Raw genomic sequence first — 136,009 nt, 5'->3', positions numbered from 1 at the left:
AAAGAAAGAAAGACCTGCATGAAATGATATTAACTCGCCACTTTTTCAATTTGTTTAGTTTAATTTATATATTTTTATATATAACTCAACATTTGAAATGTAACGTTTTTATTAGAATTGTGTCAGTGTATAAAAACTGATTAAATTAAAGTAACTAAAATAGGCCTATTCCACTACTACTACTACTACTAATATTAACGGTAGTAAAGTAATAAATAATAATAATAATAATAATAATAATAATAATAATAATAATAATAATACATAAATAAACAAAATAGCTAACGAACCATTTAATGTCAGAGAACGTGGATGGACATGTTGCACTACTGACGATGAAAGTGGTGATTAAATAAGAAATAATAACCGCGGTTACAAACATCACCTGATGAGTGATGTTTAGTGCATTTTCATTGTGCCGTTGAATAATGCCTTGTGATAGTGATCTGCTGTTGTAGTGAACCGAACACGGTAAGCTGTGTGTTCCTGCCGCTCAGCCGCATGTTGGACCTGAGCCGCAAGCTGACAGGGAGGCGCTCTCCGGTCGTAAACTCGCCTAAGGAAGCGAATCTGACTGGAGGCTCAGCTGGAGGAAACGGTCCCATGTCGTCAACGCTGGACCTGATGAAAAAGCAGTGTTTCGCGCCTGGGACTGTGTCCTCTGCGTCTCTGAAGAGAAGACTGCTGAGGAAAAGGAGGAGAGTGGCACCGGAGGCGCAGCGCTCCGCGGACGGCGATTGTGAGCCGTGCAGGTAGTTGTCTAATTACAAAGTTAATCCAGAAGTACGCACTTACTGAGCTCTGATGTCTTAGTTATAAAAAACGGGATCAAGTGATGTTACACCGGCCTCTTCGTTTTCCTTTAGTGGACTTCATCAGCAGTTCTTCGGTCTTTGACACATTTTATTTGACACCATCTGATCATTATGAGGAGCAGGGTTTTTGTTGTTTTTGTAATGCCTTAGGTTCTTGATCTCTGGATCAGCCGTAAATTTGTTATGGCAGCTTTTATAAAACACATACATTTGTTTTGTTTCTATGAGTTGCATTTTTTAATAAAAACCGTTTTGCTGACAAAATAACTTCCCAAAGGACGAAGATCACCAAAGCTACAAGTTTCTGAAAGGAAGGTGAACTACGGGTCATATAAATTCAATATAATTGTAATAGCACCAATTTGTAGCAAACAAAAAAATACCACATTCAGCATCCAGGGGGCAGTGTTGTTCACTGAAAACAACAGAAAGAACTAGAAAATTCCTGAAGAAATTTAACTGGGGCCTGCCAAAGTGTGCCCGTCGATTTGGACCCAGCGTTGTGATGCTAAGAATTAGCATCAATGCTAAAGAAAGCTGCAATGTAATCAATAGCATGTGGAGAATCACAAGAATGTTAAGTAAGCTGGACATGCAACATTCAGTATGATAAAGTAAGTGTATTAGCTAAAATGAGCAAATATGCTAATGTAAGCATAAATACTTTCAGTAGCATGTGGGGTATCATTAGAATGTTTACTGTCATTTACTTACTCCATTAAGTATACTAAACATGGCTAATAAGTCTGAAAAATAGAAAATAGCTTATTTAAGCTAAAAGGCTAATGCTAATCAACTGCCTTGCTGCAAGGCAGTTCCTAACTCGGATAAACAGATAATGCAGAATGATATCACTGCACACGCCTCGGCGGTGCACTGTCCAGAGGGGCATTTTGAGGCTTTTATTTTGAAATTTGCAGTAAGCTTCATATTAAATGCCCACACTAATCCAATGTGTAAGAGTGCTTTGGATAAACCAGTCACATAAAGCCAAAAAGAGCAATTACATGATGTAAAAATTCCCAAGGCTTTTATTTTGAAATTTTTGTTAAGCTTCATTTGAAAGGGTCAAAGTCATCCCATGTGTAACAGTCATTGGATTAAATCAGTCACATAAACCCAAAAAGAGCAATTACATGATGTAAAAATTGCCAAAGCTTTTATTTTGAAATTTTTGTTTAGCTTCATTTGAAAGGGTCAAAGTCATCCCATGTGTAACAGTCATTGGATTAAATCAGTCATATAACGCTCAAAAAAGCAATGACCTGATGTAAAAATTTTCAAGGGCTTTTATTTTGAAATTTTCAGTAAGCTTCATTTCAAAGGGCTAGACTCATCCCATGTGTAACAGTGACAGGGTTAAATGAGTTATATACAGCCCATAGCAGCAAGTTGTTCTAAAGGCCAGCTCAGTCCTCCTCTGTTTTAACTGAACTAGTAGTTAGAACTACAGTGATGCGTATTTGTAGTCCTAAGCAGCTCTCCCTGCTCTGGGTTCCGTTGCCATGGTAAATAATCCTCTTGCCCAGCTGTGAGTGAGACATCAGGGGGAGACAATTCTCTGTTTGAGCCAGCCAGTTTGACTAAAAAAAGCATTGCAAAAAACTGTTTCCCGTTCGGGAACCGTAATACATATTCGAAAACCGTTTGAAGCATATGAGAGGGCTATTTGTCGTCTCACATAGTCCCGCCATTCATATCTCTACCTCACTCACAGTATTAACAGCGATGAGATAAAAAAAGTGTGTGCCAAGGTCTGAAATTTTTCAGAAATACATGGAAGTGAATCAGTGAGATCTGTCTGCTACCCTGGCGCATGACTTTGCTCTGAAGCACCAGGAGAGAAAACTGTGGCGCTAGATAATTTTGAAAACATTTGACCGGAGCAGGCACGCGTATCAATGTCATGACCAAGTTTGATACCAATCATGCAATATTTGTGGCGTGAGGCGAGTTAAAAAATGATTTGGGGTCAAAATGTCGCTCTGACTCTCACTCTAGCAGAGCGGCCTTCACACTCTGATTTTTCCAAAAATCAAAAACTTTGGTCGTAAACAGAAAGAAGTTGTGGACAAACCATAATACATATTGACGTGCTGTCTTCACTTTAAAAGAGATCACGGACGTATCTACAAAATGAAGTTTGAATGGCGTTTCTACATAAAGTTATGACGACACAGAAAATCCTCAAAAATAGGGTATTTTTAAGATTTAGAGGTTGCCTCATCCCCTTGACGACGAGATTGCACCTGGTGAGCTCGTTAGTGATTTTGGGGTCGTTTTTTTGCTTTTTACGTCGCCATGGTAACTCCAAATCCCACCAAAAGTAATAGCTCCAATGCCGGGTTCGAGCATGCGCTTTGATACCACTTTTGTGGGTGGGCTAGGTACGAGCCGCATTAACGGTAACGGAAGAATAAGTTACTATAACTAGAAAATTCCTGAAGAAATTTAACTGGGGCCTGCCAAAGTGTGCCCGTCGGTTTGGACCCAGCGTTCTGATGCTAAGAATTTGCATCAATGCTAAAGAAAGCTGCAATGTAATCAATAGCATGTGGAGAATCACAAGAATGTTAAGTAAGCTGGACATGCAACATTCAGTATGATAAAGCAAGTGTATTAGCTAAAATGAGCAAATATGCTAATGTAAGCATGAATACTTTCAGTAGCATGTGGGGTATCATTAGAATGTTTACTGTCATTTACTTACTCCATTAAGTATACTAAACATGGCTAATAATTCTGAAAAATAGAAAATAGCTTATTTAAGCTAAAAGGCTAATGCTAATGCGCAAGGCAGTTCCCTAACCTCGGATAAACAGATAATGCAGAATGATATCATTGCACCGCCTCCAGCGGTGCAATGAGGCTTTTATTGAGGCTTTTATTTTGAAATTTGCAGTAAGCTTCATATTAAATGCCCACACTAATCCAATGTGTAAGAGTGCTTTGGATAAACCAGTCACATAAAGCCAAAAAGAGCAATTACATGATGTAAAAATTGCCAAAGCTTTTATTTTGAAATTTTTGTTAAGCTTCATTTGAAAGGGTCAATGTCATCCCATGTGTAACAGTCATTGGATTAAATCAGTCATAACGCTCAAAAAAGCAATGACCTGATGTAAAAATTTTCAAGGGCTTTTATTTTGAAATTTTCAGTAAGCTTCATTTCAAAGGGCTAGACTCATCCCATGTGTAACAGTGACAGGGTTAAATTAGTTATATACAGCCCATAGCAGCAAGTTTTTCTAAAGGCCAGCTCAGTCCTCCTCTGTTTTAACTGAACTAGTAGTTCGAACTACAGTGATGCGTATTTGTAGTCCTCAGCAGCTCTCCCTGCTCTGGGTTCCGTTGCCATGGTAAATAATCCTCTCTGCCAGCTGTGAGTGAGACATCCAGGGGGAGACAATTCTCTGTTTGAGCCAGCCAGTTTGACTAAAAAAGCATTGCAAAAACTGTTTCCGTTCGGGAACCGTAATACATATTCGAAACCCGTTTGAAGCATATGAGACGGCTATTTGTCGTCTCACATAGTCCCGCCATTCATATCTCTACCTCACTCACAGTATTAACAGCGATGAGATAAAAAAAGTGTGTGCCAAGGTCTGAAATTTTTCAGAAATACATGGAAGTGAATCAGTGAGATCTGTCTGCTACCCTGGCGCATGACTTTGCTCTGAAGCACCTGGAGAAAACTGTAAGCGCTAGATAATTTTGAAAACATTTGACCGGAGCAGGCACGCGTATCAATGTCATGACCAAGTTTGATACCAATCATGCAATATTTGTGAGCGTGAGGGCGAGTTAAAAAATGATTTGGGGTCAAAATGTCGCTCTGACTCTCACTCTAGCGGAGCGACCTTCACACTCTGATTTTTCCAAAAATCAAAAACTTTGGGTCGCTTAGAAAGAAGTTGTGGACAAACCATAATACATATTGACGTGCTGTCTTCACTTTAAAAGAGATCACGGACGTATCTACAAAATGAAGTTTGAATGGCGTTTCTACATAAAGTTATGACACAGAAAATCCTCAAAAATAGGGTATTTTCAGGATTTACTGGTTGCCTCGTCCCCTTGACAGCAGACTTGCACCTGGTGAGCTCGTTAGTGATTTTGGGGTCGTTTTTTGCTTTTTACGTCGCCATGGTAACTCCAAATCCCACCAAAAGTAATAGCTCCAATGCCGGGTTCGAGCCGCACGTTTTGATACCACTTTTGTGGATGGGCTCGCAGCGGTACGAGCCGCATTAACGGTCACGGAAGAAAAATAAATAATTATAATACTTAAAGAGACGTTCTATTGGGTGTAGAACAATAGGTGCCTGCCATGCAATGCATGGAGGCAGTGACTGACTTGCTTCGCAAGTCAGTCACTGCTCTCCTTATGCATTGCTATGGGCAGGCCCCAACTAGAAAATTCCTGAAGAAATTTAACTGGGGCCTGCCAAAGTGTGCCCGTCGGTTTGGACCCAGCGTTGTGATAATAAGAATTAGCATCAATGCTAAAGAAAGCTGCAATGTAATCAATACAATCACAAGAATGTTAAGTAAACTGGACATGCACCATTCAGTATGATAAAGTAAGTGTATTAGCTAAAATGAGCAAAAATGCTAATGTTAGCGTGAATGCTCTCAGTAGCATGTGGGACATTATTAGAATGTTCTCTGTAATTTACTTATCCATTAAGTATACTAAACATGGCAGATAAGTCTGAAAAATAGGTAATAGCTTATTTAAGCTAAAAGGCTAATGCTAATGAACTGCCTTGCTGCAGAGGCAGTTCACTAACCTCGGATAAACAGATAATGCAGAATGATATCATTGCACCGCCTGCGGCGGTGCACTGTCCAGAGGGGCATATTGAGGCTTTTATTTTGAAATTTTCAGTAAGCTTCATATTAAATGCCCACACTAATCCAATGTGTAAGAGTGCTTTGGATAAACCAGTCACATAAAGCCAAAAAGAGCAATTACATGATGTAAAAATTCCCAAGGCTTTTATTTTGAAATTTTTGTTAAGCTTCATTTGAAAGGGTCAAAGTCATCCCATGTGTAACAGTCATTGGATTAAATCAGTCATATAACGCTCAAAAAAGCAATGACCTGATGTAAAAATTTTCAAGGGCTTTTATTTTGAAATTTTCAGTAAGCTTCATTTCAAAGGGCTAGACTCATCCCATGTGTAACAGTGACAGGGTTAAATTAGTTATATACAGCCCATAGCAGCAAGTTTTTCTAAAGGCCAGCTCAGTCCTCCTCTGTTTTAACTGAACTAGTAGTTCGAACTACAGTGATCGTATTGTAGTCCTCAGCAGCTCTCCCTGCTCTGGGTTCCGTTGCCATGGTAAATAATCCTCTCTGCCAGCTGTGAGTGAGACATCCAGGGAGACAATTCTCTGTTTGAGCCAGCCAGTTTGACTAAAAAGCATTGCAAACAACTGTTTCCGTTACGGGAACCGTAATACATATTCGAAAACCGTTTGAAGCATATGAGAGGGCTATTTGTCGTCTCACATAGTCCCGCCATTCATATCTCTACCTCACTCACAGTATTAACAGCGATGAGATAAAAAAGTGTGTGCCAAGGTCTGAAATTTTCAGAAATACATGGAAGTGAATCAGTGAGATCTGTCTGCTACCCTGGCGCATGACTTTGCTCTGAAGCACCTGGAGAGAAAACTGTAAGCGCTAGATAATTTTGAAAACATTTGACGGAGCAGGCAGCGTATCAATGTCATGACCAAGTTTGATACCAATCATGCAATATTTGTGGCGTGAGGGCGAGTTAAAAATGATTTGGGGTCAAAATGTCGCTCTGACTCTCACTCTAGAGGAGCAGCTTCACACTCTGATTTTTCCAAAAATCAAAAACTTTGGGTCGCTTAGAAAGAAGTTGTGGACAAACCATAATACATATTGACGTGCTGTCTTCACTTTAAAAGAGATCACGGACGTATCTACAAAATGAAGTTTGAATGGCGTTTCTACATAAAGTTATGACGACACAGAAAATCCTCAAAAATAGGGTATTTTCAGGATTTACTGGTTGCCTCATCCCCTTGACGACGAGAGATGCACCTGGTGAGCTCGTTAGTGATTTTGGGGTCGTTTTTTGCTTTTTACGTCGCCATGGTAACTCCAAATACCACCAAAAATAATAGCACACCACCCGGGATTCGAGCCGCGTTTTGATACCACTTTTGTGGGTGGGCTCATGGCGATGCGAGCGTGCGCATTAACGGTAACGGAAGAATAAAATATAATATATAAATAAAGAGACATTCTATTGGGTGTAGAACAATAGGTGCCTGCCATGCAATGCATGGAGGCAGTGACTGACTTGCTTCGCAAGTCAGTCACTTCTCTCACTATGCATTTATGGGCAGGCCCCAACTAGAAAATTCCTGAAGAAATTTAACTGGGGCCTGCCAAAGTGTGCCCGTCGGTTTGGACCCAGCGTTCTGATGCTAAGAATTAGCATCAATGCTAAAGAAAGCTGCAATGTAATCAATAGCATGTGGAGAATCACAAGAATGTTAAGTAAGCTGGACATGCAACATTCAGTATGATAAAGTAAGTGTATTAGCTAAAATGAGCAAATATGCTAATGTAAGCATAAATACTTTCAGTAGCATGTGGGGTATCATTAGAATGTTTACTGTCATTTACTTACTCCATTAAGTATACTAAACATGGCTAATAAGTCTGAAAAATAGAAAATAGCTTATTTAAGCTAAAAGGCTAATGCTAATGAACTGCCTTGCTGCACAAGGCAGTTCCCTAACCTCGGATAAACAGATAATGCAGAATGATATCATTGCACCGCCGGAGGGGCATATTGAGGCTTTTATTTTGAAATTTGCAGTAAGCTTCATATTAAATGCCCACACTAATCCAATGTGTAAGAGTGCTTTGGATAAACCAGTCACATAAAGCCAAAAAGAGCAATTACATGATGTAAAAATTGCCAAAGCTTTTATTTTGAAATTTTTGTTTAGCTTCATTTGAAAGGGTCAAAGTCATCCCATGTGTAACAGTCATTGGATTAAATCAGTCATATAACGCTCAAAAAAGCAATGACCTGATGTACAAATTTTCAAGGGCTTTTATTTTGAAATTTTCAGTAAGCTTCATTTCAAAGGGCTAGACTCATCCCATGTGTAACAGTGACAGGGTTAAATTAGTTATATACAGCCCTTAGCAGGAAGTTGTTCTAAAGGCCAGCTCAGTCCTCCTCTGTTTTAACTGAACTACTAGTTAGAACTACAGTGATGCGTATTTGTAGTCCTCAGCAGCTCTCCCTGCTCTGGGTTCCGTTGCCATGGTAAATAATCCTCTCTGCCAGCTGTGAGTTAGACATCCAGGGGGAGAAAATTCTCTGTTTGAGCCAGCCAGTTTGACTAAAAAAAGCATTGCAAAAAACTGTTTCCCGTTCGGGAACCGTAATACATATTCGAAAACCGTTTGAAGCATATGAGAGGGCTATTTGTCGTCTCACATAGTCCCGCCATTCATATCTCTACCTCACTCACAGTATTAACAGCGATGAGATAAAAAAAAATGTGTGCCAAGGTCTGAAATTTTTCAGAAATACATGGAAGTGAATCAGTGAGATCTGTCTGCTACCCTGGCGCATGACTTTGCTCTGAAGCACCTGGAGAGAAAACTGTGGCGCTAGATAATTTTTGAAAACATTTGACGGAGCAGGCGCAGCGTATCAATGTCATGACCAAGTTTGATACCAATCATGCAATATTTGTGGCGTGAGGCGAGTTAAAAAATGATTTGGGGTCAAAATGTCGCTCTGACTCTCACTCTAAGCGGGCAACCTTCACCTCTGATTTTTCCAAAATCAAAAACTTTGGGTCGCTTAGAAAAGAAGTTGTGGACAAACCATAATACATATTGACGTGCTGTCTTCACTTTAAAAGAGATCACGGACGTATCTACAAAATGAAGTTTGAATGGCGTTTCTACATAAAGTTATGGACACAGAAAATCCTCAAAAATAGGGTATTTTTAGGATTTACTGGTTGCCTCATCCCCTTGAATGACGAGATTTCACCTGGTGAGCTCGTTAGTGATTTTGGGGTCGTTTTTTGCTTTTACGTCGCCATGGTAACTCCAAATCCACCAAAAGTAATAGCACACCTCCGGGATCGAGCCATGCGTTTGATACCACTTTTGTGGGTGGGCTACATGGATACGAGCCGCATTAATGTCCGGAAGAAGAAGAAGTTAAGAACTAGAAAATTCCTGAAGAAATTTAACTGGGGCCTGCCAAAGTGTGCCCGTCGGTTTGGACCCAGCGTTCTGATGCTAACAATTTGCATCAATGCTAAAAAGCTGCAATGTAATCAATAGCATGTGGAGAATCACAAGAATGTTAAGTAAGCTGGACATGCAACATTCAGTATGATAAAGCAAGTGTATTAGCTAAAATGAGCAAATATGCTAATGTAAGCATAAATACTTTCAGTAGCATGTGGGGTATCATTAGAATGTTTACTGTCATTTACTTACTCCATTAAGTATACTAAACATGGCTAATAAGTCTGAAAAATAGAAAATAGCTTATTTAAGCTAAAAGGCTAATGCTAATGAACTGCCTTGCTGTGAGGCAGTTCCTAACCTCGGATAAACAGATAATGCAGAATGATATCATTGCACCGCCTCCAGTGCACTGTCAGAAGGGCATTTTGAGGCTTTTATTTTGAAATTTGCAGTAAGCTTCATATTAAATGCCCACACTAATCCAATGTGTAAGAGTGCTTTGGATAAACCAGTCACATAAAGCCAAAAAGAGCAATTACATGATGTAAAAATTCCCAAGGCTTTTATTTTGAAATTTTTGTTAAGCTTCATTTGAAAGGGTCAAAGTCATCCCATGTGTAACAGTCATTGGATTAAATCAGTCATATAACGCTCAAAAAGCAATGACCTGATGTAAAAATTTTCAAGGGCTTTTATTTTGAAATTTTCAGTAAGCTTCATTTCAAAGGCTAGACTCATCCCATGTGTAACAGTGACAGGGTTAAATTAGTTATATACAGCCCATAGCAGCAAGTTTTCTAAAGGCCAGCTCAGTCCTCCTCTGTTTTAACTGAACTAGTAGAACTACAGTGATGCGTGTTGTAGTCCTCAGCAGCTCTCCCTGCTCTGGGTTCCGTTGCCATGGTAAATAATCCTCTCTGCCAGCTGTGAGTGAGACATCCAGGGAGACAATTCTCTGTTTGAGCCAGCCAGTTTGACTAAAAAAGCATTGCAAAAAACTGTTTCCGTTAGAACCGTAATACATATTCGAAAACCGTTTGAAGCATATGAGAGGGCTATTTGTCGTCTCACATAGTCCGCCATTCATATCTCTACCTCACTCACAGTATTAACAGCGATGAGATAAAAAAGTGTGTGCCAAGGTCTGAAATTTTCAGAAATACATGGAAGTGAATCAGTGAGATCTGTCTGCTACCCTGGCGCATGACTTTGCTCTGAAGCACCTGGAGAAAACTGTAAGCGCTAGATAATTTTTGAAAACATTTGACGGAGCAGGCAGCGTATCAATGTCATGACCAAGTTTGATACCAATCATGCAATATTTGTGGCGTGAGGCGAGTTAAAAAATGATTTGGGGTCAAAATGTCGCTCTGACTCTCACTCTAGCGGAGCATGACCTTCACCTCTGATTTTCCAAAATCAAAAACTTTGGGTCGCTTAGAAAGAAGTTGTGGACAAACCATAATACATATTGACGTGCTGTCTTCACTTTAAAAGAGATCACAGACGTATCTACAAAATGAAGTTTGAATGGCGTTTCTACATAAAGTTATGACACAGAAAATCCTCAAAAATAGGGTATTTTCAGGATTTACTGGTTGCCTCGTCCCCTTGACGAGATGCACCTGGTGAGCTCGTTAGTGATTTTGGGGTCGTTTTTTGCTTTTACGTCGCCATGGTAACTCCAAATCCACCAAAAGTAATAGCTCCAATGCCGGGTTCGAGCCGCACGTTTGATACCACTTTTGTGGGTGGGCTCATGATGCGAGCCGCATTAAGCGGAAGAATAATAAGAATAATAAATAATATACTAGAAAATTCCTGAAGAAATTTAACTGGGGCCTGCCAAAGTGTGCCCCGTCGGTTTGGACCCAGCGTTGCCAGATGCTAAGAATTAGCATCAATGCTAAAAAGCTGCAATGTAATCAATAGCATGTGGAGAATCACAAGAATGTTAAGTAAACTGGACATGCAACATTCAGTATGATAAAGTAAGTGTATTAGCTAAAATGAGCAAATATGCTAATGTTAAGCATAAATACTTTCAGTAGCATGTGGGGTATCATTAGAATGTTTACTGTCATTTACTTACTCCATTAAGTATACTAAACATGGCTAATAAGTCTGAAAAATGAAAATAGCTTATTTAAGCTAAAGGCTAATGCTAATGAACTGCCTTGCTGCGCAAGGCAGTTCTAACTCGGATAAACAGATAATGCAGAATGATATCACTGCACCGCCTCGGTGGTGCACTATCAGAAGGGCATTTTGAGGCTTTTATTTTGAAATTTGCAGTAAGCTTCATATTAAATGCCCACACTAATCCAATGTGTAAGAGTGCTTTGGATAAACCAGTCACATAAAGCCAAAAAGCAATTACATGATGTAAAAATTCCCAAGGCTTTTATTTTGAAATTTTGTTAAGCTTCATTTGAAAGGGTCAAAGTCATCCCATGTGTAACAGTCATTGGATTAAATCAGTCATATAGCTCAAAAAAGCAATGACCTGATGTAAAAATTTTCAAGGGCTTTTATTTTGAAATTTTCAGTAAGCTTCATTTCAAAGGGCTAGACTCATCCCATGTGTAACAGTGACAGGGTTAAATTAGTTATATACAGCCCATAGCAGCAAGTTTTTCTAAAGGCCAGCTCAGTCCTCCTCTGTTTTAACTGAACTAGTAGTTAGAACTACAGTGATGCGTATTTGTAGTCCTCAGCAGCTCTCCCTGCTCTGGGTTCCGTTGCCATGGTAAATAATCCTCTCTGCCAGCTGTGAGTGAGACATCCAGGGAGACAATTCTCTGTTTGAGCCAGCCAGTTTGACTAAAAAGCATTGCAAAAACTGTTTCCGTTAGGAACCGTAATACATATTCGAAAACCGTTTGAAGCATATGAGAGGGCTATTTGTCGTCTCACATAGTCCCGCCATTCATATCTCTACCTCACTCACAGTATTAACAGCCATGAGATAAAAAAAGTGTGTGCCAAGGTCTGAAATTTTCAGAAATACATGGAAGTGAATCAGTGAGATCTGTCTGCTACCCTGGCGCATGACTTTGCTCTGAAGCACCTGGAGAGAAAACTGTAAGCGCTAGATAATTTTGAAAACATTTGACGGAACGAGGCAGCGTATCAATGTCATGACCAAGTTTGATACCAATCATGCAATATTTGTGGCGTGAGGCGAGTTAAAAAATGATTTGGGGTCAAAATGTCGCTCTGACTCTCACTCTAAGCGGGCGGCCTTCACCTCTGATTTTCCAAAAATCAAAAACTTTGGGTCGCTTAGAAAGAAGTTGTGGACAAACCATAATACATATTGACGTGCTGTCTTCACTTTAAAAGAGATCACGGACGTATCTACAAAATGAAGTTTGAATGGCGTTTCTACATAAAGTTATGGCGACACAGAAAATCCTCAAAAATAGGGTATTTTCAGGATTTACTGGTTGCCTCATCCCTTAATGACGAGAGATGCACCTGGTGAGCTCGTTAGTGATTTTGGGGTCGTTTTTTGCTTTTTTCGCCATGGTAACTCCAAATCCCACCAAAAGTAATAGCACACCTCACGGGATCGAGCACGCGTTTGATACCACTTTTGTGGGTGGGCTCATGATGCGAGCCGCATTAATGTGGGAAGAATAAGTTAAGAATAATAAAAAACATTCTATTGGGTGTAGAACAATAGGTGCCTGCCATGCAATGCATGGAGGCAGTGACTGACTTAGCAAGTCAGTCACTGCTCTCCTTATGCATTGCTATGGGCAAACCCCAACTAAAAATTCTGAAGAAATTTAACTGGGGCCTGCCAAAGTGTGCCCGTCGGTTTGGACCCAGCGTTCTGATGCTAAAATTAGCATCAATGCTAAAAAGCTGCAATGTAATCAATAGCATGTGGAGAATCACAAGAATGTTAAGTAAGCTGGACATGCAACATTCAGTATGATAAAGCAAGTGTATTAGCTAAAATGAGCAAATATGCTAATGTAAGCATAAATACTTTCAGTAGCATGTGGGTATCATTAGAATGTTTACTGTCATTTACTTACTCCATTAAGTATACTAAACATGGCTAATAAGTCTGAAAAATAGAAAATAGCTTATTTAAGCTAAAGGCTAATGCTAATGAACTGCCTTGCTCGCAAGGCAGTTCCCTAACCTCGGATAAACAGATAATGCAGAATGATGATATTGCACCGCCTCTTGGCGTGCACTATCAGAAGGGGCATATTGAGGCTTTTATTTTGAAATTTGCAGTAAGCTTCATATTAAATGCCCACACTAATCCAATGTGTAAGAGTGCTTTGGATAAACCAGTCACATAAAGCCAAAAAGAGCAATTACATGATGTAAAAATTGCCAAAGCTTTTATTTTGAAATTTTTGTTAAGCTTCATTTGAAAGGGTCAAAGTCATCCCATGTGTAACAGTCATTGGATTAAATCAGTCATATAACGCTCAAAAAAGCAATGACCTGATGTAAAAATTTTCAAGGGCTTTTATTTTGAAATTTTCAGTAAGCTTCATTTCAAAGGGCTAGACTCATCCCATGTGTAACAGTGACAGGGTTAAATGAGTTATATACAGCCCATAGCAGCAAGTTGTTCTAAAGGCCAGCTCAGTCCTCCTCTGTTTTAACTGAACTACTAGTTAGAACTACAGTGATGCGTATTTGTAGTCCTCAGCAGCTCTCCCTGCTCTGGGTTCCGTTGCCATGGTAAATAATCCTCTCTGCCAGCTGAGTGAGACATCCAGGGAGACAATTCTCTGTTTGAGCCAGCCAGTTTGACTAAAAAAGCATTGCAAAAAACTGTTTCCCGTTAAAGGAACCGTAATACATATTCGAAAACCGTTTGAAGCATATGAGAGGGCTATTTGTCGTCTCACATAGTCCGCCATTCATATCTCTACCTCACTCACAGTATTAACAGCGATGAGATAAAAAAGTGTGTGCCAAGGTCTGAAATTTTCAGAAATACATGGAAGTGAATCAGTGAGATCTGTCTGCTACCCTGGACTTTGCTCTGAAGCACCTGGAGAGAAAACTGTAAGCGCTAGATAATTTTGAAAACATTTGACGGAGCAGGCAGCGTATCAATGTCATGACCAAGTTTGATACCAATCATGCAATATTTGTGAGCGTGAGGGCGAGTTAAAAAATGATTTGGGGTCAAAATGTCACTCTGACTCTCACTCTAGCGGAGCTTCACACTCTGATTTTTCCAAAAATCAAAAACTTTGGAGTCGCTTAGAAAGAAGTTGTGGACAAACCATAATACATATTGACGTGCTGTCTTCACTTTAAAAGAGATCACGGACGTATCTACAAAATGAAGTTTGAATGGCGTTTCTACATAAAGTTATGACGACACAGAAAATCCTCAAAAATAGGGTATTTTCAGGATTTACTGGTTGCCTCATCCCCTTGACGACGCGACTTGCACCTGGTGAGCTCGTTAGTGAGTTTGGGGTCGTTTTTGCTTTTTACGTCGCCATGGTAACTCCAAATCCCACCAAAGTAATAGCTCCCTCCCGGGATCGAGCCACGCGTTTTGATACCACTTTTGTGGGTGGGCTGCATGGCCGAGCACACGCATTCTTGACGGAAGAAAAATAAATAAATAAAGAGACATTCTATTGGGTGTAGAACAATAGGTGCCTGCCATGCAATGCATGGAGGCAGTGACTGACTTGCTGCAAGTCTGTCACTGCTCTCCTTATGCATTGCTATGGGCAAACCCCAATAAATAAAGAGACATTCTATTGGGTGTAGAACAATAGGTGCCTGCCATGCAATGCATGAGGCAGTGACTGACTTGCTTCAAGTCAGCCACTGCCTCCTTATGCATTGCTATGGGCAAACCCCAATAAAGAGGCGTTCTATTGGGTGTAGAACAATAGGTGCCTGCCATGCAATGCATGGAGGCAGTGACTGACTTGCTTTGCAAGTCAGCCACTGCCTCCTTATGTATTAATGCAGGCAAACCCCAACTAGAAAATTCCTGAAGAAATTTAACTGGGGCCTGCCAAAGTGTGCCCGTCGGTTTGGACCCAGCGTACTGATGCTAAAAATGAGCATCAATGCTAAGCTTAGGTGAATGGTAGTCAATAGCCCTTGGAGAGTCACAAGCATGTTGACTAACATGCACTTGCACCATTCAGTATGTTGAAATTAGTGTATAAGCTCAAGTTAGCCAAAATGCTAATGTAAGCATAAATACTTTCAGTAGCATGTGGGGTATCATTAGAATGTTTACTGTCATGTACTTACTCCATTAAGTATACTAAACATGGCTAATAATAACGCAGAAAAATAGGTAATAGCTTATTTAGATAATGTAGAACTTTTGAAATTTGCAGTAAGCTTCATATTAAATGCCCACACTAATCCAATGTGTAAGAGTGCTTTGGATAAACCAGTCACATAAAGTCAAAAAGAGAAATTACATGATGTAAAAATTGCCAAGGCTTTTATTTTGAAATTTTTGTTAAGCTTCATTTGAAAGGGTCAAAGTCATCCCATGTGTAACGGTCATTGGATAAAATCAGTCATAAGAAACTCAAAAAAGCAATTTCCTGATGTAAAAATTTTCAAGGGCTTTTATTTTTAAATTTTCAGTAAACTTCATTTCACAGGGCCAAACTCATCCCATGTGTAACAGTGACTGAGTTAAATGAGTTATATACAGCCCATAGCAGCAAGTAGTTCTAAAGGCCAGCTCAGTCCTCCTCTGTTTTAACTGAACTACTAGTTAGAACTACTAGTTAGTAGAGCAATCACTACTAGCAAGTGATTGCTCCGCATCACTGCTCTGGGTTCCGTGATGCCATGGTAAATAATCCTCAGCAGCTCTCCCTGCTCTGGGTTCCGTTGCCATGGTAAATAATGGCCAGTTTGACTAAAAAAAGCATTGCAAACAACGCTTTCCCGTTCGGGAACCGTAATACATATTCGAAAACCGTTTGAAGCATATGAGAGGGCTATTTGTCGTCTCCGATAGTCCCGCCATTCATATCTCTACCTAACTCACAGTATTAACAGCGATGAGATAAAAAAGGTGTGTACCAAGGTCTGAAATTTTTCAGAAATACATGGAAGTGAGTCAGTGAGATCTGTCTGCTACCCTGGCGCATGACTTTGCTCTGAAGCACCTGGAGAGAAAACTGTAAGCGCTAGATAATTTTTGAAAACATTTGACCGGAGCAGGTATGCGTATCAATGTCATGACCGAGTTTCATACCAATCATGCAATATTTGTGAGCGTGAGGGCGAGTTAAAAAATGATTTGGGGTCAAAATGTTGCTCTGACTCTCACTCTAGCGGGCAACCTTCACCTCTGATTTTCCAAAAATCAAAAACTTTGGGTCGCTTAGAAAGAAGTTGTGGACAAACCATAATACATATCGACGTGCTGTCTTCACTTTAAAAGAGATCACGGACGTATCTACAAAATGAAGTTTGAATGGCGTTTCTACATGAAGTTATGACGACACAGAAAATCCTCAAAAATAGGGTATTTTTGGGATTTAGTGGTTGCCTCGTCCCCTTGACGACGAGAGTTGCACCTGGTGAGCTCGTTAGTGATTTTGGGGTCGTTTTTTGCTTTTTACGTCACCATGGTAACTCCAAATCCCACCAAAAATAATAGCTCCAATGCCGGGATCAAGCCGCACGTTTTGATACCACTTTTGTGGGTGGGCTCGCAGCGGTTCGAGGCGCATTAACGGTTACGGAAGAAAAATAAATAATTACTAGAAAATTCCTGAAGAAATTTAACTGGGGCCTGCCAAAGTGTGCCCGTCGGTTTGGACCCAGCGTTCTGATGCTAAGAATTTGCATCAATGCTAAAGAAAACTGCAATGTAATCAATAGCATGTGGAGAATCACAAGAATGTTAAGTAAGCTGGACATGCAACATTCAGTATGATAAAGTAAGTGTATTAGCTAAAATGAGCAAATATGCTAATGTAAGCATAAATACTTTCAGTAGCATGTGGGGTATCATTAGAATGTTTACTGTCATTTACTTACTCCATTAAGTATACTAAACATGGCTAATAAGTCTGAAAAATAGAAAATAGCTTATTTAAGCTAAAAGGCTAATGCTAATGAACTGCCTTGCTGCGCAAGGCAGTTCCCTAACTCGGATAAACAGATAATGCAGAATGATATCACTGCACCGCCTCTGGCGATGCACTATCAGAGGGGCATTTTGAGGCTTTTATTTTGAAATTTGCAGTAAGCTTCATATTAAATGCCCACACTAATCCAATGTGTAAGAGTGCTTTGGATAAACCAGTCACATAAAGCCAAAAGAGCAATTACATGATGTAAAAATTCCCAAGGCTTTTATTTTGAAATTTTTGTTAAGCTTCATTTGAAAGGGTCAAAGTCATCCCATGTGTAACAGTCATTGGATTAAATCAGTCATATAACGCTCAAAAAAGCAATTACCTGATGTAAAAATTTTCAAGGGCTTTTATTTTGAAATTTTCAGTAAGCTTCATTTCAAAGGGCCAAACTCATCCATGTGTAACAGTGACAGGGTTAAATTAGTTATATACAGCCCATAGCAGCAAGTTTTTCTAAAGGCCAGCTCAGTCCTCCTCTGTTTTAACTGAACTAGTAGTTAGAACTACAGTGATCGTGTTGTAGTCCTCAGCTCTCCCTGCTCTGGGTTCCGTTGCCATGGTAAATAATCCTCTCTGCCAGCTGTGAGTGAGACATCCAGGGAGACAATTCTCTGTTTGAGCCAGCCAGTTTGACTAAAAAAGCATTGCAAAAACTGTTTCCGTTGGAACCGTAATACATATTCGAAAACCGTTTGAAGCATATGAGAGGGCTATTTGTCGTCTCACATAGTCCCGCCATTCATATCTCTACCTCACTCACAGTATTAACAGCAATGATATAAAAAAGTTGTGTGCCAAGGTCTAAAATTTTTCAGAAATACATGGAAGTGAATCAGTGAGATCTTTCTGCTACCCTGGCGCATGACTTTGCTCTGAAGCACCTGGAGAGAAAACCGTAAGCGCTAAATAATTTTTGAAAACATTTGACCGGAGCAGGCACGCGTATCAATGTCATGACCAAGTTTGATACCAATCATGCAATATTTGTGGCGTGTGAGGGCGAGTTAAAAATGATTTGGGGTCAAAATGTCGCTCTGACTCTCACTCTAGCGGAGCGACCTTCACACTCTGATTTTTCCAAAAATCAAAACTTTGGGTCGCTTAGAAGTTGTGGACAAACCGTAATACATATTGACGTGCTGTCTTCACTTTAAAAGAGATCACGGACGTATCTACAAAATGAAGTTTGAATGGCGTTTCTACATAAAGTTATGGCTGACACAGAAAATCCTCAAAAATAGGTATTTTCAGGATTTACTGGTTGCCTCGCCTAAATCCTTGACGAGACTTGCACCTGGTGAGCTCGTTAGTGATTTTGGGGTCGTTTTTTGCTTTTTACGTCGCCATGGTAACTCCAAAAACCACCAAAAGTAATAGCTCCTCCGGGAGCAGCCGTTTGATACCACTTTTGTGGGTGGGCTCATGGCACGAAAGCCGCATTAACGGTAACGGAAGAATAATAAATAACTAGAAAATTCCTGAAGAAATTTAACTGGGGCCTGCCAAAGTGTGCCCGTCGGTTTGGACCCAGCGTTCTGATGCTAACAATTTGCATCAATGCTAAAGAAAGCTGCAATGTAATCAATAGCATGTGGAGAATCACAAGAATGTTAAGTAAGCTGGACATGCAACATTCAGTATGATAAAGCAAGTGCATTAGCTAAAATGAGCAAATATGCTAATATAAGCATAAATACTTTCAGTAGCATGTGGGGTATCATTAGAATGTTTACTGTCATTTACTTACTCCATTAAGTATACTAAACATGGCTAATAAGTCTGAAAAATAGAAAATAGCTTATTTAAGCTAAAAGGCTAATGCTAATGAACTGCCTTGCTATAAGGCAGTTCCCTAACCTCGGATAAACAGATAATGCAGAATGATATCACTGCACCGCCTCTGTGCACTATCAGGGGCATTTTGAGGCTTTTATTTTGAAATTTGCAGTAAGCTTCATATTAAATGCCCACACTAATCCAATGTGTAAGAGTGCTTTGGATAAACCAGTCACATAAAGCCAAAAAGAGCAATTACATGATGTAAAAATTCCCAAGGCTTTTATTTTGAAATTTTGTTAAGCTTCATTTGAAAGGGTCAAAGTCATCCCATGTGTAACAGTCATTGGATTAAATCAGTCATATAGCAGCTCAAAAAAGCAATGACCTGATGTAAAAAATTTTCAAGGGCTTTTATTTTGAAATTTTCAGTAAGCTTCATTTCAAAGGGCTAGACTCATCCCATGTGTAACAGTGACAGGGTTAAATTAGTTATATACAGCCCATAGCAGCAAGTTTTTCTAAAGGCCATCTCAGTCCTCCTCTGTTTTAACTGAACTAGTAGTTCGAACTACAGTGATGCGTATTTGAAGTCCTCAGCAGCTCTCCCTGCTCTGGGTTCCGTTGCCATGGTAAATAATCCTCTCTGCCAGCTGTGAGTGAGACATCCAGGGGGAGACAATTCTCTGTTTGAGCCAGCCAGTTTGACTAAAAAAGCATGGCAAAAACTGTTTCCGTTCGGGAACCGTAATACATATTCGAAAACCGTTTGAAGCATATGAGAGGGCTATTTGTCGTCTCACATAGTCCCGCCATTCATATCTCTACCTCACTCACAGTATTAACAGCGATGAGATAAAAAAAGTGTGTGCCAAGGTCTGAAATTTATCAGAAATACATGGAAGTGAATCAGTGAGATCTGTCTGCTACCCTGGCGCATGACTTTGCTCTGAAGCACCTGGAGAGAAAACTGTAAGCGCTAGATAATTTTTGAAAACATTTGACCGGAGCAGGCAGCGTATCAATGTCATGACCAAGTTTGATACCAATCATGCAATATTTGTGAGCGTGAGGGAGTTAAAAATGATTTGGGGGAAATTTCACTCTGACTCTCACTCTAGCGGAGCTTCACACTCTGATTTTTCCAAAAATCAAAAACTTTGGGTCGCTTAGAAAGAAGTTGTGGACAAACCATAATACATATTGACGTGCTGTCTTCACTTTAAAAGAGATCACGGACGTATCTACAAAATGAAGTTTGAATGGCGTCTCTACATAAGGTTATGACGACACAGAAAATCCTCAAAAATAGGGTATTTTCAGGATTTACTGGTTGCCTCGTCCCCTTGACGTCGAGACTTGCAAATGGTGAGCTCGTTAGTGATTTTGGGGTCGTTTTTGCTTTTTTCCATGGTAACTCCAAATCCCACCAAAAGTAATAGCTCCCTTCCGGGAGCAGCCGCGTTTGATACCACTTTTGTGGGTGGGCTCTGCAGCGGCATTCGCGTGGTAACGGAAGAATAATAAATATACGATTAAAGAAACATTCTATTGGGTGTAGAACAATAGGTGCCTGCCATGCAATGCATGGAGGCAGTGACTGACTTGCTTGAAGTCAGTCACTGCTCTCTCCTTATGCATTATATGGGCAAACTAACTAGAAAAATTCCTGAAGAAATTTAACTGGGGCCTGCCAAAGTGTGCCCGTCGGTTTGGACCCAGCGTTCTGATGCTAAGAATTAGCATCGATGCTAAAGAAAGCTGCAATGTAATCAATAGCATGTGGAGAATCACAAGAATGTTGACTAACATGGACATGCACGATTCAGCATGATAATCAGCTCACTAGCATGTTGTCTATACTTGACTTACACCATTAAGTATACTAAACATGGCTAATAAGTCAAAAAAATAGCTAATAGCTTATTTAAGCTAAATGGCTAATGGTAATGCCTCTCAGGTTAGGCAGTTCCCTAACCTGAGAGAAACAGATAATGCAGAATGATATTGCACCGCCTGTGGCGGTGCACTGTCCAGAGGGGCATATTGAGGCTTTTATTTTGAAATTTGCAGTAAGCTTCATATTAAATGCCCACACTAATCCAGTGTCTAAGAGTGCTTTGGATAAACCAGTCACATAAAGCCAAAAAGAGCAATTACATGATGTAAAAATTCTCAAGGCTTTTATTTTGAAATTTTTGTTAAGCTTCATTTGAAAGGGTCAAAGTCATCCCATGTGTAACAGTCATTGGATTAAATCAGTCATATAACGCTCAAAAAAGTGTAGCACCGGTATCACACCGCTAACTGCGCCACTGGACCAGTTCTAGGCTCTAAGGAGTGGGGAGCAAAAATAATAACACCAGAGACCGCTGCTTTAAGTGAAAAAGGCCGGCAATTTACTGAATGCAAAACACACATATAAAATACAATACATAAAACCAAAAATACTCTGCAGATTCTTAATAATGAGGTAAATAAAAAAATTAAAAATGGGGAGAAAAGAAAAGTATATTACTCTTCCTTTTTGCTCTTTAGTTCGCCTAGGTTATTTTAATTAGACTAATTTGAGTTAATTAGACTAGTTTCTTTTCCCTAGGTTGCAACTATTTTAAGATTACTATTTTTTCCTTGAGTTAACTCATTTTCCTTTCTTTTACAGGTAGGGAACACCTTCAACACAATTAAATCAAAGTGGACCACAATTACTCAAATCACATTCAGAAACATAAACATGAAAATCAAAGTATGACACTTTAAACTCAAGTTCAGCTCCAAATGTAAATCCAGATGCTCAGTTCAATGAAAAGTTTCAGTTCGATTCAGTCCAAAAAGATAATAATTCAATCAGTTCTCAGTTCAGTTCAGTTCAGTTCGAACTAGTTCCTGATTTTCCTACCGCTCCGGCAGCGGATCACCACACGCGGGAGAATCCCTCCCTGATGCAATGGAGAAGATGAACAGAATGTCTAGGTCTGGCTCGCCATCTTGAATCCCGTCTGTGAATGTGCACGCCCGCACAAAGCAGACCAATCCTCGCTCCGACCGACAAAAAAACCTGACCTGTGTAACAGGCCACAAACACAATAAAACTCCTTTTAAATCCTTAAATTATACAAATAAACTCTTCTTCATAAACTCAATACATTAACTGGATAACAGTTTATGACGAAGCTTTTCTTCAAAGTCAGCTACGTTTTTAGCGTTAGCTCTCCGCCAAAAGAAAAAGTACAACACGACAAAAATGCAGAAAAATAAACACAAAACTCACCAAAACCGATGTAACTTGGTTCTCATAAAATCCCCGTCAGTTCCCGACCAGGTAAATTATGTTTTTGTTTCAGTATAATACTAACTTTTCCTGCTAATTAATCAACGCTCTATTTCCTCCGATTCTTCCTCTGCTCTCTCCCTCAGGTCTGCGTACTGCAGCGTCACCCAGGCACCACGCCTGTAACGCTCTTAAAGGAACAGCGACACTATTTTCTTGTCAACAGACTTTTAATCAACTATTTATTCCTATTTATGTCAGATTTTAACATGGGTTACAAAAGCAATGACCTGATGTAAAAATTTTCAAGAGCTTTTATTTTGAAATTTTCAGTAAGCTTCATTTCAAAGGGCTAGACTCATCCCATGTGTAACAGTGACAGGGTTAAATGAGTTATATACAGCCCATAGCAGCAAGTAGTTGTAAAGGCCAGCTCAGTCCTCCTCTGTTTTAACTGAACTACTAGTTAGAACTACAGTGATGCGTATTTGTAGTCCTCAGCAGCTCTCCCTGCTCTGGGTTCCGTTGCCATGGTAAATAATCCTCTCTGCCAGCTGTGAGTGAGACATCCAGGGGGAGACAATTCTCTGTTTGAGCCAGCCAGTTTGACTAAAAAAAGCATTGCAAAAAACTGTTTCCTGTTCGGGAACCGTAATACATATTCGAAAACCGCTTTGAAGCATATGAGAGGGCTATTTGTCGTCTCACATAGTCCCGCCATTCATATCTCTACCTCACTCACAGTATTAACAGCGATGAGATAAAAAAAGTGTGTGCCAAGGTCTGAAATTTTTCAGAAATACATGGAAGTGAATCAGTGAGATCTGTCTGCTACCCTGGCGCATGACTTTGCTCTGAAGCACCTGGAGAGAAAACTGTAAGCGCTAGATAATTTTTGAAAACATTTGACCGGAGCAGGCATGCGTATCAATGTCATGACCAAGTTTGATACCAATCATGCAATATTTGTGAGCGTGAGGGCGAGTTAAAAAATGATTTGGGGTCAAAATGTCGCTCTGACTCTCACTCTAGAGGAGCAGCCTTCACACTCTGATTTTTCCAAAAATCAAAAACTTTGGGTCGCTTAGAAAGAAGTTGTGGACAAACCATAATACATATTGACGTGCTGTCTTCACTTTAAAAGAGATCACGGACGTATCTACAAAATGAAGTTTGAATGGCGTTTCTACATGAAGTTATGACGACACAGAAAATCCTCAAAAATAGGGTATTTTTAAGATTTAGAGGTTGCCTCGTCCCCTTGACGACGAGATTTCACCTGGTGAGCTCGTTAGTGATTTTGGGGTCGTTTTTTGCTTTTTACATCGCCATGGTAACTCCAAATCCCACCAAAAGTAATAGCACACCTCCCGGGATCGAGCCGCACGTTTTGATACCACTTTTGTGGGTGGGCTCGCAGCGGTACGAGCCGCATTCCGGGTGACGGAAGAATAATAAATAATAATACTTAAAGAGACATTCTATTGGGTGTAGAACAATAGGTGCCTGCCATGCAATGCATGGAGGCAGTGACTGACTTGCTTCGCAAGTCAGTCACTGCTCTCCTTATGCATTGCTATGGGCAGGCCCCAACTAGAAAATTCCTGAAGAAATTTAACTGGGGCCTGCCAAAGTGTGCCCGTCGGTTTGGACCCAGCGTTCTGATGCTAAGAATTAGCATCAATGCTAAAGAAAGCTGCAATGTAATCAATAGCATGTGGAGAATCACAAGAATGTTAAGTAAGCTGGACATGCAACATTCAGTATGATAAAGTAAGTGTATTAGCTAAAATGAGCAAATATGCTAATGTAAGCATAAATACTTTCAGTAGCATGTGGGGTATCATTAGAATGTTTACTGTCATTTACTTACTCCATAAAGTATACTAAACATGGCTAATAAGTCTGAAAAATAGAAAATAGCTTATTTAAGCTAAAAGGCTAATGCTAATGAACTGCCTTGCTGCGCAAGGCAGTTCCCTAACCTCGGATAAACAGATAATGCAGAATGATATCACTGTCCAGAGGGGCATTTTGAGGCTTTTATTTTGAAATTTGCAGTAAGCTTCATATTAAATGCCCACACTAATCCAATGTGTGCTTTGGATAAACCAGTCACATAAAGCCAAAAAGAGCAATTACATGATGTAAAAATTCCCAAGGCTTTTATTTTGAAATTTTTGTTAAGCTTCATTTGAAAGGGTCAAAGTCATCCCATGTGTAACAGTCATTGGATTAAATCAGTCATATAACGCAAAAAAGCAATGACCTGATGTAAATATTTTCAAGGGCTTTTATTTTGAAATTTTCAGTAAGCTTCATTTCAAAGGGCTAGACTCATCCCATGTGTAACAGTGACAGGGTTAAATTAGTTATATACAGCCCATAGCAGCAAGTTTTTTCTAAAGGCCAGCTCAGTCCTCCTCTGTTTTAATTGAACTACTAGTTCGAACTACAGTGATGCGGATTTGTAGTCCTCAGCAGCTCTCCCTGCTCTGGGTTCCGTTGCCATGGTAAATAATCCTCTCTGCCAGCTGTGAGTGAGACATCCAGGGGAGACAATTCTCTGTTTGAGCCAGCCAGTTTGACTAAAAAGCATTGCAAAAAACTGTTTCCTGCTCGGGAACCGTAATACATATTCGAAAACCGCTTTGAAGCATATGAGAGGGCTATTTGTCGTCTCACATAGTCCCGCCATTCATTCATATCTCTACCTCACTCACAGTATTAACAGCGATGAGATAAAAAAGTGTGTGCCAAGGTCAGAAATTTTCAGAAATACATGGAAGTGAATCAGTGAGATCTGTCTGCTACCCTGGCGCATGACTTTGCTCTGAAGCACCTGGAGAGAAAACTGTAAGCGCTAGATAATTTTTGAAAACATTTGACCGGAGCAGGCACGCGATCAATGTCATGACCAAGTTTGATACCAATCATGCAATATTTGTGAGCGTGAGGGCGAAGTTAAAAATGATTTGGGGTCAAAATGTCGCTCTGACTCTCACTCTAGCGGAGCGGCCTTCACACTCTGATTTTTCCAAAAATCAAAAACTTTGGGTCGCTTAGAAAGAAGTTGTGGACAAACCATAATACATATTGACGTGCTGTCTTCACTTTAAAAGAGATCACGGACGATCTACAAAATGAAGTTTGAATGGCGTTACATAAGGTTATGATTTACACAGAAAATCCTCAAAATAGGGTATTTTCAGGATTTACTGGTTGCCTCGCCCCTTGACGAGAGATGCACCTGGTGAGCTCGTTAGTGATTTTGGGGTCGTTTTTTGCTTTTTACGTCGCCATGGTAACACCAAATCCCACCAAAAGTAATAGCTCCAATGCCGGGTTCGAGCCGCACGTTTTGATACCACTTTTATGGGTGGGCTCGCAGCGGTACGAGCCGCATTAACGGTAACGGAAGAATAAAATATAATATACTAGAAAATTCCTGAAGAAATTTAACTGGGGCCTGCCAAAGTGTGCCCGTCGGTTTGGACCCAGCATTCTGATGCTAAGAATTAGCATCGATGCTAAAGAAAGCTGCAATGTAATCAATAGCATGTGGAGAATCACAAGAATGTTAAGTAAGCTGGACATGCAACATTCAGTATGATAAAGTAAGTGTATTAGCTAAAATGAAGAAATATGCTAATGTAAGCATAAATACTTTCAGTAGCATGTGGGGTATCATTAGAATGTTTACTGTCATTTACTTACTCCATTAAGTATACTAAACATGGCTAATAAGTCTGAAAAATAGAAAATAGCTTATTTAAGCTAAAAGGCTAATGCTAATGAACTGCCTTGCTGCGCAAGGCAGTTCCCTAACCTTGGATAAACAGATAATGCAGAATGATATCATTGCACCGCCTGCGGCGGTGCACTGTCCAGAGGGGCATTTTGAGGCTTTTATTTTGAAATTTGCAGTAAGCTTCATATTAAATGCCCACACTAATCCAATGTGTAAGAGTGCTTTGGATAAACCAGTCACATAAAGCCAAAAAGAGCAATTACATGATGTAAAAATTGCCAAAGCTTTTATTTTGAAATTTTGTTAAGCTTCATTTGAAAGGGTCAAAGTCATCCCATGTGTAACAGTCATTGGATTAAATCAGTCATATAACGCTCAAAAAAGCAATGACCTGATGTAAAAATTTTCAAGGGCTTTTATTTTGAAATTTTCAGTAAGCTTCATTTCAAAGGGCTAGACTCATCCCATGTGTAACAGTGACAGGGTTAAATTAGTTATATACAGCCCATAGCAGCAAGTTGTTGTAAAGGCCAGCTCAGTCCTCCTCTGTTTTAACTGAACTAGTAGTTAGAACTACAGTGATGCGTATTTGTAGTCCTCAGCAGCTCTCCCTGCTCTGGGTTCCGTTGCCATGGTGAATAATCCTCTCTGCCAGCTGTGAGTGAGACATCCAGGGGGAGACAATTCTCTGTTTGAGCCAGCCAGTTTGACTAAAAAAAGCATTGCAAACAACTGTTTCTGCTCGGGAACCGTAATACATATTTGAAAACCGTTTGAAGCATATGAGAGAGGACTATTTGTCGTCTCATAGTCCCGCCATTCATATCTCTACCTCACTCACAGTATTAACAGCGATGAGATAAAAAAGTGTGTGCCAAGGTCTGAAATTTTCAGAAATACATGGAAGTGAATCAGTGAGATCTGTCTGCTACCCTGGCGCATGACTTTGCTCTGAAGCACCTGGAGAGAAAACTGTAAGCGCTAGATAATTTTTAAAACATTTGACCGGAGCAGCACGGCGTATCAATGTCATGACCAAGTTTGATACCAATCATGCAATATTTGTGAGCGTGAGGGCGAGTTAAAAAATGATTTGGGGTCAAAATTTCACTCTGACTCTCACTCTAGCGGAGCGGCCTTCACACTCTGATTTTTCCAAAAATCAAAAACTTTGGGTCGCTTAGAAAGAAGTTGTGGACAAACCATAATACATATTGACGTGCTGTCTTCACTTTAAAAGAGATCACGGACATATCTACAAAATGAAGTTTGAATGGCGTTTCTACATAAAGTTATGACGACACAGAAAATCCTCAAAAATAGGGTATTTTCAGGATTTACTGGTTGCCTCATCCCCTTGACGCATTTAGAGATGCACCTGGTGAGCTCGTTAGTGATTTTGGGGTCGTTTTTTGCTTTTTACGTCGCCATGGTAACTCCAAATCCCACCAAAAGTAATAGCACACCTCACGGGATTGAGCCGCACGTTTTGATACCACTTTTGTGGGTGGGCTCGCGGCGGTACGAGCCGCATTCACGGTGACGGAAGAATAAGTTAAGAACTAGAAAATTCCTGAAGAAATTTAACTGGGGCCTGCCAAAGTGTGCCCGTCGGTTTGGACCCAGCGTTCTGATGCTAACAATTTGCATCAATGCTAAAGAAAGCTGCAATGTAATCAATAGCATGTGGAGAATCACAAGAATGTTAAGTAAGCTGGACATGCAACATTCAGTATGATAAAGCAAGTGCATTAGCTAAAATGAGCAAATATGCTAATATAAGCATAAATACTTTCAGTAGCATGTGGGGTATCATTATAATGTTTACTGTCATTTACTTACTCCATTAAGTATACTAAACATGGCTAATAAGTCTGAAAAATAGAAAATAGCTTATTTAAGCTAAAAGGCTTAATCGTTAATGAACTGCCTTGCTGCGCAAGGCAGTTCCCTAACCTCGGATAAACAGATAATGCAGAATGATATCACTGCACCGCCTCCGTGCACTGTCCAGAGGGGCATTTGAGGCTTTTATTTTGAAATTTGCAGTAAGCTTCATATTAAATGCCCACACTAATCCAATGTGTAAGAGTGCTTTGGATAAACCAGTCACATAAAGCCAAAAAGAGCAATTACATGATGTAAAAATTCCCAAGGCTTTTATTTTGAAATTTTTGTTAAGCTTCATTTGAAAGGGTCAAAGTCATCCCATGTGTAACAGTCATTGGATTAAATCAGTCATATAACGCTCAAAAAAGCAATGACCTGATGTAAAAATTTTCAAGGGCTTTTATTTTGAAATTTTCAGTAAGCTTCATTTCAAAGGGCTAGACTCATCCCATGTGTAACAGTGACAGGGTTAAATTAGTTATATACAGCCCATAGCAGCAAGTTTTTCTAAAGGCCAGCTCAGTCCTCCTCTGTTTTAACTGAACTAGTAGTTCAACTACAGTGATGCGTATTTGAAGTCCTCAGCAGCTCTCCTGCTCTGGGTTCCGTTGCCATGGTAAATAATCCTCTGCCAGCTGTGAGTGAGACATCCAGGGGAGACAATTCTCTGTTTGAGCCAGCCAGTTTGACTAAAAAAGCATGGTAAAAAACTGTTTCCTGCTCGGGAACCGTAATACATATTCGAAAACCGTTTGAAGCATATGAGAGGGCTATTTGTCGTCTCACATAGTCCCGCCATTCATATCTCTACCTCACTCACAGTATTAACAGCGATGAGATAAAAAAAGTGTGTGCCAAGGTCTGAAATTTATCAGAAATACATGGAAGTGAATCAGTGAGATCTGTCTGCTACCCTGGCGCATGACTTTGCTCTGAAGCACCTGGAGAGAAAACTGTAAGCGCTTAGATAATTTTTGAAAACATTTGACCGAGCAGGCACGCGTATCAATGTCATGACCAAGTTTGATACCAATCATGCAATATTTGTGAGCGTGAGGGCGAGTTAAAAAATGATTTGGGGTCGAAATTTCACTCTGACTCTCACTCTAGCGGAGCGGCCTTCACACTCTGATTTTTCCAAAAATCAAAAACTTTGGGTCGCTTAGAAAGAAGTTGTGGACAAACCATAATACATATTGACGTGCTGTCTTCACTTTAAAAGAGATCACGGACGTATCTACAAAATGAAGTTTGAATGGCGTCTCTACATAAGGTTATGACGACACAGAAAATCCTCAAAAATAGGGTATTTTCAGGATTTACTGGTTGCCTCGCCCCTTGAATGACGAGACTTGCACCTGGTGAGCTCGTTAGTGATTTTGGGGTCGTTTTTGCTTTTTACGCCGCCATGGTAACTCCAAATCCCACCAAAAGTAATAGCTCCCTTCCCGGAACGAGCCGCACGCTTTTGATACCACTTTTGTGGGTGGGCTCACGAGCCGCGGTAACGGAAGAATAATAAATAATGACAAAGAAACATTCTATTGGGTGTAGAACAATAGGTGCCTGCCATGCAATGCATGGAGGCAGTGACTGACTTCCGCAAGTCAGTCACTGCTCTTATGCATTGCTATGGGGCAGGCCCCAATAATAATAAAGAAACATTCTATTGGGTGTAGAACAATAGGTGCCTGCCATGCAATGCATGGAGGCAGTGACTGACTTGCTTCGCAAGTCAGTCACTGCTCTCCTTATGCATTGCTATGGGGCAGGCCCCAATAAAGAGACATTCTATTGGGTGTAGAACAATAGGTGCCTGCCATGCAATGCATGGAGGCAGTGACTGACTTGCTCTGCAAGTCAGTCACTGCTCTCCTTATGCATTGCTATGGGCAGGCCCCAATAATAATAAAGAGGCATTCTATTGGGTGTAGAATAATAGGTGCCTGCCATGCAATGCATGGAGGCAGTGACTGACTTGCTTCGCAAGTCAGTCACTGCTCTCCTTATGCATTGCTATGGGCAGGCCCCAATAAATAAAGAGACATTCTATTGGGTGTAGAATAGGTGCCTGCCATGCAATGCATGGAGGCAGTGACTGACTTGCCTGCAAGTCAGTCACTGCTCTCCTTATGCATTGCTATGGGCAGCCCCAATAATAAAGAAACATTCTATTGGGTGTAGAATAGGGTGCCTGCCCTGCACTGCATGGAGGCAGTGACTGACTTGCTTCGCAAGTCAGTCACTGCTCTCCTTATGCATTGCTATGGGCAGGCCCCAATAAAAGCCCAACAGTATTAGAAGTTAGCTAGAATTTAAAACCATTTTGCATAGAACAAAAATAATAAGAAAAATAAACAGGTACTCCAGAGTTAATGTGATCATTTGGCATTGATGTTGCAATTTTTTACTATACACCATGTTCCAAATTATTATGCAAATTCGATTAAAGTGTCATAAAGATTTTTTTGTTGTTGTGCTATTAAATGTATAGATGGTATTGTGTGTCAGGGCTTTTTGAATCACTATAATTCATTTCAGAGAGCTGGTTGATTAGTTTGTCTGGTGAGCTCAATTAAAGGAAATCTACTTAAGAAGGATGTTCCACATTATTAAGCAGGCCACAGGTTTCAAGCAACATGGGAAAGAGAAAGAATCTCTGTTGATGAAAATCATCAGATAGTGTAGTGCTGTATGACAAGGTATGAAAACATTAGATATTTAATGAAAACGGAAGCGTTATCATACTGTGAAGAGATTTGTGGCTGATTCAGAACAAAGATGGGTTTGTACAGATAAAGGCATAATGAGGAAGGTTTCTGTTAGACAAATTGATCAGATTAAGAGAGCAGCTGTTAAAATGCCCCTACAAAGCAGCAAACAGTGATTTGAAGCTGCTCTAGAACCTCAAGGTGCTCTAGAGCCTCTGGAGGATCCTCCAGAGGCTTGTGGTGCATGAACCTACTATTGGGCCCCTAACCAGAGCTCACAAGCAGAAACAGTCTCAGTAGACCCAGCCGTACATGAAGATTCATTTTCAAACAGACTTGTTCACTGATGACTGCTGTCCAACCCTGGATGGTCCAGATGGATGCAGTAGTGGATTGGTGGTGGATGGACACCACATCCCAACACGGCTGTGACGTCAGCAAGAAGGTGGTGGAGTCATGCTTTGGGCTGAAGTCATGAGGAGAGAATCATTGGTCGACCCCTTCAGAGTCCATGAAGGTCTGAAAACGACCTCAACAAAGTTTATGGACTTTCTGACTGATCACTTTCTTTCATGGTTCTAAAAGACGAGCTCAACCTTCAGTAGCAAAATCATCTTCATCATGACAATGAACCATCTCATGCTGCAAGGAATCCCACTGTGTCATTGGCTGCTATCGGCATGAAAGGGGAGAAACTCATGGTGTGGTCACCATCCTCCTCTGACCTCTGACCTCAATCCTATTGAGAACCTTTGGAGTTTCCTCAAGCAGAAGATCTGAGGGTGGATGCAGTTCATATTAAAACAGCTCTGGGAAGGTTTTCTGACATCCTGCAGAGAAATTCAAACAGAAACTTTCCACAAACTCACAAGTTCAATGGATCAAGAATTGTGTTGTGATACCAAAGAAGGTTCTATGTTAACATGTAACTCGTCTGTTAAGATGTTTTTGATTGAAATAGCTTTTGATTGATTTGTGAACACTTAATGCTGCCACCACCTGAATAAAAGCAAAGACTATGTGACATGCTCAGGAGGTTTTAGATCTGAAGCATATTGGATCAGAAAATATAACCGGTTGTTTTTCTGTGTTTCAGATGTTCCATATTTACCTCCTCTGGCAGCAGTCGCTCTGTTCGGCGGATTCTGACGGCCTGTGTCTTCTCCTTCCTGGCTCTACTTGGCTCTGTATCTCCAGACCTCAGCTCCAACTTTGACCTACTCGATGCAACGGAGGCCGCGTACAGCGAACTGACTTCATGCAGGACCACAGCTCTGATGCAGCTCATCAGTGAGCTTCAGAAGATGAGGCTTTTATTAGCCAAAGACATAAGCAATGAGACACTGGGGTCCGGTTCCCCAGCACTGGATCACCTCTGTGATAAAATGGTGAACTACAGTAATAATCATAGACTTCAGTGCAGTGCGGAGATGTCTGGATTTTGCCTTCAGCTGAGGAGAAACATGCAGGAATTTCTACATCCATCCCTGGATGTCAGGGATGGATCGGTTTTCACTCAACTCATAGAGAGACTGTTGACCCTCTGGGGCTCAGTTGAAGTTGCTTTAGCTAAAGCCAAACAAAACCCTAACTGGGCAGATGTTCTTTCTGCCCGACTACTGGTGACCTTCACAGAACTAAACTACCAACTGATGCTCCACCACAACACCTTGACTCCTGCTGACTTCCAGCGCAGGTGGACCAACACTCTGTATTACCTGAGCTTATGCAGACTGATGACTGAGCGGCTGAATGACTGCTGGTCAGAGAACGTAGACCTCAAAGTAAACCTGAGTCTGGAAGCTCAGCCGGTGCATATTCTGGACCCAAGTCCATGGCAGATCTCTGGAGCAGGAAGCAAGCTTCTTTCGGGGTCACACACTGGAATTCAGGCTCTCATAAAAACCCAGGAGTGCGTCTTTGATCGGTCGTCGCTGGCTCTCCGGCTGGCATCTCGAGCTGTGTCTTCCAGCCTCAGCATAAGGATCTGCCTTCTGGCTGTGGCGTGCCTCATTTATCCTCTGATGATGTTTTCTTTCAAAGAGATGACAGAGTGGATCCAGGATTATGCTCAGAGCTTGAGGGAGAAATCTGAGGATCTGAAACGCCAGAGGAAGCTAGCTGAAGATCTGCTGCACCAAATGCTGCCAAAATCAGTCGCCAAGCAGCTCAGGAAGCGTAAGCAGGTTGAAGCCGAAAGCTATGAAAGGGTAAGGAAAACAGCATGTTATCAGAATAACAGAAATGTATGAAAACATTCCTTGAAAACGCCTTTGAAAGTCCTTTTCAAGAAGGCACACTTCTAAGTTTCAGACTTTCCTAGAAACTACAGTTGTGTTTTTGACCGTGGGAAGAAGCCAGAGCACATGGACAGAACTCTGCATGGAGAGGGAGAGCGTGGGAACTCCATGCAGAAAAAACCCAGGTTAGGATTCAAACCTAGGACCTTCTTCCTGCAAAGCAGCAGATGCTACCAACTGCTTCACTGAGTAGCCCCACCATTATCTCATCTCCCAGAAATACAAATAATATATTGTTTAAATAGCTGTTTAAAAAACTAAACCAGTAATCACTTTTTAAAAGTGATGGGAAAAGTTGGAGATACTATGTGATACTATAAGTACTTCTGTTGTCCTACAGTTCACATGGAGCTGCAGACTTTGTTAAGAACAGATCTGCGTCTGCTCTCCTCCTCTGTCACTCTTTGGCCAAAGCTGCTGTGAGGAGGTTACATCTGCAAGATGTGCAAACACCCTGACTGAACGTGTGTGTTTGTTGCCTTTGTTGCCATTGTTGGTGTAATTACCTGTAATTGCCCCGTTGCATATTCATGTGGAGATAAAACAAGTTGTACAGGTGAAATTGGATCTGGCTTATTGAAGAGGTTTGAAGCAGCTGGACCAAAAAAGCCTTACGGTGGCGAGGTGGGGGTCTGAGCAGCTCAAAATGATCAGGAGGGTTTTCTGTGTAGAACTCACTGAAAAGAGAAAATACTGCTCTGATATGGAAATGTAGCTGCAGACTCTCAAACGGCCCACGTTACTTTTAGCAGATACGGAGGAAACTTTGATGCTGATTCCACAGATTTAGTTCATTGTCCTGTCCACTCGTTCAATGCAGAGACTGTAATTTTCTACTGATAGAGGCGGTACGGAATATACTCTGATGAGTTGTAGCAAATGTTTTCACCAAAATTTCTCTAAATGAGATCTAACTTCATCTCAAACCCTGAACGTCAGTAAAAGGAAACGTATAAATCAGTATTATCTATTATATTTCTGTTACCTCATCCTGTGTGGCTGACACAATAGGAGAAGACGAGCTGATATGTTGTGACGGAGCAAACATTTTCTCTCTTGTTTTCCAGGTCACCATATTTTTCTCAGATATCGTGGGCTTCACATCTATCTCAGCATCTTGCACCCCTCTGCAGGTGGTGGAGATGCTCAACAACCTGTACATGTGCTTTGACACTCGCATTGATTCCTACGATGTCTACAAGGTAACAAACTCACGCCAACAGAGCACGTTTCTGTAAGTCTGAAGCTTTCCGTCAAGACATCCACACTGTCCTCCACTCTTCAAAAAAGAGCTCTTGATCAATAGCACTCCTGTCTGCCTGGAGGTGTTTTAAAGTTTTCTTTAAAACACCTACAGTTGGTGTTGTTTTATTCATTTTACTTTAGTGAAGTAAAATGAAAAAAAAGTGTCCAAAGTTGGACTTAGTCCCTGTGCATGTCAGACTCCACCAGCATTGTCCCTGGCTTCACATTCAGCCTTCTTGTTCTGGTCTTCATAGACAGGATCTCAGGGATGTGAGGATTTAATTTTTCTGTTAAGTTTTAAGTTTCTGTGTTCTGTTGAGCCTCCTGTTGTCCCACTTACCCTTGATTGCTCCCAGCTGTGTCTCGTGTTCCCTGATTACCCTTTGTGTATTTAAATCCACTTATGTCTCTTGTTTCTTTGTCGGGTCCTCGTCTAGTCTGTCTCTAGTTGTGTTTCCTGTCAGATACTAGCCAGGATGAGATGTCTAATGTCTTCTAGGAGCTGTTATGTACAGATGGCAGACTACAGAAACTGCATTGCAATCATTTCCTATTGTTTTTAAATAAGAAACTTTTTCCCATGTCATTTGAATGAATTTAATGGAATGCTCTAACAAGGTGGAGACAATCGGAGACGCCTACATGGTGGTGAGCGGTCTACCTGAGAGAAACGGTGACAAACACGCAGATGAGATTGCCAAGATGGCACTGGACCTGTTGGCGGCGGTCAGGCAGGTGTCCATCCCTCATATGCCCAACGAGAGGCTGCAGCTCCGAGCTGGCATTCACACAGGTCAGAGGAGCTCCACGTGAGACTACAAGGTCCAACACATCATTCTGGCTTTGTTAGAGCATCGGTCAATTACATTTCAACTATGTGGCGGTTCAGAGTGCTTTACATCATGAAAACATAAAAACATCATAAACGGGGCGTGCTCCTGTGGCGTAGAGGTTAGCGCGCCCCACGCTTGGAGGCCCCCAGTCCTCGACGCGGCCGTCGCGGGTTCGATTCCCGGACCCGACGACATTTGCCGCATGTCTTCCCCCTTCTAACCAGGGGTGTTTTAAGCCTTGCATTTTAAGGAACTCAGTGTTACAGCTGTTTTGCAGTTTTCTGGTAGTTTGTTCCAGATTTGGGATCAATAGAAGCTGCATGTGGGTGTTTGGTTCTGGCTCTGGGGAATAAAGCCAGTAGTTTTATTTGTAGAGTTTTAGATTGAGATAATTCCAGTTGGTTTTCTAGAGCTCGGTTTTGTTTTTCATGAACTACGTGTTCCTATTATTTCCAGTGCCTTGAAAAAAACATGACACTGAGACTTATTTGGGACAACAACGTGCTGTAATGTGTTCTATGTTCAGACCAGCTGCTCCATCTCTCTGAGGTTCAACCTCTACAGTATTCAGATGTGTTTGCAATAAAGATAGCATAACTGGATTAATTCACAGTGAAGCAAAAAGACAGCTCACTGAAAATAGAAAAAATAGAGCTGATCTGGAAATATGTTCATTTCATTGTCTGGCATTTTATTTTCTTCATTTAAAATTAATTATTCAAAGTCTCAAAAGTTTTTTGTGTGTTTTTAAGCTATTTAGATATTTTCTGCTCTCAGCCTTCCTTTCTAATCTTAACCTAACCTTGATACCTTTTCTTATTTTGTAGAGCACTGACTGACAGGTTGTAAAATGTTTCCATGTCCAGTTTATTTAAATCCAAATTACAACAATAATACAATAATCATCAGGTTTTAAGGTTACATGTGTTGTTTGTTATCTGTGTGGAGTGTTTATGTGGTTATGCTTGTTCATATGGATTTGTAATAGAAGTATGTTTACTACAATTATAACTGTTACAGCAGTTATAATTATCCAATTCAGTTATAATTCCTATTTGTTTTTATCTCTATTTTTTGTAACTTGATTCTGTCTAAATAAAGTTGAATTGACTCTAGAAACCCAGAGAAACCAACATTCAGCTGAACCCACAGCGCCATCTAGAGGAAGTGCTGAGGGTTCAGCTGATCAGTTGAAATTTTTAGTGTGTTCACGTCTGTGTACGTGTAGACTTGTATTTGCTACAGTGTAAGTACCATTTCTCCAACAAATACTACTCCATAAGGACCGATTGCTCCTTATGGGCCCAAATCCCAAGCCCTATAAGAAGAGGTGCTGTTTTGAGGTTAGAAGTTAGATTTAGGACTAAGGTGTGATTTGAGATTTGAGTCTAGGTGTGAACTGGTTATGGTTAAGGTTGGAGTAGGAGTAGGCTATAGAAATGAATGACAAATGAATAAACGTCAAAGTACTGAGGACTTTGTGTGCTTTTTGAGATCATAAAATCACAGAAACATGTAAAAAAAAAAAAAAGAGGTGTCATGTTCAGCACTAAATGGGATGTGAAGCTTAATATCCAGAATCTCAGGAAGATGAAGTAACATGTCAATATTATTCCTACTATTGCCTTTTTGGGATGCTCGAAACATCACTTCCTTGTTTGTGAGTGATTGCATCAAATTTGTTTGAAATCTATTTAAATTCTTCTGTTTTATTTCTGTGTTCTGGTTGTATTGGTGCCTGATTGTTGAGCTTACAATTTAAGCTCGAAAGCAAAACGAAAAGCCATTTGTATTTTTCGGCTCCGTAGGTCCATGTGTGGCTGGGATTGTGGGCTACAAGATGCCGAGATACTGTTTGTTTGGAGATACGGTCAACACTGCCTCAAGGATGGAGTCCACCAGCCTGCGTGAGTCCTCAGTAATAATTACACAAACCTTTACAGCTCTTAAAGAAAATTTGATTTTTAAATATCCTGTCCATAACTTGCTTCTCCTGCTCTTCTATAATGATGATTATGTTAAGGCCCTTGCTGTGCACTGTCAGGCTGCAGCTACCACAAATGAACCTTTCAAAAGAATTTTCAACACAAGAGAATATTTTACACCAGCATACATTTCAAGTAGTTGATTTTATTTAGGTTGGTATTAGCAAGAACCTAAAAAGTTTAACTTAAACCAAATATGGCAACAAAAAAGAAGCGAATCTACCCCAGTGAAAGGAAAAAGATACATTCGGACAATTTGAGAAGCAGAGAACTAAATGAAACCTTTACACTATGTTGTTTCACTAACTGAAGGACCCAAAGTCTGAATCTTTTCCCCCACCTACAGAATAATCCACAAAGCTTTACTAACAGAAACTTCACATATAAGATAAAAACTGAAATTGTTATGTAACTCTAAAGAAGAAAAACAATCTAGGTTTAACATTGGTTCTCACTGAATCCATTGCAAATACAAATGACACTATTACACTCTGTTGTAAAACAGAACAGAAGAAGACTATTAATTAATCCTTTTAATCCCAATCTTTTCCCTGCAAAATAAGTCCATGCATTTCAATCCTTGGACCTCCCTAACACATGATATTTATGAATTATTACATTTTATGTTGGTTATGTTCAGGGGCCCCGGATAGGGGGGGAAAGTTGTGACAATTCTAAGGGCTCCTGACCAACAGGGGGCCCTCCACAATTTATTTGTTATTTTTATTGTTCAAAGAAACAAAAACAAAAAAAGAATTGGAGGCCTGTCAATTATAACATTAATCATATTAATTGATTAAATATCAAGGCAAAGAAAACTCAGTAGCCGCTGGTAGGGGCCATTCAGGGGCCTCCAGACACTCAGGGGGCCTAGAAATGGTTTAACTGTAACAGCATGTAGCATCATTTATAGAGAATGACAATGTTATTAAATTTCATTTAATGCATTCAGCTGAGAAAAATAAATTGTACATTTACGATTTAATTAGGAAGTTTACATTGTAAAAGTTTAAAAAATCATCCTGATAGTTTGATGGTTGTGTTACCATGGCTACAATATGGTGTAATCTTTGTGTTTGACTTGGGTGGTAGAAACGTTAAGGAGAAGCAGAGCAAACAGACAGCAGGTGGTACCAGGTGGTTAATTAACACTTCACTTATTCATTCATTCGTTGTCATTGAGATTCCCCCACATTTGTAGAAAAATAGTAAGAAGACTGTAATAAAGGAACAAGACGCTCGGCTACCTGACTCATGAAAATTGAGTTTGGCTTGCTGTTAATCTACGTTAACATACATGGTGTATCCAACACGTAGGGATAACAGTATAGTTAGATTTGTTTCCTTTTTTTTTCCTTTTGGTTTTTTGTTAGTCGAACTCCGGTTAGTAGTTAATATTGCAAAAGATAAACTGCTTGCTGGTAGATAAGTCACTTTCAATATGGCGGACGCTATAACGTATCGCTTGAACGGGCCGACCCGTTCAAGCGATAACTTCCAGTTCAAAAGCACTGTCGTCCAATCAGTGATCTCTCAGGTCTCCAACTGGGACATACCGTTTCCGTTTTCGTTAATGTTGTTGTATTTTTGCAATTTGTAATTGTGCTTCGTTAATTTTTTTGTGCTTTGCACCTCAGGGCCACCGTAACAAACGGAGGACAAAACCAAACAAAATAAATGAATGGTTGTCAGCCCGCCCTCACAAACACTAAGGAGAGACAAATAATCCAAACTGTGTGGACTAACAACAAAGAAAATCAAACTCCAAAAGGACAGCAGGAAGCAGTGATAAAACTGTAAAAACAAAAATACAAAAATTACTAAAGCTCATTATGAAATCACTTTAATCAAGTCAATCTAAAACACATTAAAAACACTGCATCACATAAACCAGCATTCTAAAGTCAAACTTGGTCTAGTAGATCTGGTGCAGCCCTGCCAAATAAAAGCAATATAAGAAAACAAAAACATATAATTCAATCTGATTAAAAGAGACAAATGTATAAGCCAACCCGCAGCGTCAAACAACCACACGCCCAGGTAACGCTGCCACGGGAACGTTAATAATAATGCGGCCCTGTATGAAAACATCAGGACAAACTTATTAAGAGAATCAATTTAAAACAGTTTTCCTCCAAACCTGCCAAAGCCAGCAAACAGCGTTGGTCCAACACACACAGGAAATTGACACTTGGCCACCACCCTCCCAGCTTCCCTTTTATGGAGGTTCAGGTTGTGGAGGGAGCGACACCTAATGGTGCCACCTGGCTACAAAGGATGAAAGACATTGGTGCAATGCTGAGAAGGGAGGATGAATTGGAGAAACAGTTGACAGAAGCTCGGGAAGAAATTGAGCGTCTAAAACAGGATGTTGTTTCTCTCACCGAAGAGCGAGACTCGGCTCTCTTTCAAAACAAAATCTTGCAAAAACGGACAATCCCAAGGTTAAACAGAGAGATAAAGAACCAGAGAAACCACAGGAATCAGTTGAGGTCTGAGATTCAAAAGTACCATTAGAAAGTCATGGAGCTTTGCACCACTTTCAAAAACTTCGAGAGGAATTCAAAACAGGAGGTTGAGAAGATTTTGGTAAAAAAAAGACGCAGTGGAGTCTCGCAGCACAGCAGACCAAAAGACAATTGAGAAGCGTGAAGATGAAGTGAAGAGACTCAAGTTTGAGCTATCCCGAAAAAATTACGATATTGGTATTTTCAAGAAGGAGGTGTCACACCACAAAGAAAGGTGCAGACGTCTGAAGGCAAAATAGAAGATCTAGAAAAACAGCTGGAAAAGGGAGAAGAGGAGAGGAAAAATATTCTAAAGAAACGTCCAAAACCTCCAACAGAGGAACTCATTTTTAAAAGTAGGCAAGAGTTTAGAGCACATATGTCAGAGTCAAGGCCCGCGGGCCACATCCGGCCCGCGAGAAGATTTTTTACGGTCCCTGGGATGATCTTGATTTATTATTAGAACCGGCCCGCAGACCGCAGCAAGCCGGAACCCCGTCTGAAAAAAAATATCTTCCTTATTTGAACTGTAAGTAGTTCTTTAAATGTTCTGTGAGATGATGTACTTACCCATGTATCCATAACAACCGGAACTTTCAATATCCACCAAGTTATTGCCGAAATATACCGTCTATTAAACGAGTGCCCCCCGGATTAATTACACTCTCTGCAGCTGCAGTTGCGAAGTTACCGTATTAACCCGATACTTGCTGGAAAGTGCAACGCCTCCCCTTTCAGAAACCGTTGGAATTTTTCCACTTAGCGCTACGTGTGGCGGAATTAGGTACTGCAAATTTAGATGTGTCGCCGGCGACACGTCCGGTCTAGAAGGGTTATTAGCACAGCAGTCGTCAGCATAACTGTAAAATTAACTTTCAGATACCCATCAAAAATGACAAAAAGGAAGGTGGACACTGAGAACCGGGGGTTTCAAACAAGGTTTAGAGTTTATATTTAGAGTTTTTACTCAGTTCAAGTTTAAAAGTTAAAGTTTAATATTTGTTTTCACTGCATATTACTTCTCCTTGATGAAAGTGTTGTTTTTGATTAATAGATTTTTGCACTTTATTTTATTGTATTTCAATCCAATTATATTTTAAAAATATTTCAGTTGTGTCTGTTGAAAATTAAAGATTACTGACAGAGCCATAGGAAAATATTGCTTTATTTATCTGATCATATTGGAATATATTTGTTAGGTTTTCAGTAGGTTCAATTAGGTTCACTAGACTATATGCATCATTTAAAAAAATTTCAATGAACATTTGATCAGTCCGGCCCTCGGCTTGTAGCTAAATTTTTTATTTGGCCCTCCGTCCATTTGACTTTGACACCCCTGGTTTAGAGCAACGCTACAATTATGTGAACCTGTAATAATTGAAGAAAAAATGAGACGCAGGGGATTAGTGAACCATCTAAAGAAAAAAGAATCTGAGATAAATTGACTCTTGAAGAAACAGGCTGAGAGCAACTCTCTCAGCCTTATAACGACAGGTAGCAGTGATGAATGGCAATGAGAGGAAATGTTGTGACCGCCCAGAATCAGATTGGAGAAAGCTTGAGGAGGAAATTCAGAGCTTAAATGGTCAAGTGGAGGCACTAATTGAAAGCAGGGATTTGGATCAAGAGCGCATTAAAAAACTCACAGAACAAATTGATAAGTGGAAAACAAAATATTACACAGAGAAGATGAAAGACGAGGATTTGAAGAAGAAATACACAGATTGGCAGAAAGAATGCGAGGATTTGAAGAAATCCAAAAAGAGTAAAGGGGCAACCCTTACAAAAAATCCCACGAAAATCACATGTGGTTCACACAAATTTTACATGTGAATCATGTGAATCACGTGAAAGCACATGAATACGTGTGATTTTGGAACATGTGATTTTACCACAAAACGTTCCAAAATCACACATATTCATGTGCTTTCACATGTGATTCACATGATTCACATGTAAAATTTGTGTGAACCACATGTAGTCACATGTGAAAGTCACATGTGATCCAGTGACGTGCGGTCAGGGGAGGCAGGTGAGGCAGTGCCTCACCTGCCATCATGGAAAGAAAGAAAATATATAATCATAAAGTAATTTAAATTGTTATATTCATCCGGTGGTTTGTACTAAAAAATATTTATTTTTCATGTAGCTTCACCAATTTCGATTTTTATTTGTTCAAAATCGCTGAATTTTCTTATTTTCCCATTCAAATGCTTGGAAGCGATGCCGGTGAGGCAGCAGCGAGCTCTGCCTCACCTTGGATTGCGCAACCCCTGGCTCTGCGCTGGCTGCTAAGCGGAGAGAGCATGTTGCTGTACGGCGTCAATAAAATGGTTTAAACAAATTTAATATGTGAACTTATTTCCAATAATTTAGCTTATGTATATAATGTACAGTGCTTTTTGTCACCAACTGTGTTTGTGTAACGTGTTTCGTGTAATGAGCGATTATAAACGGCAGAGAACAGGTTCGAGGTGAGGCAGGCAGTTCTCTTGCCTCATGGCAGGGGGCGCTCAAGATCCCAGACGTTCGTCTTGTTCACTCCTCAACTGCCGAGTAAGTGACAGCGAGCTAGGCTAAACGATTCGGGAAGCAAGTCAAGTGCAGCGATAGATTATAATAGAGATAGTGATTTTTTTCCTCTCGCTTATCCCGACTTTCGACATGGATGACTACATTACAACACCAAAAAAGTTTTCTCAAGTGGACTTTCAATCGAAGCAGGAGATAATATGTGTGTTTTGTGAGCTACAGTTTGTATACTCTCGCTTGAGGACATTTTTCTATACAAGAAAGAGACAGTGGAACCAGTATTTTTTTTAAATCGATGTTAAGGAATTATTGACTTAAAACAAGTTCCAATATCTTGCTGAAATCTTACTTGTAAGTTAGTTTTGTACTAAAATATTTGAAGTAGAAACTAGACCAAAAATACTGTATTTTTGCAGTGCACTTAGACTGGCAGGTTTCTGATCACCAGCAAATTTTTTTTTGTGAAACTCTAAAAGAGACTGAGGATAATCAAAGCTTTTGCCATAACTTTTACACCATTTTAATTGTTAAAATAGACTTTTTTATGTGAGATTGGGTTGGATTTCTGGGGGGCTAAGAGCAGAGTGACCACAGACTTTGAAAGAGGATCCCACTTCTCACGTACACACCTGTCTGCTTGGGATGCCACTTCACTTCAAACCCGTTCTCTGTCTGTGGATCTGGAGTCTGGAGCCTTGCAGGAAGTGCATTCCCTTGTCTGCCACTCAGTGTAAGGATGCAGAAGTGAAACATAACCTGTAAACTGCTGTCAATCTATGCATCTATTTGCAAATCTGATTCTGATGACGTCAGTGCCTCACCAGCCATGAACCTCACCGCACGTCACTGATGTGATCCACATGTGATTTTCGTGGGATTTTTTGTAAGGGAAACGTAAAAAATGACATTGCTGTGGAAGCACCTAAAAGTGAAAGCAAAGTTGAGATGCAAACTGATAAACAGGTCAAATTTCTACCACCTATTGACCAAAAGTCAGTTTGTTTTCAAACTTTGCCTCTCGGTGAAGGCAAGTTAGTGCCACATTTTAGAGAAGATAAGCTCACAACACCAGAAAAGGTAAATCAGCTGAAGCCAATGCCCCGTAGTAAGAGAAAGCCTGAAATGTCAACAACATCAGCAGGCAGGAAGCGTTGTCTCCGGGAAACTGAGCTGAGAAAAGATGGCGGGCAGCTAGGCAGAGCGCCACGATGAGATTTACTCATTAATAACAAGCTTGTACTAACCTGTACAAAACTAAATTCATGGGTTTTCTCCGGGTGCTCCGGTTTGTCCTACCTTCGGGAAAAAAAGTGATTAGGCTAATTGGTCTTTTTTAATTTTACCTTTGTCTCTCGTTCACTAACTGTTGGAGGCCTTCTTTAAATGGACACTCTTTAAAATAAATCTTTAAAATAAATGCATAGGTTTTCTCCGGGTGCTCCGGTTTGTCCTACCTTCGGGGAAAAAAGTGATTAGGTGTTAGAAAAAATAATCTAGGTTCATTTACTTATGAGTTTAAGGTAATGTTTTCATATTATTATTCTGTGTGATATTTACTTAGCTTCTTACTTAGTTTATTTCTTTTGTAGTACATCATAAACTGTTTTAGGATGTTTGCCTGGAGGCTAGAAACATTTACACATTCTTGCATCTTCAGCTGCTGTGGTCATTAGCTGATTGTTTTATTAGCTTCCTGTGAAACTGATTGGTAATGGTCAGCCTCGTGTCCTTGTAAGGGCATGTCAACAGAAGGTTCCAGATCATCCTGTAGTAAAGGTCTTTGATCCATTGTGTGAAAAAGCCAACCTCTTTCTTTGTAATAAAAGGCAGTTGGGGACTGAGAGCCAACGGAGTTGACCACAGACAGTGTTTGACGACGGTTCTCCGTGTCTGGCTCAGCTTCCCTTTTCTGCAGAAAAGTAATTTGTGTCTCTGGTTGATTCCTTGCAGGTTGGGAACTAAAATAGACCCAACATTAGGTTAATTGGTGTCTGTTGCACCCACAGTCACTGGACGGCCTTTTGTTTTGTAGTGCTAAGAATAAAGCCAAAACTTACATGAGAATGCCAGACAGTCTTATTCAATAAATTAAGATATGATGTGTCTTTAATATAGCAAATAATAAAGACGCAAACCTTTATTGGGTCTGGTTGGGGCAGTGAACTCTTTATTTAGTTATAATTGAATCCTATAAAATGTGGCTTAAAGCTGAGATTCTGATGTTTGGATATGTAAAATATATATTCTCTCTGCTAATAAATCTATACTTTGGTTGCTGTCAGTTTTACAAACAAGAGAGAACAAACCCAATTTCTCTTTATAATGGCCCTTAATTTAATACAAATAAATATATATGTATATATATTTATTTATTTATTTATATAAATTATATATATATATTATATATATATGTGTGTATATATATATATATATATATATATATATATGTATGTATGTATGTGTGTGGGTGTGTGTGTGTGTGTGTGTGTGTGTGTGTATATATATATACATATATACACATATATGTACATGTATATATATGACGCGTATATATATGGTTGATAGCAGCTCACTGCGGCTGCGTAGTGTCCGTCTCTATGTAACCATGACAACAGCGTCAGTTAGTGGAGTCCTATTTAGGTCCCGCAACGACAATTTAGCTGACCCTAATATTTCCCGTGTTTTGTTTTGGTCATTATTATTACACTTATTGTTGAGATGTGTGTGATCGGTGTGTCTATCAGACATTTATAGCAATACGGAATAAATCGCGTCCTGTATTGGACAACAACCAGCTGTCATTTTAGGCTAGCTTAAGCTAACCTGAATATTTACAACTCTCTTGTTGATACACTGACATTACTTACCTACTGTCTTTCAACCACTTTGAAAAGCTTTTCTTCGTCTCTCCTACATCTTTATCCTTCCCACTCTTCTGTTTTCTGTTTTGTGCCCCGGAGTTTTTTCTGCGCCTCATCTTTAGCTCCCTGTTGTCGAGGCATTACGACAAATTTAAAAGAAAAAAACGCGCCTCAGCGCGTCCTCGGTAGGGCCGCTACCCAAACTACCTGAATGGGAGGGGAGAGCGGCTGGTAGGAGAGGAGGGGCGCCTAATCAGTGCTGATCCTCTGTTATTGATCATTTCATGCACAAACATCTGTTAAGTACATAAAATGCTGACTAGAAAAAAAAGATCCTATCGTTTTTGCGCCCCCTCTAGTGCAGCGCCCCTATGCGTTGCATACACTGCATAGCAACCTTTTGCGCCTCTGGGTGAAATAGAGGAGGATTTCAACTGTGGGATGTAGAAGACGTCATTTTGAGGTTCCTTCAGGCCTAGAAAATCTAAAACATCTTATAGTTTTAAGCTGTGTGGGAACAGCAAGGCATATAGAATAAACATTGACACATAGCACATTGCTGTCTATGTATTATGCTAGCAGCAACAATTGTTGCCATGCTAACGTTCACTCTTCTTATGATCAAATTATGGATGAAAGTATAAAAACATTTTTATGTGTCAGTAGAAGATACTTTAAAGAACATATGTTCAAAATGTTTATTTAAATATTTTTTGCGGACTTCCTCTTGTACAGGTTTGTGTAACTCAAGCATTACAGGCAGGAAGTAAAGAGGTCTGGTCATGTGACCTTTCACACAAGATACATGAAATTGATATTGCTTGGATTAGACACTCTATTATTTTATTTTAATACTTCAATTAGGTATTAGAAGTCAAAACAATTCTTCTAGAGCTTCCAGAAGTTAGAAAAATGTCTGGCAACAATTGTTGCTGGTGGGATTAAATGGGTTAATCCACTAAAATAAAAATTGTTAATTGTAGACTGAGCAGGAGGCTAACTTCATCACCATCTGATATAGGTGTTACAGCAAAAACGTACATAACAACTGGAAATACCATGTAATTTTATTTTTATTCACTGATTACTTGTAGCCGTTGAATTCTTAACCAATAGTTTCTAATACTTCCTTTTCAAAATTGCACAAATGCCTAAAACAGCAATAAATAATAAACACTGTAAATACTTCAATAAAATAATATTTTTAAAAATGTACTCTGCCAGATATTTCTCATCAAAATTTTTTCTATAATTCCATCACTGCTAGAGATATTGACTGATTTTGTATTGATGTGGAAGATCAGATAAGTTGTGTTTCTACAAAAAACGACAAAAATATTTTGGGTAACTCAGGCACATACCTATAATTAACAAAGTACTGCATGTTTACAGTGTTCTTTCAGGTATATTGTAAAGACATAATATTAGTTCCCTTATCAATCACACTGCGAAAAGCTTTGAAGAGAAGGACCTGGGAATCTGCTTAGAGTTAAAATTGTTGCTCCAAATCTATTTCATATGTTTTCCTGTTCCAGCCCAGAAAATCCACACCAGTTCAGAAACCTATTTGGCTTTGATGAAGGACAACGCCTATGAGCTGCAGCTACGTGGAGAGATCGAGGTCAAGGTAATGGATACAAATCAATTTCTCAACTTTTAAAATGTTCTTTGCAAAATTCAATTCAATTCAACGGCTTCATATTTTCTTCAGTATGCTTAGAAAATAATACATAGTGAAAACATAAATCTCTAGTTCTACTTAAATGAAAATTCTGTAAATTTTCAAATGATGGACTGCAGGTATGGTAAAGATGAGTGGGGTCTTTTAAATCAATTCAAATCAAATATCCCCACTCAGCCTCTCTGTGAAGAAACCCAACAGATATTATATTAAATGTATTACTTTAAATACAGTGATAATGGAGAGAAATTGTAAATCGACTGAACTTATAAAGTGCCATTCAAGTCACTTATGACACTAAGACAACAAATGTTCACTGGAGTTACGTTTTTACACTGATTGGTTGGCAACTTTACGTTAAGTGGCTTGCTCAGGAGCACATCAATATGTGACAGGAGGAAAATAGAGTCAAACCAACAACCTTCTTGTAAGAGAGCTCCTCCACTCACTGAGCCACGGTTATCCATAAAACACAAAGTTCTAAAACAGTTTATGTATCAGAAAATGATTTTAAAAATATTCTGGTTCTCAATTAATCTTAAAATTAGGTAAAGAGAATATTGGATGGGGCTGCACAGTGGCACAGTTGGTAGCACTGTTGCTTTGCAAGAAGGTCCTGGGTTCAATTCCCAGCCTGGGATCTTTCTGCACGGAGTTTGCATGTTTCCCTGTGCATGCGTGGATTCTCTCCGGGTTCTCCGGCTTCTTCCCACAGTCCTAAAACATGACTGTCGGGTTAGTTGGTCTAAATTTTCCCTAGCTGTGTGTGTGTGTGTGTGTGTGTGTATGTGCATGGTTGTGTGTCCTGTCTGTCTCTGTGTTGCCCTGCGACAGACTGGCGCCTGTCCAGGGTGACCCCGCCTCTCGCCCGGGGTCACCCTGGCGAGAGGCGACCCTATTAGGGATAAGAGTGTTAGCAAGATGGATGAATATTGGATGAACAACAACAGAAGACTTCCATTTAAATGTTCAAAATTTAACCTGAAACAAAGAAACATTTTGTGAAGAACAAAGTCCTCCTCCATGACTCAGTACCATACTGGCCAAAAATCTCTATGTTGTTGTCATCTGTTAAAAGGACACTGTTGCTCAAGTTCTGTTACGTGATTAAACGCAATTCTGCAAACCCAAGTCATACTGTTGTGTTGTTTTTTTGAAGGAAGAGGTATTTCACTAGCAGCATCTAGATTCTAGGTGCTACTTCTCTCATTCAGCAAGAAATGACGTGGCTCCTTCAATACTTTCATTTTGTGATAACTCTTACAACAAAGTGAAACCTTGTTTTTCATGGCTTCTCAAAAATCACAATCGGTGTAATTATTTTTATGTAAACATTTAATTTCAGTGCTGTTTGTAGCAAATTGTTTAGTCAGTATTCATCACTTGCACCCATCACTCTCCTGTCAGGGTAAAGGCAAAATGAATACATATTGGCTTGTTGGCCATAAAAGCTACAGCGTGCAGAACGACAGTCTGGTTTGTAACTGGAATCCCAACATGGCCAGAAAGAAGAAGACAGTGGCTGGGAGTCAGGCCTCTGTAGGGAACGTGAGTATTATTGTCTTCAGATTGTTCGGTCAGCACTCTGACATATTGCCTCACAATATGTGCATCTCTTATTTATTTACAAGTATTCTTGTTGTCATTGTTTAGAGAGAACTATTTGTTATCAACATGTAGGTAGCCTGAAAAGAAAAAAAACAAAACAACAAATCTGATCGTACTGGTGGTGTTCTCCCTACAACCATTTCTTTCACAGTGAAACTTCACAAAATCAATCAATCAATCAATCAAATTTTATTTGTATATCACATTTCAGCAGCAAGGCATTTCAAAGTGCTTTACATCAAATCAAACACAGAAACATAATGCAACATAGAATCAACAATCAAAACAGAACATTAAGTCAGATTCCGTCAATAAATTTGCAATTGATTACGTTTCAAATACAACTCTAAACAAGTGGGTTTTTAGTTGAGATTTAAAGGAAGTCAGTGTTTCAGCTGTGTTACAGTTTTCTGGAAGTTTGTTCCAGATTTGTGGTGCATAAATGCTGAATGCTACTTCTCCTCGTTTGGTTCTGGTTCTGGGGATGCAGAGCAGAACCAGAACCAGAAGACCTGAGAGGTCTGGAAGGTTGATCTTTAATGTATTGTGGTGCTAAGCCGTTCAGTGATTTATAAACTAACAACAGTATTTTAAAGTCTATTCTTTGAAATACTGGGAGCCAGTGGAGGGACTACTTCAATGTGTCCAATAAACACTAATTTATTGGACATTTCAGCGGCTGAAATGTCCAACTTACGGACATTAAAATATGTTAAAGTTCTATATAATTTAGCTGTAACTCATAATTGAAGAGTATATATATTTAGTTTGCGTTTACCAATAACTTGCTAGCAATACTGGACTGGATAGTAGCCTGCCTGGGTCAGTCTGACAGAAGTGAGGCTGCCATGGGCGCCACCAGGCCCTCGGATCCCCACCAGCAGAGGACCAGTGCAGTGCCTTGCCCAAGGGCACAACAACAGAGGCAGGTGGAGTAGGGAGCAAAGCGTCACCACCGTCACCCACATATAGCTTTAAGAAACTGAATTTGTGAGGTATATGCCCCACCTGAGCACAATTTGGATGTAAAAATGATGAAAATTCTTATGGAGTATTTTCATTGTAGTAATTTTTTAAGTCCTTTTGAAATTTTTTTTCTTTACTTAACAGAATATTTCCAACCATAACGCAGTGGTTTGAAGTCTAAAATGATGGCGAAAAATGCAGAAGCTACAACCACCATTATGAAACTTTAAAACAAAGAGATTTTAAACAAAAGAAAAATTGGTAGAGTTTGTTTAGACTGGTCGGTTGTCTAGGTTTTCAAGGCCTGGCTTTTAAGGATAGTTCACGCATGAAAATTGTGCTGAGCTTGCATCTTTTGAAAGAACATTGTTCGTGTGCTGTTTTCCAACATCATGTTGGATCACACCGTTTTGAACTGTTGGAACCAACATGTCACTGGCATATTAAGGTAATTTGGTCAGGAGAATGCAGAAACCACCATGGTACAATCCTTTCACAAACCAAGAAAGACTGCTCCAATATCAACCAGCTCGAGGTCGGGGTGGCTCCTTTGAGAAGATTGTTTTGGCAATTTTGGAACTGAGAGTATGATAAAAGTTTTAAACCAGGAATTTGGCCACTCCTCTGGAGACAGCTGATCAGAGGAGTGATTCAGGAAGGTTGTTCCAGACTTCCTTATGGAGTCTCTGTAAGAGCTTATTAGAATCAACTCTCATTAATCAAGGGGCATTTAACATTAAAAACTGAGGAAAGATATGCTTAGAAAGCTACTCTCAAACTATTTTGGTTAGTTTTTGTTTTGCCAAGATACTTCAAGAGAGCTGCTCATTAAATGGCCTGTAGTAAGCACTTTATACAGCACCAAGTCCAGAGGACCACAAAGCACTTTAGGCTACATTCAGTAACATTCAAAAGCAAGTTACATTGTAGCAATGGCTGCAGCTGGGCCCTCTGAGGATATCATCTTTTTTCCTTAGGAATTTATTTTGTTTTTATATTACGTTAATGTGGGCTTTGTTAATCTAAAGTTATTATTGAGACTTTTTTAAATGGCAATTAATGCTTGCTTTAATATGGGGAACAAAACTGGGAAGGTTCCCCTACATTTTCTATTGCCGCACAACAAAGTTAACTTTGGTTTTGAATGAAATGGATTTAAGATTTAGATAATTATACACACACTTGAGAAGTTTAACTAGATGGGTGTGTGTGATAGATGCCTTATGTGCCGAAATGGAGAGCAAACAGGGTGTTTATGTTTCTTAAAAGAAACTTTTCCTGAGTGAAAGCGGAACTTTCTGTTTCCTCTGTGTCAGTGTAGAGTTGTACCCTCACAGCGGTTCTTCGTGCTGCATCACAGCAGCTTAAAGTCACCTCCACCCCCCTCTCATGTCTGGTTTTATGTATTGGTGAGTGCTCGGTTTCCTGTATGAATGCTAAATGCAAACCACGTGGTGTGAAAGCAGACTGCAGCTTCTTTTGTTCAAATCAATCAAACCGGAGACGGACAGAGAGCTGCTGAATCAGGAAATCACCGGTATATATCATTTCTTCTTAGTTTTAGCAAACCACTTAGCCAGACTACGGAACACCAACGAGGCAGCAGATATTATGAGATAGAAACACTTGTAGTTATGAAGAGGTTTTAAAGTTTCTTGGTCTTGTGTCGTTCGTATGGAACATCAGACTCTTTGACTGTTTGTTAGCATACACTAGCGAGGTAACGTTAGCATAATGAGCCCCATCATTCAATTACATTTTACTCGGTTTAACTCCAAGTATTCGCAGCTTTGAGATAATTCACATGCTGTTTAAACACTCAAACTTCCCAGAGCTTGTATGTGGAGCGGAAAACGGTCTAAGTTCACCTGCCGTACCGCGGATCTTTACGGCAGCTAGCACGCTAAACAGCCGAACAAAGAGCGGTGGAGCTTAGCCTGTTGAAGCTAACGGATACCGGCTCACGGTTCGATCTGCTGTCGGGTTATGGCTCCTCTTTCATCTGGGGAACCATCAGGGAGAACTGATGTGATTGTGGTACCGAGTGATACGGAATAATACGGTGAACCCGCGGTAGCTAAATACCGTTCGGCGAACTTGCTTCTATGGAGCCCGGACAGTACCCAAAGTAGAAAAAAATTGAAAGGTCAGAAGTTCCGTAAGTCAGTGTAAAGCGCCAGCTGATCTTCTAAACAAACATTATTTAGGTTGATTCTTATTTTATCCCACCACCTTATGTATATATAAATATAAAACTCCCAGGATACTCTTGACCAAACCTTGAGTAAAGACTCAATAATTTAGGTGTATTTGATGAAAGTTTTGTCCAAAATTTGACAAGCCATTAGGTAGAATTTTGTCTGGGAAAATCAGAAATTTCTTCCTAAGTTTGATACCAAAACCACTTCTGTTGTACAGCCCTGTACAACAGAATGCATACGATTTAGATGAACTGGTATTGATTCATATCTCTGTGAGCCAATAAGCAAGCACAAAATATGCAAATCTCATAGAAGTTTGTTTTATAAAACGGTTGACTTGGCAACATTATTTTCACATTCATATTGAATACACAGGATTTAATTGAATCATCTGTTCAAATTCTTTTCTTTAATGATTCGAATGATTACAAATGGTGGATTAAATGTTTATGGAATAAATATTAAACTCAATAGTAATTGTTGTATATACATTTAACTAATGGGGAGAATGTTGTGAATGTAGGCAATCCCTCAACTGATTTTGTATTGGGTGTTTTTAGTTTCTGTCTCTTAGTCACTTGAAACAATGAAAAAGTTTTTTTTTCTGGATGTTACAGCACATACTCTTACGAGTAACAATGTTTAACTCTACTGTGCCAATAGATGAAGAATTTCCTTCATCTATTGGCACAAAATCAAAATCCGTCTTGATGCATAAAACAGTGATGCATTTCCAGGTGATGAATCAGCAATAAATGGGTTGTGCTGTTAGAAAATATGTCCTCAAAGTGCTCATCTTGTCTTTGTAGCTTTATATTACACGCACCAAAATTGTGAAAAGTTTTGATGTTTATTAGGAGTAAAAAGGAATGTATCTTCTCTTTCTGCAAAGTTGATCTTATTTTGAAATGTACCAGTATTATAATGCGTGACGTGTTTGGAGCAGTTTTTGACACTGTTTCCTTTTCTTTAAAAACCACAGTTGTTCTTTAAAAACCACAGTTTTTCCGTTTGGCTTCAGTCTTCTGCAGTTCAGAGAGACATGTCTCCACCGTCTCTCTGAACTGTCCAAGCCTTTGCTTGGTCTGAACGCGTCTCGCCTCTTTCTAACTACGAACAGCTACGTTCCCACTGCAAAAAGATGCCCCGTAAGAAGGTGACCGACGTATCAGGGAACGGAGGGATGAAGAGGAAGAGGGCGACAGGGAAAAGGAAAGACCGAGACTTCAGCAGTGACGACGAGTTCGACTTTGAGCAGGAGAACAACAAGAAACCCGGCAAGCCTGCAGCCAAGTCCGGCCTCCAGCCTGTCACTGTGGCGGACGACGTCAAGGAGAAAATAGTGGGTTGGATTCAAACTTTTTGCCTCCCAATCTGGTAGCTGGCTCTGCTTTTATCTGCTTGTTGTGTCTTTTCTCTGATATGTGGCTTCAATGCTGTTTGTTCACCACGTTAAGGTTACTGGGAAAGAAGTCCCTACCATGAAAGAACTGTATTGTAAGAGCCCAGTTGGTGAAAATGCTCTAAGTATACCTGATGATGATGATTTTTTTTGGTCATCGGGATCTTTTTCATGTGACGGGATCTAATCCTGGGCCGTGAATTTAAACGGCGTCCAACAGTAGAAAATGCTTTACAGGTCTTTGCTCAGGTGAAGCTGCTAAATCCAACTTGTCCCTTTTAATTATTAACTTTTTCTGTTCTAAAACAACAAAAGTTGTGGTCTTTTGAGCTAGTTTACTTTTTTTTTTTTTTCACCTAATATTGTTTGCTTTCTGCAGAAACTGGAGCTACCAAAGATCAGAGGTCAACTTCTCATCTTTGGGGCAACCAACTGGGATTTGATAGGAAGAAAGGAGGTTCCCAAGCAACAAGGTAGAGCGTTAAGTTTACAAACCATGCCGCAGCATTTCCTCTGTGAGTCTCTGTTAGACTCTGACAACCCTCAGGTTTTCATGCTGGATTCCTCTCGTCAGAAACACAAAGCCGGTATTTTCCTCAGTTTGGTTGTTGTGTTCAACTGTGGTTGGTGTGGACAGAACTCTGCCCCACAGAGGAATGTGCTTTCTTTCTTTCTTTATTATTTTTTTTTTTTGCTAAGAAACGTCTTGCTACCTGAAGCGCCTTGTTCTCCTCTTGGGTTTAGGCATCGGAGGCGTGTGCATCTGTTCCATTCATTAAACATGTTGGTGGCGGTTTGAGTAGAGACGGCTGATTCCAGTCTCGCTGACTACTGAGAGCCAGAACTGTGTGTGTTCAACGCTCTCGACACCATATCAGCTCCAAACATTGTGATGAGGCCTGAGGGGACTGCTGGAGTCTTGTTAGGGCTTTGGGTTGATATCTGCATTTAGCAGGTTGTCCCGACCCACTGGGGTAGCGCACCGATCTCAGCCAGTGAAAGCAGACGGGATCAATAGGGGATCGATCGGGTTCTGCGTGGTGTCTGCCACAGAGAGTGAAAGGAGTGGAGATGACCACATGGGCGTCTTTGTTTGGTGTGTGTGCAGGCAGTGTGCGTGTTACAGCCAGCAGGATTCTTTTAATTGATGGTGACAGTAATGTCCATTCATATGCATGCATGCTGCGCAGTGAGCCGCCAGCCCCCTCAGGCCGCCCTCCCACCAGGCTGTGCGACGCCTCCGGCAGGTTGCATGTTGCACTTCTCTGCTGCTCTCCGAGAAATCTGCTTTGTTAGGGGTGTTGGTGGGAGGGGGTGTTGTCAGCAGGGAGCAGCAGCAGAGACAAAGATCATCTACCGATGGTGACGTACCTTTTGAACATTTGCTGTGAAAGAGAAGCTTTGTGTTGGATCCTGATTGCTGCAGTTTGGGTCTTAAAAGATAGGGACTGTAATTTGCTAGTTGAAATGCTCAGATCACCGCGGTGGGTCCGGTTAGCACTCCAAAGAACATAGAGTCGCACTCCAGTGGGTTTAACTTACTGTTTGTTTCTTAATTTGACGTAACTGTGTAGTTCTAGAAAAGATAAATAATAACACAGCAGGAGTATCTGAATAATCCATTGGTGCTGTGTGGTTCTGTTGAGAAACCTAGTTGCCGGAGTGCCTGGGAGGTGAGGTGGGTGGGGCATTTCTGGTGCAGACCTGCCTCCATGTTGGGTGGATAGCATCATCGGTCGACGGAGGGGGTGATGGGTACCTGGTGATAACTTCTTCTCAATTGCAGGAGATAAATTAGCACACGCACATCTACTGCACACACTTGCTCTACAAACACACTCTGCCTCACACACACGCACACAAGGCCGAAGGTCATACCAACACAGAGTCATAAATTATGCAACCTGTCTACATTGGTGCTGCAGTTAACGATTGTTTCAGTTGTCGGTTATTTTGATAATTAATCAATTGTTTGGATAAAAGAATTGGCACATTCTCCAGATGTTTTTATTTAACCACTGAAGCCTACTTTCTACAATATTAAAAATACATTAAAATGTAAATAAATATTTTAGTTTGTTTTCTAAATTAGACAATCTAAATTTTCTTGCCTAAAATGCAATAACAGGCACCTGCAGGGATTGTGGGGACTGGAGCCCCGGCCCCTTTACCCTCGATACCCCTAGTATATAGCTAAATTATTATAGCTAAATATAATAACTTAGCAACATAAATTAGTCTGGCTGCCCTGGGTCTAAAAATGACTGAGAATTCATTACTGGAGGAATATATTTTTTCCAACATACACTTGTTTGTGAATAAGTGGTCTGATATTTGGGTTGATATTAGGTCTGATATTGAAGTTAGAAAAACAGTTTCTATTTATATTTTCATAATTGTCCTCGCAATAGCGGGAAAACCCTCCTCTCCCCTAAACACAGAAATAGTTCGGCTGCAGAGAAAACTTCTGACTTTAACTTCATCATTCTGCCCCAGTGCTGGACTAAATGCCCCGACGCTGGACTAAATGCCCCGACGCTGGACTAAATGCCCCGACGCTGGACTAAATGCCCCGACGCTGGACTGAATGCCCCGACGCTGGACTAAATGCCCCGACGCTGGACTGAATGCCCCGACGCTGGACTAAATGCCCCGACGCTGGACTAAATGCCCCGACGCTGGACTGAATGCCCCGACGCTGGACTAAATGCCCCGACGCTGGACTAAATGCCCCGACGCTGGACTGAATGCCCCGACGCTGGACTAAATGCCCCGACGCCGGACTAAATGCCCCGACGCCGGACTAAATGCCCCGACGCCGGACTAAATGCCCCGACGCCGGACTAAATGCCCCGACGCCGGACTAAATGCCCCGACGCCGGACTAAATGCCCCGACGCTGGACTAAATGCCCCAGCGTTGGACTAAATGCCCCGACGCTGGACTGAATGCCCTGACGCTGGACTAAATGCCCCGACGCTGGACTAAATGCCCGACGCTGGACTGGACTGAATGCCCGACGCTGGACTAAATGCCCCGACGCTGGACTAAATGCCCCAGCGTTGGACTAAATGCCCCACGCTGGACTAAATGCCCCGACGCTGGACTAAATGCCCCGACGCTGGACTGAATGCCCCGACGCTGGACTAAATGCCCCGACGCTGGACTGAATGCCCCGACGCTGGACTGAGTCTTAAAGGAAGATTCGGTCCAGAGCATTTAGAGTTCACAAAATATCACTTAAACATCAACAAAAATACTGTACCAATAATTTGGACTGCAGCATAAAGCAAAACCCGATTTCACAATTAAGTAAATCAAAATGTCCCAAAAGCATCGGCGCACTGGCACAGAGGCTACCGGGGGATTCCAGGTAGATTCCAGCAGAGATGCAGTGGATTTAGTTCTTCACCCAGGGCCGGTCTGAGGTAGTATGGGGCCTTTGACAGAATCATGATTTAGCCCCCTGACTCCCTAATACTAAGAACATCAGCATCACTAACCTTGTTTAAATATAGAAAAGGTGAATCTGAGAGGGAGACCAGGTTAGTTAGCTGAATTTAAAATCAATCACTGATTATTGGTTGTTATTTGCTGTAACGTATTTGTGAACAAACCCAACTCAAACACATGAACCATGGTAACACAATCAAACTATCCAGACGATTCTTTAAACTTTTAGAAAGTAAACGTCCTAATTAAACGTCCTACTGAGTTTTCTTTGCCTTGATATCTCTGTCTTTCAATTCTAGATCTCAGAGGGGCTAACATCAATAACTCCTCTGAGCTTTTTTGACATTTAAAGCATCTGCAGCCAAGTTGTCATAGGGGTTAAAATATCAACAGATTTGCTTATTTCATAACTTCATAACCTTCTCTCTCTCCTCTGGTCTGTTTAACAGCTACAGTCTCAGATCAACACAAACCTCCAGGACTGTCGGCAGCAGAAACAGCAACTTGATACCTATCAAGAAAAACATAGACTATATTTGCTTTCCATTGCCCCCACATGATGACAATGACACAGTATAATCAGATTAAATATTAGATTCTTGATTAATATGGGTTGTTGCTGTGTCACACAGTGTTCACAGCAGCGTGGTCTGGTACTTGTAATGCAGAATTGCAAACCTGAGTGAAAAGATGAGTGAGGAGAGTCAGACTGGTGTGCTCAGTGACAAATTTTGCTTTAAAAAAACACCATGATGGGTATTTGGATGGGTAGTGTGTAACCTACTTATGGCAATGTAGAGCATATTCCACTCAGTTAGTATGTGCTTTTTCACTTTCTATCTTAAATTTCATGCCAAAAACAGATTGCAATATATATTGTTACTTCACCCATCACAATAGATATTGAGATATGCATTTCATGCCGGATCGCAAATCCCCAGATGTTCTTTCTGTAGAGCAAACGCCTTCCGATGTGGGAGGAAACCTGTTCTGTCACAATGGCAGCCAGGACAGAGCGTCTTTGGTCAGGAGCATTCGTCATGACTGCTGCAACCTGCAGAAACCGCTCAAAGGACACAGAATGACGTTAACAGGTGTTTTGCGTCTGTAATTACTGAGCATCCTAACTGTGTGGTCTATGTGTGTTTTTTCAGCTGCTTTCCGTAACCTGGGCCAGAACCTGTGGGGTCCTCACCGGTACGGTTGCCTGAACGACGTCCAGGTCAGCTGTGTGGTGTCGGGCCCCTGTGCTGCTCACAGTCTCCTCATGACCACTGAGGGCAAGCTCTGGAGCTGGGGTGAGCTCCATGACGCTCCCTCTCTCTGAACTTTTCCTCCTTCAGAGTTCTCTCCTGACCTCCACCGTCTTCTCCTCAGGGCGTAATGACAAAGGTCAGCTGGGTCACGGGGACACCAAACGTTTGGAGGCTCCAAAGCTGATCGAGGGCCTGGCCGATCAGGTGATCGTTTCTGCAGCCTGCGGACGCAATCATACCATGGCGCTTACAGGTGGGCAGGAACTCTCAGGTCCAGCAGCGATTGGACCGTTTCTCCAAAACAGATGGGAGATCTGTTGGATTTCTACATGAATGGAAAAAATTACAGAGTTTGCTGCTGTTTCCTCAGAGGACGGCACCGTTTATTCCTTCGGTGAAAACAAACTGGGTCAGCTCGGCCAAGGCAGTCAGACTGATGCGGTTCTCAGCCCGGCACCGGTGAGTGTGGCCTCCGTCCAGATCATTCCTGATCCATGCCAAATCGTTTGGAGACTTCCAGTGATTCCACCATACCCAGTAGTTGAATCTTTTTCTCCCCAGATTTCCTACAATGGTCAGCCTCTGGTGAAGGCAGCCTGTGGTGCTGAGTTCAGCATGGTGGTGGACTGCAAAGGAAACCTGTATTCGTTCGGCTGCCCTGAGTATGGGCAGTTAGGTAAAAACTCTTCCATTATCTGCTTTGGTGAAGTGAGTCTGTAGGACACAATGGACAATCTGGGAGCAAAACAAAGTGATCAAAACGTCTCCAGACTTTCTGAATGTCTAACTCTGTCTTGTTCACATCTACAGAATTTGGATATGATTTGAATTCCCAGTAAATCTGCTGCCATTCATAATGTTTCTGTTCCTGCTGTTAGGTTAAAATGACATTCATATTGTGAAAAATCATATTCTGGCTAGATAGAGGATGGCTTCTGTAATCTGAGGATAGTGGACGTTTAACTCGTAGAATGGAAAAAAGTTAGACTTGTCACAATGTTTCAGATCGTTCCGTCTCTGGGCTCACACAACCTGCCTGTAGAACCTTGTTTATAGAAGCTCTCAGCATGGATGGTATCAGTTGTCATAGGAAACAGAATAGAAAGTTTAGGTTGACCCTCAAATATTTCACATCTTTCAGGAGGGAAATGACCCAGATATGCTCTGCTCATCACCTAGGTGAGGTCTGGGTCATGTTCCTTTGGTTCTGTGATCCTCTTAGGGCGATTTCCCACCTGATAGTCCGGTAAACTCGGTTCAGTTGGGGACCAAATTTTCAACATTTGTTCCATTTCTCCCGCTAGTGCTAGATACACTCGTTTGTCTTTCTTGTACTTACCCAGGATGCCCTGCGTAGTTGTCTCCTTCCTGCTTTTGGTGCGGTCTTTAGTTTGCTTGGCATTCACATATGCATTTGAACCACACCAGAGTTCACTTCAACTCAACCAAGACTTGGGTTTGTAAGCGGACCAGACGTCGGCTGGTAAAGCTTACTGACCTGTGTCTCTGCAGGCCACAACAGCGGCAGCAAGTTTATCGCCCGAGCCCAGCGCATCGAGTTTGACTGTGAGCTCATCCCCCGGCGTGTTGCTATCTTCATTGAGAAGTCCAAGGACGGTCAGATCATGCCGGTGCCCAACGTGGTGGTGAGGGATGTGGCCTGTGGAGCCAACCACACGGTGAGAGGGCCCCTCCTCCAGGCTGCTGGTTCAGCTGACTCCTTCAACACTCTTGACACTGTAATGTGTGTGTGTGGACAGCTGGTGCTGGACTCCCAGAAGCGGGTGTTCAGCTGGGGTTTCGGAGGCTACGGCCGTCTGGGCCACACAGAGCAGAAAGACGAGATGGTTCCCCGACTCGTCAAGCTGTTTGACTTCCCGGGACGCGGCGCTGCCCAGATCTACGCCGGCTACCAGTGCTCCTTCGCCCTCAACGAAATGGGTAAGAGAGGAGCAGAACACAAGCCGTAGATGACATGTGCTGACCGTCTGCTGCTTTGCAGGGGGGCTGTTCTTCTGGGGAGTGACCAACACCTCCAGAGAATCCACCATGTACCCCAAAGCTGTGCAGGATCTGTGTGGGTGGAAGATCCGGAGCCTGGCCTGCGGGTGAGCTGGTTCTGCTGTGGCGAGCGCTTCCTGCTCCTGGTTTTCAGGGTTTAACGGTGCCTAAACCAACAGCGTTGTGTGTGTTTGACAGGAAAAGCAGCATCATCATTGCAGCAGATGAGAGCACAATCAGCTGGGGGCCGTCGCCCACGTGTGGAGAGCTGGTAATTCTGGTCATGGTGTTGGCTGTGTTGCTGCGGGTCAGGAGAACATCAAATCGATCCATTTCTCCATGTGACTTTTAGGGATACGGAGACAACAAGCCCAAATCCTCCACAACTGCTCAGGAAGTTAAAACTCTGGATGGCGTCTACATCGAACAGGTACATGAACGCAACTCGGCACAAAAACATTACTCTACACATGAAGTCGACTTAGGATGAAACATGTTCAAGTTTTCCAAAGTCGAACAGTCGATGCTCAGTCACGTGGTATTTGGTCCGTTCGGATTCACACACCTTTCACTAAAACTGACACAGACCAACTGGAGGACCCCAAGCCCACTTCAGTAAACATCCCACCACTCCCTCCCTGCATCCTCTGTTTTGTTATTGGGTAACGATAACACAGTGTCACACCTTTCTGCAGACATTTGCCTCTGTTGATGACGACGTTGCAATTTCATCCAGCATTGTTTAGCCAGTGTTTATATTTACTTAGTGAAGAGTCGCACAAATGTACGTTACGTTATTCATCATCGCCTCACAAGAACCCTGACAACAGATAGTGCAAGTGGACTAATTGAAGATGTTGCTGTTTTAGTGCATTTGTGTATAAAACATTACAACAAGCCTCTGATCAGTCAGACAACACTTCTGTGTAAATAGTTGGGCCTGGCGTTGAGTTCGGCAGGCGGATTCCTGTCTTCAAACAAAATGAAGCAATTTTCATCACGAGTCCATGTCAACAAGAACCGACTTCGGCACTTCAGATGAAGCATGTCGGAGCCTTTAGGTTTTTGAAAAAGAAGGAATTAATTTGCATACAGCTTGGTGGATTTTCTGCCCGAACTGGTTAGATAATTTTAGGAGGAATTTGAAGGAGAAGAATAAACCAACTTCCTCTGTTTATTTTCTGAAGTGATGTTGACCCTGTTTACTGACAGAACTGGTAATCTGAATTAAATAACCCTGCTTCTACGGTTCTGGAACACAAAATCCTCCTGGCCAGGAGCTAAGACAGAAAACAGAAAATCTGCTTTGGGAAATGTACGCTTGCAGCTTTTCGTGTAAGTCTGGATGCCTATATGAAGTGTAAATCACTAGGACGGGGCGTGCTGTGGTGGTGTAGAGGATAGTGCGACCCACGTATGGAGGCCTTGAGTCCTCGACGCGGCCGTCGCGGGTTCGATTCCCGGACCCGACGACACTTGCCGCATGTCTTCCCCCCTCTCCTTCCCCCTTTCCTGTCAGCCTACTGTCATATAAGGGACACTAGAGCCCACAAAAAGACCCCCTGGTTGGGAAAAAAACCCACTAGGACAGACTCGCCTTTTCTAGTACCAGTACAGGCTACGCCAGTGGAAACAGAACATGCAGGTTTAGGGCCGTCCAGCAGATGGACGTGATGTCTCTCTTTTTTTAAATATATATTTCCATGTTTGGAATATGCTTTTCACTGACAAATGGATATCTTTTTAAACAGAAAATGAAAAATAGTTTTTTTTATGACCCGTATTTTTATGTATTTGTATAAAGTGTGCCAAAAACATCCTGCAACTTTTTTTTTTTATTTATTTTTTTTACTTTGCTCAGTTGTTCATTGTGGCTAAATCCAGCGAAGGTTTTCTGAGACGGTTCTCAAGATGGACGACTCTCCTGTTTTAGCACCACTATAAAGCAGCTGAGGGCCTCAAGGCTTAAGAGAGGAGAACAGTGAAGTCAATGTAGCTAGTTAGCCATGTGGACACAAGCTAGGGAAGAGTGTGTATGATGAAAGACCTGGTTCACCCAGTGACTCCAAGAACACCGTTGATGATGTGTCCAAGTGCATCAGTGGATGTATTTTCACATACTGGTTGCTGTTGGCTTTATACTAAACATGATCTTGACCAGCAAATATGGAAAACATTCCACCCAAAAAGTTAGGAACCCAACTTTAACACAAGCATACCAGAACATTAATTTTATTCAAATATTTCTCTTTTCATTTGCTGGTAAAATGAAAGAAATATATCTTAAACATGTTTTCAATGGGGAAACCTAAAATGACCTGGAGTACATTCAATTGTGTGATCTTTGACCTCCAGGACTGAAAGCTTCTGGTGGAAACTTCTAGTTTGTTCAAAACAGCCAGCCTGTTGGCAGCGGTGGCTCCTCGGGTCTCAGCTTCCTGGTCCCAGATGTTTGAAATGTGTTGGTCTCCCCCAGGTGGTGATGGGCTACTCCCACTCCTTGGTCATCGCCAGGCAAGACACTGAGCAGGAACAGGAGAAGCTGAAGAAGCTGCCTGAGTATAACCCCCGAACCATCTAGGAGGAACCCAGCTGCCTCAGCCTGCTGACGCTCCTGACCCGGTGACCGGTGGGACAGAGGAGTTTGGGGAGAAAACATCTCACCTACCAGCAGATTGGCTGCAAGCGAATTGGGACACTAAAAACCAGAGAGGAGGCAGACGATGGATCTGCAGAGCATCTCTCCCAGCTCTTCAGGATTTGCAGTCGTGCTCCCTCCCCCGCCCCCATTAGTCCTTGTACCATTTGATTTTCCACTTTAACGTTCTTCTTCTCGTGTTGTTTGTTTGAAAAATGTCATATTTCCTGGTGCTACAGCAGCTTCTAGCTGCTGAGGGGTTTCAGAGACCAATTCTCCATACCTGTGCCTTTTCTCTACGTCCATTTCGGGGTATGGAGGCCATGATGAATCGGTTGTCTGTTTGGCAGTTTGAGGCTGTGTCTGCTCCTGCTGCCACTGACTGCAAACTGATGTTCTGAGCTGGTGCACTCCACTTGATGTTACATTCCTTTAATCTTCTTCCTTCAGTGTATCCAGGATACTCACTCCGTAAGCGGAGCCTATCTTCGCCAAGCCTTCGTTTGTCCCAACGCTCAAAGCGGATCCATAAGCAGGCCAGAACTTCCAGAACTGATCTGTTCTTATCAGGCAGAGTTCTGTTTGTACTGCTTTCTATTTTTATGATGAGATTTCTTGGTTACATTGTTTGTTTTTTTTCATTGCAATGGTTAAATAAATTCCATGTAAAATGAGCTCATGTTGCTTTTTTGTTAAAATCAATTAAATAAAATAAAAAGCTGAATAATTCACCTGTGGTCACAATAAAACATTTTTCTTAAAGCTGCTGTATGTAACTTCTATAAATGTATAATCTGTGGGGAGGGTTTAACTTTAACTCCTTAGTCTGCTCGTAGTTTCAACAATAACAGCAGAGGAAGTGAAGGAAGCTGCCAGCCACGCTACCAAACATTGAATTATCCTCTGCCTTTGCAGTGGAGGACGGTTGTTTTGCAGCACAGGTGATTTCAGTTGAGCTTCTTTGCATCAAACTGGTGCATTACATGCGTCACCGGCGAACGTTGGCAATTAAATAAAATGGAAAACCTCAACACAGCAATCGTTTCTCAAAAGCCCAGCAGCGCCTTCGACGCCACACGCTGGGTTGACAAGATACCACACCTGTCCTGGATTCTGTCGACTAAAAACCTCAGAAAACGCAGACAAGGTTTTGTACTGTAAACAAAATTTATTTAAACCTACAAAATGCCAATTTAATCTTCATCTTCCTCCTCCTCTTCATCCTGATTGATCTGGAAGTAGCGGAGCTCGTAGCTCTCCTTGGTGTTGGCGACAACGCGCAGCCAGTCACGAAGATTGTTCTTCTTCAGGTACTTCTTGGTCAGATACTTCAGGTACCTGCAAAATAACAAATTAAGTCTCAAATACAAATACTTCCACCAATTGTATGAATCATGAACGAGCAACATAATATTAATATTGTTCCAGTGAAACCGTCAGAGGGAGTAATGTGGACAGAAAATTGCATATTTTGAGGTAGTATTGTGATAAAAATGTCTTGCCATTGCTAAAAGAATAAAACGTGCATTTGAAAACAGGCATCTTCAGAATACATCTACAGGGACTTTTCACTGAGCACCAGGCCTTCATTTGATCATTTTAATGTAGAATTATTGATGCTCTCAAGGAATCGATAGTGTGGAAAAATAGTAAAAATGCTCATTTCAACAGTACAGTTTGTACAAGTTATGAACATAAACGGCACATAATCCAAATTCATGCACCTTTCAGGCATTTTAAAGAAAACCTCCAATATGACAAACTACACTTCCTAGCAACATTCAATCTGATGCTGATGTTTAAAGACTCACAAATAACTTAAGATAACGAGACACAAACATTAATGACTGTTACTGTTGATTCAAGATGAATTTTCCTTCAACAAAACAACCAGGATGCAATGAATTCATCTGAAAAGACACTAAATGTCATATAAATGCAGTTTAACTGGAAACAGCCCAACACATATTAACGTTCTCCAGGAATCCTGATGGTTTCGGATAAATATGGAGCCTGTTTAATATTTAATATCGGCCCAGGCAAAGCAGGATTGAAACTCTGTCCCCTGTTGGTCATAATGATCCCTGAGGACTCCAACCTCCTCACCCGGTTGTTGATAAACAGCATCTAAACGATTGCACAAACAGACCCGTAAAATCACTTTCAGGATAGTTAATAGAAGTACAGGAACTCAACAGGTCAGAAACCTGACAGTGAGCTTCGTCTCTGTCCGGCTGGCTGCAGACGTTCACACACACTTCACTGATCCATCCAGAAACTTTCTATTAGCAGCAAAGTTGTCATCATTCTGCAGTTTTACTCCTGGGAGGATGTCACAGCTTTTCATTTCAGGATTATTTAATTTCTTTAGTCCAAATACTTGTGTTCAGGAATTTTTTGTTTTGTTTTTGGGAGTGAGCGAAACACTGAATCAATTAGAGAAATGCACATTTGTCTATAGATATTTTATTTAGAAAATCAGAGTATCAGAGATTGGCGTGAGAAAAGAAAAGCAAGAGAGAAGTGAGAGAAGAGAAGTTAAAAATTGTATGTTTTAAGTGAGGCTTAAAACATACAATTCTCCTTTGGTATCTCATCAGTCACATACACGGTGCCGTCCACCCATCTCTCTCCTGTAGGGAGTTTCTCTCAGTTTCTCCCATCTCTGGTTTATTGGTACCTCTGTCCCTAAATCAAACCTGGTTCAAAGGAGATTTGCTAGGCCAAGGAAGAAAAACATCTTCACTGAAACCTCCGTTATTAGCTCATTTTTCCAAGTAAGCAAACCAAGGTTTTATTTTCCAAGACACTTGCTATTCACACTATGGAATAAGAGAAAACAGGCCATTCTTTCATCCTTTCCCATTGTCTGAAACCTGCAGTAGATGTGCTCCCGTTTGTCCTGCTGGTGTGATTAATAGGATACCATCTGACGTTTAGGGTTCCTGAACATTTTCCTGACTCAAAATGCCAGGATAAATCATCCTTTTTTTTTAGGGAAACATTCAAGCATCAACACAAAAATCACACGTTTCTACAACAGCCAAGTGTTCTACTGAATGAACGAGCCAACAGAACAGGGAACTTGGTGATTCTGGAGACAGCAACTTTATGCACCTAACATCAGAATAAGTCCTCTAACATGTAAAGTAAGATCTCAATCATTATTAGAAGCTGGCGCTGGTCCATTTTGGGAGCCCAGAGGATACAGAACACACTGCCGCAGCAGCAGCAGCTGTTTATGTTCTGGACAGATGGAAGTACAGATCCTCCTGTGTTTTCTTGTTTTTTTTTATTGACTCTTACAGCTCTGCGATGTCAGCACTTCTGTTCTGAATAAAACCTGGTTCACATTAAGCCACGTAATGATGGGGTTAATGACTTCTGAGCCCACATAAATCATACACATTATTTAATCAGGATATATTTAATCAGCCAGTCGTCCCTCAGGCCCCTCCTGTACGCTGCTGCTCGGCTTGTAACCAGAGTTGCAGAGAGGGAGACACGCCCACCCCTCCTCGTAATCCTTGGCTTTCAGACCTTTTAGTGTTTTACTGATCTTATTGTGCATTTTCTTTTGTCCCGTCCACAGACTTAATGTTTGCAATCTGTCCAACATTTTGTCAAAGCCGCTGTTTTTAAAGTGTTTTATAAAGTAGTAGAGCAAAGAATTTTGCACATCTTATTTTATATAAAGACACATTTATGAAGGCATGTGTTCTATAAACAACACAAATGGGTTGTAAACAGTGGTGACTCCAGCTGCCCTTTCACCCAAACAGCAGGTGATCCGTTTCCATGGTGACGTTTCCTCCACAGTACCCTGAAGGTAAACACTGACTGGTCCTCACCTCTTAGAGAAAGGGACCTCAGAGGAAACTGTGATCTTGCTCTTGCTCCTCTCGATGGACACCCCGCCCAGGTTGCCAGCTTTCCCGTTCACCTTGATGCGCTCCTGCAGGAACTGCTCCTGCAAACCAGTCGCACAGGGGTTGTGTTAGTGCAGCGTCATTAATACAAGTTGCCTTTAACAGAAGATGCAGTCAACTTGTCTGGCTGTCCAACATGGACGTGCAGCTTCTCTTGCTCACGTAATGACCTTAAAAACCAAACGGCTTCATAATTTCACGGATCAGACTGGGTATTTGCGCTGCCATGTTGCTGAAAATACGGCTGTTTTCTGCTGACATGGCTACAAAATCACAAAATTATTTTGTTGCCTCTAGTGGCCTTTGACATCAAACTTTAATCTTTTCAGTATATATTTTTTCTCTCTTCGAAAGCCGTCTTCTTACACTCAGGCATCAGTTTAGGCCAAAAGCACAATAAACTGAATCTGACAGTAATGTGCGTTACAGTGACTGACTGATTATAATGCATTCATAGTTCACACTGATCTACTGATCCTGAGATTTAAATGTTTTGGCGTGTCAAGTGTTTCAGTGGCGTCTTCTAGCCCTGAGCTTTGTGATCATCACCCAGCCTTCCTCTAGAGCTGAAGTTGGCTTAAAACTGAGGAAATGACTAAAGGACAATTCCACCTTATCTTTCACCACCATTAGAATCCCTAATCTACTCTAGTGTAAAATCTACTACATTTAAACTCTTCAAACCTGGACTAGATTATTATAGGCCAGTAGAAGAATGTCTTAAACTCAGGTTGTGAAACCATTATTTGATTTGTGAAAGCTAAATAAAACAATCGAAAACCAACTTCAGCTTCATGTTTAGAGAGCATCTGATTATTTGGATCATTACAGTCTTTCTGTTTACATCTCTCCACTCACACACAGTAACATCCGTGTTGTGACCCTCATGTCAAGCTGCCGTGCAACATCCTCTGCATGTTAATCTGCAGACAATCGGACATTTTGCTGATTTCTCAGAAGAGCACAATCCCAGACTACCAAACAGGGAAGCTGCTGTGGTCGCTAATTAGCATCTCGTCAAGAAATCACATTTGTTCCGTGATCAGAACATGGTTCCTACGGGCCAAAACAGACGTGATCCTATAAACAACAGCAGAATGTGAGTGCAGAGCCCATGTAGGGGTAGAGCCGAGGTGAGCGGCACTTACAAAGTTAGCAGCGTCCATGATGCCATCTTCAACAGGATGGGTGCAGTCCAGAGTGAACTTCAGCACCTGCTTCTTCTTCTTCCCACCTTTGCCGGTGTTCTGCTTCTTCTGCTAATAGAAGAAAACACTTTCAATAAATACACACACATATATTTTAAAACTGGACTAAAACACTGGTCTGGTTTAACTGGGGCTATTTTTGTTTCATAGACGGCGGAACCAAACGCTGATTCCTGGGTGTTTCTAAACGTTTTAGCCGTTTGGTTCAGCTCGGTTTCAGTTGCTACAGGAGTATAAAGAAAGCAATAAACCAAGCTTATCAGCTGTTCTCGTTAGCCATTTAATCTCAGCAGAAGCTAAGGGAGCCATCAGCTGGGGGAACAACGTGGTGAGCTACGAGCTAACAGCTAACAGGCCGCCGCAGACCCAAACTAACAACAAGCCGCCTCATAACCGGCCGTTAGTCGTATTTTATTACACTAAAACCTTAAACCACAGTTGCACTGTCACGACAGCCAATTTTCTCGGAAGCTACCACTGGCTATTGAGCTGTAATTAATACTGTAACAACAGAGCGCTTCACTTACAATAGGCGCCATGGCTGAGAAGCTAGCAGAAAGGAAGAACCAGTACTGCGCATGTGTTCAAAATAAAATACCGAGCGACTGATCGTATCCTGTTATCGGTGATCGATTATAGGGCTGGCTTTGCAAAAACCAAAGAAGAAATGTTTTTAACGAAGGGTGGTTCAAGCAATTATGTTTTTGCGATATCATCTTGTCTTTTTTTCTTTAGCTTTAAACAATGTGCATCTTACTTTTGAATGGTCGTTGTATGAAGCAGTGGAGAAGACAGCAGTGTTGGGGGAGAGGGCAGGGCTGGTAACGGAGAAAAGACTGAAAATATAAATGCTCTAGTTTGTTTAAATTTATTAAAATTTAAAGGAAACTGTATAAATACTTAGTCTGCTTTCTTTTACTTTACTCTAAAGATCAGCTCTACATCCTGACAGAGCACAGTAGGCTATCAAAATAAAGGCATAGTAAAAGTGAGATGCCCAATTTAACACCTTGAAAATGGACATCGGTCTCTTTAAAACCTCGTATTCTTCCTGGTCTGGGCTAGGGTTTGTGTGCCCAGACTCCTGCAGCTGGGATGTTGCTGCTGCGGGATCTCTTTTCTGTCCTCGCTGGGGCTCTCTAGGGGGTCCTCAGCCATGGTGGTGAGGTCGAGCCAGGGCAGAGATGGAGGCCTCATGCTACTCCTTGACATCCATCCCCTCCAATCTAACATGCAACTCTTCACAACAATAGGGCTCTTGTGAAGTTTCCACAGTCAGTGATGGTTTTGGTTCACTGGGTTTTCTAAAGCTCACAGTCAGTGATGGTTTTGGTTCACTGGGTTTTCTAAAGCTCACAGTCAGTGCAGAATCTAGCAAGAAATTCTAGAGCACTTTATCCCTTCCTCTGCTGACCAGCTGGATGGAGATGCTGATTTGATTTCTCATTAGTTCTTGCCTCGCACTGCCAGCATTACAATAAATAAAGGCCTGAAATATTTAACGGTGTGTAATGAATGTTATTTAAGATGAAACCTTTCTACATCTTTTTTTGTGCAATATTTGTATGTATTTTGCTTATTGCATACCTTTTATTACCATAAAACCATGACACCTGTTGCAATAATATCCCATACACTGCGATCATTTAGTCCTTCTCACTGTTACTTGACCATCACAAAACAATGCTGAATTTTATGAGGGGGAGAAAAACAAAAAAAAAACAAAGGCGTTTAGATAATAACCTCAACTTTATTTTATACAAGCAGTGCTGAATAAATGCAGTCAACAGTTTTCAGTCAGAGTGGAAAACCTGCCATATAGCTTCTCTATGCAGGTAAAATGCAGCATAAAATCTGTGTATGTGCCCACAACTTTTAATCATTTACCAAAACTCTCCCACAAGGTACTTTGTCGAGAAGCTACATGTCTCACATTAAAAGGTAAACAAAAACATCACCTTTACAGAGCTGTTATTCAAATTTAGACCAAAGCTTTGAAGTTTTATCTTGTTGAATGTGGCAGGAATGAATCGTCTCTGCAGAGACAGACGCTGCAGAGGGACTGACGGAAATAAATGATCAAACTCTGATGGGATTTACAGGTCCAATCTACTAAAACAGTAGCCGAGACAAACTGTAGGTGCTGAAAACATTGCTAACAGGGGAAGTTTGGGCCTCGACTAGTACACAAATCATTGGATTGTGTTAATGTTTGTTCCAATTCAATAAAAATATGAAGCATTTAATGTAATAAGGGGAATTCAGCACCTTTCAAGTGACATGTTTAAGTATTCAGTTGATATTTTATGACACGTGTTTCGTTTTGATTAAAGCCAGAGGACTGATGGAACAGAATGCTATTGCCACTTGACTATTAGATAACTGATTAACATAGGGTGTGTAAATCAGCACAACAACCTGTCAGTGAGCTTTCAAAGCATGTAATGTGATATGAAATATGAAGTTTCAGTAGCAGTAGTCAAGGTAAGAAGAGATTTTTGACTTCTAATTATATGAACCTTTCAATTTTGGATTAGTAAATATTAGCACCTCCCTTTAGGTGCCTCTAAAAGGGACCAAATTATTCCAATATTGAACTCTGAAGAATGACTAGGGCATATACTTGTTTATTGAATTGGAACACACTTGATTGAAGAAGATGGCCTGTATGCCTTTGTATGTATTGAACATGATTCTCTGGGAGGCAGCATTTTTCAACAGGGGTCATGACCCCCTCTGGGCGCCACTGCATACCTGACAGCTGAAATTCAACTGGTTCAGCAGGACCACATGCCTATAATCAGAGGCAGTAACGACAAATAGGTGGGTGAAAGAGTGTGACATCGTGAGTTTACGGACGCAGTAAAAGGCTCTTTGTTAAAAAAAAAAGAGCCAACACACAATGCGTCACCACCGGAGCCACAGTAGACCTTCTACCACTGGGACGCCTCAGAGTGGCATCCTCCATCCTTTAATATAGTCTCTGTTTCAGAATTATAAACCATGACAGGAAGACTTTATTATGAAACACAAAATGTGGAGGTCAAGACTTCAGTGCAATTTCCCGACCGCAACATTCCTTCCCACTGCGATGCGCCACGGATACATCTAAACATCTCCCGCATAATGCTTTGGTCTGTTTGTGGTTTGTACACAGATGCACAAACTGTTCATGGAAATGTGTGAGAGTTATTGGGACAACTTTGGAACTCACTGCGCTTCCAACATGAGAATCTAGGAGTTCTTAGAGGACGTCCGAGTTTGTGCTACAGTCGTTATAAATCACTGATTTAAAAAAAAAAAAAAAAAAAACTGCTTAAATATTAAACAGTATGACAAGTCATCATGCCTGGTGACTCCAAATGATGCTAAGGGCTAAGTGAACGTGAGGGGACACCACAAGATGAGCACACATCTGGAAAACAAAGTGGATGAAAAAGCAGCCAGGACCAAAGCCAAACCCTGAGCACCAGAAGATTCCCCAGACCCAACTCTGCCACACTTACAGCTTCACCCATTATAGAAAAGAACCAGAGGCTCACCATGCTACGCTCTTCTACAGTTTTAGAGAAAAAAACCCAAACAAAATGAAAAAAAAAAACAAAGTTCAGGTGTCCTATGTTGTGTAATGTTTCAAATAACAAAAGACACACTGCTCAGCTAAACAGCACATCTAATGTGATATTGCGGCGCGTCTCATTGAGAGAGCGAGAGAGAAACAAAATAAGTAAAAATCTACAGAAACATTTACATTTAGGCCTCTCAAAAGTGGAGGTCAATTTTCTCCTGCTGGTCCCTTTTCTATCCCTGCTTCAGACGGTTCTTATTTTAATTAATCTCTCCCTGTCTAGAAAATATCAGGAGATGAAAGAAAAGCAGGAGGTGATCACAGGAGAGAGTGACCATCTTCTTCCCCCTCCCAGCCAGTCAGAACCAGGTCCAGATCCCAACCACAGGCTCTCTGTGGTTGGGATCTGGACCTGGTTCTCCTCTCTGGGGGTTTCATTGTTTCTGCAGACGTAGAACAAGATGCTCAAAATGAGAAAATGCACATGAGAAAACATGACTTTTATAGAAATATTCCCATTTTGATGCTAACCAGGTGACACAACATGTTGCGTCTTTTACCACCTTAAGAGAGTGGGGTCAGGAATAAATATGGATATTGATTTTATGGTGAGTAAGTAAGCAGTAGATGTAGAAAAAAGGGTGTAGAAGATTTAGACTCTGCATCAACACGTCCTCCATTTAAATGCTTCTGATTGGGAAAAGCCTTTAGCGTGTCCCTCCACATAATATCGTTCATTTTCTGTGAAACATCTCTAATACATGAAGTCAACTCTGAGACGTGATGCTGAAGGGTCCGGGCAAAGCAGCCAGCAGATGAGTGGAAACCTATCGCCACGGTGACAGCATGCAGACAGAAACAGGCGCGAGTGGGAATGTGTGTACAGCTGAGGTTCTCTGTTCATATACTGGACGTTGGTAGAAAAACAGCAGCCCAGCTGCCGTCACTCTGCCTCTGCTGGCGCTGCAGGCTCTCAGCCGGGGGCCGGGGCTTCACCTTGAGGGGGTGGCAGCTGCTACAGCAGACCACACGTCGCCACCAGGTCTGACCTGCTATGGAGCTTGAAGTCCGTTAGGCTTGGTGTCCAGGTCTAGGGGGGCTAGTTGACCCGGATGCCAGAGATGAAGGGCAGCCCAGTGTGGACCTTCCTCTTGTACTCCACGTAGTCCTCGGCAAAGAAATGGATGAGCGAGAGCTCCTCCTCCTCTATCCGCTCCCGGAAGAAGCGCCAGCTGGCTATCGTGTAGCCCAGGATGCAGACCGGGTTGCACAGCATGACCTGCAGGAACGGACACTCATCAGCGAACAACACAACATGGCAGCCAACTAGCAAAGAGGGCAGGCCTGGGCGATCTGAATGAGAAACGCATCACTATATAAGCATTTCACATCAGGTGGTATTGATAATCATTCATTAGTTTTTGCAGCGGTTCTCCTTCCACTGCGAGTCGTTGCTGTTTATTTTGAAGCAGTTTCGAGTCACAGTGGTTAAACATGAAACTTCTGCTGCACTAGTTACTCAGCAGGCTGTTGCTAGGTAACTAAAGAGTGAGCGAGCTAGTTGGTGCCACCCGTCCCAATTGTCCAACCGTCATTTATACTGCAAAAAAAAATAAAATAAACAGCCACGGTCCACAGAAAAAAAAGTTACACCTTAACTCACCCACCCCAGAATATTAAGTCAACAAATCCAAATTTCTTTTTTTAAACGTTTTTTCATCAGCTCTAGTGTTTTCTATTCTAGTGGTTCTTGGACAGGAAAGTGGGTTATGAGGGGGGAAAGACGTGCGGCAAAGGTCTTCAGGCTGGGGATCGAACTTGTGACGGCTGTGTCAAAGACTAAGGCCTCCAATCATGGGTCACGCTTTAGCCCTACGCCGCTACAGCACCGGAGTGCTAATTATCTCAATTAGAAATTAGATAGCTAATTGGGATAATTAACTATCTCAGAGATAGCCAATTTTATTACCTAATTGGAAATAACTAAGGATTTATTTGTCAACTTAAATTTCTCTTTTCAGCCAAGGAAGTGGTTCTAGGGCCATAAATACTTCATTTTTGTAGCAGTCCTACTCAGCTAACACCTTATTTCTGTCAAGATCTAAAGTTGCCAATTTGAAAAATCATTGGTTGCAATCCATTTCTTATGTATTTATATTAAAATATCTGCACAATGGCAGTAAAGTGGAACATACTTTCTTCTTTGTTGCATAAACTTGGCCAATAAAGCTGAAACAGCTCCCTGAAAGACTGCAAAGATGCTTCAAGGATGAGGTTTTCTATTTGGAGTAAAGACTTTGGATTCTCAGATCTCAAACCCAATCCAGATATTGGAAATACACTGGTGTTTAACACTGGTTAAACTGGTGTCTAACCAGTGTATTCCCAAGCTCAGTGTGTCCAGACTAAATGTCATTTATCACTCTCGGTCCTGTTTAGGGCTCAGTTAAATGGTTCTCAAGAGACAAGTCAAAGTGGAGTCAGGTCTAAAAGCTTTATGTTGGAATGCTGTTGATGTTCTGCTGTTGATGAAAAGTATTCAGGATTTACTTTTCATAAATCCTGAATATTAAGAGATTAGACATTGACAGCTATAAGACATGACAGAGATGGATGAGGACCAGTGAGGAGCAACAGCTGGTAAATAACTGACTGGACCTATAGAAGTGGTTGGTCATAAAGTGAAGTTAGCATTAACACTAAAGAGCAGCGTGAATTGAGTCACCTGAGTTCCTATGCTCCAGTAGAACCAGCCTACGTAGGACGGGTGTCTGAAGTAGGCGTAGACCCCGCTGGTGACCAGAACGTGGCTGTGGGCTTTCTCATTCTGGACAATGTGGTTGAAGTTGGAGCCGGCCGTCAACATGGCAGCCTTCCGCAGGCCCTCGCCGCACAGCACCATGACTAGTCCAACCAAGCTGAGCCAGTTTAGATGCTTCAGCTCTACGGCAGGAGACGGAGGTCAAGAGACAGGAGCAGCACAGAAATGTTTTAGAAAAATCTAATAAAGCTGCAGGCAAAACATTAACATCTAATTCACCTTTTTTTATTTTGTTTTTGGTTGCTTTATTTGGAATAATTAACATATCTTCCAGTTCCAATGTAAAGTGTTCTTTACAAAATTATAGTGTGTTCGTGTTTGGGAAAGTAAACTTGCATTATGTTTCCATCATCTACATATTAATTGAAAATGGTCTCAAAACAACATTCTAATTTATTTGCCCCAGTGGTGTTACTTAAAGCAGCTGCTCAGATCAGTCTCATCTTATTCTACTTGGGGAAACTCAAACATCCTGTTAAATGAAAGCCACATCCAAGCCAACAGCTGTTAGCTCACAGAGCAGAAACCTGCAGGCAGCGGCACCTGGAACGGTGAGCTTCTCCACGGTGAACTCCAGCCATGACGACACAGCGGCCAGCGTGTACTCCAGGCTGTGGTTGAGCAGGAACGAGTCCAGCGACAGGCTGCGAGGGTTGATGACGGCGGTCACCAGGTATTCAGAGTAATGGAAGAACGAAAGGGAGCACATGTACCTGGAGGACGACGCATTCAACATGTTACAACTTGTCTGCCTCACAAAGGATCCAACCCCACAGCCCATCCTTAAACCTCTGACAGCTTGCTGCGGAGTAATCTGCTGAAACGTCGGGATTTGATAGTGGGAGTTCCATCAATGTAATTCAGAACCAAAAGTTTAACAAAGTGACAGCATCCAAGGGCAATGGCTGCCCATCCAACAAAGAGATAGTGTATGGGACTCAAATAATGTCAATATGACATAAATATGATCCAAGCCATTTTTCACTAATCAATACATTGATCAACCCTTTAGCAAATCCTTGTGGTGATAGAGATGGCAGTAAGACCTTTTTTATTGACAAAAACCAAGCAATAAAACAATGCAGTTCATATTTAATACATACCAGCCAAAATGTGTCCAAGTGGTGTCAGAGAAGCTAATGATTAGGCCACAGCCAAACGTAACTCCCAGGAAGCAGGCTCTCACAGCAACCTGCAACAGGCCACGACACATCAGACCCTTCTGTTCTCATAGAGACGATTAGCTGGAGCTAACATGTCCTATAAAGTGAGACTGTAAACTCCATAAACACTATAGTGTTTACTGTAGTACAGTAAATATATCGTTTATATAGTATTAGATAAACACAATATAATAGTGTTTCTGGCGTTTACAGAAGAGCAGCAAAATCAAAGAAGATAGATTAGCAAAGCTTGATAATTTATGATGTCATCATCCAGGATATGTTGATGTGTATTATTGTGGATATTAAGCTGTTAGCATGAGCAACAACAGTCTTCAGTCAGAGGCATCTGCAGATTTGTTGTAAGACTGACTGCCACTGGAGATCTTTGGCAACACTGTCCAAAATGACTCTTTCAAGATACTTGTACGATATCAGTTACGACAACATTTAATTTCCCTTTGGGATAACATATTTTTTAGCTGAATTTGAACTGAAGACAAGTATAATGGCCTAAAATGACGAAGGAAAAAAATCTGAGTAAATGCAGAAACCCTTAAGATCTTTATAGATTAATGACATTGAGAAATTTAAAGTATGGAACTTCTGAGATGCCACCGGTGAAAGCTTTACTGATCTATGCTTAATATGAGGCTCCATGGTGCACTGCTGTGAACGGAACTGATGGACTGACATCCACAGGAACGATTCATGTTGTGGGACATTTAGTTCCCAAACCTTTGTTCTTCCTCCTGCAGAACATAAGGGCATAAATGTAGCAAGAAGAATAAAGTACCCCAGGGTACCAACTCCTGCTAAACCACCAGAGTTACTGGGAATCCATTTCTTAACGATTCATTACACAGATTGAACGGATCGGGGTCAAGCAGCCTCCAGAGCTGTTTGGACTTTGGGGCAGTGAAAACAGGTGATGGGATCAACAGGGTGAGAAGAAGTCCTTTTAGCCCCCAGACCAGCTAAATAAAACCCTAAAGATACCAGACTTTCTGAAAAAGACCAACTATAATCTTTGATAAATATGCACTGAAGAACACGTGTCATTTTTAAAGAAACAACATTTAATTTTTGTTTATAAGTTAAAAGATAAAAGCAAAAACCTTCCTGCATACTCCAGGGTTAGTCTGGGTGGGTGGAACAGTTCAACAAAGTTACGAACACGACTGAGTTCTTCAGCAATGGCACGTCTGAGCTTCCGTACAGCTTCATATGTGAAAGTAAAACAATATGTTCATCGTGTGCCACTTCAACGCTATGTCCGGAGGTTCTATGTTTAGCTAGGTAACACCAGCTGTCTTCTGGATTCGTCTAATAAGATTATCTGCACCGAGCTGAAGCTGGGGGGTTTGCTAATCCTGCTCTCAGACTGAAACAGAGAATGTAACTCTCTGCTCGTCCCAGCAGCAGACCGAAGAGCAGGAAACATTTTAACCACAAGCAGTGGTCTGTTGGTCAAATTTACAGGATGTAGAGCATCGTATGTGCTTACCTTATACACTGGTCCTCTGTATATGACAAGCAAAAGGCCGTTAATAGCCGCAACGTGGACACAAATTGCAATTTTTCCGGGAGTCTCTGTCAAATAATCAAAGACCCAGTCCAGGTGTCCGAACCAGGTCCGAATGAGCGGGATAAGGACGACGCTGAGGCCTAAAAGAAAGCTTTTTATACTCACTCTACCTTCTAACACCAACTTACTGCCTGCCATGATGGAAGTACCGGGATAAGCCAAAACAAGTCTCGCGAGGTCTCAAGGTTGTTGACGTATGCCGCATTCAATGACCATAAGAAAAAAACAAAAATCTCGGTTTTCGTAGAAAGTGGGCTAAATTTAAACTCCCGAGTTCTTTAACCCGCGTATGGAAACATTCTGGATTTTCAGCTACAGAAATGCACGTCTTGTTATATAGCCACAGTAACAGACTATAAATAAAAATTCTGCGTTTCTTCTGAAAAAACCTTTAGCAGCTGTCCGGTGACAGGAGGTCAGACTTCTAATGCTGGAAGAGGACACTGGATAAAACCAGGTTTTATGCAAAAAATATTCATTCGATGTTAATATAGGCTAATTTTCATCTGTGACCTACTTTACTATTTTGCAGAGCTTCATCCTCATCCCTGCCACCATAGCACAGGTCTCTACAAAGTAGGATGTTAGGAGAGAGGACTACTCTGCGAAAAGAGCTTCAGTTAAAATATAAAGAAAACGTAAAATACGAATTTAATTAGTTGACACCGCTGGGGTTAAAATAAATTAATATTCTAAGCTTCCCCAGTTAGACATTTTACAATAGATGAAGGCTGGCCTGAGACTTTGTTCATGTTTATATTTTCAGCCCACTGTGTATGGGTGTGACAATCATGTTCCATTGAAATGACATAATCACGCTGAAAAATCCCATTTTGAGTTTATTTAAACTGTTGTAAACATAATAGAAACATAAGCAAAAAAATCCATTTATTTTTATTCCATAAAAAAATTCATTTGAACTTTTCATTATTGATACAAATATTGATTTCATTATTGAAAAAATATAAATTTATATTATAAAGGCTATTCCTGAAGCCTGGGCTTCAAAGCTGAAACCTCTCTCTGTTTGACTCATTAGGTTACTTTGTAATTCCACATAATCTGCAGAAACAAGTACTTTTATTTGTTATAAATTCACTAATTAAAAGCATAATTTTAAAATTATAAATCTACTTGATGTTTTCAAAGCGGACAAGCATAGAAAGAAAAAAATCTACTGGATCTGAGCTGCTGTTGTGGAACATTTCTGTAGAACTCCATGAGTCAAAACCCAGAAATAACCAAAGTGTTGGCCGATAGGCGAAGTAACCTGATTTGAGCTGAAAGTTCTGTCCACTACACACACACACAGATGATTTGTGAAAACCAAACACAACCTGAAGGGAAGAAAAACACATCGATGTGGACAACATGTAAACTTCCAGAATTATGCAGATCCTAATTTGGGAAACATTTGCTGAAAAAACTCCAGGTTTCAGCATTGTCCACAGATGGTTTCCTCATTTTAATCAAGCGGAAAACATGGAAAAGTTGAATTTTCATTGGCTTTCCTCACAGAGGAAAACAGGTCCAGGCTGCTGTAGCTGATCTGAAACAAAACTCCAGTTTCAAGAATCAGACTTTCTTCCACTGTTGGAGAAAAAACTGGAAATCTTGCTTTGAGTCTTCAGAGGTGGTGAGAGAGGAGCTGAAAAACAAAGCAGAATCCTAAACACGGTGAAAAACCTTCATCCCTTAGACAGAAACATCATCTGGAGCATCATCATGTGATGACATGGAACTGCTACAAACTGAGAACCAGACATAAAGTCAGACAGATTCCTCAGAGAAACATGTGTCACATCACTGATGGATCCTGACCTGCAGAGGGCCGCTCCTCTCTCACAGCAGGACTGTCAGCGGCTGACACGGGCTGACCAATCAGAGCATCCAGCATCTCTTTGTATTGCTTCTTATGGCGAGGGCGAACAAACACACCGAACCCTTGGAAACACACGACACACACATCCTTAGTCAAATCTCCAGCATGCAGAAGCCAGGAGATCTGTGGAGGACTCAAGCAGAACCTACTCATGAGGAGGTGGAAGTTCTCATCCCTCTCTGTGAATAAGCTCACCACGGTGGTCACCAGGCTTTCGTAGTCCTCCGTCTTCTTGTAGCCGTGGATGGCCTGGAAGAGCTGGGCGGACCTTTCAGGTCCCAGGGCTTGCTTTACTTCGGCCAGGAAGGCAGCGTGGGTCTCGTGCTTATGGTCAGAACCTGGCCAGAAGAATGCCCAGTGAGCTCATTCATCCACCCTGCAGCTAATTTTCTAACTAAACTGCTGTCAGTCAATTAAATGATTTCATCAGATTAATCACACTAGCTCTGTGTTTAATCACGTTTTCTTTATTTTTTTAAATGATTTTGTAGCAGAAAGCAGGTAATGAAATCAAGAAACTTACTTCACTATACATGCAATCAAATAGTAGCAAACTTGTTCAGGGGGAAGCAGACAGAAGTGATATATTTTATTTTATTTTATAGTTTTTGGGTGCCCCACCCCTTTTTCATGCTGCCCTGAACAACTGCCCATATAGCTCATATCAAAAACCATCACCATATGCACGCTTTCAAAAATATTTTATTGTTTCAAACCAAACATGTCTGAAGATTCTCAGTTTTTCAGGTTTTTATATTCAGGAAGACTTAAAGGAAGTCATTTTGTTTTAAGCATTCATTTAGAAATATCCCACTCTGTTCATTTTCGATGAAACTTGTACAGAGAGGCCCTTGTCCTTGTCCTCCTCCAGCAAAATTATCACCGTAATCTGTGTGTGTCAAATTTCGAGCTCATATATGTAAATGTGCACAGGCAGGCTAGCGACGCAACACAAGCAAGTTGGAAAATGTAAATTTTTGTTCCTATCTGCTGTTGTGTAAAATGATCACGTTCCGCTGTTGTTCATTGCTCCCTGTCTGTAAGGTCCATAAGGTTGGCGAGAGAGAGAGGCTTTTAGGTCAAAGTAGGTAGTTTGATTAATCTGGATCACGTAATATTAACACATTAAAATTTTCTGATTAATCGCCGCTGAAAGCCAAGAAACTGGCTTTTCAGAGCTATAACGACTCTGTCGGACAGGCAAAATGGTCAAACACACCAGTTGCCGCCCTGGCTTAAGATCTCCTACCAGATGGAGCTGCTCTTAATCCCTGCTGACTCAGGTGGCGTCCTCCTCTGTTGAGCTGCTGAGTGTCGAGCTGACTGCACGTGGACCTGGAGCTCACAGCTCCCACCGCTGGGTGATCTACAGCTGGAAGACAAACACATCAAAGTTTTCACAAACTTGTTGTTCCTAAGAAATCAGTGTAAATTTGTACTTTTTAATGATCATTTCTCCCCCCCCCTCCTTCAAAATCACTGCACTAGTCTGTTTCACTGCCATACAAGGATAATTTCAGACCCTGGACTTCCACAGAACGAATGGAAGTCACGTTCCAAACAGTTCCCAAGTTGCAACAGTGTATGAGCGTAATTTGTTCTTGGTGGTTCAGAAGTGTTTCTCTGGCAAGTTGAAAATGTAATATTTTCTTGCTGTTGTGTAGCATTAGCTGACTGCTTTGCACCAGAATTAATCAACAATTATATTATATGTCGCCAGTTTTAGTTAATTAAGCTCGTTTTCTTCCTAGTTGTGTTTTTACTGCAGCCATCTCATTGTGATCTAATTCAGCGTTTTACAATATCCAGCTTAAATGTTCAATTCCAGTTACTGAACTACCTCAACTAGAAAATCCTTAGGTTTTTTTCTGCAAGATTGATGCGTGTAATTTAGTTCCAGTTATGTGTCCTTTGTCAGAAAGTGCGGCATAAACAGAAACATCACCATTAAGGAAGAACTTAATTGGGAAGATGAGTCATTTTTAAAACATGTTTTCCAGATAAACCACATGAGAATAATTTCAGTGAACTGCTGAAACAAGCTGCATACAAAGCATTACAAAGGTAGCAATCTCATTTTCTCTTCTACAAAGTAAGAGCTCTTCATCTAAGTCAATATGCCCACCTGAACTCCACCCACACAGAGCTTATCATCACACAAACACACTGAAGGTTTGAACTTGTTGGCAGTCAGCATTTAACTCAAATCAATCCCACCACAGTTCCTGCTGTGACTGGACACTTCCAGAATGCAGAAGCATCATTTTCCATAAAGTGAAACAGAACAAAAAGCAGAACTGACAGGCTAGTTGTAACAACACCACAATAAAATGTGGAGATAAATCATCCACATGTTGGAGAAAATATTCCTGATGTTCCAACAGCAAAAATAGATAGATTGTTTCTTGTACTGTTCTTATTCTTTTCTTAACTCTGTCATGTTTCCAGATACATGGTATGCAGAGTTGGGTTGCTTTGGCAGTAAGTGATGATATTATTTTCACATCTAGGCCTTTTATTAGAGGCTCCATTAGTAACACAAAGAGAAGTGGCTCAGTTTCCTACCAGTCTGCAGAATCTCAGCTTTCTTCTCCTTAGACAGCGAGTGCTCCGGTTTGAACCCACAGCCCTGACCCACCAGCTCCTGACATTTCTCATCAAACGTCTTTTTGTGATGTGGACGAACAAACTGGTAGAACCCTACGGCAGGGAAGCAGTGGTGGTTAGAGCAGACACGCTTTTACAGATTCCAGAGTCTGAGGCAGAACAACACACCTCGGAACAGGCTGTGAGTGTTGGGGTCTTCAACCAAAACAGCCGTCTCTGTCAGCAGGACGCTCAGGTCGTCTGTCTTCTTGTAGCTCTGCAGAGCCTGGACGATGTGGTCGAAGCTCACCTTGCTCAGAGACTTCTTCATGTCGGCCAGGAACTGTTTGGCCCTGCTGGCCTTACTCTCCTCTGACCCATCCTCAGAGACACTCGCTTTCTTCAGGAACCAGGTATAAAAATGAGAGGATCAGTTCCTGATACAAACATGTTTAAGTTAGGAGAGTAGCAATAAAACAAGCAGCTGCTGAGTTTGTTTGGACCTTGGTTGATCTGCTGGGTGATTACATAGAGTTTAACAGAAGTGCAAATTTTATTTTAATTCAGTTTTTTTTTTTTTTTTTTTTTTTTTCATTTTTGAGACTTGGTGCCCCGACCACCAGGTTTAGCAGGTTTTCTGGGGAAAACCCTGTGTTCAACACTTCAGGTCAGAAAAATCAGGAATTTAATCATCAGTGTAACGTGTACCTGTTCCTGAATCAGCTTGATTTTCCGCTTCCCTCCCCGTAACTCGTCCTCCATCTTCTTGTCATATTGGAGGGACAAGGTGGACAAGCGGCTGGCCTTCAGAAGCAAAAAGTCCACAAATCATTTGAAATGACAGCATTGTGACTCCATGTTGATCATGAAGTAACCAGCAGCCCACCTTCTCCTCATCGTTCTTGTCGTCCTCCCAGCACCGGTCACCTCTCTCCAGAGCGTCCAGCAGGTTGGTTGGTTTCCTCTGATTGTCCTGCACCTCACTCTCATAGGCGATGCACAGCTTAGCCACTCCGTTAGCTCTGCTCTGCTCATCTGATCACAAACACGCCACACAAAATAGCCCTTTTAACAGAAAACATGTCAGTTTTGTTCTTTGTCTGCAGTTTCTATTACGTTAATGATGTCACACATGAAAGGATAAGAAGAAAACCATCCTGTTTGCTAGAAGACATTTAAGAAACAAAAAAAAAAAGAGGAAGAGGGTGATTTGGTCAGATCAGGTGAAAATAGGTACTGGACCTTAGAAGGTACTGTTTTTATAAGCTTTATTTCAGGGCACGTAGCATAATGAAGTAACTATGTCACCTTCAGTTGCATAAGAAGTATGTATCAAACATAACACTCCATGTATGCTTATGATGAGAGAATAAGATTAGAACATAATGCAAGGCTCAAAAAGGTGTATAATACAGAATACCTTTCCTTTAAGATGTGATGTTTCTTGAGTTCTGTAGATTTAAAATTTCAACTATGAACTCAGCCTTTATAGAAAGTATTGAAGGGTGGGCTAACAGATGGATAGAATAAAGAACAGAAAGCTGACAGACTGATGGCAAAGCATTTTTAAAACACAGTACGGACCCAGTTTTCTTCTCTTGAGGCTGGGAAGGTGTGCATCCAGAGCCTTTGCTTTCTGGGTGTGGTAACTTTCAGAGGCAGCGCCGGAGGACAAACTGGGAGTGTTTGATGAGCATTCGGTTGGAAGATTTTCTACTGTAGGCATCTTCACCACAACAGGCCTCTGGAACATTCAAACACAACAACCACACTGAAGCTTTAGTCACAACAAACACCCACAGTACAGCATGTCCGAACTCACTTAGAAATATTTTATCAGGACTTTTCAGGTCAAAATGGTCAAATTCATAAACAGGAAAGTGGTTCTAATTGATAAAATTATTCAAAGTAATGCAACGTACTATTTTCTGCGCAACCCGAAAGAACTGAGACACATCACGGACAACATTCCCAAATCTGTCGTAGAGGCGAACGTACGGCTTGACCCAGGATGGAAGCTGAGCTCTGGCATCAGAGCTTTTAAACCTAGAGGGCAAAAAAAACAAAAAAAACAAGTAAGTTTCCATTTTCCCCAGAGAAACAGAAATATCCAGAGTTAGGAGTTGTGGTTAGAGTTATTGTGGGAGTGGATTAAATGTAAAAATCAACAAATCTTCAATTCAGTTCAATAAATTGTAATTCATCACAAAAGGAAATCATCGTGACTCATACCACCAAGGAGTGATTGTGGAGTCAACTCCTGCAATATCTAGGGTTCATGTATTATTATTGAGCTTTCGAGATGCTAAATAATCAGCTGCTCCCAATTGTAAAGAACCTCCATCATATCGGAACAACTGTTAAAAATTTTTAAACGTAAGAGCAAAAGTCCCTTCAGCTGCTCAGCATCCAGAACCTGAGAAATAATTGTTCATAAAAGCAACACCTGAATCGGAAAGAAACATGAACAAAGGTCTGCAACTCTCTTAGCGACCCGGTCTTGTTACTTCACAAAGTCAAATACTAAACATTACTGGCCCAAAAACGTTTAGTATTTGTGTTGCTCCCAAACTCCCTGGATGAACCAATATTGAATAAATCTTAAAACAACAACTGTGTATGTATGAATGTAAATTAATTTCCAATGTAATTCCAAAGTATATAGAATAAGAAAAAAAAAACTTAACAGGGACTTGAAGAACAGTGTAAGAAAACTGCTGAGTGAGTCATCATGATAAATTAAAAAATAACTAAATTATGACAGCTGATTATGGATTAATAACAGTAGAACCACTTTCTGCCAACCTGCTGGATGCATCATTAAACAGTCACTTAGACTCTGTTATAATCACCAGTTGTCTAATTATACCCAAGGTACTTAAAACTACAACGAACAAACTTGGAACCAAAAATAATGCTACTACTACTAATAGTAATACATTTAATTTATAAAGCCCTTTTTATATCACCAGGATAAAAACAAGGATGTATACCTTTGATCACAGAGAAAGATGGCTCCGTAGTCCTCCTTGTGGCGGATAACTCTCCCGATGGCCTGGTTCACTGCTCTGAAGGCCTGCTGCTTGTACCACTCCTGACCTGACAGGTACTGACAGGAAGAGGCATCATGTCACCACTGAACGTCATCAAACTGGCCTTCCTGGGCCTCGGCTGCCAGTTTAACCTCACCCTCATTCCTGGGGATTTTTTTCTGCTCATTTCGTCCAAAAACTGCATCTTCAGGATGACTCGTGGGTCAAACTTAGGAGGAAACGGCAGGCCGGTGATGATGACGCCCCGGCCAAAGGTGTCTGCAAAATCCAAACCTTCACTAGCCTAGGGTAAGAACAACAGGAACAGAACGGCTGTGAGACAGTCAGTCATTCACACAGTGATGATCCCATCTACTGCAGGTTCAATTTGGGGAGTTTATTAAAGGGTTTTTTTTGCTGAAAGGTTGGTTGAGTAGCAGTGAAATTCCTGCAGAAGTCAGGAATATTTCTGCCTAGTTCCATTTCTCCATGGCCTCTCACACCCGGGTGTTTGCTTCAGAAACCACACGAGCAGCTTGGGCTTGCAGTAACCATCAGCTGCTTCTGGTCAATAAAACCAAATCCAACACGGATTTATCTGGAGTACACAACTAAGACGGCAAAGATTCAACATTTTGTGAACATAACTTTACAAGTTCTTCCTGATTTCAACTGAATCACACATCTACAAGCGCAACACGTAGAGAAGTGATACTTCCAGCTTGTTTGGCTTCAGAAAAGTTACGAACTCTTAAAACGGAAACATTTAACAGAAACCTTGATGCATCATCATTAAGATTATGCATCAAGGTTTCTGATGCATAATCAGAAACCTGATTATGCATCAGGGTACCTGTCATCAGGGTCAGGTACACCAGACCCTGATGACACCATCAGAGTCTGGTTTACCGAGACAACAGTCAGCTGCATATTTCTTCTATCATCCATGAAGCGTTGGAGGAAAACCATGATGAAGACGATGCGCTGCTATTGTGTCGTTATGAGCTTACCTTCCCACGGCAGACGGCAAAGAAGCTTCCTCCTTTAGACACTGGATCATTCACTTTGTTGTAATACCCATCAATAACCTTTAAACGCACACAAACAGGCTCAGGTCAGCAAAGAAATCCAATCCAACCCTGAATATGCAGGTTCTTAACATTAATTATTGAAAAACAAGAAACCCACAAAAAAATATGTAAAGAAGATGGATGCACTTTGACAAAAATTTGATTTGTCAAAAAACAACAATCAAAACAATGTGTTAAATATATATTTAATATTGTTATTTAAAAAGGCTAAGAAATAATTCCTGATTTTTTTCCCCCTTTTGCTCTTCATTCCTCTGGGTGTCTGTCCAGTTGTTCCATTTAATAAAAACTTAGCTCACCTCATTGAAGGTTCCTTTCCCTTTGGGTTCAACAAACATGGGCTTCATGTTCTCGATGCGATCTGTGTGTCCGTTGGCCTAGAGAGGAAAACCAAACTCAGAGCAAAATGCTTTGACAAGTAACACAGAAGAAAAGCTTTAAGGCGAGCAGCAACATGGTGCCTCATCAGTTAGCATGGCACCTTTACACCCACAGGATGCATCATGCTGAACATCAGCAAAGGGGGTTCAGGGTTTCCCCCAATGTTTTACAAGCCTGGTGGGCCACCAGGCTTCACTTGTGCCCCCACCAGGCCTAGCATTGCTTGTTTACGTAAGTATTTTTTAAATGTTTGCAGTTTTTAAGACTTTATTGTTGGTGTTAGCAAGTTTTCCAGCCAGAAGCAGAGCTGCTGTTGACTGGAACCAATTTGAAAAGGAACACCGGGTCCTTACAGCACTGACAGCTGATCAGATGATCCTGGTGTGGGTTGGTTGATAGAAAACAGTAGCAACATATACTCTGACACATGTCTGATGCGCCCAGCGTGTATTGCTCTTTACTTTCACTTGCTGGACAGAATGCAAAAATTCTGTCCAGCAAATCAAAACTTTAAATTTGTAGAAAATAAGAAAACAAGATAGGGGAGAGGGAGGGATTTCCTTGAACTACATAGATGTTTTCTAAAAAGGTATCATGGAGACTTTGGACTCACCCTCCAAAACTCCAGAGTTTTCTCCATCAAAGGGAAGGAAGGAAAAAACACCAAGAGGCCATGAGGAACCACCCGGCTAAGGTTGGCTGAGAAAACACAGACAACAACAAGAAACTAGAAGGAGATTCAAAGTGAAATAATATGGGAACAGAAAATGTTCATTATTTCCAAAACCTGACAGCTTGTGATTGGATAATATCAACTATCACAACTGATTTAAATTCAATTGAGCATTCATTTACCAACAGCTGCAGTTAGCAAACAACTAAAACTGTTTGCTAATTCAATCATCATGAAAGATAAAAAATTTTTTGTTCGCTCTGAGAACGTCCTGTTAGGATCTAGGGACGATTGTATTGAGGCTAAAGAGTGTTGATCGTGTCTTTATTTCCAGCAATAAGGAAAAGAATGAAAAAAAAAGTAAAAAAAAAACAGAAACCACAAAAAATAAGGAAGCTGGATCTTACCTACAGTGTTTCCTAAAGAAGTCATGTTATCAGGATTAAACCTAGCAAAGAAAAAACACATCATCACAGCTGTCAAACAATACATTTACATAGAAATGAATACACATATTTGGATGTAGAACTTTGTATCTGTATTTTTGTGAATTCATATAGCATACCAACTTAAATAGAGATTGTCTGTATAAGTCTCTAGTTTTTGTATTTTAGGTTATTTTGTACCTGTGTGTGTTCAACATGCAGCACAAGCAGCTGGTGCAGATCGGCAAAATGGTAAATGTTGAATACAATATAACATTTTTCTATTACTGGCACTGTATTATCTTTCATTTTAACTTTATGGAAAGCAGGATCGTAGACATCCAGTGACTAAAAACCAACCAACCATAAAAAAATAAAAAATAAAAAATCTTTACTTTGGCCCAAAAGTTCATTTACTTGACAAGACAGAGCAGTTATTTTCAAAGAAAAGGTGACTCACATCTCATTATTGATCAAAGCTGACACAAAACACAAAATAAAAAAGTAGACCAACAAAATAAAAGAAATAAATAAAGCAGGAGAGAGAGAGAGAGAGTCACTCACACAGTGGCAATCTAATGTCTATGTTCTAACCACAGCTTCTGATTGGAGCATTTCTACTTTTAATGAATCTAGATTAGAAGAACTCCTGCATTTAGCCGATGTTTGGAAGGCTTTGTCCAAAACAATTTAATATCTGTGGGAAAAATAGAGAAAGACCGGCACCACGATTCCAATAAGTTCTCCTCATGCTGAGAACATTTACCTTCGGTCGAATGCTGAACTCAGGTGAACTCCATCTGGACCTCGATCAATAACGCTCACAAAGATCTGGTCTCGATCGATCACATGGCCATTTTCGAGAAGCACCGGAAAGTTTCTGGAACAAATAAAAGAACCGAATGATAATAAAACACGGGTTTGAAATACTGGCAACACAATCCATCACAAGCTGTTCAAATACAGAAGGTTAGAATAAGAAAACATAGAATAAAGGCTGTTTTCATGAACTTAATTATTGAACAATTAAGAAAAAACATCAGTTCTATAATCAACTAAGAAAACAAAAAGTGAATGATTTAGTTAATTTGTCCAGGCATAGGCCAAATATCAACCAGGCCTAAAACAATCTTGGTTTTATCCTCGTCGTTTCTTATTATAAACCGATTAGAGGAGTCTTACATCCTCATCTCAGAGGTGAAAGAGGTCAGGGGAGAAAGGGTGCCACTGGTCAGAATAACACAGCGAACGTCTTGATTCACCAGGTCCTGCATGCTGAAGCCAGGGGAGAAGCACCAGTAACTCAGGACGTTTCCTACAACACACACACAGAAGCACATCACACATTTTTACTCATCCAACTCTTGGATGAGTAGGCCCCCCTCTCTCTCTGCCTTGAGAGAAAGAGCTGATTGATCAATTTACTCACAGATCAGAATAACAACAATCTGAAGAAACTTAGTCTTCAGTGACAACACATGTTTTTTGTAATTTTACAAAGTGATCTTCATCAGTGGTTCTCGGGTTGTTCTTTGGTAGCTTCTTTGTTCATTTCCAGTCTTATGTCTATTCATTTGCATAGGAAATGAACAACAATCTATAAGATGAGCTGAACTTATAAACACTAATCATTAGACTTTAGATGAAAATCTGGTAATCAGTTTATATTTATGCACCTGAAAAATAGGTCACATGCTCTTCATCTACCAGAGGAGGTGTGTTTTGGTCCTACATTTTATTTGTTCTCCATTAGTTTATTGTATTGATAATTTTATAAAGAGCTTCTACACTCAAAACCATTTTCTAACTAATAATAAAACAAATACAGAAACCAGCTGCTGAAGAACCTACCAGTTTGGAAAATGCATATTCCACCATCCCTTGTTTTTCTAAGGACGTAATGTTACAGGCAATTGTTTTAAATAAATAACCATGTTACCAGAGATCCATACCTTGTTTCTTTGAAGAAGGAGCAGACCACAAATCAGGGGTCTGTTTTTTCCTCTGGTAACTGTTGTCTAGATGGATGTGAACCTGAACCAAGCAGACCATCACACCTTAAGTTAGCTTGCAAGCAAGATCAGCAGGGAGTAGATAAAATTATTATTGTTTTTTTTTTTCTGGAACAAAAAAGGGGGTGACAGCGGTAGGAGTTCTCCCTGCAATCGGTGGGTAGCTGGTTCGCTCCATGCTCCCACTCGCTGTTTGTGTCCTTGGCACAAACAACTTGGTCAGAAGGGCAGATAGAGCAAAATGGCAGCTTTGCTTCTGCCTGACAGCCCAGGGCAGCTGTAGCTACAATCCAGTAGCTTCCCATCATCAGCGTGGGAATGCACTATAAAAACAATCTATTATTATTATTACTGTTATTGTTATTATTAACTGAACAGACCTTAAAATGGGCTGTGTTGAACTCCATCTGCTTCTGTTTGTCCTTATCCGACGCTTCCCCACAGAACACCAACTAACAGACCAGAACACAAGAAGAAGTCACTGTTCCACTGCAACAGTCTCGGGAAGAATAAATTAGCTTTAGATGGCTAAAGCTAATTTTGCCAGCATATGTGGCTAAAAGTGACCTCAGATATCTTAAGATTTTACTGTAAAATAACAGAAGGTTTAAACTCTAAATGATCATCACTTATTAATAAGTGAAATTCAGAAATATCACCAATCTGGTAAGGAAGAAGCACAGACCTTTAAAAACAGCGTGTCAATAAAATGCTACACAGAATCAAGGATTTCCTATCAGTGGAACTGAGTGAGTAAACCTCCTGCTATATAAAGAAAGTCTGATTTTATAGTTTTTTTTCTCTGCATTAAAAAGAGTTTCCTGACATCCTCTCAAAAGAGGTACTAGTTTTCATCCAACAAATGGTTTTATGTTCCACAGATGTAACTGGATGAAATGTAGAAACACAAACTATATTATATTTTCATCCTAAAGATGAAAATATAATCACAACTTTTTCTGAGTTGTTAACACACATTGGATCCTCCAAGACAAAATAGCTAAATCAGGCAAATTCCTACATTCCCACATATTTATCCGGACGTCTCGAGAGCGGTTTCCTCAAACTTCATCCTGTAGCTCACCTGTATCATATCAACCAGTTTCTGCAGTCCAGCCGTACTGAGGAAAATTCCTGGCACTGGTGAAAAACATTATGCAAACAATTGGTTAGAGAAAATAATCTGCACATGCATAACATTATTGTAACACAATTATTACATTAAAGCCTATGAAAAGGAGTAGAAAACGTATTATATACAAAGCAGCAATATGAAGAAACGCTGTCATACTGACGTCCAGCCAAGCTTCCAATGATCTGCTCCAAAGCGTCATGGATCTCTGTCTTGGTCTGATAGGTCAGATGGGCTCTCTCCAGCAGCTCATAGATGAAGCTGATACAGAAAGAAGGGGACATGTCATATCTGTCTAGGATCAGCCCAACACACTGATAAATTGGCTGGACAATAAATCATCCCATATTTCCTTAATTTTGGGAGACTGGAAATCGGCCACCGCCTCCCTCTGCTCTGCCGTGAGAGAAGGCTGACGGACAGACCCACCCACCACGTCACGTCTGCACCTATGGGATCAATAATAGCCACCCCACTGTCTCATACTTAGTGACTTTGTCACTATATTTAGGGACTTTTCAGACAAAAAATTATTAGAAATTAGTATCTGCCAAAATTGAAAATGATGTTAATAATAGCTTTTTAAAGGGCCACTACAAGTTTCTGTCCTTCCTTTTTGGTGTCTCTGCTTCTAAAAACAGTGAAAGAGCACCAAACAAAACAAAACAAAAAAAACCAGCCATTTTTGGTAATTGACCTTTTGCGCCTGAAGTCACGCTGTTCAGAACTGTACCCCTCCGCCATGATGGGGGTCAAAACAACCCAGGAGCCCATGTGTAGCCTGTCAGAAAACAGACATCTGGTGGCCTAATGTGGCTTTTATTTTGTTGATTTAACTTTAAAAATGGTCATAGGATGCTGCACGCTTGGCTGCACAAACATACAAGGATGCAAACTTTTAATGAGGAAAGATATATTGTGGGTAAGGCATCATTTACTGTCGGGACTGAAAGTGATAGTAAGTCTACATTTAGAATTTGGTAATGTTCTAGTGTCTGCCATGTTTTCACATAAAAAAACCCAAACAAACCACAAAAAATAAAAAGGGGTCTTTCTGCTGAATTATGGTGCTGATGTCAGCAGCTCTACTTCACATCATGGCAGACTGGCCTGAAGCAAAGCAGAATCTTGAGTTTGAATTAATAACAATAGAAATGTGTTTCAGATCTGCAGTGTTTAATCCTTCAGTGGTTGTGGTTTGAAGGTTGTTCAGGAGGCTGCACTTCTTCTGCTTCGGGGTCAAAGATGAACGGGTTGTACCACTGTGTGTCTGCTGGTGGCCATTTTCAGATGACTGAGGTGCTAATGTAAACACTGACTCAACACCACAACAATGCATTCCTCAAAGAGCTCAAAATAGGCAGAACTGATTGTGTGAAATCTCAATATCTAAGAATGATTTTGTGTATTAAATGTAATTAACATGTTTTGCAGCCAACAGACCTATCCTAGCTTGTTCAAGAAAGCATAATAGTGAACATTTAAGGGACATTTAATTAACACCCAACTCAAATTTTCTGCTGATAAACTATCTGGTTATTAATTAGGGTAATATCTTTATGTTTCAGTGCAACTGTTGACATTCCAATATAAATTTGTCTAGTTCTGCATTCTTTAGCCTTAAACCGTCTCATTGCCTGCTTTCAGTCGAACGTTGCCTAAGCCAGTGGTCCCCAACCACCGGGCCGCGGACCGGTACCGGTCCGTGGACCAATTGGTACCGGGCTGCGCAAGAAATAATTACATATGTCCGTTCTATGTATTGAGTCTGGAGGAGCTTTTATTTTGAAAATCGTACACACGCCCCTGCTGTGTATGTACATACGTATACATACATATAAATCTTTTGTATGTACGTACAAAAGATTTATATTTGTGAAAGATAATTTCACAAACTGTTAAAATCACCTACATTCCTGGTTTTGTGATGCCTTTGTCACTTGGAACTTCATACGAATCGATGGCAGCTTCCAAATCCAGCAGGATTTCTGTCAAAGCAGACAGAACATGTCATGATCTTCAAATACAATCAGAGATACCGCTGGAAAAATGTTGCTCATAAATTATACTTACTTTTGATTTTAGCGATTGAGTCTATTTTTAAACCTGAAAAAAATACAGAGATGGAAACAAAGTTACTTGTTTTCCTGGTACAAATCTGCAGTTTATAAATTCTCAACCCAAATTACTCCAATTTCTGACTTCAAGACTTCTATAGCATTACACAGAAAAGGGTTAATTCACTTGCTTTCTAGGAGTCAATGATTCTTGGATTAGCTATTCGAGAAACTGAACCTGAGCTGAGGGACTCTACATTGTGGTCTTCTGTAACAGAGCCTCCTTGGCTGACTTCTCTAGCCTGCTCCACCAGCAGCCGGTCCACAGCAGTGATGGCAGAAGCGATATCGTACGGAGTCAGGTCAAAGGACGTCGATTCTTCACACGTCTTCTCCTGCACAGAACAGAAAGGCTTCATCTGATGTGTGTGAAAAAAAATCGTCAAAACAAGGTGGCTCCACAAAGTATTGACTCAGGGGTGATTAATACTTTTGCACACCGCACTTTTCAGTTTTTTATTTGTAAAACATGTTTTGAATCACGTATCATTTTCTGTCTACTGTCTGGACTGTGAGTGTTTGAAGCCGATGCCAAACTCTTTGTTTGGCCACACAATAAGTGACATGCAGACATGCCACCGATTTAGACAATCGATATTTTTAGAGTGCAGGGAACAGCTCTTACCACATTGTGAGCTTCGTCAAAAATCACCACGGCTCCATTCAGCTCAATATTATGAGCCCTGCGGCTCTGTGGAGAAAAGGACAACATTACAACTTTTTCAGAGAAAACTGGTTTTGTTAAGACACACCTGTAATCTATGAATCATCAGAACATAACGGGTTCTTCAGGAGCACACTTGTTAGACACCTCACCAAAGGAACGAAGACCCTTTTATGCCAAAACAAGGAGCTTTATCAGTCTGATCAACCATGTTAGGAAGATACGACTTATTTCTTTTGCAATCATGACTCTTTTTCTTAATTTTAGTGTTTGGTTATATAAAGAGAAATGAAAATCAACACAGACGAAGACAAAGCCATCCATCCATGACTTAGCTCACTTTTGGATCCAGCAGATAGTTGTATGGCATGAAAATGACATCAGCTTGCTGCTTTAAAGAACGACTGAGGTAGTATGGACAGACCCTGGAGAGATCCAACAGATCAAATGTGAATGCTTTAGCCATCGTTCAAGAAAATAAACAGTCAGAGAGGTAGTAGGGTTACCTTTGTTTGTTGCCAAATTTGACCAAGTCCTCCACATCAAGGATAGAGTTAACCAAGTCTCTGTCTGTGCTCTTCTCTGAAGGAAGACAATGAAAATGAAGAATCATAATTTAGACAACTGCTAATCTTATTTTAAAGATACACTGCATATCTTGGAATATCTAATTAATGAACCTCTAATGCTTGTGAACAATTAATGTTGTCATTTACAGAGCATTGGACCTAAAAGAGATTGTTCAAACACCAAAATATGGGATTCTTTGTGTTCATTTAAGAAGCCTTTGTGGTATTCCTAATTATTAAATTCTTGATAACTACAGTAATTGGTAGATTAAGAATCAACACTCCAAAAAACATGATTGATTTCGACTTCAGTCAAAATTAATACAGCATAACTGTCTGATAATAAAATTCTGTATTTTACATCGTGTGTATTTGTAATATGTGCCAAATCTGTCGATAACTCTAAACTATTGTTAATTAATTCAGAGCTAATTGGCCAGTGCTGTGACTTATGCCTTCATCTATTAGTTTAAAACCTAAACCTTATCAGGCATGCATGCACAAATAATAACTGAAATATTTGACTATTTTCTTAAATTCAGATTTAATTTTGATCTTAATTAGTAGCTCCATTAATAATTGCCCAAAGCAATTATTTCACATATTCATAACCAACACTAGACTCCCAGTAGCATAACAGCATTCCTCATGTTTTTGCTCAGTTAAGGTAATTTCCCTGGTAAAAACTGATCATTACCGTCAACATTGTTGTAGAACTGACACGACCTGGTGGACACCTTTCCTCTGCACATATGAACCTGGATAACAGAAGATTTTAAATAATTATCTCCACATATGTACAAACTGGCTTACTACAAGGATTCATTTTGAGCACAAAAATGAATGTGCTCATTCGTTTTATGCCATATCACATGATGTGGCAGAATGTTACACTGCTTGGAGCAAGCAGCAAAAGGTAATGGCCTGCCAATTCATCTCGAGACACTCGAAGGCAGAACAAGACGTTTTGTCTTATGTACGGCTTAAAGGAGTTTTAAACTAGGTGGGCACCAATTAATCAGCTGCAATTTTCCAATTTTTGCATGATCAGGAAATTTTTGTGACGCCAATCTTAATTGCTTCTGAAAATCAGTCGATGCTACCTTCTGATTTTAAGAGAGAGGTCCGACTGACAGACCACCCACAGGTGCAGATGTTATCTGCACTTGTGGGTGGTTATCAGCAGTTCCCCTGCTGTTGCCAACTTTGAATCTTTGCCGTTATGTTTAGCAACTTTTCAAACAAAAAACATCTGTACGGGTCAAAAATCGAACTCAGCAGCCAGAAAACTGCAATCAGTTCATCCCCATTTTAAACCACCAACTAGACTGCAACCATGGCCCAATTCATAGGTGATGGTTAGTTGGATTGGTAGCAGAATTATTACTTGAGACAAAAGGTCTCTAGTAGCGTTTACCGTAACACCCAAGTCGAGGTTACCTTGATGTGGTTGCTCTCCTGACGCATTACTTCCTGGTTGATACACAGCTGCTCTCTTGACCCCAGCACACACACCTTTGGCCTAATTCAACAGACATACAGAGAAAATAGTGAGAAACAATTGAACTGAATAAAAACTACCAACTTGCATTTTGTACAAGTTAATACAGCAAATGTTTACCTGTCCCCTATCTGTAAAATCTTTAAAAAATACTTTCAACTCTCGCCAAATACAATAGTCTCTGTTATGCAAACCCAATGACACTGTATAAAGCTTATCAATAAGACAATTTACCTGTATGACGTATTCTTTAACTCATTAATAACCTGTGCGAGCTGTGAATGCGTCCTGGAAGCGTAGATGATCTTGGGAATATCAGTGTAGTAGGCTGGAGAATAGAAAGATCAGAAGAACCACAGTCAGGTGATGAAGTTGCATCAACTTAGTTGTTGCTTCTCTCTGAAGTTTCTAACAGGATGATCGACTCCATCAATCCATTATCTTCATCTTAACCCGGGGTCAGGTTGTAGAAGTCCAGACTTCCCTCTCTCCAGCCACTGGGGCCACAGTGCCAACATTGAACCTCCAGCATATCCTGGGGGTTTTTCTGGGCCAGTTTTTATGCTCCTCTAATCTGGAACAACCTTCCAGAAAATCGTAAAGCTGCTGGAACTTAAGAGTTTCTTTAAACCCAGGCTGAAACATCACCTGCTTATAACCGTTTCTGGCTAATAATAACTGGAACATCAATTAATTCTAGTCTTTATTCCAATATTTGATCATTATTCTTGATGGTATTTGAGAAAATGTATATGCAGGCTGTTTACCACAACCAAGTTATAGAGGACAGCTCAATGTATGGAATCACAGCGAACAACAATAGTATACATGAAGTACAACAGAAAGTACAAAACAAGAGGTAATAAAAAGATAGCATGGAATTGCAATGAGTCTGGCATCCAAAGATATCTATCAGTATAATAAACAAATGCTGTAGATTATGTTATAACAGAAAAACTGTCTTAACGTGAAATCTTGGACAGTTTTTGCTCAAGATGATCATCCTGTAAGAACCCCCTGCTGGTCAGTACGTGTCCGTAGAAAATACCAACTATGGTTCAAACATGTAGGGACGTCTTCTGTGATGAAGACACAGAAAAAAACTAAGTAACATACTTGGCTTGTCCCCGTCAGTAGCAGCTGTCCCCCAGTGAGCCAGAGGTGTGTTTGGAAACAACTCCTGTCCTTTCAGCTTGTCTGCCAGCCTGCGAGCAGAGATGGAGTCCCTGAAGTGCTCCCTCCATGCCAGAGTGGCACACAGCAGACACAGAGTTTTGCCAGTTCCTGTAGGACTCTCCAGAACCCCATTAGATTTCTGGAAACAAGAAACCAGACACACACCTGTTACAGAATTTATTTTCTTTATTGTACTAGACCAAGGGCAGTAGAGATGAGCTCAAGTCGTGGCAGTGGCAGCTGCCACAGCTTAGTAGCATCAGCTTCTGACTTTTGTGGCAGGTGACACAATTTCTACCACGGATTCAGTGTCAGCTGCCATGGCTTTTGTGACAAATGACAAGACTTCTGAGTCATTCGTGACAAATTCTCTTTTGTCACGAATGACTCATTTGAATCAGATTGGATATTGAATATAAATATTAATAAGTATTTTGCACGAATTTTTTTTTAAAGTACATACACATTGTTGACAGCAGCCATGACTTTGTAAATACATATACATATGTACAGAGTTGAGTAGTAACTAAATACATTTACTCACATTTATTGAGTAACCTTTTTAGAAAACATTTACTTTTAGGAGTATTTATACTATGCTCTACTTTGTACTTTTACTTGAGTAACTTTATTATGAAGTATCACTGAGACTTGAGTAATATTTCTGGATTCTCTACCCACGGAAGGAAAAATAAGCATGTTTTAACCAAAAGTTCACCATTCATTCCTCCTCAAAGTATACGAAACAGCTTGGTACTTTCTGCTTGCTACACAGCAGATATAACAGGTGTGGAAGTTTCTAGAAAGCTTTCGTGTTTCCATGGGAACTTACCTCCTGCAAACATTGTAACACTTTGCTCATGTAGTCTTTCTGACACTCGTATGGAGTGAAGGGGAAATTTACTGTCACTCCTCTCAGATTCAGTGAAGGCATCTCTGTCTCCCCAGCTGGACTCTCTACAGTTCAGACGGTCTGTAAACGCCTGCTATGTTCAACACAAAGAAACACATTACAGGGAAAGTGTGTTGTCACTGATAGAAACTCCATTAGCTTCGCGCCAGCTTCTTCTTCTTCTTGAAATTTACTGGCGGTTGGCAAAAAACAGCCAGGTTTTTTAGGTGAGCATTACCGCCACCAACCGGTAAGGATTGTGAATCACATGACATAAAAAACAACTATATCATATTATACAACTTACCGTACACTGTTTCAAAAAATCTAATATAGCCTGATTTCCTCTGCTTTCTGAATCCTTTTGCAATAAATCAACAATGTCAAATTTCATTTTTATATTGCTAAGATTCCTAATTAACTTCTTTCTCTGAATTTGGTAATTCATACCAAAAATAACTTGCTCTATTGTCTTTCCCCCACAATCACATTTTCCCTTTCACATTTCCCTATCAAAAATAATGAGCTATTCAATCCTGTGTAGGTCGTGAAATAGTTATCTCTTATCTTATTTTGCAAACTGGCTAATGAAGAACTAGAATCCAAGCAAATTATTGATTTTAATGGTCTTACCTCTTTCATCCATTGAACTGCTTAAAAGTAAAGAAAGCATTTCTCCTCTATACACCAAGACTCCATCACTATTCCTTTTCCCTACCTTAATTTGAAACTGTGGCACAATAAATGCTATCCCTACCCTATTAGCTGTACTTTTGATGCATCTTTGTATATATATGTATGTACATACTTATAATACTGAGTATTCATGTACTATATATTTACTCATAATGAGAAATTTATCTTTGTTCTTCTTTTCTAATAATGAAAAATCAACCTCAGCATCAGAAAGTATCCAAGGTGGTATTGTGGGTAATGGAACTGTCTGATATACATCTAGTTGCTCTAAATGGATTTTATCAACTTTAGAATTTAATACTCATGGAAGTGCTTAAAGGTTTAAGCACCTCTAATGTTGGACAATCATTTCTTTGATCATAGATTTACAGGGTAAAAGCGATTTGATCAGTAGTTTGATGATAATTGATCCCTTCTAACTTTAAAAGGAATTTCTCCCATTTCAACCTGTAATGCTGCTGTTGAAGATGTTTTAAAAGCACCAGTACATATTCTTAAAGCTTGATGTTGGATAATATTTACCTTATAGAAGTTTGTATCTGCTGCTGAGTTATAAACTATGAATCCATAATCCAAGACTGACCTAATTGACCCAGTATAAATTGCATTCAATTAATTTCTATCAGCTCCACTCCTCATAATATTTAATACCTTCCTATACTTCTCTATTAATTTGTTAATGTATACACCCCATGTCATTCTTTCATCAAAGCATAACACAAGAAATTTAAATTGCATAACTCTTTCCAATTCCTGGCCATATAATTTTAGCTTAATTTTCTCATGAACTCTTTTCCTTGTAAAAAAACCCAAAAGAACCCCCATTATTTTAGTTTAAATAAATAGGGAACATTTGTAGGACATGCAAGAAGAAAAAACAGAAACCAAGAGTCAGTTATGACACGCCAGAATACAGTTTAATGCAAGTCTTAAAGCTGCAGTATGTGACTTTAATAAAATATATATTTTTAACATGTTTGTTAAAACTGTCCCCAGGTTGTCATAGTGTAATAGGAGACAGATAAAGAGCTACTACTACTGTCTGAAGAAATGAACCTCTCCTGGTCAAAAATAATCAGTCAAGAGGAGGATCTTAGCGCTGTCAATCATGAGTGTGTGCTGCTCAAAGTGGAATGGAGTAGAAACACCTTATGCTTTCAGGAAAACTGTTTATCCATGTTAACTTGCTTGACCATTCACAACAACAACTTAAAACCTGGGCTTTAACAAACCTAAATTCATCAAAATCTTTAGAAACCCTTCATCAGGGTAAACACCCTAATTGGAGTTTATTTGAATTTGTCCTGAATGTTTTCTTGTATGGAAGACCAGGAAAAACAAAATAAACATTTATGGTTTTATTTTTTATTATGTCAGTTTTGGTCCTCCATACTCACGAAGGTGCATCACATGTGAACCACAAAGGGGCTCAAACAAAGACTGAATTAATTAAATACACAAAAGAAAATCTTTTTGGAAGCAAAGTAATTAAAATAATAGCTCAAGACATGTCATTTTTGAAAAGTAAAAATCTTCTAGAAAAAAAAAATCTAATCGTTTTTTAGAAAATAAAATTATTTCCAAACTCCAGTCCAGTTAGTGGCGATAATCCAACTTTATTCTTGGTCTGTCAACCGAGAAGAAGAAGTCAAGCTTCTGTCTTTAGCGGATGTGCTTCTGTTTCCGTTTCCTGCAGAGCTCAGCTGTTTGTCTGGAGAGAAGGGACAGGACGAGATCAAGCTAATAGGAACGGCGCTGAGCCTGTGCTGCTTCTGGGCTTGTGGCTTTAACCCAACAGCATAACTGATATTTATAATATTACGAACAGAAGCTGTTAAGATTGCAGTGTCGCCAGAAATGCTTGCGGCGTGACGGGTTTTTATTCTCGTCTGACAGCTCGGATGGTCACACACTAACCTTCGCAGCCCGTGTGCATGCAAGGATACCGACCCTGTCCTAACCAACGATGCAAGGAGTCTGTTCGTGAAAACACCCTGATCCAAGGCAAGTAGCTTAACTATGTTTTTAGTTTTTAACATTTGCCTGCGCCTCTGCAGTCGAGACGAAAACTCCCGGATTGTTTTATTCTATGAGACATTTTTTTTACGATAAATTGGAATAACCATAAATGCAAGACCTTTGAAAAATCATTATAAGTAGCATCTCACGAAAATGTCTCATAGCACATCAAGCAGACGCATAATAAGAAAATTGGGTTTTGTTTACGGAATAACTGCTTTTCTTAGTCCAGGTGTCAGCACGCCTCGGAACCATCTTGCTAAGTAAAATTTGTCTACAATTACAAAATCTAAATAGACTTTCTGAAGAAAGTTACCTTTTAATAGGTGAATAAAATGTTCTAGAAAAGCCTTGTAGTTTGTACCTAAATGAAACATGATTAAACTATTTTCTTTTCTTCCATTAGTACCATTCTCACAATACTACTTTTCTATTTTAAAGTATATTTAAAGTCTCTTTGTTTTTAGGGTTGCACCGATTGCAGTTTTCTGACCAATTTCCAACCACCGATCTTTGACAAGCCTGACTTGCCGTTGTCGCATTTGGCCAATACATTTTTTTTGTCTGAAATGCTGCAAAGTACAGCAAGAAAGTTGCTGAATTGCTAACAATAGGGGTGTCCATTGCTGACTGCAAATGTACAGACGTGACCTGATGTGTGGGCCTGTCATTCAACCTCTCTCACTGAAGGGCAAAAGAGGACAGTGGCTAGTTGATATGTGGAGAAGGTTGGTGGATGAGATCGGCTTCATATGTAAATATCGGCTGATCACTGATCTCCCAAATGTAATGAAATTGGGACCGGTTTATCGCTTCACCCCTATTTGTCTGTTGAGAGGTTTCGCTAATATTCATTAACTACCTTTTTTGGGCCTCAAGCCTGCTGATGAAATCCTGGCTGTATAAATTTTTTTTTTTTTACATAACTGAGCTGACTTACAAAATGAGGGAAAGAGAGGTGTTGGAATTGTCTTGTAACTTCTGCTTTAGAATATTTGCTTTTGTGAGATTACAAATCCGTGAACGTCTCAGACGGTTTTGTTAAGGAACTCGATTAAAGCAGTTAAGGGTCTTCAGGATGTCAAGACAGCGAGATTTATGTACGTGGATTACTTTTACTATAAATGTTTGGGTAACCTTTATTCTGATTTCTGCAGTGCCATGTCTATATCTGTCCCAAGACCCAGCCCTCTCCAGTTTCAATGCAAGAAGAAAAACAGAACAATGGCTGAAGTAAATGTGTCACCACTGAAGCATTTTGTCACTGCAAAGAAGAAGATCAATGGAATATTTGAACAACTTGGGACCTACATCAAGGAAAGCGCAGCCTTTCTGGAAGGTATTTTTCATATAAAATTATCACCAGTGATAACCTCTGGTAAAAATGTCACTGTTGTATTATAATACTGTTCTGACAGTATTATTTTTATGGCTCTAAAATGTGTGATTTTGCTTCTATATTATTTTTTTTTTACATGCTTTGATGTGAATGCTTAGCTGATCTTCATCCTATAACATTACCTGTTGCTGTCAGAGCAATAATAATAATTGTAGGAGCCATTTAGCCTTTTTTGTGTTTATCGCCACCAGGGGGCGTATTTCATTTTGAGTTCTGTGTCTAATGGGGGATGGGTTATTTAAGGACAAGCATGATTATGTTCAGGTGTTGTTGATAGGAAGGGGCAACAGTTTTCGAATGTGTTTTTGGTTAAGGTTCGATGTCAGAATGTAGGTGAATTGCAATGGAAATAGCAACGATGGAAAGCATGCAAACAATAAACGACTTTATTATAAATCAAAACAAAGACTGGCATCCAGAATTCTTAATAGAGCACACGTAAGACCAACGCTTCAACAGTCAACAACCGGTAGCCTAAAATACAGGATTTTAGCCGCTACAATAATAATAATAACTAGAAAATTCCTGAAGAAATTTAACTGGGGCCTGCCAAAGTGTGCCCGTCGGTTTGGACCCAGCGTTCTGATGCTAAGAATTAGCATCGATGCTAAAGAAAGCTGCAATGTAATCAATAGCATGTGGAGACTCACAAGAATGTTAAGTAAGCTGGACATGCAACATTCAGTATGATAAAGTAAGTGTATTAGCTAAAATGAACAAATATGCTAATGTAAGCATAAATACTTTCAGTAGCATGTGGGGTATCATTAGAATGTTTACTGTCATTTACTTACTCCATTAAGTATACTAAACATGGCTAATAAGTCTGAAAAATAGAAAATAGCTTATTTAAGCTAAAAGGCTAATGCTAATGAACTGCCTTGCTGCGCAAGGCAGTTCCCTAACCTCGGATAAACAGATAATGCAGCATTTGCGGTGCACTGTCCAGAGGGCATATTGAGGCTTTTATTTTGAAATTTGCAGTAAGCTTCATATTAAATGCCCACACTAATCCAATGTGTAAGAGTGCTTTGGATAAACCAGTCACATAAAGCCAAAAGAGCAATTACATGATGTAAAAATTGCCAAAGCTTTTATTTTGAAATTTTGTTTAGCTTCATTTGAAAGGGTCAAAGTCATCCCATGTGTAACAGTCATTGGATTAAATCAGTCATATAACGCTCAAAAAGCAATGACCTGATGTAAAAATTTTCAAGGGCTTTTATTTTGAAATTTTCAGTAAGCTTCATTTCAAAGGGCTAGACTCATCCCATGTGTAACAGTGACAGGGTTAAATGAGTTATATACAGCCCATAGCAGCAAGTTGTTCTAAAGGCCAGCTCAGTCCTCCTCTGTTTTAACTGAACTACTAGTTAGAACTACAGTGATGCGAATTTTTAGTCATCAGAAGCTCTCCCTGATCTGGGTTCCGTTGCCATGGTAAATAATCCTCTCTGCCAGCTGTGAGTGGGACATCCAGGGGAGACAATTCTCTGTTTGAGCCAGCCAGTTTGACTAAAAAAGCATTGTAAAAAACTGTTTCCTGCTCGGGAACCGTAATACATATTCAAAACCGCTTGAAGCATATGAGAGGGCTATTTGTCGTCTCACATAGTCCCGCCATTCATATCTCTACCTCACTCACAGTATTAACAGCGATGAGATAAAAAAAGTGTGTGCCAAGGTCTGAAATTTTTCAGAAATACATGGAAGTGAATCAGTGAGATCTGTCTGCTACCCTGGCGCATGACTTTGCTCTGAAGCACCTGGAGAGAAAACTGTAAGCGCTAGATAATTTTTGAAAACATTTGACCGGAGCAGGCACGCGATCAATGTCATGACCAAGTTTGATACCAATCATGCAATATTTGTGAGCGTGAGGGCGAAGTTAAAAATGATTTGGGGTCAAAATGTCACTCTGACTCTCACTCTAGTGGAGCGGCCTTCACACTCTGATTTTTCCAAAAATCAAAAACTTTGGGTCGCTTAGAAAGAAGTTGTGGACAAACCATAATACATATTTACGTGCTGTCTTCACTTTAAAAGAGATCACGGACGTATCTACAAAATGAAGTTTGAATGGCGTTTCTACATGAAGTTATGACGACACAGAAAATCCTCAAAAATAGGGTATTTTTAAGATTTAGAGGTTGCTTCGTCCCCTTGACGACGAGATTTCACCTGGTGAGCTCGTTAGTGATTTTGGGGTCGTTTTTTTCTTTTTACGTCGCCATGGTAACTCCAAAGCCCACCAAAAGTAATAGCACACCTCCCGGGATCGAGCCGCACGTTTTGATACCACTTTTGTGGGTGGGCTCGCAGCGGTACGAGCCGCATTCCGGTTGACGGAAGAAGAAGTTAAGAATAATAATAAAGAGACATTCTATTGGGTGTAGAACAATAGGTGCCTGCCATGCAATGCATGGAGGCAGTGACTGACTTGCTTCGCAAGTCAGTCACTGCTCTCCTTATGCATTGCTATGGGCAGGCCCCAATAATAATAGATTTTATTCATAATGCCCCTTTATATCTATCAAATGTTCCTAAATTTTATTTATGAGGCACTAGTAGAGACAAAGCTTTTCCGTTTTCTGACTGTAGAGTTTTTAATAAGCATCCTCTGTCCTAAGTTGCCATCTGTCTTCTCATGGGAGCAAAAGAATAGCAAATTTTATGCGTTTAGACGGGATTATACGTTGAAACCCATTACCAGCCAATGCCTAATCTCCACAGATCTACTGTAAGATGGGAGCGAACTTCCCCTTTGTGAAAGTGTTTGAATCAAGAGCAAAACCCTGAAAGTTTTATGTGTGTGGTCTATGAAGAAAACAACTGAAGTCTGATAATCAAATACAATAATAATAAAAAAAAAAATCTAACATTTATATTAAAAAAAACAATGTGTTGAGGAGTTTTATCCTGGGCATCACCTTGTTGAATTTAAAATGCAGCAGAATATAATTCCTGTAATATATTCCTAGTGAAGTGACTACATTCTTCCACTAAACATATGTATTTCTTCAGTGGACTGACATGAGTGCTTTCTTGACATCCTAATCATAGGCCTAGGCGTCTGCGTTTGCAGGTTTGCAGTGATGTCTTAAGGTGTGTTTTTCCTCAGACTTGACTCCTGTCCTTGCAGCGATCCGTTTGGCTTGATGCTGCAGGATGTTGATGACCTGACAGTTTATTTCAGGAGGTGGTGAGATTCAGAAAGTTAAAACTGACCGGTGTGGGAGTTTTGTCTACCCTCCAGTGGTGACATTTCCATCTCTCTCAAAGTACACCAGACTTTCTACCAGTAAATGTAGCTTGTTGTCTTTAGCATCATACCAACATGAAATTGATGTGGTTGTCCACTGACTTGAGTTCGGTAATGGCTTACTCTTCTTTGATTTGGATTTTGACCCAGGTGTTTTTCTTATAGCTCAACTAGATGGTAGGTGTTGAGTAGGAGTTTGGTGCCCTGTCTCACAACTCCTTCATGTAGAGATTGGCTAAAATAGGTCAAACTGGGGACCCTGCTGTAGCACATTCATAATTCTGGTAACCAGATATTTAGCAATGCTCTGACGGCAGAGATTCAGGCACTTTGAAATTATGAAGCAAACATTGAGCTTGTTGACAGGAAAACATTGAAATGGCTGCAGAGTTAAACTATTTAAAACAGACATGAAGCAGGAAAACAACCTAAAATTTAACTTAAATGTCTTCAACGTTGGAGAAATCCTCAAACTAAACTTTCACATGGGCAAAAATAGACATTTATATACTAAATATGTAACATTTTGCCACCATATAACTTTATGCAAGTCAGCATTTTTAAATCTTGAGTCCCAAGTTGTCCTTATTTGCTCAAACAGAAACGATCGGCTCCCACCTTAAGATTTCTCTCACTTCTCTATACCGGTAATTAGAATATAAAAAGATGTTTTGCTCCAGTTTAACCATTAAAATATCTTCATGTAAATACAACAATCCCTCTTTTAGATAACTTATTGGATTTGCTTATGATAGATCTCATAATCTAACATTTTGCTCCTGCATTTTGCCTTTGGAAGATCATATATGCATAGAGTGTCCTTTTTCGAGTTTTAGTAAGTAGTCTGTGACCTTGTGAGTGTAACAGTCTGATAATTTACAGTGGGTAAAACACTGACTGGCTCTATAGTTTTCATAGTCTGATATTATACAAAACAGGATGCCTTTTTTCAAGGATAAGACGGATCATTAAGCGACTAACCACTGTGTCTCTCACCATTTAGATACTTACAAAAATGAGCAGCTGGACCCACTGACCACTGAGGAGCAAGTTCAGGAGGTCTGCAGTTACCTGTCCAAGGTGGCAGGAATAGGAGAAGTGCTTGCGCGGAGGCATATGAAGGTGGTTTTCTTTGGAAGGTAAATTAAATGACATTTTCTTTCAGTTTAGAGCTTACCACTCTGGTAATTGTGTATTTATTCTCACACAAACTTTTATGAATAAGTTGAACTGTTTTGTTTCTTCCCCACAAACATTCAAACTCGATTCAATTCTCTTTATTAATCCCAAATGCAAAGTAAATGTTGTAACTCAAGTTACGGTGATGGCTGTGGACAGAAAGGACTTTCTGTGGTGGACTTCAGTGTTTCCCTTGGGTCTTGGTCTTGGGTGGGTAAACTTTAGAGGTGCACTGATTGCACCGACTTCTTTAATTTTGTGTGATCGACGATCGGTCGACACCGACACGTGAAACTGATTTTATCCACCCATCTTTTCTACTACCACAAGAGTCAGAGGGAGGGGCAATGTTTCCCAATAGTTTGCCTTCTGTTGCCAACTTTGCAAGTTTGCATCACAGATGCAAGTTTAGCACAGAAACAAATCGGTGTAGGCCAAAATCAATCAGGCTTTTTAATTATTGGTGATTAAAAAGCCTACCATCTTTTACAACATCAATAACAACACTTATTCCTGCTGTTACTGACAGGAGAGCAAGCTGCAACCATTAAAACAACACTTTGCACGTTTAAACTTCCTGCAGTCTTAAGTGACGGGGTCATTTGGACCCCACAAGTTTTTTGGTTTTTTTACTTGGTGCGCGGTGTGGTGGGGTCACAATGACCCCATTTACTCTTGTACAGAAGTTTCTTTTGTGCGGTTTTGGAAACTGACGGCCTATTTGATTTCCCTATGGGACCAATAAAGTATTTGTGAATATGGAGTTTGAATTTGACGGGACAACCCCTCCGCCTCCCCACTGTCCGACCATGACATCTGCTGTGCTCCACCCGAGCGTAGCCCTAAGAGCGCAGGAAGGTCGGAAAGATGCAGATATCCTTTGCTTGCCTTCCTGTTTTTTGCGACTGTGTGGTCGGATCGCGTGTTCATCCGGTAGTGCACCTCACTCAGCGCGTATGAGAATCGATGACGGAGTAGGATACACATACAAATTTAAACGTAGCAGCAGAGTTTTTGCTTGTCTCAAAATATCAAACATTTTACATAAAGCGTAGGTAGGTTCCTGAAATTACTGCAGGTTTAACTGGCTTTACATGCTAATGACTGATTTGTTCTTTCACAGAACGAGTAATGGGAAGAGTTCTGTGATCAATGCCATGTTATGTGATAAAGTTCTGCCATCTGGAATCGGACACACAACCAACTGTTTCCTGAGGGTGGAGGGCACAGATGGCGAAGGCTTCCTCCTCACTGAAGGCTCTGAGGATAGGAAAAGCATAACGTTAGTGACCTTACCAACAGCTCCAGTTACCAGTGTAGCTACCAGAGTACGTTAAATAAGTGGTAGAATGCTGTTTGTGAGTAAAGGTTGACCCATGGATGTCTCTGATCAGACGGTGAACCAGCTGGCCCACGCTCTACTTCAGGATGTGGATCTGGACGCGGGCAGTCTGGTCTGTGTCATGTGGCCTAAAGCAAAGTGTGCTTTACTAAGAGATGATTTGGTGCTTTTGGACAGGTTAGCTGAAAGTTGGTTTTTAGCTTTAACTGGAGTGTTGATACTCAGTTTTGAAGAAAAATGTAACTGATCATTTCCATTTAATCCTTTCTTTCACAAAAGCTGACACTGCCTCATTCTCCTTTCCAGCCCAGGCATCGACGTCACCACCGAATTGGACAGCTGGATCGACAAGTTCTGTCTTGATGCAGATGTGTTTGTCCTAGTAGCAAACTCCGAATCCACGCTCATGCAAACAGTGAGACCCAAAAGCTTTATTCTACAGAAGCAGCTGAATCAAGTATTTTACCAGATAAAGCTAAAGTAACTGGGAATTGTGCAATTGCTTGTTTGATGTAAATTATGTAAAACGCAGATAACTGTGTTTCAGTGATCCGTTTTAAAACGTATCTTTACTTTCTGCAGGAGAAGTCCTTCTTTCATAAAGTCAATCAGCGTCTCTCAAGTCCTAATGTTTTTATCCTCAACAACCGTTGGGATGCCTCTGCCTCAGAGCCAGAATACATGGAGGAGGTTAGTCAAATTTATACGGTAAAAGTGTGCACACAATTTTTTTTTCCGACAGTTATACTTGTTGCTAAAAAAGTAATTTTTAGAATGAAAACGAGACAGACTGGCAAAACAGCACTACTGTTACCTCAAGACAAAGACAGCAGGGTCAAGCTCAATTCATGGCATAGATAGTTTTGGTAGCTGCCACAGTTTAGTAGCATCAGCTTCTGACACTAGGGTACCTAGTTGCCTGACAAGCATTTCATTTTTTTTATTTTTTATTTTCCCACCAGGGGGTCTTTTTGTGGGCTCTAGTGTCCCTTATATGACAGTAGGCTGACAGGAAAGGGAGAAGTAGAGGGGGGAAGACATGCAGCAAATGTCGTACCCTCTACGCCACCGGAGCACGCCCCAAGCATTTCATTTTTGTAGGAAATGTCAACACATCAGATGAAACTAAGATGCACTTGCTTTTGAATACCTTACAATTACAACCTTAAATATCTCCTTTGAACATCCAGTGTCATATTTTAAAGACTATTAAAAATGGCTTGCAGGATCTTCTCTGCTTGCTGGGAAAGAAAGTCTCAGTCCTGGAGGAATTTTATGTTGATGGTAAACTGCATGGAGCGTTTGCACATGAGCACCCCGGTCAGTTCAGAGCCGTTGTACCCAAATCTGTTGCGTTTCTTACAACGTAAGTTTAACTCGACAGGTTCGCAGACAGCACATGGATCGCTGCACTAATTTTCTTGTGGATGAGTTGGGCGTTGTTGACAGAGCCCAGGCCAGCGACCGCATCTTCTTCGTCTCAGCTAAAGAAGTGCTTCAGGCTCGTGTGCAGAAGGCCCAAGGAATGCCTGAATCAGGTTGATTGGATTCCAATTGCTTGTGGTGTTTAACAGGCTTTGTGGCAGGGAGCCAGGGTGGGGAGAATGTTTTGTTTTTATTTGGGAACAGAACAAAAGAATGACACAGAAACAAAGGCTGATCATTTACATTACCTTGCAATAATCCCAACCCCTACCAATGACTGTCAACCAATAATGGAGTTTATGAGAACCAAATCTTAAAGGTCCGTTTACTTTAAAGAGCCATTAAAAGGATCCATTTTTGAACATTTACAACAAAGCCATTTAAAAAAAAAAAAAAAAGCAATTTTATCTCTACTATAGTTTTTGGAATTCCCAAAAAAAGTCAAATAATCTACCAAATTAATATTTGTTGAAAGGTTGCAAAATACAACAACAGTATGTTCTTACTTAACAAATGTAAATGTCAAATAGGTGTTATTTTTTTACTAGGTTTATAGTAAAGATTATATATAGTTTTTTATGTATGTATATATATGTGTATATATATACATATATATAATCTGTCTGTCCAACATGTAAAGTCTGTCTTGTTAATAAATATGTGTAATGTGACAGTGTGTAGGATCTTGAAGACTGTATTGTTCTTGCCGTTGTTCCAGGTGGAGCTCTGGCTGAAGGATTTCAAGCCAGAATGTTTGAGTTCCAAAACTTTGAGAGGCGATTTGAAGTAAGACACTTTTACTGTGCAGCATCATAAAATATTTCCATTCCTTTTATTGTGCTTTAGCTAATTTCTTCATATCATTCATAAACACTTACACGTTTCAAAATGACGGTTTTCATAGGAGCAGGTTGCAGGTTTTTCAAGACATTCACATTTTGCATTGATGTCCAGATTTCTTGACTGTCTGTTTAATCAGTTTGCTGTATTTAGGAGTGCATATCTCAGTCTGCGGTGAAGACCAAGTTCGAACAGCACACAGTAAGAGCAAAGCAAATATCTGAAGCTCTGCGGCGCATTATGGACGTGGTACATGTAGCTGCCCAAGAACAGAGGTGAGTGTGTGTTGTACTGTCCACACTAAACATATGAGCACTGTCACAGTGGGGTACGGCTCTGACAAACTGAAGTTGTACTAAGGATTTGGTGGTGGTAAATGACTAAAATCATTTTGTGTGACAGTGTTTTGCAAAAGTATGAAAGTTTTTCATTATTAAAATAAGACATATTTTAATAATGTTTAATTTTGGATTTTGGGGGGACTGATTTGTAGTGCAGAGGGGGAAAAGAAAACAATACTACAAAGTGTTGGATCTAATTATGCTTCCCTGCTCTTATATGTAAATCATTTAGAAGAGCGTTTGTTGAAAGAGTGTACTTTGATGCGTTGAAGATATGTCAGCTTGTCTATAGTGAATCTCCTGTCATTCCTTGCCAATGGTCCAACTGGGGTGGGAGTCTCCAGGTTATAGACCAGCTTATAGTTTTCTTTTGGTAGGATTTTAAAAAGATACGCGTCTTATTTTTGAAACCCCTTTCCAGATATTAGCCCCAATAGGAGAAAGTCTGTCTATGTCACGGTACCCTGAGTACCACTTTTTAAAAAAATATATCTTTACAACAGGTTATAATCAAACTCCTTTCTTCAGCTTAATGAGTTTGTACTTTTGTGCATGTTTCCTCAGACTCTACTGCTTGGAGACAAAAGAGGATCGTCAACAACGGCTGGAGTTTATAGAGAAACAACTGGATCTGTTAACTATGGACTGCAAGGCTAAGATCAAGAGGATTACAGAGGAGGTGGAGAGACAGGTGAGATCCACGTGAAAATGCAAAATGTGACGTCACAGTCTCTGTGATTACGTGTTATCACGTTTAGTATTTGTTTTAAAAATAATGGCGGCGCTTGACTGTTAAAATTTGCTTAATATTACTGTATTTTAGTTCAAATCCATATTAAATGAAAACTTCAATAAATTGTGGCTTTCATTTCATAGATTTTCAATGGCAGAAGTAAAAGTTAACAGAATAGCATTAGGGTTGAAAATCCAACTCAGTTTAAGAAACATTAAACAAAATGTGTATATGGCCGTTTTATCATTGAAAGAAAGGTCTATTTTAACTGACAGTAAATCCTTTGTCCATTGTCAGCTTGGTTTAACAAAACGACAGAAAATAAAAGCAATTGGCTGCGAATTAGAATGTCACAAATGATTTAGGAACATTTGCTAATTAATGTGGTGTGTTTGTGGTCCTGTCCAGGTAACCAACACTATGGCAGAGGAAATAAGGAAGCTTCATGTCCTAGTGGATGACTTCCACATGGACTTCCACCCATCACCTGTGGTCCTCAAGGTCTACAAAAATGTGAGTTTCCCTTGGTAGTTTCTAAAATGATTAATTCATTAGTCTGTGCATATCAAAGAATTTTTTAAAAAAGGGGAGAAAATTAGTCCTTTTAGTGCTTTACTTTGTTTGGTGCACTTTGGGGTCAACATATATTCTTTTAGCAACAAGAACTACCAAACTCAAATGGCTAATTTCCCTTTTGTTATTTAAATGTAAGGAATCAAAACAGAAAATAAACTCACAATTTCTTTGGTTAAGAAAAAACTGAAAAAAAAGAGTAAAAAATGATTAATCTTAATGAATGATGACATATGGAAATAAAATGTCAAAGGTGTAATATTTAAGTTTGCACCTAGCCAAAACAAAAGAAGTTTCAAAGATTTATTTGATAACTTGATTGGTTGCTAGATTACTATAAAAGGCTGTATAAATGAAATATGACTTCATAATTTAACGCCTTGAAATTGAGCCTCTGAATCTTTTTCACATGATAATGCCCCTTTAAGCAAAGAAACTAATGAAGAATTTATACTAGTTACTTTGAATACTAAATACCAATCTTCAAAGAACACAGTCTTTAGTACCGTAACTTCCAGACCACCTGAATATAAGCCGCACCCACCAACTATTATTTTAAATAATAATGAACAAACCAGTCACTACTGGTGTGACCTTTACAAACTCAAGCAATAGTCTTTTGGTCACTTGATGACTGTGCAACTATTTTATTTCTTTATTTTTGCTTAATTTTGTCAGCAACCTATCATGAAGTCAAACTGGTTTGGAGAGGTAACTGTAGAGAGTGTGAGATGTATATTCCCTGCAGTTAATTGTATTCTGAGTTTTAAACCAACAGACTTATTGGATGTTTTATTTTGGTTCCTCACTCAGTTTGAATTACACAGTCTGAGTCTTTGCTAAACTCCCAAACAGTTGTCCAATTTTGATGACAAACAACAAGATCGTTTTGTGTTTTAGGAACTCCATCGGTACATTGAGGACGGTCTGGGTAAGACCATGTCTGACAGGTGCTCCAGCTCCATCACGAACGCCCTGCAGGCCACACAAATGGAGATGATCGGTAAAATATCATGCAGCTAAATACTAATATTTCTTGTCTGTTGTCTCTACACATTCTCAGGTTTGGTTTGTGCCATTTACATATTGCTGCACGCTTTATGCTTCTTTTTGTCGTCATCTTATGGATGGTTCTGTCTCGGTAAATGTAAATTGATCTCAAATGATTTTTAAATCATTTTTATTATAGAGGGCCTGAAGCCTCTGCTGCCAAATCCCATCAGAGAGCAGGCCAACAAGATCATTCCTCGTCAGTACTTCAACCTTACATATGACCTGGCCTGTGACAAGCTTTGTAGTGATTTTCAAGAGGATATCAGCTTCCACTTTTCCCTTGGTTGGACCATGCTCGTCAACCGGTTTCTAGGGCCCAAGAACACCCGACGGGCCCTCATGGGCTACAACGACCAGGTAATCTTTCCCAGGATTTGGAAAAAGAAACTGCTTAGTTTTGGTCAATAATTCACTGTATTTTACATGTTTAATTACTACAAGAAAGGTTGTGGTGCTGTAGAAGCATGACCTATAATAAAGCCTGAATAAAAGAGATCTTTGCTTTTTTTTTTTTTTTTTTTGCTGCTAAACTTGCAGGTTCCTCGGCCCATGGCCCTAACACCAGTCAGCACCAGCATGCCTCCATTCCCACAAAGTTCTGTGACTCAGGAAGAGCTCATGGTCACCATGGTGACAGGTCTTGCATCTCTTACATCGCGCACTTCCATGGGTGTCCTTGTGGTCGGCGGTGTGGTGAGTTAATTACAGGGTCAAATTCATTTTTTGAAATCTTTCCAAATGTGTGTAGTCATTAAAACATTCTACAACAATCAATAATTCCCTTCCAATTGAGTCACTATTACACTGATGGTCAGAGTCCATCACTGATCACTAATCTGACAGTCCTGTAATCTAGTTACAGGACTGTCAGAATTGACCTAGATTTGTGAAAATCTAGTTTGGTAATCCTAGTTGATCCTTCAATTATCTGTTTAAAATCCTACTCAGTATATTATTTCATTTCCTTCTCTTGTCTTTACTGTTCCGATTTATATTAAAATCCCCCAATAACATCACTTCATTTTACATGTCACACTGCCTGAATAGTTCATTAAAATATCTTTCATTATATCAAAGGCGCTCTAAAGACTCTGCTCTCTTATCATTAGACGCTGACATCGATAGGGTTCACTGATTACATCTTTTTCAGGTTCTGGAATAATTTCAATGAAATGGGTCGAAATATTATACAGTAATCCCTCAGCTGAAATAATGACAAATAGGAATATCTCTAAAACAATAAAGATCAATAGGGGCTACAGACAAGGCTGTGGGAGTGATAATTGTTCGCACAATTTTCTTCAGTATGTTTTGATGCCAAAGCGGTTAAGATAACTTGAGGCTTTTGCTACTGTATGCAGATTTGGAAGGCAGTGGGATGGCGCCTGATAGCGTTATCACTGGGTCTTTATGGGCTTCTCTACGTCTACGAGCGACTCACATGGACTACCAAGGCCAAAGAGAGAGCCTTCAAGCGACAGTTTGTGGACTACGCCAGTGAGAAGCTGCAGCTAATTGTCAGCTACACTGGATCCAACTGCAGCCACCAAGTCCAGCAGTGAGTTTCAGTCATGGCGTCAAAGTTTACAATAATCAGATTATATGTTTCGACAGTAAAAAGCAGGTTCCTCGGCCCCTTAAACTTGTTGTGTTTCGGTCTCGTCTTTGACAGAGAGCTGACAAGCGTGTTTGCACAGCTGTGCCAGCAGGTAGATGTCACCCGTCAGAACCTCGATGATGAAGTCAATGAAATTAACAGGAAGATTGAGCTCTTGGACAATCTACAGAGCAAGGCTAAACTTCTACGGTAAGACACCGCAGTACGCAGTATGATGTGTTTGGAGTTACAGGATTTTTTCTTTCGAAAAATTTTTATTGTTACTTCAAACAATTTAAATACACGACATTTTTACTGTTATACAGAAATTTTTTCTTTCGTTTTCGTTTAAGAAAGATTAAAACACCATTTCCATTTCAAACTAAAAGGAGCTTAAAACAGGGATAAAAAACACAAAGGCTCTAGGTGTTAAAAGTTGTACAGGACCGGGGTTCCCCTTACAAAGTTCAGAGCCATCCCGTTCTTCCAAAACAGCGCTGGGGCCCAGAGGGGAAGCCTGCCCTGAAGCTCCTTCCCTCCTGCCTCACCCGGAGGGCCAGGCCGCCGCTGCTTGGACCTCTGTTCGTGGTGCGCCGGCTCCTACGTCCACAGAGGCGCAGGCGATTCTTCTTGGTGGCTGTGTCCTTGGCGCGCCACCTGCAGCCCTCGATGTTGTTCTTTTTGCTGCTGCCATCCGGATCACAGCCACCGGGGGCATCTGCCTGCGCCTGCTCACCAGCAAGTTTCTGGAGGTCCAGATGGCGTCTTTGATGGTGGCAAGGGTGAGCCACATCTCCTCAAAGTCTTTTTTGTTCTTTTTCTGGTGGCTCACCCCGTACAGCACTAAATTGTACGTTTAGGACCTCCCTTGCTGGCAAGTGTGGGAATTTCAAGGAGTCGGCCTTCGCCCACAGGTCCACAGCAGCGCTGCACTCCCACAGCAGGTGCCTCACCGACTCCGGCGCGCCACAACCGGGTCGGGGGCAGATGGACGACGCAGACATGCCGCGGGAGTGCATTACGGCTCTGACCGGCAGGATCCCATGAGCCACCATCCAGGATAGGTCCTGGAGTCTGTTCGAAAGGACGGGATGGCTCGCGTTGCGCCAAACAGTGATGTCATCTCCATACCGGAGGCCGCGCACTGTGGTTACTGATTCCCGGTCCTGCACAACAGAGATAATAAAACGAGACTTGGTTGAAATCCTGCTCTCCTCTCCTTCAAGTTTAAAATGTTTTAAAAATTTCTGTATAAAAATATATGCCGGAGGAAGGTTAAAAGCTACTGGAGTTCTAAAATCGCTTTTAAACAATTTCAACCTTCTAAGATAGGATCCAAACCAAAATTTGCTCATATCATTTGTTTTTTTATTTTTTGAAATGTCTAAAATGTCTGTGGGGCTGCAGTTCCTCTAAAAAATCGTACCTGTCATGTTTATCGTTAAAACCATAAATATTTAAGAGGTTAAAATCCTGTCCGTTAAAAGTCAAATTTGCTAAAAGTGCTCTTCCCTCTTTCACCACGGTGCTCCCCTTCACCGAGATGTGCGGATTATTAATTAAAATGGCCACGCCGTCATTTTTATTTTCATTGGAGCCGCTCCATATAGAGGGGCGTGGCCACAAATCCTGCCACCGGGTGTAATTCTTTAAAAACGGAAGTGCACATTCTTGTAATAAAAACAAATCTGAATGTACGGAACTTAAAAAGGATAAAACACTCTGAGCTCTAACTCGCGACTTCACACTTCTAACATTTATGGTTGAGAAGGTGAGAGTCATGAGTATTATGGTTAAGAACAAGTACGACATTTAAAGGATTAAGACCAGATAAGACTCAAAATTAAAACCATGATAAAAAACGGGCGGTTATTTAGACAAAGCGGGTTCAGAGACTGTCCTGTGAATAAAGCTCCTCCTCCCCACCGAGTGACGTGGGTTGGGTTGGGGCTCTATTCCCCCTTCGGACTCTAGGTGTGGGTCGTTTTTCTAACGCCATTACCTTTTTTGGGTCCTCCGGGGTTGATTGTTGAACAAAATGTAACGAGGTCTCACTTGGTGAGCCCGCGAGGAAAATCCGGGATTCCTCCCCGAAGGAACCGAAGAGTTCCTCCAGTCTTCCTCGCTTCTCCGCCGTGGTAGTGACCTCGGAGGAGGACTCAGGTGCCGGCCTCTTTGACAGCTGGGCGTCGGGGAGGGGGGCATCATCGCTGCTGTCTGTCTGTTCCTCCTCAGAGGAGTCAGGGCTAGCTCCGCCTTCGGTCTGCATCTCCCCCCCCTCACTGGATGTTTCGGTTTGGGGGGGTGCTTCCTTCCCCTCCCCGCTTCCCGCCTCCTCCTCCTCCTCTCCTCCAATCAGAGGATTTGGCAGGAGATTTGAATTTTCTGGCCCAGCTTACCACTTGCTCATTTGCCATATCCGTTACCGGTTCCTTTCTTATTTTTAATTTGTTAGCAAAAGACTTTGGACAGTCTCTGAACAAATGATCTTGTCCGCCACACAAATTACATTTTCGCCCGTTCGTACATTCATCAAAAGTGTGTCCCACTTCTCTACATTTTCCACAGAAAATCTTATCACAAGTTTCGGCCAGATGACCGTGCTCGCCGCATTTCCGACACAGTTTGGGTTGGCCTTGATAGTGAATATAGCCTCTGTTCTCCCCCAGGACTATCATGGATGGGAGATGTTTCAGGCCCTGGAAGCCTTGGGGGTCCTCCCATTGTTTGATGGGGACCCGCCAAGCGCAGTTCCAGATGCCGTCCACATCCCGCACCTTCATAGCCTGGCCTCTCACAGTGCAATATCTACCCAGCCACATACAGATGTCTTGGGCACTGACAGTCTCATTGAACATCCTGACAATCACCGTTTTCAGGGAGTTGTCAGTCAGTTTCTCAACGTCAAAAGCCGAAAACTGGGTCTTAGCATTCTCAAACCGTGTCCAGAAATCTTTTAACAGTGCGGCAGAGCAGAAACTTACGTCATATCCTTTATTGAAAGGCAGGGAGAGGATACAATTCAGGTCATCCGGCCGAAACTTCAAAGTCTGCTGAATCAATTTTCTTGAAAAATCCAGTCTTGTCAAACCATTTTCTTTTCCTTTTTCCGTAAATAAAAAGCGCACACTGTGGTGCCTCCGCATGCCGGCATGGCTAGCCGCCATGGTGGAGGCACCACCAGTTAAAGGCTAAGACCTTTACTAAAACCAATAAATAATTAAAACCAAACACAGAAATAAATACAATAAAAGGGAGAGATATTTTCCACTATTTAGTGGTCAATATCTCCACCAGGGACAAGTTTAATGAACCTCAAAACACAGTGGTAACAGCCAAGTCACACAGACTACCGCTATCACCACCCAAAGGAGGCGACCGCTGTCTTAGCCAAAAGGCCGAGAAGCCTGTGTTTGGAGTTACAGGATGGGCTACGTGTCTGTGTCTTCGCTGTCCACATGACTAGGGAAGGGCAGGATTTTTGAGACCTGTTTTATTGACTCTTTTAAACTTTGTGTTTATTGGTTGTTTTACATTTATCAATCACATACAAAACAAAGAACCGAATAGCTGTCGGCAAGAGAAATTACTTGCGTTCTGACGAAGATAAACAGTTACAGGTGTGAATCAGCATTCAGATTTACTTTCCAGTTTTAGAGCAGCATATATAATGTCAAAGAATAAAAGACCTGATTCAGCTATTCTCCAGAAATCTTGTCCATTTGCTCCATCTCTTTTTGTAAAGATCCGCCTGTGGTCTCAGCATATAAACGCTAACTTTTCCATTTTGTGTGTTTCCTCCATCAGTTTCAGCCAGACCTTTAGCATCGGTGGGGTCAGGTTGAAGCCATTTCCGAGTGACGTTTTATTTATTTTTTTGGCTGTAGCACTGAAGATTTTTACTGAAACCTGTTTAAAGAGAAAACTGTTTTGGGTTTCCTAATATTTCCTTGTGGGTGTGGGGCACAAATACCGTATTTTCCGGACTATAGAGTGCACCCAGAAAACATTTCTCAGTTGTGCCTGCTGCTAGCATGTGCTTGTTCAAAATGAAAATCAGCACTTTCTTCTTTGATTTTCAATTCTGACTTCCAATGACTCACTTCCTGCTAAAGAGCCCCCTGGTGGTTGAAGGAAAAGCCACAGAAAAGCCGCACCGGGTTATAACCCGTATGGTTCACAGCATGGGGAAAGTAGCGGCTTATAGTCCGAAAAATATGGTAGTCAAAAACCTTACCATTTTAGAAAAAAAACCCCCAAACATTGCTGTGTGGTCAGACCCTAAGGAAATCCAGCAGACTGTATTGAGTCAGACCCTAAGGACCCTATGGCTTAGTGGATTTAGTGTACTCAATGTCCCCCAATATTCCACCTTGTGTCTGTTCTAGTCATAGCTTTACTGTAAATTATAATTAAGCCCATCTTAGAAAACTGGACTTTGCCCTTTTTGTTAGTATTTATTTTTACCCCGTCAGACACTCGCCGATGCCCAGATGCAGATCTGAATTCTGTCTCCTTTTTCTTTCTCTTTAGGAACAAGGCAGGTTGGCTGGACAGTGAGCTCAATATGTTCACCCAGCAGTACCTCCAGCAGAGCAAGTGACCCAGGCGGCTCTTCCTTTGAGACTGAGCATCATCAGGGGAACATGTAAAATGCTTGCATGGCTAATTTATGATGTAATTGTAATGTTCTGTTCAGAAGACACGGCTAACACAAGTCAACAGAGCTCTGTGGTGATTGCCATGTGTTTCTATAGAGATAAACTGTGCAGTATGCATGTCATGCAAAGCCTATTTGAATGACAACAGAAGTAAATATTCCTCTCTGTACATCTCCATGTGCGTCATTTCATCCTCACATGGGCAAATTTGGTACATCTAAGGAATTTCAGTGTCACGTTTGTAGAATAAGTTGTATTTTAACTTAAAAAGTAACACACTTTGTTCTCACTTATTCACTGTCAGCATCGTAACTTGTGGATGTTCTCAACCAGTGTGTAAAAGGCTTCAATGTACTTCTGCTTTTGGAGTTACGTCAGTTCAAATCAGTTTGCTTTATAGCTCTGATTCGTAAACAATTTGTCGTCACAATATAAACTGTATGATATTCATTACACAGGACTGTTTAGAGTGCAGCAATTGTTGGCTAATTCAATTGTAATGAACTTAGATTTTTTTTAATGCTATTATGATTAGCCAGTTTGATAGTCTCATGGCGGCAGATGCTAAACACTAATTATTTTAGATAAAATGCTAAAGGTCAGAGAGTGATAGAAGCAGAGGTCAGGAAGGAAAGGAGAAACTGATATTGTCGACAAAATATTTACCAAAGTTATCGCCATTACAAGATTTTCTAATATCGTGCAGCCCTATTTTCAAAGCACTTTACGAAATAAACGGATCCTGTTTGTGTACAAAAATATACAATAGTCTCTGTCTGAACAGACAGACACCAAGTCAAGTACAAAATCGTTTCAATTTGATCCTATTTATAAAGCAAAGTAGTAAAGTTTATTCATCATTCAAATTGGTCAAAGGCTTCCATCAACAGAAACCTTTTGACGCATGTACGTCTAAAAACCAATTCATCCAGAGCCATTTTATATTCAGTTTGTAACCTAATTTATTGACCATATATTTGAGCCAAATTAACAAGTTCAGATGTATGATGTTTGTTTTTGTTGAGGTCTTGTATAAATGTAAAAACAGTTTATTTTGTCAATGTATTTCCCTCTTCAACAATTGGCAAACATTATTTCCAACAAAATGATTACACTGTTCTTGTACGTGCTAACAAATAAACATTTTTTCCTTTCTCGTTATTCTGGTACTTGGCAAAAATGATTAACTTTGGTAAGTCTCGCTCATCTACAACTTATGTTATTGCTTTATTAATAGCACCTTATCCCTATTTGGAAAAAAATGCCCTTGTGCTTTTTTAACAGTTTGTCTGAGGCCCACTTAAAGCTGCAGTCTGCAAATTTTATGAAAAACTATTTTTTACATATTTGTTGAAATTATGTTGAGATAATCTGTGAAACATTGAGCTCCTCTTGTCTTCTCCCAGTGCCCCCAGAAGCAACTGCAGAAATAGAAAGCTTGACCAGAAACAGAGTCGTCAATCACTGTCGTGTATTCGCCGGTGTTACCCTCCCTTTGCTCTCTGCTGTACTCTACCCCCCTTTTTCCATTTCCTTCAAAACGCTTCTATATTTTATGTGTAATGTGCTAATTAATACTTAGCTTACAGTATAGATGACTTCTGGTCAACCCTGTTTTTGTTTTCGTTTTTTACGAGCTTTTTGTTCAGAGACTGCGTGTTTATACCAGGGATTAGCTGCTAGCTTCTGGTAGGTCTGATGTACTGCATCCTGGGCCGGATTTTAGCAGGGGCTTACCGGGGCTGCAGCCCGGGGCCCCGGCATTTCGGGGGCCCCGAAGGATGTTTTATATTTTTGTGAATGGATAGTGTCAGAATTTAATCAATCACTGCATGATTTTGACAGCACCGATGAAAAATGTTCCAATTTGTTCTGGCAAACGTCCGTCTTGAATGCTTGCTTGTTATTGGTCCACTTTTGACGCATCTTACGCATTGGGGAGGAGGAGCGTCAAGGGAATATTATTTTACAATGGCGGACAACCGAAAATATGACAGCGGAGCGCAGAAAAGAAGGAAGAGAAAAGAAAAAGAGCATCGCGCCAAAGAGGCGACAATCAAAATGCCTAAACTGACAGGCTTTTTTAAACCTGTTAGCGGAGATGGAGCAGAAACCTCATTATCCCCGCTCCTCAAACCCTTAGCTATGCTAACACCGGCACTAAGATCCCGCCAGAACCTTTAACCGTGACTGAGTCGGTGGCTGGACTGGCGTCTGTGGAGTCAGAGTCGGTGGAAGCGGGATCTTCTTCCGCAGATGGAAAGACGACTGTGGATCCGTACAGTACCGATCCGGCGCATTTGGGGGGAAATTGACGAGTCCGTGCGAGCTTACTGGGCTGAGCGAGGACCGGAGAGCTGTCAAAATATGAATGTTGGCTTTCAAGCATCAGAACGGGTGTACAAGCATCAAAAGCGTCACTTCTCCAAATCTCACTTTAAACGCAAGATGTTAAATGGTGAGTATATCGAAAGACCGTGGCTGCTCTACTCTCCATCCACCGGAGCTGCATTTTGTTTTGCATGCCGCATTTTCAGCAATGCTAATACTCAGTCAAACTTTGAAACTGGTTTCAGTGACTGGAAGCACGCAACTGAAAGCAAATGCCTAAACTTTAAAAAATCCTTCAGAGGGCAGCACTTTGGACTTACCTGGGTCAGGATATTTTCTGAAAACTACAGTATGCCTGATCTCTTTTTTCTAGAAGATATTGTTTATATCCATGTTCTGTCTGACTGGCAGAGAAGCACTTTTTTGACATTTATTTCCTCCACTATTTACCAAGAACTTTAAAACCAAAGAAACAGTTTGAGTTTTGATATATTCCACTTGTACTTATATGAACTTGTAAATGCTGGGGATATTTGTATAAATATTGTTTTACTCGCTTTGCTTTGTAAAAGTATATTTGAGCATTGCACTTTCTTGCACTCAATCTGTTTTATAGTTTGTGTTGAAGTCCAGGCAACAATAACTATTCAGTGATTTTATTTTGTGATGCAAGCATCATATTCTAGTTTCAACCCCAACATGTGGTTTAGTCTTTCTAGAAAAGAGTTCAGAGTTGTTTGTAGTTTGTGACAACTGGCTTATTAAAGTTGTAGGTTGTCAAAACTTACTGTCTGGTCATTTTCTGCTCATCCTCTAAAACAAAACAAAACATATATATATTTATATATATATATTTTTTTTTTACTCTAGCCCAGGGGCCCCCATCCTGACTCCAGCCCAGGGGCCCCCATCCTCCTAAATCCGGCCCTGCCGTTAACCATAATTCTGCTGGAGATGTCTCGATACAGCAGTCCCACCCACTCTACCTCCCGGTGGGGTGTCATATTTTACTGATAGCTGCCTTCTCCTTTTGGGAACATATATATGCCATGCATATTTAATTATAATGGCGAACACACAGGTCTTTTCATTCGGACAGATAGCCTTTTCGCTCATGGTTCGCTCTCTTCTCTGCCGCTAAGCCTCATGGGAAAACACATAACAACATAACAGCACCCTCTAACCGCTACAATATTTTAGTAAATACGCTGAAGAACGGCAAACACTTGGAAGGCGACGCCTAACAGCTAAAGGCACTGGAGCCTCATCATGGTGGGTTCGTCCAGCTGAGTGACTTCCAAAACGCATGGTCCGCCGCCTGACCTGTTGGGTCTCCTGGACTCTATCATCTTGTCTTAATTCATCTGAAGAACTTGATCTCTCTAATAAACAAGTCGAACAAATAGGCTCAGAAGGGATCCGTTGGTCTTGCCGATATTTGTCAAACACATCGTCCTCAGTTTCTGAGAATGACAAGCCCAATGATGTACTCTCTGTTACCTCATCAGTTTCCTCAGATTGGCCAAAAGAGATGTTATAAAATTCACGATTGATGTCACGATTCTCTGCCTCAATGACAGCAGTCTCTTCTTCTGGAATTATTGTTTCCGCAGCAGCATCTCTGTCTGTTGTAAAAATGTGTCTTGATTTTGCTCGTGTTGCTCCCTGACAGGAGTAAGGACTTCAGTAAGAATCCTTGTTAGTTTCTTTTCATCCACTTATTAATATGCTTAAATTCTGCGGGTCGTCTCGTCTGATCTGAGGTCGTAGCCGAGTGTGGTGCGGGGCGGAGGAGGGGGGGGACGCGAGGAGTGCGGAAACTGGCTCCGGTTTCGCACAGTTGCACAACCGGTTTCCGGTTGTGGTGGAAACCGGGCCGGAGCCCGTTAACATTAATAAATAAATAAATAAATAATAAATAAATAAATAAATAAATAAATAAATAAATAAATAAATAAATAAATAAATAAATAAATAAATAAATAAATAAATAATAAAAAAGGTTGTGCCTCTAAAGTGAAACAAATTAAGTGGGAAGAGGAAGGAATTTTTCAGCATTACATTTTCTTTGCTGCTTTCACATCACAAGAATTTCATTTCCAAAGAACTACAGTCCAGTATTCAGAACAACCAGACAGATTTGACTTCAACTATTTCTGAAACCAAAGTTTGGTGTTTCAGTTTCAGTTGCATGAGAACCATAACCACTTTATTTTCATTTTCATCATTCAATTTTTTAAGCTTTCACTTCTAATGACTAATGAGCCAATGTACTCCTAAAACATTACAATACTTTTATTTCCAGTTTACTAAAGGCACAAACAAAGAAAGCTTGCTTGTTTGGTCTGACAAGCGTCAGACCAAATGCTTGTCAGACGCTTGGTCTATGGTCTGATATATACATATATATATGCTGGGCCGGATTTTAGCAGGGGCTTACGGGGCTGCAGCCGGGGCCCCTGCATTTGGGGCCCCGAAGGATGTTTTATATTTTGTGAATGGATAGTGTCAGAATTTAATCAATCACTGCATGATTTTGACAGCACCGATGAAAATGTTCCAATTTGTTCTGGCAAACGTCCGTCCTTGAATGCTTGCTTGTTATTGGTCCACTTTTGACGCATCTTACGCATTGGGGAGGAGGAGCGTCAAGGGAATATTATTTTACAATGGCGGACAACCGAAAATATGACAGCGGAGCGCAGAAAAGAAGGAAGAGAAAAGAAAAAGAGCATCGCGCCAAAGAGGCGACAATCAAAATGCCTAAACTGACAGGCTTTTTTAAACCTGTTAGCGGAGATGGAGCAGAAACCTCATTATCCCCGCTCCTCAAACCCTTAGCTATGCTAACACCGGCACTAAGATCCCGCCAGAACCTTTAACCGTGACTGAGTCGGTGGCTGGACTGGCGTCTGTGGAGTCAGAGTCGGTGGAAGCGGATCTTCTTCCGCAGATGGAAAGGCGACTGTGGATCCGCATACAGTACCGATCCGGCGCATTGGGGGGAAATTGACGAGTCCGTGCGAGCTTACTGGGCTGAGCGAGGACCGGAGAGCTGTCAAAATATGAATGTTGGCTTTCAAGCATCAGAACGGGTGTACAAGCATCAAAAGCGTCACTTCTCCAAATCTCACTTTAAACGCAAGATGTTAAATGGTGAGTATATCGAAAGACCGTGGCTGCTCTACTCTCCATCCACCGGAGCTGCATTTTGTTTTGCATGCCGCATTTTCAGCAATGCTAATACTCAGTCAAACTTTGAAACTGGTTTCAGTGACTGGAAGCACGCAACTGAAAGCAAATGCCTAAACTTTAAAAAATCCTTCAGAGGGCAGCACTTTGGACTTACCTGGGTCAGGATATTTTCTGAAAACTACAGTATGCCTGATCTCTTTTTTCTAGAAGATATTGTTTATATCCATGTTCTGTCTGACTGGCAGAGAAGCACTTTTTGACATTTATTTCCTCCACTATTTACCAAGAACTTTAAAACCAAAGAAACAGTTTGAGTTTTGATATATTCCACTTGTACTTATATGAACTTGTAAATGCTGGGGATATTTGTATAAATATTGTTTTACTCGCTTTGCTTTGTAAAAGTATATTTGAGCATTGCACTTTCTTGCACTCAATCTGTTTTATAGTTTGTGTTGAAGTCCAGGCAACAATAACTATTCAGTGATTTTATTTTGTGATGCAAGCATCATATTCTAGTTTCAACCCCAACATGTGGTTTAGTCTTTCTAGAAAAGAGTTCAGAGTTGTTTGTAGTTTGTGACAACTGGCTTATTAAAGTTGTAGGTTGTCAAAACTTACTGTCTGGTCATTTTCTGCTCATCCTCTAAAACAAAACAAAACATATATATATTTATATATATATTTTTTTTTTTTACTCTAGCCCAGGGGCCCCCATCCTGACTCCAGCCCAGGGGCCCCCATCCTCCTAAATCCGGCCCTGGCTATCCGCCATAATAGAGAAGAAAAAGTACAATAGCAAAGGTTTTTATTTTTTTGTCATGTGGTCCACACTCCTTACCAGTTGGTGGCGGTAATGCTCACCCAACGTTTTTTGCCAGCCGCCAATAAAAATCAAGAAGAAGAAGAATCGCAAAGAAGAAGAATAGGGCCGTAAACCATTTCATGCCTCGTTTCCGTACTCGCCGTGTTTTTAGCTCCAGTGTATCAGAAGAATCGGTGTTGTGTTGAACTCTTTCCGTGGTTCTGCAGCGCCTCCGCCATGAAGAAAAGCAGCTCGGAGAAGAGGCGCCATGTGGTGGCCTGGGTCAACAAGGCAGAGTGGGACCAGGTCCTGGACCACCTCTACTCCAAGGATCCCGCCCTGCAGAGGTTCGCTCTGCAGAGGGTCTCAGCATGGAGGGGTCGGTATGCCCACAACACGCCCGTGGCTGTGGACTGCACGGCCGACCTGGTGCGTGGCCAGGTCCTGGACCGGTCCGGACAGCTGAGCGGAGACGACCTGGTCCTGCTGTATGGGGCGGCCCTGGTCCGGTTTGTGAATCTGATCACCGAGAGGCAGCAGGGGAGGAAAGCCCGGCCGCTGAGGCGGCTGGCCGGGAAGCTCAACATCCCGGAGTGGCTGGTGGACCTGCGGCACGACTTCACCCATAAGAAGCTGCCCACGCTGAAGTGGTGCCGGAAGGGATGCAAGGTGGTTCTGGAGTGGCTGCAGCAGGAGTACTGGTCCAGGCAGCTGGGAGGGGGCGCAGGTGAGGACTGGGAGTCAGACTCTGATGGAGAGGAGGAGGAGGATGGTGAGCTGAGGCAGCAGGAGAGCAATCTGCTGAGCAGGCAGAAGGAGATGGAGGCCTACAAGACCACCCGGGACCTCCTGATCTCCTATGAGAGAGAGCGGTACCAGAGTCTGGATGGGGCTCAGGGGGACCGGGGCATGGCTCCCCTTGCAGACATGAGCTGGTTGCTGGGGGAGATCAAGCAGTTGTCTTTGGACTCCAGCGATCTGCTGGTCGATGTGTTGTTGGAGGACGGGTTTCTGGTACCGACAGCCGAGCAGCTGGAAACGTTAGGCTGTGATCCGTTTGAGACCTCCGTCTCCCCTGAACCAAGAGTCCTCAGCCCATCCAACGGTTCTGGCTGCCCCTGCTGAAGATGCTCAACTCACCCTCGTTCATCCAGCTGCTCCTGGAGAAGCTGTTCGTGGAGCTGAAGGTGGCAGCCACCGAGCAGACGGACCTCAGGGTGTTCTACCTCTCCGCCTGGGCCTCGGAGATCCTCCTGTGCAACAGCAACAAGTTCGTGTTCCGCTTCGAACGGAAGACGCAGAAGAAGGCCCGGATGAAGGACAAGATCTTCATGAACCGCATCCAGCTGCGGTGGCAGCAGCTGCTGTCGGCCTGCCTGGACGCTCCTTGCGGCTCCACGCCTCACCTGCTGCAGCTCATCCTGGACGACATGGAGCACCCGCTGCCTCAGGACACCCAGCAGAAGCTACTCCAGCTCTGCTCCATCTACACCAGACCCCGCCGTGGAGTTCAGCCTCCCGAGCAGAAGCATCAGCCCATATACACCCTGGAGAGCCTGCACGAGAAGCGGCGGCAGCAGCTGAGGCGCAGCGGGGAGACGAGCGAGTCCGGTGACCTTCAGCAGATAGATGTTCAGGCGGAAAAAGCCAAAGTGCTCAGAGGTTCTCCGTGGCAGGTGTGTTCCGATAAGGTCTTATGGAAGAACTTTCCTCTCGGGAAGGTTCCTGGACAGTCGGACGACCCGTCGTCCCTCATGGTGGAGACCTACTCAACGATGACGGTCTGTGAGCAGCCGGTAGAGATGGAGAGCAGCCGGGGACAGAACGCCCCGGGGGTCCCTGGACCCGCTAGGGCCACAGAAGGTCTCATCTGGAACCAAAGTGATGTCAACAGACTGAAATGTGGACTGAAGCTGTTTTGAGTTGTGCTGTTCAGCAGATAAATTAGCTGGGGAATCCACAAATACCAACTTGGTACGCAGAATGAAAGTATGTTGTCAGTTATCAGTTCAGTTCATGAATAACTAACTGGATGTGAGTATAGAAAGCTGTTAAAGTGCCACCTTCTGTTTATGGTTCACACATCAAATATTCACCTTTTAATACGGTGGCATAGTTTTATTCACCATGAAAAGCTGCTGGCTCTGTTCCACAATTATAAAATAACAATTTCTTGGTATAAATGCTGCAACTGTGCTGTCAAAAATGACTAATCAGTTAGGAAAAGACAATGTTGCCAAATATACCGTATTAAACACAACACAGCTGCAACCCTGATGGGAAAACTCCTGATGCTTTTAATGTGTTTAATGATGCCAACAAACATTGAACATGTCCTTTATCTAGTCTCTGGTTTGGATTATTGTAGATCCTGGAACTGTTGGGTCACTGCGACGATGATCTGGACTTTGGTGGGGAACACAAGTTTTTATTTTAACTTTTTTGTATTAAGTTCTTTCACATGATGACTTGGGTAAAAACAAGTAGTGTGGTATAGTTCACTTTCTTTTGTACACTGTGGAATAAATGCTGTTTTTATACAGAGAAAAAATTGTGTGCCAATAAAAGTAGTATGGTGGTTGATCTGCTTCCTGGACAAACTTCTCAATATGGTGGTGGGACAAGACAAGAACAGAAAGGAGTTAAATGAATATGTTATGGAAAGAGAGGGCTGGGATTAAAACTGAGAAGGTAGATAAAAAAATTATTAACCCAAAGAATTATTAGTTTTAAAATAGGAACATGGTCCAGTTAGGTCATCACATGAAAAATGGAACTCCTCATAGCTGCATTTTTAGTCTGTTATTTACAGTCATATTTTAGTCATATGAACAACTCCATCACTTTCTTGATTATTCAGCGGTGATTGTTATTTGGATGGGGGAAGAATTGTTAGACATTACAGAATGTAGAATTCCTTATAAATATTCATCCAAAATGAAAGTTGCTGTACATAAGTTGTTAAGTCTCCAAATTAATTAAAAAATCATGGGAATGTAATGAACTAGAAAGAATGGATAGTTTTAAATATTTGGGTCTCTTATCGTTTGATAAAAGACTCACATGTACCCTTAATATCCTGTTTTGTCACAATGTGAAAATTCAGGTGGAACAACAGTAAGTTACAAGTGGCTCTTTTGGTTCACTTGACATATTAAATGATGAAATATTGTCCTGTGTTTTGTTAGTTTTGTTTCATTAGTTATTTTTTTCTGTGCCTTGATAAAAAAAACAACCACTGGCTCTCCAGGTAAATTTGGTCTAGGACTACTACAGTGAAGATGAAGGGGACAAAGTTTTTGTAAAAATGAAGAATGGAATAGGGATTAAAATAATTTGGAGTGCATGTAAGTGACACCTTTATCTAGTCTCTGGTTTGGACACCACTTACATGCACTGGTGTCACTTGTCATGTTCTTGTCAGTACATGACAAGAATTATGTCCAACAGTGTTTTGGCCTATAAGATCAATATAGACTTTTGGATCCATAAATATAAATGTGATTTCAGATTTTAAAAGAAAAGAGGCAAACAACTGATATTTGCCAAGAGATTCAGAATCATATCAATAATAAAAATAGTAATCATTTGCAATTTTTCAAATTTACATATATACTTTATTATTTATATTTTTATTTAGAAAGACAAATTTCCATCACATTCATTGATTACAGCTTTTCCCATTTAAGATCGTACATGAGTATACCGGAATGTTTAAATGAATTTTTCCATACTGTCTTTCTAGTATTTTTACAGACTATTTCTAATTTTAATTGTAAACAATAACAAAAAATGAACAGAATTGAACAATAATGGGGATTGCACCATCTCAAGCAATAAAAAAACAACAACACAAGAATATACAAGGGTGGGGAACATACTTCTCAAGAACAGTCAAATGAAGTCAGATCTAGTCGGTTTTACATACTCGGTCCATTTGGTCCAGATCTTATAAAACTTTCCCTTTTCAACTTGGAGGCAAAAAGAAATCTTTTCCATAACATAAATCTGGTGAACAATTTCAATCCATTCATCGATAGTGGGTGGATCTGGTTTTAGCCATTTCCTTGTGATGGCTTTCTTACTGGCTGCCAGAAGTATTGCCAGGAGTTTTTTGTCTGCATTTGTCCATGTGTCCAAATGTAAGTTACCCAAGTACAACGTTTCACATTTGAATGGCATCTTTACATTAAATACATTTTCAATATGTTTGTGGATCTCTGCCCTGTATGGTGTTATTTCTTGGCACTCCCTAAATCGATGGAAGTGGTTGGCTCGTTTATTCCCAGAGAGCCTACAGCTGGCGTTTTTGTTGTTTTGATATCGTCTCTGAATGGGTGTAACAAAAAATCGTGCGACATTTTCCAACAAAACTCCCGCCATGTGTTCGATCCAGTTGAGACCCACTGCAGTTGACATATTTCTTCCCAGCCTTCTTGTGAGATTTTAACCTTAATTTCCTTTTCCCATTTCCTCTTTATGTATTCTGTATTCTCATGTTTAGACAACTGTATGGCATTATATAACTTAGAGATAATTCTACTGTCTGAACTGGGTTTAATTAGTGATAGAAATGTCTCCATGAAACTTGAATCACTCTTTCTCAGCCCCTCTTTAAAATTACTATTAAAATAATATCTCACCTGCAGGTACCTAAAAAAATCATCTTTCTCCAGTCCATGATCCTTCTGTAGGGTTTCAAAACTCTGAAATATCCCATTATGGACAAATGAATAATAGGTAGTTAATCCTTTTGAGATCCATAACTTAAATCTATTATCAATCCTATTAGGTGCAAAATCTGAATCGTAGGCACACCACCTCATAATTTTAGATGTTTTTCCTATTCTGCAGATTTTAGCCAATTCCTGCCAGGACCTGAGAAAACTACCTGTAATGGAGTCTTCTGGAATCTGCTGTTCCTCTTGTAATTTATGATCACCAAGTAGGGCTGTTATTGGGATTCCTCTTATTGTTGTGCCTTCTATTTCCTTCCATGCTGCGGTGTATGATGGTGAGCACAGGCAGACTAAAGATCTCAGCTGGGCTGCGTGGTAGTAATCCTGCAAACAGGGAAGGCCCATTCCACCCTTTTCCTTTTTTAGTTGTAAAGTTTTAAACTTAATTCTGGCCTTTTTACCCTGCCATAAATATCTCGCTATTAATCTATCCCATTCTGAGAACTGTTTAGGTGGGATTCTGACGGGTAGACTTTGAAATAAGTACAGTAGTTGTGGAAGGAGAGTCATTCTGATGGATTCTATCCGGGAGCTCAAACCCAAAAAGGGAATAACATTCCATCTATGTAAATCTGATTTTATTTTCAAATTTAGTGGGCCATAATTTATATCAAACAGTTTTGAGAAGTCCCTCGGTAGTGACACACCCAGATATTTGATAGACTCAGCCTCCCACTTCCAGTTGTACACAGTCTTAATTGAAGACGGTGGATCATAGTTAAATGTTAATACTTGAGTTTTATTTATGTTAATTTTGTAACCAGAAATTAAACTAAACTCTTCGAGTAACTTCATCAGTTTTGGGATTGTTTGTGTGGGCCTGGGCCGGATTTTAGCAGGGGCTTACCGGGGCTGCAGCCCGGGGCCCCGGCATTTCGGGGGCCCCGAAGGATGTTTTATATTTTTGTGAATGGATAGTGTCAGAATTTAATCAATCACTGCATGATTTTGACAGCACCGATGAAAAATGTTCCAATTTGTTCTGGCAAACGTCCGTCTTGAATGCTTGCTTGTTATTGGTCCACTTTTGACGCATCTTACGCATTGGGGAGGAGGAGCGTCAAGGGAATATTATTTTACAATGGCGGACAACGAAAATATGACAGCGGGAGCGCAGAAAGAAGGAAAGAGAAAAGAAAAAGAGCATCGCGCCAAAGAGGCGACAATCAAAATGCCTAAACTGACAGGCTTTTTTAAACCTGTTAGCGGAGATGGAGCAGAAACCTCATTATCCCCGCTCCTCAAACCCTTAGCTATGCTAACACCGGCACTAAGATCCCGCCAGAACCTTTAACCGTGACTGAGTCGGTGGCTGGACTGGCGTCTGTGGAGTCAGAGTCGGTGGAAGCGGGATCTTCTTCCGCAGATGGAAAGACGACTGTGGATCCGTACAGTACCGATCCGGCGCATTGGGGGGAAATTGACGAGTCCGTGCGAGCTTACTGGGCTGAGCGAGGACCGGAGAGCTGTCAAAATATGAATGTTGGCTTTCAAGCATCAGAACGGGTGTACAAGCATCAAAAGCGTCACTTCTCCAAATCTCACTTTAAACGCAAGATGTTAAATGGTGAGTATATCGAAAGACCGTGGCTGCTCTACTCTCCATCCACCGGAGCTGCATTTTGTTTTGCATGCCGCATTTTCAGCAATGCTAATACTCAGTCAAACTTTGAAACTGGTTTCAGTGACTGGAAGCACGCAACTGAAAGCAAATGCCTAAACTTTAAAAAATCCTTCAGAGGGCAGCACTTTGGACTTACCTGGGTCAGGATATTTTCTGAAAACTACAGTATGCCTGATCTCTTTTTTCTAGAAGATATTGTTTATATCCATGTTCTGTCTGACTGGCAGAGAAGCACTTTTTTGACATTTATTTCCTCCACTATTTACCAAGAACTTTAAAACCAAAGAAACAGTTTGAGTTTTGATATATTCCACTTGTACTTATATGAACTTGTAAATGCTGGGGATATTTGTATAAATATTGTTTTACTCGCTTTGCTTTGTAAAAGTATATTTGAGCATTGCACTTTCTTGCACTCAATCTGTTTTATAGTTTGTGTTGAAGTCCAGGCAACAATAACTATTCAGTGATTTTATTTTGTGATGCAAGCATCATATTCTAGTTTCAACCCCAACATGTGGTTTAGTCTTTCTAGAAAAGAGTTCAGAGTTGTTTGTAGTTTGTGACAACTGGCTTATTAAAGTTGTAGGTTGTCAAAACTTACTGTCTGGTCATTTTCTGCTCATCCTCTAAAACAAAACAAAACATATATATATTTATATATATATATATTTTTTACTCTAGCCCAGGGGCCCCCATCCTGACTCCAGCCCAGGGGCCCCCATCCTCCTAAATCCGGCCCTGCCGTTAACCATAATTCTGCTGGAGATGTCTCGATACAGCAGTCCCACCCTCTACCTCCCGGTGGGGTGTCATATTTACTGATAGCTGCCTTCTCCCTTTTGGGAACATATATATGCCATGCATATTTAATTATAATGGCGAACACACAGGTCTTTTCATTCGGACAGATAGCCTTTTCGCTCATGGTTCGCTCTCTTCTCTGCCGCTAAGCCTCATGGGAAAACACATAACAACATAACAGCACCCTCTAACCGCTACAATATTTTAGTAAATACGCTGAAGAACGGCAAACACTTGGAAGGCGACGCCTAACAGCTAAAGGCACTGGAGCCTCATCATGGTGGGTTCGTCCAGCTGAGTGACTTCAAAACGCATGGTCCGCCGCCTGACCTGTTGGGTCTCCTGGACTCTATCATCTTGTCTTAATTCATCTGAAGAACTTGATCTCTCTAATAAACAAGTCGAACAAATAGGCTCAGAAGGGATCCGTTGGTCTTGCCGATATTTGTCAAACACATCGTCCTCAGTTTCTGAGAATGACAAGCCCAATGATGTACTCTCTGTTACCTCATCAGTTTCCTCAGATTGGCCAAAAGAGATGTTATAAAATTCACGATTGATGTCACGATTCTCTGCCTCAATGACAGCAGTCTCTTCTTCTGGAATTATTGTTTCCGCAGCAGCATCTCTGTCTGTTGTAAAAATGTGTCTTGATTTTGCTCGTGTTGCTCCTGACAGGAGTAAGGACTTCAGTAAGATTCCTTGTTCGTTTCTTTACATCCACTTCTTAATATGCTTACTTTCTGCGGGTCGTCTCGTCTGATCTGCGGTCGTCGCCGCGTGTGGTGCGGGGCGGAGGAGGGGGGGGACGCGACGGGAGGGCGGCTGTGCGGAAACCGGGCTCCGGTTTCCGCACACAACCGGTTTCCTGGTTGTGGAAACCGGGCCGGAGCCCGTTAACATTAATAAATAAATAAATAAATAATAAATAAATAAATAAATAAATAAATAAATAAATAAATAAATAAATAAATAAATAAATAAATAAATAAATAAATAAATAAATAATAAAAAAAGGTTGTGCCTCTAAAGTGAAACAAATTAAGTGGGAAGAGGAAGGAATTTTTTCAGCATTACATTTTCTTTGCTGCTTTCACATCACAAGAATTTCATTTCCAAAGAACTACAGTCCAGTATTCAGAACAACCAGACAGATTTGACTTCAACTATTTCTGAAACCAAAGTTTGGTGTTTCAGTTTCAGTTGCATGAGAACCATAACCACTTTATTTTCATTTTCATCATTCAATTTTTTAAGCTTTCACTTCTAATGACTAATGAGCCAATGTACTCCTAAAAACCTACAAATTACAATACTTTTATTTCCAGTTTACTAAAGGCACAAACAAAGAAAGCACACAAGCTTGTTTGGTCTGACAAGCGTCAGACCAAATGCTTGTCAGACGTTTGGTCTATGGTCTGATATATACATATATATATGCTGGGCCGGATTTTAGCAGGGGCTTACCGGGGCTGCAGCCTGGGCCCCGGCATTTCGGGGGCCCCGAAGGATGTTTTATATTTTTGTGAATGGATAGTGTCAGAATTTAATCAATCACTGCATGATTTTGACAGCACCGATGAAAAATGTTCCAATTTGTTCTGGCAAACGTCCGTCTTGAATGCTTGCTTGTTATTGGTCCACTTTTGACGCATCTTACGCATTGGGGAGGAGGAGCGTCAAGGGAATATTATTTTACAATGGCGGACAACCGAAAATATGACAGCGGAGCGCAGAAAAGAAGGAAGAGAATAGATTAAGAGCATCGCGACAAAGAGGAGACATTCAAAATGCCTAAACTGACAGGCTTTTTAAACCTGTTAGCGGAGATGGAGCAGAAACCTCATTATCCCCGCTCCTCAAACCCTTAGCTATGCTAACACCGGCACTAAGATCCCGCCAGAACCTTTAACCGTGACTGAGTCGGTGGCTGGACTGGCGTCTGTGGAGTCAGAGTCGGTGGAAGCGGATCTTCTTCCGCAGATGGAAAGACGACTGTGGATCCGTGCAGTACCGATCCGACGCATTGGGGGGAAATTGACGAGTCCGTGCGAGCTTACTGGGCTGAGCGAGGACCGGAGAGCTGTCAAAATATGAATGTTGGCTTTCAAGCATCAGAACGGGTGTACAAGCATCAAAAGCGTCACTTCTCCAAATCTCACTTTAAACGCAAGATGTTAAATGGTGAGTATATCGAAGACCGTGGCTGCTCTACTCTCCATCCACCGGAGCTGCATTTTGTTTTGCATGCCGCATTTTCAGCAATGCTAATACTCAGTCAAACTTTGAAACTGGTTTCAGTGACTGGAAGCACGCAACTGAACGCAAATGCCTAAACTTTAAAAATCCTTCAGAGGGCAGCACTTTGGACTTACCTGGGTCAGGATATTTTCTGAAAACTACAGTATGCCTGATCTCTTTTTCTAGAAGATATTGTTTATATCCATGTTCTGTCTGACTGGCAGAGAAGCACTTTTTGACATTTATTTCCTCCACTATTTACCAAGAACTTTAAAACCAAAGAAACAGTTTGAGTTTTGATATATTCCACTTGTACTTATATGAACTTGTAAATGCTGGGGATATTTGTATAAATATTGTTTTACTCGCTTTGCTTTGTAAAAGTATATTTGAGCATTGCACTTTCTTGCACTCAATCTGTTTTATAGTTTGTGTTGAAGTCCAGGCAACAATAACTATTCAGTGATTTTATTTTGTGATGCAAGCATCATATTCTAGTTTCAACCCCAACATGTGGTTTAGTCTTTCTAGAAAAGAGTTCAGAGTTGTTTGTAGTTTGTGACAACTGGCTTATTAAAGTTGTAGGTTGTCAAAACTTACTGTCTGGTCATTTTCTGCTCATCCTCTAAAACAAAACAAAACATATATATATTTATATATATATATTTTTTTTTTACTCTAGCCCAGGGGCCCCCATCCTGACTCCAGCCCAGGGGCCCCCATCCTCCTAAATCCGGCCCTGCCGTTAACCATAATTCTGCTGGAGATGTCTCGATACAGCAGTCCCACCCACTCTACCTCCCGGTGGGGTGTCATATTTACTGATAGCTGCCTTCTCCTTTTGGGAACATATATATGCCATGCATATTTAATTATAATGGCGAACACACAGGTCTTTTCATTCGGACAGATAGCCTTTTCGCTCATGGTTCGCTCTCTTCTCTGCCGCTAAGCTTCATGGGAAAACACATAACAACATAACAGCACCCTCTAACCGCTACAATATTTTAGTAAATACGCTGAAGAACGGCAAACACTTGGAAGGCGACGCCTAACAGCTAAAGGCACTGGAGCCTCATCATGGTGGGTTCGTCCAGCTGAGTGACTTCCAAAACGCATGGTCCGCCGCCTGACCTGTTGGGTCTCCTGGACTCTATCATCTTGTCTTAATTCATCTGAAGAACTTGATCTCTCTAATAAACAAGTCGAACAAATAGGCTCAGAAGGGATCCGTTGGTCTTGCCGATATTTGTCAAACACATCGTCCTCAGTTTCTGAGAATGACAAGCCCAATGATGTACTCTCTGTTACCTCATCAGTTTCCTCAGATTGGCCAAAAGAGATGTTATAAAATTCACGATTGATGTCACGATTCTCTGCCTCAATGACAGCAGTCTCTTCTTCTGGAATTATTGTTTCCGCAGCAGCATCTCTGTCTGTTGTAAAAATGTGTCTTGATTTTGCTCGTGTTGCTCCCTGACAGGAGTAAGGACTTCAGTAAGAATCCTTGTTAGTTTCTTTTCATCCACTTATTAATATGCTTAAATTCTGCGGGTCGTCTCGTCTGATCTGAGGTCGTAGCCGAGTGTGGTGCGGGGCGGAGGAGGGGGGGGACGCGACGGGAGGGCGGCTGTGCGGAAACCGGGCTCCGGTTTCCGCACAGCCGCACAACCGGTTTCCGGCTGTGCGGAAACCGGGCCGGAGCCCGTTAACATTAATAAATAAATAAATAAATAATAAATAAATAAATAAATAAATAAATAAATAAATAAATAAATAAATAAATAAATAAATAAATAAATAAATAAATAAATAAATAAATAAATAAATAATAAAAAAAGGTTGTGCCTCTAAAGTGAAACAAATTAAGTGGGAAGAGGAAGGAATTTTTTCAGCATTACATTTTCTTTGCTGCTTTCACATCACAAGAATTTCATTTCCAAAGAACTACAGTCCAGTATTCAGAACAACCAGACAGATTTGACTTCAACTATTTCTGAAACCAAAGTTTGGTGTTTCAGTTTCAGTTGCATGAGAACCATAACCACTTTATTTTCATTTTCATCATTCAATTTTTTAAGCTTTCACTTCTAATGACTAATGAGCCAATGTACTCCTAAAAACCTACAAATTACAATACTTTTATTTCCAGTTTACTAAAGGCACAAACAAAGCACACAAGCTTGTTTGGTCTGACAAGCGTCAGACCAAATGCTTGTCAGACGTTTGGTCTATGGTCTGATATATACATATATATATGCTGGGCCGGATTTTAGCAGGGGCTTACCGGGGCTGCAGCCCGGGGCCCCGGCATTTCGGGGGCCCCGAAGGATGTTTTATATTTTGTGAATGGATAGTGTCAGAATTTAATCAATCACTGCATGATTTTGACAGCACCGATGAAAAATGTTCCAATTTGTTCTGGCAAACGTCCGTCTTGAATGCTTGCTTGTTATTGGTCCACTTTTGACGCATCTTACGCATTGGGGAGGAGGGCGTCAAGGGAATATTATGTAACAACGTCGGACAACCGATACGATGACTGCGGAGCCCAGAACCGAAGGAACTGAAACGAAAAAGAGCCTCGCGCCAATGCGGCTACAATCACAATGCATAAACTTACAGGCTTTTTTAAACATGTTAGCGGA

The 136,009-nt window shown here is 40.8% G+C and overlaps 6 protein-coding genes and 1 pseudogene across 8 annotated transcripts; 4 read left to right on the top strand and 3 right to left on the bottom strand.

The window, feature by feature from the left end:
- Positions 1–32,178: 32,178 nt before the first annotated feature.
- Positions 32,179–49,170, top strand: LOC122840416 (atrial natriuretic peptide receptor 1-like). The gene is made up of 7 exons (XM_044132801.1): positions 32,179–32,834; positions 33,992–34,126; positions 34,788–34,962; positions 36,811–36,909; positions 46,423–46,514; positions 47,976–48,116; positions 49,039–49,170. Exons 1-7 carry the CDS (start codon positions 32,277–32,279, stop codon positions 49,168–49,170), a joined length of 1,332 nt encoding a protein of 443 aa, XP_043988736.1. The 5' UTR covers positions 32,179–32,276.
- Positions 49,171–50,448: 1,278 nt separating this feature from the next.
- Positions 50,449–62,821, top strand: LOC122822034 (protein RCC2 homolog). 2 transcript variants are annotated; one of them, XM_044100420.1, is made up of 13 exons: positions 50,449–50,551; positions 52,464–52,685; positions 53,125–53,218; positions 57,352–57,495; positions 57,575–57,706; positions 57,824–57,912; positions 58,015–58,129; positions 58,966–59,132; positions 59,214–59,394; positions 59,456–59,561; positions 59,653–59,725; positions 59,807–59,884; positions 61,931–62,821. In XM_044100420.1, the coding sequence occupies exons 2-13, from the start codon at positions 52,485–52,487 to the stop codon at positions 62,033–62,035; spliced, it is 1,485 nt and encodes a 494-aa protein (XP_043956355.1). In that variant the 5' UTR covers positions 50,449–50,551; positions 52,464–52,484; the 3' UTR covers positions 62,036–62,821. The 2 variants fall into 2 exon arrangements, with proteins under 2 accessions (XP_043956355.1, XP_043956434.1); XM_044100499.1 differs by lacking the exon at positions 50,449–50,551 and adding an exon at positions 50,552–50,679.
- A 419-nt stretch (positions 62,822–63,240) lies between these two features.
- LOC122821903 (60S ribosomal protein L22-like) lies at positions 63,241–67,861 on the bottom strand. Of its 2 annotated transcripts, none has more exons than XM_044100252.1 (4): positions 67,757–67,861; positions 67,170–67,280; positions 65,944–66,062; positions 63,241–63,430 (listed from the first exon to the last, which is right to left on the bottom strand). In XM_044100252.1, the coding sequence occupies exons 1-4, from the start codon at positions 67,766–67,768 to the stop codon at positions 63,286–63,288; spliced, it is 387 nt and encodes a 128-aa protein (XP_043956187.1). In that variant the 5' UTR covers positions 67,769–67,861; the 3' UTR covers positions 63,241–63,285. The 2 variants fall into 2 exon arrangements, with proteins under 2 accessions (XP_043956187.1, XP_043956238.1); XM_044100303.1 differs by having other exon boundaries at positions 67,170–67,277; positions 67,757–67,819.
- Positions 67,862–69,448: 1,587 nt separating this feature from the next.
- Positions 69,449–76,537, bottom strand: LOC122821835 (protein-S-isoprenylcysteine O-methyltransferase-like). Its single transcript, XM_044100127.1, has 5 exons — positions 76,289–76,537; positions 74,722–74,810; positions 74,162–74,331; positions 73,523–73,740; positions 69,449–72,076 (listed from the first exon to the last, which is right to left on the bottom strand). The coding sequence occupies exons 1-5, from the start codon at positions 76,505–76,507 to the stop codon at positions 71,897–71,899; spliced, it is 876 nt and encodes a 291-aa protein (XP_043956062.1). The 5' UTR covers positions 76,508–76,537; the 3' UTR covers positions 69,449–71,896.
- A 651-nt stretch (positions 76,538–77,188) lies between these two features.
- On the bottom strand, positions 77,189–96,696 carry rtel1 (regulator of telomere elongation helicase 1). Its single transcript, XM_044099887.1, has 33 exons — positions 96,443–96,696; positions 95,551–95,749; positions 94,669–94,762; positions 94,374–94,455; positions 93,631–93,691; positions 92,871–92,946; positions 92,705–92,789; positions 92,326–92,391; positions 91,879–92,035; positions 91,657–91,689; positions 91,496–91,571; positions 89,747–89,844; positions 89,536–89,591; positions 88,832–88,903; positions 88,392–88,473; positions 87,622–87,754; positions 87,206–87,319; positions 86,422–86,462; positions 85,955–86,040; positions 85,260–85,337; positions 84,880–84,957; positions 84,027–84,173; positions 83,831–83,946; positions 82,760–82,883; positions 82,422–82,581; positions 81,724–81,872; positions 81,546–81,641; positions 81,027–81,237; positions 80,817–80,951; positions 79,501–79,623; positions 78,401–78,589; positions 78,191–78,313; positions 77,189–78,017 (listed from the first exon to the last, which is right to left on the bottom strand). Exons 1-33 carry the CDS (start codon positions 96,542–96,544, stop codon positions 77,938–77,940), a joined length of 3,522 nt encoding a protein of 1,173 aa, XP_043955822.1. The 5' UTR covers positions 96,545–96,696; the 3' UTR covers positions 77,189–77,937.
- A 2,198-nt stretch (positions 96,697–98,894) lies between these two features.
- On the top strand, positions 98,895–118,783 carry LOC122821771 (mitofusin-2-like). Its single transcript, XM_044100012.1, has 18 exons — positions 98,895–99,202; positions 100,375–100,556; positions 104,882–105,017; positions 106,181–106,340; positions 106,452–106,576; positions 106,706–106,814; positions 106,982–107,089; positions 107,784–107,937; positions 108,543–108,610; positions 108,818–108,939; positions 109,570–109,696; positions 110,147–110,251; positions 111,212–111,314; positions 111,501–111,721; positions 111,902–112,057; positions 112,726–112,922; positions 113,037–113,171; positions 117,495–118,783. The coding sequence occupies exons 2-18, from the start codon at positions 100,379–100,381 to the stop codon at positions 117,562–117,564; spliced, it is 2,274 nt and encodes a 757-aa protein (XP_043955947.1). The 5' UTR covers positions 98,895–99,202; positions 100,375–100,378; the 3' UTR covers positions 117,565–118,783.
- Positions 118,784–124,029: 5,246 nt separating this feature from the next.
- Positions 124,030–126,498, top strand: LOC122840374 (annotated as a pseudogene).
- The last annotated feature ends 9,511 nt before the right edge of the window (positions 126,499–136,009 follow it).

This window comes from Gambusia affinis, linkage group LG01 (assembly GCF_019740435.1).
Source record: "Gambusia affinis linkage group LG01, SWU_Gaff_1.0, whole genome shotgun sequence".
NCBI lineage: Eukaryota > Metazoa > Chordata > Actinopteri > Cyprinodontiformes > Poeciliidae > Gambusia > Gambusia affinis.
Note: the sequence above shows the minus strand (reverse complement) of the source record. Positions and strands in the feature narration are given on the sequence as shown.

What these genes read in the sequence shown, in the direction of transcription:
- LOC122840416 (XM_044132801.1), top strand. Translation starts at nt 32,277, where the DNA reads ATGCTCCACCACAACACCTTGACTCCTGCTGACTTCCAGCGCAGGTGG. An exon ending in AAGCCGAAAGCTATGAAAGG is followed by an intron (nt 32,835 to 33,991) that starts GTAAGGAAAACA and finishes CTTGTTTTCCAG; the next exon opens with GTCACCATATTTTTCTCAGA. An exon ending in GTCAGGCCTCTGTAGGGAAC is followed by an intron (nt 48,117 to 49,038) that starts GTGAGTATTATT and finishes GGGCGCCACCAG; the next exon opens with GCCCTCGGATCCCCACCAGC.
- LOC122822034 (XM_044100420.1), top strand. Translation starts at nt 52,485, where the DNA reads ATGCCCCGTAAGAAGGTGACCGACGTATCAGGGAACGGAGGGATGAAG. An exon ending in CCCTGAGTATGGGCAGTTAG is followed by an intron (nt 58,130 to 58,965) that starts GTAAAAACTCTT and finishes GTGTCTCTGCAG; the next exon opens with GCCACAACAGCGGCAGCAAG. An exon ending in ATGGCGTCTACATCGAACAG is followed by an intron (nt 59,885 to 61,930) that starts GTACATGAACGC and finishes GGTCTCCCCCAG; the next exon opens with GTGGTGATGGGCTACTCCCA.
- LOC122821903 (XM_044100252.1), bottom strand. An exon ending in TCATGGACGCTGCTAACTTT is followed by an intron (nt 66,063 to 67,169) that starts GTAAGTGCCGCT and finishes ACTGGTTTGCAG; the next exon opens with GAGCAGTTCCTGCAGGAGCG. An exon ending in GAGGTCCCTTTCTCTAAGAG is followed by an intron (nt 63,431 to 65,943) that starts GTGAGGACCAGT and finishes GTTATTTTGCAG; the next exon opens with GTACCTGAAGTATCTGACCA.
- LOC122821835 (XM_044100127.1), bottom strand. Translation starts at nt 76,507, where the DNA reads ATGGCAGGCAGTAAGTTGGTGTTAGAAGGTAGAGTGAGTATAAAAAGC. An exon ending in ACTTGGACACATTTTGGCTG is followed by an intron (nt 74,332 to 74,721) that starts GTATGTATTAAA and finishes GTCGTCCTCCAG; the next exon opens with GTACATGTGCTCCCTTTCGT. An exon ending in ACTGGAGCATAGGAACTCAG is followed by an intron (nt 72,077 to 73,522) that starts GTGACTCAATTC and finishes CCGTTCCTGCAG; the next exon opens with GTCATGCTGTGCAACCCGGT.
- rtel1 (XM_044099887.1), bottom strand. Translation starts at nt 96,544, where the DNA reads ATGCCTTCACTGAATCTGAGAGGAGTGACAGTAAATTTCCCCTTCACT. An exon ending in TTGCCGTCTGCCGTGGGAAG is followed by an intron (nt 84,174 to 84,879) that starts GTAAGCTCATAA and finishes TTCTTACCCTAG; the next exon opens with GCTAGTGAAGGTTTGGATTT. An exon ending in ATTAAGAGCAGCTCCATCTG is followed by an intron (nt 78,590 to 79,500) that starts GTAGGAGATCTT and finishes TCTTCTGGCCAG; the next exon opens with GTTCTGACCATAAGCACGAG.
- LOC122821771 (XM_044100012.1), top strand. Translation starts at nt 100,379, where the DNA reads ATGTCTATATCTGTCCCAAGACCCAGCCCTCTCCAGTTTCAATGCAAG. An exon ending in CACACAAATGGAGATGATCG is followed by an intron (nt 111,315 to 111,500) that starts GTAAAATATCAT and finishes TTTTTATTATAG; the next exon opens with AGGGCCTGAAGCCTCTGCTG. An exon ending in TGCAGCCACCAAGTCCAGCA is followed by an intron (nt 112,923 to 113,036) that starts GTGAGTTTCAGT and finishes CGTCTTTGACAG; the next exon opens with AGAGCTGACAAGCGTGTTTG.